Genomic DNA, 144,179 nt, shown 5'->3' with positions numbered 1-144,179 from the left:
GACTCATCCCAGTGACTTGGGAGGCTGAGGCAGGAGGAACACAAGTTCAAAGTCCAACTTCAGCAACTTACTAAGACCTCTTCTCAAAATAAAAATAAAAAGGGCTGGGGATGTAGCTCAGTGGTAAAGCACCTCTGGGTTCAATCCTTAGTACCAAAAAAAAAAAAAAAAAAAATGACATTAAAAGGCAAGTTAGAAAATGAAAAAAAACATTTGTGTCACAAATGATAATGTTACAAGTTTAATATCCTTATGAATACATAAAAACAAACTAAAAGCAAACAAAAGCACAATAACACCTTAAAAGAAAAATGTGCAAGAAACATAAACAATTTCTTTACAAAATAAAAATATAAAATGGTAAACTAACACATGGAAAATATATGATTTTACTTATAACTGAAATACTAAGTTAAGATAAAAGTTAGGTGTCAATTTTCATCTATTGAATGGCCTAAATTATTTTAAAATAACAGTCAATGTTAGTAAAGCTGTGTTGAGATGAATGTTTTGATATTCTGCTGGTGCAGTATAAATTAGTCAATACATATCAGACTTCTTTACAAACCCCATATCCTTGGATATTGTAATCCCGCTTCTGAGTATATCTTAAAAGAATAATCAGAGATGCAAATATTTATGTACTTTTTATGCACTGAGTTTTCTATTTGAGATGATTCTTTTTCAAAAAATATCTAAATGGTATTTTCAGAAAATTCCTTTCCATTGTTGATGGAATGGTATCCACAACACACAAGGGGTAGTTTTGAAAGAGATTTTTTTTAGGGCTGCGGTTGTAGCTCAGTGGTAGAGCACTTGCCTAACACGTGTGAGGCACTGGATTGGATCCTCAGCACCACATTAAATAAATAAACAAACAAATAAATAAATAAAATGAAGGTGTTGTGTCCATCTACAACTAAAAAATTTAAAGAGAGAGAGAGAGATTTCTTTTAGTGGACAAACTCTATTAAGCCAAATGTTTTGAACACTGGAGGTAGGTAGCAATTTCAAAAATAAATTTCATCGTTTTGGAAGAATTAGGCACAACAATTAAGAATCTGCCAACTTAATGGAACTTGATAGGGTAACTAGAAAGAAAGCCCGAGGGAAGTCTTGCCTCTTCTCCCACCATCTCTAAGGAGCCTCTCAACACCAGCTCCTCTGCGCTTGTGAGGATAAAACAGTAGGCAGAAATGAATGGCTTTTTCAGGGAGAAAATAAATGTTAAATAATCATGATTTTATAAATGCAAAAAGTGCTAACAGTTTAAGAATAAACAAATCGTTACCTTTCTTGAGTGGGTGCTTTATAGCACATGACCCTCTCTGCCGCCCAAGAGGAAGCGGCTGGATCCACAAGAGATTTGGAAACGGGCCTCTATAGGGCCAAAAAAAAGGGGTTTTATATTTAGTGGTTGATGTTTCAACACTTTAGCTTTGTAAATTAATCAGATGTCTGTAAAAACCACGATCTTAGACAAGTGTAGTAAACAGAACTAGCCATCTCTTTCTTGTTGAAGAAAAATCTTTTTACAGGATACCATGATGGTCCCATTGTGATATATTCAACAACTCCTCTTTAAAAAGCCATGGGCTACATTTTTGTATTGTATCAACATATGCCCTAACTGTTCTTGGTCTTACTGGGGTGCCTCCTTCCTCTAACAATTTCTCTTCCTCGGGGGCGAACAACTTCAAACCTTGAGCCAACCATTTTCCCCAGTTTGAGAAAGTTCTAGGGACAGGCAACTTGAAATAAAAACAAAATAAATCAAAACAAGAACACATTGTTTTTTAAAATGGTCACCCATTCTTTCGCTCTCCTTCAGGGGCGAGCAATTTCACTTACCTCCAAGCTTCAGGCGTTCCACGCACGGGCCACCAAATGCCGCAGTCTGGCTGGGCACAAAATAACCGAGCCGCCACACAGCCTTGTAGGTTCAAACAGCAACCTTTATTCCCGAACTCTCACGGGCCCTCTACACACACTTCCCGGGAACACACTGCCTCCACCGGGCTCCACGTGCCAATTCTCTCAGAACCCCACGAGAACTCAAAGGGAACTCCAAAGTAGCGGGCGCCTGAGGCAGCAGGATCTGCCCTAATCCCGGAGCCGCCCTAATCCCAGAGCCAGGTCACCTTTCAACCATTCCCTCTGGCAAAATGCCGACTAAACCTTGGCTCTCAACAATGGGCAGTCACAAGACAGGGCCAGGGTGATGCTGGGCCTTGCCACCCAGAACCCTCAGCTCTGCTCTGCCTCTCCCTCCGAGTTCTTGGGTGTTCATGTGTTATGAATTAATTCAGTTTTATTTGCTTTCCCTTCTAACTTGACCTATGCTAACTTGTACTTCTGAAAGGAATGTAGAGTATAGATTTGTAAGCATGAACCTTGCAAGTCTCAGCAGGAATGAGGCTAGAAGTAGCAAAGGGAACACTTAACTCAGAGTAGATCCCTTGCCTGATGTGACCATAGTGCAGAGACCTGTGGTCAAGGCACCAAAGCTGGAAGGTTTTCTTGAAGATATAATGGCCACCCAACAGAGCATTCTTGTGGGCTTGATGTCATTGCTTGCTTCTTTTTTTTTTTTAATTTTAGTTCTCGGCGGACACAACATCTTGGTTTGTATGTGGTGCTGAGGATCGAACCCGGGCCGCACGCATGCCAGGCGAGCGTGCTACCGCTTGAGCCACATCCCCAGCCCCATTGCTTGCTTCTTGCATAGACACTTGTACTATCACAGACATTTGTACTATCTTCCAGCCTCAAGAAAAATCAGAATTAACCAATATATATTTTTTTATTCTCTTCCAGTGACAGGGGATGAAGAACCCCATTAGTATGAAAAATGGTTCATTAAATGGTATATTAAAATACACTTAATTTTTAGTTTAAGTTCTGCTGACACTTCATTTTTAGTCAGGTCACCTACCCCTTTTATATGAACAGCGAAAATTAATATTCTGCAGGCTGACTCTAAAACATGGTGTGGCCCAAAGTACCAAAGAAAGACCTGTTTGCGTACTTCCACACTCAGTCATGCAAATAATAAAAAAAAAAAATACTTAATGACACAGGAAAGTGTTCATGAAATATATAAAATGATAAAAGCAAGATGTAGCCTGATACCAAACAACTGTGTGTATTGGGTGGGTGGGGGAGTATGAAAAAGATTGGAAAGTAATTAGCTTAGTAAAACAGTGATCATTTATGTTTATTAAGGAATACTGGTGATATTTATCTTTTTCTTTAAAAATCCTATGTATGTTTTTCCATTTTTAATATTTTCATAATCACACCCAATATCTGATTTTTAGAAAGATTTATTTGCATCCAGTAAGGCATGAAGTTGAAGCAATAAATTTCAGCAACATTTGCAGCAAAAATCCCAGAGGGTGGAAACAAAAAAGAATCAATTTGCTAGACCGCTGTGCTCCCCTACTCACCTGTGAATTAAGGGTCCCTGTGCTTTGAATATTTGGGTGATGAACAGAATTCCACTGTGGATTTGACCAGCCCCTCGGGTCAGCAGCTTGCTGGAACACAACCTGCCATGTGGAAGGGCAGGGGTGGTGCCAAGGTTCTCACCAGGAAAGGGGGTCCAGTGGCATTTGTGCAACCTGATCCCTCTTGATTGATTCAGAACCATTGACCGTTAAAAGAATAAAGTTGATGAATAATAAATAGCATATTTACACAACTCCTGCTGTCCCCAAGGACCTTAAAGTGCTTTATAAACTAACAGGTAAATTACGTACTGGGGACACATCCTCCACCACTGCAGTGCAGCCTCTTGGGGACAGGGGATAAGTGACAGTTGTTATATAGTGCATAGTCCAAATGCACAGGGAGATCAGGGCTTCCTCTTAAGTTAATCGTAGCTGAGGGATCCAGATGAAAAATAACTCATTGCAGGACAAGTAAGGGGAAGGCACAGGCATCCAGCCCTGAGCAAACAGGAGTGGAAAACACAGTGCTGTGCTCTTCCAGAAAGACCCAGAATCCAACCCACCTGCTCTGCCATCTCTGCAGAGACTGTGGTCAAGGAAGGTGTCTTCAGGGATGGTGGTGTGACTCAGTGGCAGAGCACTTGCCTAGTATATTCTAGGCCCTGGGATCATCAGAAGGTGATTTATTTATTTATTTGTTGGTTGGTTGGTTGGTTGGTTGGTTGGTTGGTTGGTTGGTTTATTGGAGGGGCAGGTAGGTAGGTACTGGAGATTGAGCTTTACTACTGAGCTTCCTCATTCCTTTTTATTTTGAAACAGGTTCTCACTAAGTTGCTAAGGGTCTTGTTAAGTTACTGAGGCTGCCTTGAACTTCAGATCCTCCTGCCTCAACCTTCCAAGTTGCTGGGATTACACGTGTGTGCCACTGCACCTGGCCAAAGGTGTCTTTCTGATCAGCTGACAGGGACTAACCCTTGTTGGGAAAACCACCCAATTTCCCTCAGTTTTCTCATCTTTAAAATGAGGATGATAATAAAACAGGCTGTGAGGATTAATTAGAATAAAATTGGAACAGTGCCTGTCTGGGGAGGCTGGCCAAGGGACATGAGCTCCTTTTCATTGTGCCTGTGAATGTATCATAGTTTTGGTATAAATATGTAACTTCCTTTTTTAAAAAAAATCATTAAAAGTGAATAAGGAAAGCTGGGTACCGTGATGTACACCTGTAATCCCAGCAACTCGGGGGGGCTGAGGCAGGAGGATGACGAGTTCAAAGCCAGCCTCAGCAACTTATCAGAGGCACTTGAAAACTCAGTGAGACCCTGTCTCTAAATAAAACATAAAAAAGGAGGACTGGGCATGTGGCTTAGTGGTCAAGCACCCCTGGGTTCAATCCCTGATACCTACCCCAGTCCCTGCCAAAAAAAAAGGGAATACTTAGAGACTGCTTTCAGTCCCTTGAGGATACTGGACTCTGCACATATTCACTATTCTATGTCAGACAGCAAAAAGACACACCTTACAGAGCAATGTGGGCTGGATTATGGAAATTGGGAGAGAATGCTATAGAAAATTATAAATTATAAAATTATATTTTTAAATCTGCATAACAGGTTTCTAAATATTATACATATACATATATACATATATCTATGTATAAATATATAAAATTACTGGTAAAATGCATTGAACTCTTCAGTCTCCTCTGGATGTGGTCCAGGCTTTGTTTCAAGCTCTCAGATCTTATAGAAAACTAGATACCATACATCTTGACCTATTCAAGGAGCAGAAGTAATGGAAAGGGATAAAGGAAAAATCTTCTAGGAATATAACTTTGAAAGTCCTCATTCTCCAGAAAGAGTTCTCCAGGAAAAAGAACTCAAGCCATAAATTTCCCTCAGGGCTACAAAATATACTATCAACCAGTGGTGGAGGTGGGAGGGTAATTGGAAACCAATTCCCTCATCTAAAGTAGGAGTGAAGATATTCTGAATATTGCTGCCAATAACAGCTACACCTCCTGAGCTCTTGCTGTATGCCTGCCTTACACCTTTGGTGTAACCTTGGCTTCTCACGTGTGACCACAGACCAGCAACATTGTCATCACCCCAGAGCTTGTTAGAAAAGCAGACTCGGGCCTGCCCAGAACCACAAATGCAAATCTGAATTTAATTTCTCTCCAGGTGACCCATGTGCACACTACAGTGTGAGAAGCGCCTACGTGTGGATCTTATAAAGTAGTCCCCTGGCACTTTTATAGCTTCATCTTGGGTGAGCCTTTTAAAGAATCTGGAATGTGGAGTCTCCAGTAGCCCAGAAGGTACTGTTTTAGTCCCACAGAAAGATACAGAGCTGGAAGCAGACTCAGATCACTGACTCTCTTTCTTCTACCAATTTTAGATTCAAGTCGTCCTAACTTGCTTTCCCCTTTGTCCCAGCCATAGGCAGATACAGCATGGAGGGCAGAATGGGGCGGGGTGGAGACTTCAGCATCCCCAGCACGGGGTTTCACTATCTGCCAAGCTGGTCTTGAAAGAGGGAACCACTGACTCCCTTTCTTCTCCCCTCCAGAAGTGGAAGCTCCTTACTCAGCTCAGAGTCCCTCTGCCTCCCCAGATCAGGGCATCAGAGCCTAGGAAACATCTGCCAATCCATTCTGCAGAACTTTCCAGGGTCTCCTCTACTAACTGATCCATGATGTTATCAACAAGTGAGCTCCAGATTGTACAAAGGACAACAAACAGAGAGCTCCAAGGAACTTCTGAAAGCCACAGACTTTACTGGATGCTGGGCTTTGGGCATTTTTTTGGAGGGAAGAGCATGGGAGGGTTCCCTAAGAAGCAACAGAGGCTGGGGAAGGGGAGGGTGGGGAAGGAATAGGACAACTCTAAAAAAGCTTTGACTTTTTTCCAGACCTTGGCATCTGCTTAATTTTTCACAAAACTCTACAACTTAGAAAGATCTTTGGTCCTCAAAAAATTAAACTAAAACCCCAGCCTGGATGCATGAGTCTTTTTTCACTTCTTACCCACCTGGCCGCAACTTCTACAAGGGACCTAAATTTGACCCAAAGTCATGACCAGTGATGAAAATCCTAGCCTGAGGGGAGGCCACTTAGGGAGATATTTGGGGAGCTGGGGGACCTTCCAATGGCCCGGTGGTCACACCACATAGGAAACAGCCTCTCTTCATGAGCCAGCGCCCATCTGCTAGGGGACACACTAGCCAAAAAGCTGTCATTTTTGAACTTGGGAAGCCGGAGGTGAGGATTGTTGAAGAACACCTTCAGGAGCATTGAAGTAACTCCAGAGAGAGAAGAGGACATTTGACAAGAAAAAGCCAGCATTCTGAGCCTCACCAAGAACAGCGAGCAGCACTTCTCAACTGGGCCGTATTAGCCAGAGCCCTGCCTTTCCTCTTCACAAATCTATCTTGAAGTTCATTTTTTTTTTACAGACAAAAAAGGAAAGGAAAACCCTTGGAGCGCTCCGGTCCCTTTTAAGGAAAGGCTTCTCTCCACCTTGCCAAAAATCCCTGCAAAGATGACTTCCCCAGATTTCTTCCCTGAATGCCTTTTTAATACTCCGTGATTAGTGCTCAAGGGACGTCCAGGAGCCAAGTCTCTTTGCATAAATCACTAGGATCTTTAAAGGAGACCCATTCCTGCTCTGAGGATTTAGAAAATAACCTCCTGAGTAAAAAATCTATTACGTCACAATGTGTGTATTTTCCAACCATTATTACCAGGATTATGTTTGGGGGCTGCTAGATTAAAAAGTGTCTCCCTCAATAACTTCGGTTTCTTCTAAAGCATAAAGCAAAGGAACCAGTCACTGAGAAACCAGCATCCTAACTGCTGAGTCAACTGCCTCGATGTTATTGTGCTTGTTCTAAGTCCTTCTGTGACCCCAGGCAAAACAGGCACACAGAAACATGAACTCTAACTATTCTACAAGCCAGTGAACTTTCTGATAATTGCATGTCTACTTCAGAGGCAATGAGGATAAACTGGAAAATTCTAAGCACATGTAAAATAGGGCATGAACCTCTGCGAAGGTTCATGTTCTCATAACTATCTCAGTCACGTGACTAACCAGGTTCACATTTATCTAGGCGTTACTAGAAATGTGGTAACTTCACTTATGGTGTTTCTTGGAAATATCAACATGAACTTTAATTAAATTTGACATTTTGTATGTATTTCGCAGCAGTGTTTTCTGAGTATTGGGCCATGGGTATAAAGCCTAAAGTTCCAACAACTTTTCAATACCAAAGTAGCAATGCACTTGCAAGAGTCATCTGGCCAAGGTTGCAGACCTGCATGAAATTAATTCCTATAACTATCAGAACATCCTTACAATAACCTAAAGCAAATAAATGAAACAAATTCCTTTTGACAATATGTTATACTAATGCCCAGCCCTGGTAGAGGACAATGACAGAGGGCAAGGAATACACTCATACCTGCAGCAGGTGCCAAGGGATAAGAGTTGAAGTTGTATTTTGCAATAGCAAGGGCGGTAGAAACAGTCCTCTGGTTCACCCAAGATCTTGACAAGTTGGGTAGTGCTTGTTCCAGTACCTGGCTGACTACCTGTCAGTGGCTGCCTTCCAGTAGTTTGTGGAACTGGTGCACGTATGAGTCAGCCTAGCAGCCTCAAGGGACATTGTACTCCACTGCTCTGACCCCACATTTCCACTCCAATCTGAAAGCAAAACCTAGAGAAACCGAGACCTATAAGTTTCCCTAGGTTCCCCAAGGGACAGCAGAGCCACTGAAAGCCATAATGTCTTTACCTTTCCCCAACAGAGTACTCCCTAACCTAATGACTTCCTTAGTCAAGATGCCAGTTGTGCCCCTTTCTGTCCCCACACTGTGCACCACGCTGTATCCAAGACCAGCTGGAGACACTTGCTCCAGCCCATGGCCCTCTCCTTCCTGAAGTGAGTGACAGGTAATAGGTGACAGAATTCAGAGAAGAGCTTCCCAGCCCACCAGGGCCCTATTGTGGGGGTTTCTGGTCTAGCTGTGGGCAGTGGTCTAACCACACAGGTACAGGGCTGGGCAGACTCTGTTCTGTTACAGAACTGTTTGCCTCTTTGCCCAGTTTGATGACCACTCATGTCAGTTAGGTTGAACGCTTTCAGCAACCTACCCCAGCCCAGCCCCAATGTTTGTTAGAGCTCGTTTGGTTATTATTAATGGAAACTTAATTGCTTCATGTAACTGGAAAGTCCAGAAGAGCAAATCCTGTCTTCAGATATAACTGGATCCAGGAACACAACTGACATCCTCCGGTCTCTGTTTTTTTTTCCCTCTCTTCTTGGTCAGGCCCAGGTTGCATGACCATTCTTGTGGCCAGGGATGGAACACTGTATGGGCCATTCTAGCAGGACTGTGTGATTTAGAACAAGGAAGAAGCAATTCACCAACATATCAGGGATGCTGGACAGATAGAGAAAGAGAAGGAAGGAAGGAAAGATGAAAAGGAAGGAAAGAAGGAAGGAAGGCGGGCTTACTATAAACACTGTTTTTTTAAAAAAAGGTTTAAAAAAATGTCTGAGGTCATGCACAGTGGTCCACACCTGTGATCCCAGTGGCTTAGGATGCTGAAGCAGGAGGATTGTGAGTTCAAAGCCAGCCTCTGAAACTTAGTGAGGCCCTAAGCAACTTAGTGAGACCCAGTCTCAAAATAAAAAAATTAAAAGGGCTGGGGATGTGGCTCAGTGGTTAAGCACCCCTGGGTTCAATTCCTGATACAAAAAAAAAAAGTCTGAGACTGAGGATTCTACTCTCAGCCACCCAACAACCTATTATCCACCTGTAAGAGAACATGCAATGCACAGAATTGTACTCATTGTGGAGAAACTCTCACACCCTCCTTGGGCACTCCAAAGATGTGGCAGGCTGCTAGCCACGTTTGAAGAGCCCACTCTCTTAAGAATCAATTGTTGGGGCTGGGGATATAGCTCAGTTGGTAGAGTACTTTCCTCACATGCAAAAGGCCCTGGGTTTAATCCCTAGCACCGCAAAAAAAAAAAAAAAGAATGGATTGTTTTATACAATGTTTTTTTGTTGCTTCTCCGGAAGGAACTTCAGTGATTTGTCATGCTACTTCTTGGAGATACATCTGTACCAATCACACAAAAATGTGAGCAAGTCAGGCTGGACCTCCATCCAGCTGTGTGACTTTGGGGACACTAAAATAAAGAGGCAGAGCACATGGCGTCTCTGTGGTTCTGATTCATCAGTCCTACAGGTCATACGATCTTTGCCAACTAGCAAGTGCTGTCATGGAACTGCACTTAGTAACTGTTCAGATGGCATTTGGGCTTTACGGAGGGGAAGTTAACTCCACTAACTCCACGGGTACTTCCATGGTGTGGAATGTTAACTTAGCTTTTTGGACCGCCTCTGCCACAGCTGGGGTTAAAAGAGGCCTCCCACTGCCTCAACCTAAACTGGATCTACTCAAATGAAAATTGCAGCCCAAATTGGCACCTGAATCACAAAGCTATGATTGGTTGTCCCAACCCAGAACTGTCCCCAACTTTGTCCTTGCCTATGAGAACTGAGAAGCACCATTCAAAGAAGAAAGACCAAGCCCAGCACTGAGAACTAGCAGTCTAGCTCTACTGTCCTCGCCTCCAGTTCAAAAGTGGGGAAAGTGCAAAGCTGCTTTAAAAAAACAGTAAGAGTCAGCAGAAAAATCAGACTGGGCAAAAAAAAACAAAGCTTCATAAATTGAAACACCAAAAGTGACTCAGTGTGAAACTGCACCATTGGCATAAAGCCTCCCAGAGGCAGAACCACTTGACTCTAATTACGGCAATGAAGGGAAAGCAAGTCAAGTTTATGGTAGATTTTATGGTTTATTCTGAAAGATCAGAAAGGGGAGGTGGCCTGATTTCTTGTGTAATTATACAACTGAGAGGAAACTTACAGGTTATAAAACCTGCTCAAAGCTTCCTGTATGACTTTATGTTAAGGGGCTGGATATGTAGCTCAGTGGTAGAGGATTGGCTTAGCATAAGTGAGGTCCTGGGTTCCATTCCCAGTACTGCAAGAAAAAAAAAGAGAGAGAGAAAGAAAGAAAAAAAAAAGAAAGGAATGTTAAGCACAAATATATTTCTAATTTTATTTGCATTAGATCACTTTCTAAGGTTACTAAAGTTCTGATTAGTAGATAGGATTCATTTTGAGTAGAGAGTAGTTACCACTTTAACCAGTGATAAAAGCAGGCAGAAACTAAGAAATGACTAATAAGAATTGAAAGTAATTGGGAAGCACTTGTGTTTTACGGAAATGTAGTATTTCTTGCAAAACTTGCTGAGTGGCTATCTCTAATACCTAAGCAGTTAGCACAGTGGTTGAGGGTGGTCCCTCAGCAGAGAGCTCTGAGTTCAAATTTCTTTTCTTTTCTTTTTTAAAGAGAGAGGGAGAGAGAGAATTTTAATATTTATTTTTTAGTTTTCGGCAGACACAACATCTTTGTTTGTATGTGGTGCTGAGGATCGAACCCAGGCCGCACGCATGCCAGACGAGCGCGCTACCGCTTGAGCCACATGCCCAGCCCTGAGTTCAAATTTCAACCATGGCTTGTTAGTTGTGTGACCTCGAGCAAGTCACTTAACTTCTTGGTTTATATAAAATGGTGATATTAATGGGGCTCTTATAATGATTAATGAAGTAACAGGCAGTATGTAATTTTTTTTTTTTTATGTAACCCAGGCTTCCCATAGGCTAGGTAACAGCTCTCTCTACCACTGAGCTGAGTCCCCAGCCCAGATTGATCATCTCTAAACATGCTTATTCTGTAGGACATGCTTAAGCATATACAGGATTATTTCTTGGTCTGCCTTGGCTGGCTCTGTGCTCTATGTCACCTTTCTCTCCTTCCTAGACCCCAGGGACCTTTGGGGTTTGCAACAGGAATTTCAGGTTTTTTTGCTGATAGGATGGGGGCAGAAAATCGAGGGCTGAAGGGACATCTGGTAAATCCAACTCCATTAGATGACTGCAAAACTTTCAAAAGCAAATTAACACGTCAGTGCTGGTCTTCATATGAAGTGAGATGTGTTCACTAGCCTGTCAGCAAGCCATGTTTTATTTGGATAAAGACTTGAAACTGTGCAACTCTGCAGGCTGTGGCAGCCACCCCTACTCAGCCGCTGAGCAGCGGGCCCTCTCCCCACACTGGAGTCCTTCCTCTGGGCCCTCAGTTCACTGTTTTCGGTTGGCTCACAGCATCTGGGCCACAGCTCCACCACATCCTCTGTGCTGCTCAGAGGTGAGGTAGAACCTAACCCACGCAAAGCCACAGGCTCAAAAGGAGCCAAATGTGCGCTTTGCAAGGCCTGCTGGGGCGGCTTCCTTACTGCTTTACGTGCCCTGCCCAGGAAATGCCCAGAGAGAGAACCAAAGTCCCACCTGCCTCACCCACATCAAGTCCCTGGAGTACGAGGAGTCTGTGCCCACAGGGCAGAAAAGTAGGACCTGCAAATACCGTAGCACAGAAGCCCAGGGGACTGAGTGTGGGACACCAGGGCCCCCATTCTACCCCTGCCTGGGGCCTGAACTGCACCATCATGGGTTTTGGGTGCCAGAGTATGGGAGCAGAAAGAAGACTCAGTGGGAGTGCACCCTACCTGTATCCCTTCCCTAAGATGGACAGAAGGAAGTCAAGGGGAAGAGGGTTTCTCAGGGCCTTGTTCCCCTCCCCCCAGATAAGGTAAGACAGAAGCTCACCCAAATAACCCTGGAACCTTGTTCCACCAGGACCCCTGACCCAAGGTCTCTCACAACTGCCTTTAATCAGAGGCCTGAAGATGGGATTCACAAATCGACAGGTAAAAACCTTTCACAGGTCTTGTGACTACTTTGTTAGTTCCACTCCTCCATGTGCCGAGGAGTGACAAGGAATAATTCCAGAATTACACCTCTTGCAAAGATAAGGAAGAGAAGTTTGGAAGCTGGAATCCACCACCCCAACCCTACTTGACCCCCACAAACTTTTTTTTAGATATACATGATAGTAGGGTGTATTTTGACATATTATACATATGTGGGGTGCAACCAATTACAATTTTGATCCCCAAACCAAAGGTTGAATATTCTCTCTGATATGTGGATGCCAACCTCATAAGCTTTAGTAAGACATGGTATCATGTCTAGCTAGGGTGCACCTGGAAGACTGCAGGGCCTTCCCAAAAAAGATTCATCTAGGACATGTGGTGAGAGAAGGGTCCTGCAGCTAAAGTCAGGAAATTTGAAGTAGGATTTGCTGGTGTGGACGTGTGTGCATGTGCATGTGTGCGTGTGAGCATGGTGTGTGTAGGACGGTAGACAGCAAGCCTAAGCTACAAAATCAACCCTTATTTGGTGCTAGCTTTGTGACTGGGCACAGCGCTAAGTCACATCCATATCTCCTACAACCAGATTAAGGGTCCCATCTCCTTCCTTCTCTGAAGACTTTCCTTCCTCCAGAAATTAATAGAGGGCTTTCGGTATCTCACAGCCTCCCTCACTCTGCCTGGGAGGAAGTGGAGCAGCTTCCAGTCTCAAGAAGAAGGAGAAAGATGGGAGGGAAGAATGCTGGGAGGATCTCTCTTTTTGTTGCATTAGTTTTCTTTGATTATCCCTCAGGAACTGCAAAAGTTAATCCTGTTAATGATTCCCTTCAAGTCTAGATTCAAGATCATGTCCGTCTAGTAACATGGCTTCGACTTTATCAAAGCCCCTTCTCCACCTTGGGTTCCTTACAAAGCTTCATTCCATTAATTTGACCTGGGAGGGCACCATGTCTAATCCCTCTCTCCTAATTCTTGAGCTCCCCTTCTGCTGGGGAATGGAGACCCAAGAGAGAAGAGGAGGGAAACCCCATGATGATATTTGCCTTGCTGGGTCTCCCACCCTGCTCAAGGTTGGAACTGCCCAACCACATACAATATCGAGGGGCTTCCTTGCCGCTGGTTACTTGTCAAGCTTAGCCAATGGGGAGCCCCAGAAAGATTTGGAGAGAGACAGGAGAGTGAGGGCACGGCACTTATTTCTCCAACTCCCTCACTTTGGGATCCCCTCAGGTCAACTAGGTCCCTAACTACAGGGTCTCCTACCAGGTAGTTTTCTACGCATGGTTTTATTGTCTTAAAAACAAAACCAAAAAAACATGTAAAAAGTATAATCAATTCTTCCTATATGGAGTTGTTGGACTTAAGGCTTTTTTTTCATAATAAGAAATTTATAATAATCTAGTCTTCAGAATCTGTCCAGTTCCTCCTGCTGTGAATATTATGGTCATGTTGACACAAATGTAGATCACTTTTCCCTGTTTTATGGGACAAGGCCAATTGTCCCACTTTCTGTGGATCCTAATATTCCAAGGTTGTTTGACAAACTGGGACTGAACAGAGCTTCAAGGGACAATTTCCTGACCCCTCAGAGATGCATGTGAACCACTTCAAGTGCTGAAATTGCATCTGCACCACAGTTTTCAATTTTATGAAGTCCATGGTTTGATCCAATCTTATACTGTCCATTCAATATTGCAAAAGGACAACACTTAATGACCACCATCATCTCTCCCTGAATAATTCCATTGGCCTTATAACTAGTCTTTTTATTTTTTTAACCTTTAATACTGTGTGTGGGTGTGTGTGTGGGGGTGTGTGTTTGTGTGTGTGTGTACTACAAATTAAACCCAGCAATGCTATGCCACTGAGCTACATCCCTAGCTCTTTTTTTTCTTGGGTACCAGGGATTGAACTTAGGAGCACTTGGCCTTTGAGCCATATCCCCAGTCCTATTTTGTATTTTATTTAAAGTCAGGGTCTCACTGAATTGCTTAGTGCCTCGCTTTTGCTGAGGCTGGCTTTGAATTTGTGATCCTCCTGCTTCAGCCTCCACTGGGATTACAGGCGTGCACCACCACGCCTGGTCTAGAGTGTTAAGAACAATTTCACATTTTTGCAAAATTACAACACTTATACTCAATAAATTTAATATCTGGCTGGAGTTGTAGCTCAGTGATAGAGTACTTGTCTATTGTGTGTGAGGCACTGGGTTCAATCCTTAGCAGCACATTAAAAATATATATATAAAAAACAACTAATATCAATGCAAAACTATTATCTAATATATAATCCATATTCGTATTTCCTTGATTGTCCTAATAATGGCCTTAATTTTTAGTTTTTTTGGGGTGAAGGATCCTATCAAAGATCATGTATTATGCTTGTTTATCATTTCTTTTTATGTATATTTATTTAAAATTTTGATTTTCAATATACATAATAACTGTACATATTTAGGGGCAAATATGATAGCTCAATACATGTATATAATGTGCAATGATCGAATCAGGGTATCTAGCATTTCTATCTCCTCACACATTTATCGTTTCTTTGTTTTGGGAAACCTCATACTCCTCCCTTAGTTATTTTGAAATGTGTTACAAGTTGTTGTAAACTGTAGTCACCAGTTAGCCCATAGAACACTAGAACTTCTTCCTCTGAGCAACTGTATTATGGCGCCCTTATCTCTCTATCCACATTACCCCTCCCTGCTTTCCAGCCTCTAGTGACCACTGCTCTATTCTCTATTTCTATAAAATCAGCTGTGTGCCACAAATGACAGAATTTCCTTCTTTTCTGAGGCTGAGTGGTGTCCATTGTGTAGTATCCATTGTGCACACCCAGTTTTCTTTATCCATTCACCCACTGATGAACAGCTGCGTTGATTCCATGATGCAGCAATGAACATGGGGGTGCAGATGTCTCTTTGACATATTGATTTCATTTCCTTTGGATGTAGACCCATTGGTGGATCCTAAGTGGTCTTCTCACTTTTAACCTTGTGTCCCAATAGTCCTTGCTCCATAGGAAGAGTAGACTTTTGCAAACTTAAACAGATCATATAAAACCCTCCAGAGTTCAATCCAAAGTCTTTACAAATGACCATGAGCTCTACACACCCTGTCCTTTCCTCTTACTAATTGAACTTTGATCTACTACCAATCCACTCTCAGCAAACTCAAGTACCACAGACTCCTTACTGCTTTGGGGTCTTGTTTTTGCTGTCTTCTCTTTCTCAAATGCTCTCCCTTGAGGTCTTCATGACCAACTTCACCATTTCGTGTAGGTCTCTGCTCATAGTTTACCATATCAATGAGGTCTTCCTTGTCCTACTTCTTAATATGATGGTATGAGGAGATGGGGTCTTTGGAGGTAATTAGGAATAATGAGGTCATGAGGATAGAGCCCTCATGAATGGGATGAGTATCCTTATAAGAATCCTAAGAGAAGGAATTTTTTTTTAAAGGGAGATCTCATGAAAATAGAAGGGAAAATAATGGAGTAGAGGAAGAAGATCGAGGGGGAGGGTGGAGGATGTGTACTATGAGCATATATGAATATGTTGCAGTGAACTCTAATTATGTATAACTATAATGCATCAATTTTAAAGACAATAAATAGAAGTAAAAGTCCCAAAAGAACTGCTTCCTCTGCCACTTGAGGGTATGGTGAAAATCCTGCCATCTGTGAGCCAGCAAGTAGGCTTCACCAGGCACTGAATCTGCTGAAAGATTTCAGACTTCCTAGCTTCCAGAACTGTGAGAAATAAATGGGTGCTCAAGCAACCCAGTTACTGTATTTTATTATAGCAGCCTGAGCCAATTAAGACACCTACCATACAATATAGCAACTTCCACTTACTACCTTACCACTTCCTATCCCCTTTAATCTACTTGATTTTCCCCATAACACTATCATTATTAATATAACATACACCTGCTACTTACAATATGTAACAAAGAGATGTTATGAAATTAAAATTTCCATACACACACACACACTGGAAAAAAAAGATTTCATGGACACTTCAGATTTATTCAATTATATTTTTAAAAGTTTATCAGTTTCACTTTTCAAAATTATACATATGTATCTTATAGTCCTGTTCAACGGTTAGATGTTAATAGAGTCAAAAGCTTTGGGCTAAAATCAAGTGGTGCTCAGAAAAACCTATCCTCCATATTATCATTGAAATATATGGTTGGTTTTAGGCTATTTCATATGCTCATACTACATTAGAAACATTAAAACTGTATGTTGTTCAAAAAAATTACGATATTAGGATGTTAATTTTTATCTGTGTTCTTGGAAGAACGACTGAGTTTCTTGACTTTTTTTTCGTAAATGCCAAAGAGATGTGTGAATGAGTTGGTTCTGTGCCATTTTCCATTTGGTCTGGTATAGATTTGAGCTCTCTGCCAGCAAACACTAGAACAAAGGCAGCATTAAGATTCCTGCTCAGCAACGGGTGGGTGCACCAGAGGGAGGGAAGCCTTCACACAAATGGCACACAGTTCCATTCAGCTGCCCAGAAGGACAGAGCACAAGCTCTGTTTGTCATGACTGGAATGACCTATAAAAGGCATCTCAGTTGAAATAAAATACTTGTTGCCTTTGAGATAAGGAGAAATTTTCTTAAATCTTTCTAAAACTGACTGTTAGGTTTAAAAGTTAACACTTTCTACGTACAAAGGGCTCATGGGTTATCTTGGGCCCGTGTGGCAGCTGGCACACAGAGGCCTTAATGTGGGCAATGCATAGTAATGCCAAGCACTTCCACAAGAGCTTTTGCAGTTGTCTTGTTCACCTGAAGGTGTCGCCATTGAGCCAATGAGTGACCCACTGCTTAGGTGGCAACACCAGGACCCCAAATGTCCTGTTACTCTATTTCTAACTTAAAAGTGACTTCTGCCCTTTTTTGGTGCATTTGCACTAAAATGTTAAGTAAAAATAAGTACCATAATCAACATCTGTTAAGGCTTGCACAAAATATATCTGTGAAAGCTTTAAAGATACATTTATGGATTATCCCCAACCCAGACAGATCTCTGAGAGTCAGGGTTCAGGTAATGATATTTTAAAAGCCACACAAGTGATACTGATGTGCAGCCAGTTTGGGAACTCTACTCTTAACTAAGAATAGAATGTCTGGATCCAGATCACCTGGGTTCATCATTTACCAGCTGTGTGACATTGGGCACATCAACCTTTCTGTGCTTCACTTTTCTTTTAAGACAATAATAGTACCCACCTCAAGACTGCTGTGACGATTAAGTGAATTAATGGATATGTATTTAATAAATGATAGCTATCATGACTTTTATACTGTAGTCCATTTTATCCACATAGGATACATTCTAAGAACCCTAGTTGATGCCCAAAACTGTGAATAGTTTTGAATCCTATACAGACTATATTTTTTTCCTATATATGCCTGCCTATGCTAAAATCCAACTTATAAATTAAGCATAGTAAGAGACTAACAACACAACTAATAGAATAATGGTCACAATATACTGTAATAGAAGTTATTTGCATGTGGTATTTCTTAAAAGAGTCAAAACAAATATTAATATATCAGAACACAGTTGGCTGCAGGTAACTGAAGCTATGGAAGGGAGGACTATAGTACTTAATGAAATTATGCACCGCTCTTGAGGTTCACTGGAAAATGAGTTCCATGCCTAGTCAGAAGCTGTTGGGCATGTCTGCAGTTCCAAACAGGGACTCTTCTCTCCTGGGCAAAGGTAATTCCTGTGTACCCTGACTTTGGCCCCTGTTGAACCAACTACTGGGGTCTGGTCATCACACTCTATATTCCTTTTTCCATTGCCCAAATACTATAGTTCTTCACTCTCCAAAGTCTTGCAGAAACCATGAACAATTTATGCACTGCAGCTGCTGCTTTGTTACATAAACATTAGGTCAAGAGCAAGACCCTGAGAATGTAGCTCCAACCAACTGAAACAGATGGCAATAGAGCCTTCTAGAGGCCATGTTCCCTTCATATTTATTTACCTGGCAGGCAGCAGAATGAGCCTGTTTTGCTTTATGTGCAAAACTTTCCTCCCAGGCCAATTTTCTGGTGCCCCCAATGACATATCACAAAATGAAATAAAAGTATCAAGAACAGTAATTTATTCCTGAAATACATCTTTCAAGTGCTACAGATATCTGCCACGTCGACCTCTCAGTCTGAACCTGAGCTGTCATCCACATTAAATTACTTTCTAAATCACAGGTAAACTTTACATCATAAAATACCATTCATAGCCACATCAATCCAACCTGAAATCTGCATTACTCTCTTGACCCGAATTCCTAGATACCAACAATTCACAGATCGACCAGCTTGGCTCTATCAATATGCCTTACTCCAGTGGTGTATTACTCTAATAGATTACTGGAGTCGCAGCTCACTTTGTTGATGTATAAGAGCAATACGTTAGGAAAGCCCTGGCTCACTTGGATGATGTATGGTTGAAATGGTCGTCCAGGAGAAGCATGCTGGTGATGTATGGCCCTAACAAGGGCACCAACTGGGAAAGGACAAGTTCAAAGTGGGTTCTGCTTAGCTTGTAGAGGCAAAGAGAAATACAATGTAGGTCCCACCAGGCCACATTGCCCCTCACCTCTCAAGTCCCATGTTTGCAGGAGAGAAAGCAGCTGTACATGCCAGGAGTCAGCAAACACATTTGTCTTAGGAATGTTCATTTGCACTTACAGAGATCTCTCCTGAGGCTTGAATGGGATCAAAGGCACACAGATGCTGCTTTTACATTGTGAATATATGATGCATTTGCATAAGGACATCATCCATTCTGGTAATTATAGTAATTTTTCTCTCGTCCCGCCTTTTCGTGTGTCCTCTCTGTTGAGACATTCAGCTTCTCACCTTCTCATAGACCTATTTTTCCAGTTCTGACCTTACATATCAAACTGGGGGTTTAGGTTCTTCCTCTGTCAAAGCATTGATTAAGTCATATTGTCACAGTCTCTGACTTGCCTGTCTTTCCCCTAGAATACCAGCTCTGGGGAGGAAGTCCAGCTACACCCACAGGTATTCAATTGATATTGACTGAAAGGTTTCCATAAAGGAGGTAGAATTGCAAGAATGGGTGGGACTAAATGAGGTAGAGAAGAGATGATATTTCTTACGTCAATCAGAACTTGAAAGCCAGCATTTACAAGGTCCATGAGAGAAAAGTTATGGTTTGGAACGGGATACTCGTAGGAGTCAAATGTCAAGCTCTGTACTGGAGTGTGATTCTACAGTATGATTCTATAAACTGAAGCAAAAACTAAAGGTTCTTAAGCAGGAAATGAGGAAATATATTCAAAGATCTCAGAAGATTCTCATGAAATGCCAGGCAGAGATCAGGAAAATCTAGGAATGAGGTCATTCACCAGCAGCCTCTGGCCACAAAGCAACAAAGACCTAGAGTTCCTACAATAAGAAAGAAAGGGTCCCCGCGCCATGAAATACAAGTTTTAGAAAATCCTTTAAGAGGGGTGGGTGCGTGTCTTAATGCTGGGAAGCAGCAACTTTGGGGTTGGATTTAATTGAATGGATTAAAAATTGCATTGTTACAGAGCTAGAAAAATTTATGTATGAAAAATGATACTAGCCTTACACTGAGTACAAATAATACAAGCATGTGAAGATGTGATCATTTGTGATGTTACTTGTAAAAAAAAAAAGTATATATACATATCTTTTGAAGTGTTGAAAGGAAAATAGTACTTTATATTCTTTATCATATCACTTTTTGTAAGAGTTGAATATATTTCTGTTTATTTTTCTATGTTCTGTTTTGTAGACTTAAGAAGTGTTTCAAACATATCTGAATGTACAAAATAAGAGTAAATGCCCTATGTGGTGTGATGCTGCATTATATATAAAACTGTGTGCATATATTACATTTTGTCTCTTGGAAAAAAATAAAGAAAGGAAGGGGTATGTGCTAGTCGGCTTTCTGTTACTTGTAAAGACAAAGGTTACTTGTAAAGTAAAGAGAGGTTTATTTAATTTATTTAATTCAAAGTGTTGGAGTTCAAAATCCAAAAGCAGGTGGCCCTATTGGTAAGTGGTGCCGCAGTCTGGCTGGGCACAAATGCTGCAGTCTGGCTGGGCACACAATCACGAGCCACCACACAGCTTGTAGATTCAAACAGCAATTCTTTATTCCCGAACTCACACCAGCTGTCTACAATCACGTTCTGGGGAAATCCACGTTCTCTGCCCAAATCCACATCCACTGGGCTTGTGTGTCCCAAAAATACTGTCTGAATCCCATGAGAACTCAGGGGGAACTCAGGCAGCAGGATACGCCCTATTCCCAGCAGGAATAATCTTAAACCTTAAACCTGGAACCTAAACTGGGAACGCCCTAAACCCGATTATCTTAAACCGGGAACACCCTAATCCGCCCTGGTCCTTGAGCAAGGTCACCTACATTCAATGTCACTGCAAAATGTCAGCAACATGGGGTACGCTGGCAAGGAAATTGTCATACCTACTTGGCTAATGGCTCCCAGCATATCATGTGGGAGCAAGGAGTCATATCTTGAACTGGAATGGAAAGAAAAAGACCAGGTTCCACAAGTCCTGTCAAGAGCATACCCTCAATGACCTAAAGACCTTCTACTGGGCCCCACTTCCCACTAAGACCACCCTGGGGACCAAGCCTTTCAGACATGGACCTTTAGGGAACACTCAACACCTCAGCTATAATAGAGGAGAAGTAAGAAACCTCACGGAGGGAGGGTCAACAGAGCCACCCAGCTGGATAGTGGGAACCATAAAGGAGAAGGAGCAGTGACGAGGACTGTGCAAGAGAGAGTGATACACGCAGCAGTCGGGAGGGAAAGAAAAATGTGACTGACGAGGCAGATGAAGGGGAGAACTGGAGAAGGAGCCAGTGGGGCTGAGGCTTGCGTACTTCCCAGACAGGAAAGTGCTGGGGATCCCAAGATAATGTGTGGGTAAAGAACAGCGAGAGTCCAAGCCACACACCTTGGGGACTGCAAGAGCCACAGAAACAGGACCAGTTGGGTAGGAAGGGAGTAGAACAGCATTTAAGAAACAGGAGAGAGGGACAAACTGTGGAGAGGAAGAGGCAGGACAATTAAGCATTTAGCGCTGCAGAAAGACCAACAGGAATCAGAAGACCCAGAGATTATTCACTCCAGCTGAGAAGACCCTCTTGAAGCATCACTCTGCCAATGACTCCCACCTTGGGCTGCTCTTCTATAAATTTTCCTTAATGTCTAACACACTTTATTTTACTTCAGCTGGTTCTAAACTGTATACATGTTACCCGAGTGATTAAGCTTTTGATGTGTTTCTGGTCACATAATCTGGGCTGATGTGGACTCGCAATGGGGACATAGCCTTCCCATTTCTTTACCCCTTAACCTCAGGATAAATCAGGGATGTGTTGTCCAAAGAGGTTAGGAAGGATATGAAAACTATAGGGAAGTGAGAAAGGGAAAGTCTCTACATGGGCAAAATTTTTCATACTAGAATCTTATGTTGTTCTGACAATTTTGCAAAATGATACTCTTCCTTCTAAAAGTAATTCAGCCAGGCACAGTGGCACATGTCTGCAGTTGCTGCTAGTCCAGAGGCTGAGGCAGGAAGATCACTTGGGCCCAGGAGTTTGAGGCCAGCCTAGACTACATAACAAGACTCTGTCAATCAATCAACCTATCAATCAAATGAAAGTAATTGAGATGCCATTGAGGACCAGGAGCCAGAACTGAACATAAACACAAATGGTGACAGCAGGAAGGTTACAGGTTTTGGTATTCAACAAACCAGAATCCCTGTGCCTCCTCTAGCTGTGTGATCTTGTGCTAGTTACTTAATGTCTCTCACCCTTAATTTTGTTAATCTGTCAAAGGGTGGAAATAATGGTACCTTATATGAACAAGGGTACCAAATGTGAACATATTGTGAAAATCAAATGAGATCATGTTTACAAAACACTAAATCCAGTGTCCTCAACAAAGTTACAGAATAAGCCCATAGGAAATATTAGTTATGATTATTTTTGTTAGGGAGGATACATGGCCAGAATGTAAATGCTGTTTGTATGACTGATATGTCCCAGGGCTCCTAAGGCTCCTAAGAGGAGGAAACAATGCCTCATGGACATTTCAGGATGATCCAGGAGAATGTCACTTGCAGAAGTCATGAGTTGCCTAAAAGGTTTTTCCATCTTAGAAAGTCTGAAACATGGTAGATTCAGAATTAGAATCTGTGATCCTCTGGGCTCAGGGCCATTCTGCAAAAGGAAATGTGCATAGTCTCCAGGAGCCATCTGCTTAATCAAAACAGTGTGCCCCTGAATTGACTTGAGTAAATCAGCCCAGCTCTGGTGTTTCCCCTGTGCTCAGTGAGTGTTTCTAGAGGTCTTCTGAATTAGAAAGTATAATATTGTAAACAACTGGGGATCCAACGAATTGGGTATCTCAGATGTCCAAGACATACGGCAATCTAATCTTTTTCAAGTTTCTGTGACTTAATACCAAAAATGTACCAAGCCTTAAATAAATAATTGTTGAAATGAGTGAATAAACCCAGCTACCAAACAATATTAAAATTAACCAAAGAGGTACATTCTACATCTAAGAATTCCATACATATTGGTCAAAGGAAGATGAAAAAACTCAGCATTGATTATATCGTGCAATGACCATAATTTGCAAGACCCAGAGCACAGACTTACCTGATGAATCATGCACAGAAAGATGGGCAAATCCGCTTTCTTTGAACTGAATTATTGATACCCACACCTTTTCCCCGTCTCTGTGAAAAGTGAACTCTTATTTTCCATATGCAGGCAACAACTTGAAATGCTAACTGGAATATAGTCAGGTTTGGCAATTTCAAGTATTCCGGTCAGCTAACAGGACAAAACAATTTTTTTGCTGGGGCTGGGATTGTGGCTCAGCTGTAGAGCACTCGCCTAGCATGTGCGAGGCTCTGGGTTCGATGCTCAGCACCACATAAAAATAAATAAAGATATTATGGCCAACTACAACTAAGAAAAATGAATATTTAAAAAAAACAGTTTTTTTGCTAAAAAATTCAGACACATATCACACTATATCTTAAGAGCAGCAAAATATCATTCATTTATCTTTACATCAGTTTATTATCATGGTACAAAATGTTGGTACATATATTTTCAAATACACCATGTTTAAAAGATTGCAATAAAACTTTGTACATTGGTACAAGTGTGGTCTCCTACACTTAATAAGGATTCTGAAGTTAGTAATGGAAGAAAGGATGGATAGCCATACTTACCAGCAGTCAATTACCCTCCAGGAGTTATTCCTACGTTTTTCTCATTTAATGCTCACAAATAGTCCATGAGGTGGGACTTTTCTTCTTGCAGATGAGAAAAGGAGCATGAAGACAATAATTGTCTAAGGTTATGTAAATTACTTAGCAGCCTGAGATTCACACTCCAAATGTGTGAAAAATATGTCCAACTCCAACACTTTATGCTCTTTCTACTACAGCACATGGAAATAAATCTACAACCAACCAAAGAAAGGCACAACAGTGTTAAAGAAAAACTAATTAGGGGGCTGGGTTGTAGCTCAGTTGTACAGCACATGCTTAGGATGTGGAAGGACCTGGGGTCAATCTCCAAGACTACAAGAAAGTAAGGGAGGGAAGGAGGGAAGGAAAAACTAAGTAGCTGTCATATTTATTTAGTGCTTCCTTCCTATTCATTTGATAATAGCTATCTTTAGTATTGCAAATCAATGTAAAGCTATTATAGCACTTTTGAATCAGGAGTTAATGTAAATTTTTTTAAAAATAAACAAAATAAAAAATCTTAGACCAAGAGACAATTATGAAGCTGACAAGATTTATTAAAGGCATTCTCTTTATAACATGTCTTTTCAGAGCATATGATTTTAATAGCCCATGTTTTCAACATTCCCTCAAATATAGTATAACAAGTTATTTAGCATAAATATATATATATATATACAATATTTTACAAAGACACTAAAATGTTTTTGGCCATGAAATCATGAGTTTTGAAAGCAGAAACTAAAGATTGATATCGAACTACAAGATGAAAACTACCATTCTGATACTTTGGGAAGTGTTGAAAGGAAGTACAAGCTTCAGGAAAAATCCTTATATGTACATCTGTACTCCATCAAACTTGATAGTAAAAGTGCTACTTGCCAGAGCACTGACAAAAATATAGAACTTCACAAAGAATATAAGCTCAAAAATAAAAGAAAATGAAACAAATTTACTACACTGAACCATTTTAAAACACCTGAAAAGACCACACTTGCTTCATTAATACTGTTCTACCATGACCAGAATCCATCTGCAATCTCTTCAACATTGGAAATCATCAGATCTGTTCAAGAAACTAAGAGTTTCAACTAGTTACACCCTTTGTGCAGTTGGTATCTTTGTCTGAAAAAATTATTCTCAGGAAAATGATAATGTCATTCAAGCAGAGTTACCAAGCATCTTTTCAAATCACACATATTTTGAGGTAAAAAATGTCAGACTATTTCCATCATGTAAGATCCTACAAGTAGAATATTATCTTTATTACTTGATCATATATAAATGACTTTTAAAGCTCTGAAATATAATAAGGAGTGTGTGTGTGTGTGTGTGTGTGTGTGTGTGTATACAGTGCTGGGGATTGAGCCCAGGGGTGCTCACTAACCCACACCCCCAGACCTTTTTATTTTATTTTTCTAATTTTGAGACATGGTCTTGCTAAGTTGCTGAGGCTGGCCTGGATCTTGAGAGGCTGAGGCAGGAAGATCACAAGTGGCTGGGATTACAGGCCTGTGCCACCACACCCAGCTTATAATTAGGATCTTTAATCTCCATCAAATCATATACAAACCTTTTCATTACATCTTTAGTAAAGCAAGCACTGTCAAGAAAAGAACCAGCCTCTGATCTCCCAAGTGTGATTCTGAAAAATTTCATTAATTTTTAATTACACTAATACAGCCCCATTTTGAAACATAGGTAACATAGTAAATTATTATGCCAGTAAGTCATATTATTAATATATAATTATACTATTCTTAGGTAGTTATTTATAATTTGTAAAGAAACAAGAAATTATATCTTGAACATGTATACTATTCAAAATGGGAAACCAGTCAACCCTTCAGAAAAGTTTTAGATTTAAAAATGTAAATAAGCTGCCTAGTCCAAGTTGTATTGGCAATTTCACCATAAACCTCATCCTAACTATTTGCAGAGAAGAGAATGTACAGGCCCAAAGGTATACCGATTATTCACATTTCCACCATTTATGAAAAAATAACCATCTACAAGCGGACTAACGAACCAACAAGAGATGGCATATCAGTATTAAACATTTAAAATTCAAGACAATTGAAAAACTAGAGACACAACCATTCACTTGGTCCTAAATTCTTAATTTCATTCTCCTGGCTAAATGTTCCAATATAGTAAACACTTGTTTAAAACTGTCAGCTGAGAAAATTCTGAGTTTACATTCTAGCATTTTGAAACCATTCCATAATACTTATCTTGTTTACACCCAGTGTAAGGCCATTGACGGGCTGGACTTCTTTGAAATAAATACACTGATTTCTTTTTACATTCTCCTTCATAAGGAAAATTGCTTACCAAGTTTCTTTTTTCATGGATGATCACCAAGTGCCTATGCACTAGCATTCACACCCACTGAATCCTACTGGGCATGCACCCTTCTGAGCTGACTGCTGGGGGCATATTGTCCTGCAGTTCATAAACACGCTTTGGTACACTTTTATTCCTACTGCAGCTTGATTTGGATCCTTCTTCTCTAGTATCTTGATTACAAGATTCTTGGGGTCTCAACAAATCAGGTCTTTTTTCAGATTCGAAATATAACAGAAGTGACTTAGCTAGAGATTCTAGTTTGCTGTGATTAGCTTGTATTTTCTTCTCACAGCTATCAACTGAAGTGGAGAGGTCCCTGAAGTCATTGTGAACATCACTGGCCAAGGTGCAAATAGTTTCAATACAATTCTTGAGAAGATGTACATCACTATGGCATCCTATGCAAAGGGAGAAGAAAAAGTTACTACCCTTTTCAGCTTTTGTCAAGTGTTTATTAGTATTAGATGACTCCAGATACACCTTAAGGCAAAGTGACTCTTATCAAGACAATTACAAAGTATTCACTATGATTCCCACTAAAGTACTCATCTGCTTCATAAGCAATTATGTAGGCAGAAGTGCCCACATGTATATTAGGTCCCCACTTGATTACAGACGTTCCTATGCTGGTCACTAATATCAATGCAACAGCACTAGGTGGGCTTTAGTTAGTGACCTAGGCTGAGAAAGAAAAGGCAAGACATTTGAGAGTCCTTAAATATATTAGTACTCTAGTCGTGCGGTGGTGCACCCCTGTAATCCCAGCAGCTCAGGAAGCTAAGTCAGGAGGATCACGAGTTCAAAGTCAGCCTCAGCAATGGCGAGGGGCTAAGCAACTCACTGAGACCCTGTCTTTAAATAAAATACAAAATAGGGCTGGGGATATGGCTCAGCGGGCAAGTGCCCCTGAGTTCAATTCCTGGTACCAAAATTAATTAATTAATTAAAAAATATATACATATATATTATATATAAATATATATATTATTCTGATGACAAATTCTACTTAGAGTATTTACCTCTCAAGGCAGAAATGATAACTTGAGTGGTTTTATCTAAGCAATGTTTTAACTTCAAGAATTCTGGGACAAAATTAGACATCTTCTTATAATCCTGGTATCCAGAATCTTCTTGTACTTGAGTTTTGAAAATTTTCTGTATAAATAAATAGTTTTAAAAATGTGTAACAGGCTAGATGGAGGTATTTTCAGAATATTATTTTTAAGAAAGACAATGTAATTTTCTTATCAATGCCTAACTCCATTTCTATAAGCAAAACCAAACCACAGTATTACTATTTTTCAAAAGAAATAAGACTTTTCAATTAATTTTAAAGCAAAATCCCATCATCCAGTTATGCATGTATGGAACAAAATGCTAGTTCCATTCATGTGAAACTGGATGTTACTGAATTCATAACATGTTGTTATTGAATTCATAAAAGACAAACTTAAATAAGTTTTAAGAATTCAACTTTACCCCACAGTCAGAAGGCTGAGGCAAGAGGATCATGAGTTTAAAGCCAGCCTCATCAAAAGCAAGGTGCTAAGCAACTCAGTGACACCCTGTGTCTAAATAAAATACAAAATAGGGCTGGGGATGTGGCTTAGTGGTTGAAAACTCTGGGTTCAATCCCTGGTAGATCAAAAAAAAAGGCTCAACTTTTCGACTTTATATCCCATTTGTTTTATTGAAATAAAAAATTTAATGGCATAAAAATTGTTCTCCTTTTTAATATACTGATTACATAGTTAGTTTCTATTTTTCTGTTTTAACTATGACATGAGCATAAAGTAATCTGTCCACTTCACATGCATTTTTAAATCTTTGAGCACATTGATTATTAAGCAATTTTTAGCCTGTAATGAATGACTATCCAAGCAAAAGCTGATAGTAGCTGTTAAGAAACAGATAAACTAATATTAATAAATATCTATGAAATCTATTTCTAAAACTAGCAAATTATTATATCCAAGAGAACTACATGTTTCAATTAAACATGTACAAAGAAGCTATCTTTGGCTAAGGAAATAAAAATATCTACAGTGGAGCAAAAAAAAATGATTAAGTATACTAAAATGAAATGAAGATAATTTAAAGCTTTTCTTACTATTTTCCATTCAGAAAAGATATTTTCAAGAGAGCTGATCAATTCCATGGCACAAGCTTTCATCTGTTTAGTAACCTGTGGAGAATATTAAAATATTTTATTATATAAATAATTATAGAGAAATATAAAAACTGGAATTGTATGGTACCAGATGGTGGGGGAAGTTCTAGTCTAGAAGCCAGAAGATTAAAATTCTATCTCTGAGATTGTAAATAAATAGCTTGAGAGTACTTAAATCATATAAAAGTGAAATTTTTTGAAAAATAAATTGCAAATTGATTTCCGTATTAAATATGGACACTCTCTGATGTCTGTTTTAGAAGAATTTGCCTTTTATTTAAATATTTATAAGAATAAAATTTCTAAAACTTCCCTTGGAAGGAAGTGAGGTAACTAACAAATCAAGCAAATATTCTCTAAGAACTTTCCAAATATTTTCTTCTTTGATTCTCAATTATGACCTTATGCTTCATATGGTACTGCCCTTATTTTACAAATGAGAAAAACAATCCTGGGTCTTAACTCCAAAGACTCAGATCCAGGATGGGGGCTCCAACCCAAATTCTAAACCTTTGCTTTTACATTTCTCAATGCTGCCCCCTAAGGTGTAGCTTAATTTCTGCAAGGGATTCTGTTTAAGTATTTAATTGGCTTTACCAATAGAACTGTTCCCTAGGTCAAACACAGATTTTGTTCCATGTGGTTTAAAAAAGTAATAATAATAATCAATCCAAATTCTTTTTTCCTCCTGACTGCAGCTTTAAAATGTGACTCTAGTGCCTTATATGTTTGTGCCCATTTCTTTGAATATTCTACTTTTTCTGTTGGAGGTTCTTTATAAATTTTAAGAATATAAAACAAATTTTCACCACAAACAACAAAGTATAACTTTGGCAGAAGGTAGGAAAAAAATGAGAAGTTGGATAGAATTCTGCATGAAAATGCAGATAATACAAATTATATATATGATGGGCCTGATCCCTTTTCTATTTATTTCCTCAAAATAACAACTATACCTACCAATAAGCACATTCACATACATTATTTCCTCTTTACTTTCATTAACTTATTCTATATCCTTTTGTACTTATTGATGGAAAAATTCTACAAACAGAATTCCAGTGATGCAAAATACACAAAGTGCAAGAGGAAGATAGAGAAAAAGAATGCATGCAAGCAGGATGAGTGACTTAAGATTTGCAAGGCATTATATTTAGCATTCTTGAATACAGTGCTTCTTATTCTCATATAATCCTCAGAATAATTTTATGGAATAAATATGATCATCCCCACCTTTAAAAAGAACAACTGAGGCACAGATAAGTTATTCAAGGCTAAACAGGAAGTAGAAGAACAGTTTAATGTTCTGATATAAAATCATTGATGTGAATGCCCCTAAAAAAAACATTTAGTTCAAGATAATTGGATCAAAAAATGTTTGTTTCCCTTCACAGAAAAGGAAACAATTAAAAATATGAAGTGGAAACCTACAAAATGGGAAGAAAATCTCTGCTAGCTACTCTTCTAACAGAGGATTAGTATTTACACTGTATAAAGATCTCAAAAACTTCACAAAAAAACCCAAATAACCTAATTAATGAATGGAAAAATGAATTAAAAGAAATGACTCAAAAAAAGGAATACAAATGGTCAAGAAATATATGCAAAAAAATATTCAACATCATTAGCAATTGAGGAAATGCAAATCAAAACTACACTGAGATTTTCTTACACTAGTCAGAATGTCAGACATCAAGAATACAAACAATAATAAATGCTGGAGAGGATGTGGAGAAAAAAAGAATACTTTTACACTGTTGGTGGGATTATAAATTAGTAGAATCACTATGGAAATCAGGATGGAGGTTCCTCAAAAAACTAGGCACGGAACCACCATATGACCCAGCTACACCCCTCCTCAGTATTTACCCTTAAGAATTAAAGTAATCATACTACAGTAGTAATGTATACTCATGTTTATAACAGCAAAATACACAATAGCCAAACTACCAGCCTAGGTGTCCATCAACAGATGCATGGATAAAGAAAATGTGTGGTATAAATACATAATTCATCCATAAAGAAAAATGAAATGATGTCACTCGCAAGAAAATGGATGGAACTAGAACCATTATGTTAAGTAAAATAAGCCAAACTCAGAAGGTCAAGTATCATGGAAAGTTGAGAGGAAAAAGGAAAAGGAAGGTGGGGGAGCAGGGATCTAATGAAAATCAAAGGGAGATCAGTACATAAAAGGGATCGGGGGAGGATGCTGTGGAAGGAAGGGGAAAGAACAAGGGAGGGATACTGGCCAAATTATATTGTTATATTGTATGCATGTATGAATATGTAACAACAAATCCCATCAGTATGTACAACTATAATACTGCACCAATAAAACAATGTGGAAAGGAAAAAAAGAAAAAGAAAAAGAAATGCTAGCTTCCATTCTTAGGTAGAAGAGTATAGAACTAAATAAGGAAGAAAAAGACAACCAGAGAATAAACACTAGGTGTCACTACCATACTCCACTCTGCTTGGGAGTTTGTCTTCAGACTGAACTCTCATTGCTAATAGCTGTGACAGAGCTAGCAAAAGATTAAGAGGCTGCAGCAACTCAAGAATAACTTGGGAAAAGATCATCAAGACATAATGATATTATCAGCCTCTTCAATAAAAAAATAATCCACACAAACTAAAATATAAGAATTTATAAAAATCAAATTCACTGCATTAAACTATTTTTAATCAACTTTATAATTATCTGGTATAGAACATTCTTTTACTCATCTTACCTCATTTTGTACACACTGCCTTAAGAGGTCATGCTTAAGTTCTTTTGCTTTTTCCAGTCCAGAATCTAACAGAATCTTCATTCCTGAGCCTACACCATCACAAATAGCACCCATGAGTTCCTCCTAGGAAAAGTGTTTAAGCATTAACTGATAAATTCAATTTTTAAAATAATTTTTTAAAAATAATTTTTTAAAAATATAAGATAATTAAGTTATTATTAAGTTCAACTAAAGCTATAATAAGAACAAGAGTCCACTAGGAAATCAAATTGGCAGAACTATTATTTAGTATTCCACATATAATATGTAAAGAATGTTTATCATTCTAGGCAGGACACTATTTTTCTGGAACACAGTAACATTCTAATATAACATTGTTTTCTTTTGCACAAGTAATTAAAGCAAGCAAATATAAATCTTCTAGAATTACAGAGTTTTTCATGTGTTGACTGGATGAGAAAACCTTCCATGATATATAGCAATCACCCAACAGAACTCAAAAGGCAAAGTAAGGTTTGTAAAATCATCCAGTATATTTAATCAATTCGGACTGAAACAATTTTAAATCTTATTGCCAAACAATTAAAAGTACAAGTTATTTTGAAAAATAAAATGCATCTGTTATGTTTGTGAAACTAAAATAAAAAATCTCTAATGTTCCCTCTGATCAAGTCTTTCAAAACTCACATTGATAAATTACCTGGATATTGGCAGACTTATTGTTACCATTTTGCAGAAAATACAGCTTGTTTCCTTTGAGAACTGCTAACTGTCCCACATACTTAACAGCTTGTTGTACAATTTGGATCACTTTATTTTGAGCCTCTTTTACCATTGATGAAATATCTGAACAGCATCCCTATGAGATAAAAACAGATAAGTGTATCAGACTCATAAGATTATAAAGAAAAGGTAAAGACTAGATAGGAGGTAGGGGTGTGACTCAGTGGTAGAGTATATGCTTAGCATGTGCTGGCTTAAATCGTCAACATAATAAAATGGTGACAAAAATTAAAAATAAATAATCTTAAGAAAATAAATTGTTGAGAGCCACAGCCCAGTCAGAATGATGCCTGGCATTTGCCAGAGGGAATGGTTGTAAGGTGACGCCAGCGAACCATTGAGATGATCTGAGTTAAGCTATATATAATTGCTGTGATGCTGGATTGATTGTATTGTATATTTGACCTTTACTGTCGGACAATAAGGCAGCTCTTGCTGCCTCAGGCGCCCGCTACTTTAGAGTTCCCGTGAGTTCTTGCAGGGGTTCGGGGAGATTGGACGGAGCCTGGTGGAGGGAGTGTGTTCCCCTGTGGTGTGTGCAGTGCCGGTGAGAGTTGGGGAATAGAGTTGCTGTTTGAATCTACAAGGCTTTGTGGCGGCTGGGTTATTTGTGCCCAGCCAGACTGCTGCAATAAATTCTGCATTTCTTGACATAGTGACCACTCTTCAAAAACATGTGATAGAACCAGAAACATGCAGCCTATGTTTACTGCAGGTGACAGTATGAATAAGAGACTCTCCTCTCCAAAACCTTACACACTAATAGGGGACATAGGGCAAGTGTGAAAAAAGTAGATAAAAGATAGAACTGGTAAGTGAATGACAAAAGAAAGGAACAAAGTGGTGGCTTTTTTACCTTTCAATTTTTCCTGTCCTTATAAGCATCTAATAGATAGTGTTTTCGTTTCTCAGGGGAGAAGGAAAAGGAGAGGGAGAAGACGATAAAAACCCAAAACTTCAAACAAAAGGATTCCCATAGCTAGAGAAAAATAAAGGAAAGAAGGCAGTGGTGGGGGGGTCAGATATCATAAATACATAAGGAAGCTAAGTACAGCAGAAGGTAGAGAATGAAAGGAAAGGAGGGAGGGCGGGAATGGGAGGAAACTTGCATGGAATTCAATAAAATCATGCTATATGCACATACAAAGGTACCAAAGGGAATTTAACCTTTATATACACGTAGAAAGTACCAATCAAAAATAAATAAAGAAGTGAAAAGATGATCAGTAAACCAGAGGAAGGAGAATAGGGGGAGAGACGAGGGGAGAAAAAGGGTGGGGACGGGTATTAAAATAAAATTCGTTGTATGTATGATTTTGTCAAAATGAACACAACTACTGTGTATAACTATAATGTTTTAAGAATTTTAAAAAGCTAAGTAAATAAACAAACAAATATGTCCTTTATATCTCAAAAAAAGGCGGGGGGGGGGGGGCCTCCCCATGTGCACTTAGCACATATCCAAAGGCGTAGGGAAGCATCTTTCAAACCATTCTTTCTCTTTCCTGCCCACTGCCGTGGCTCTTAGAGTACTTCTCTTGGACTGCTTTCTGGAAGATGCTAACTGTATTGCTACAAGGTAAGAAGTCTCAAACTATACTTCACCAGAAAGTGCAGTCACTAACACCAGTTTTGCCAGCTTCACACAAGATTCTCAAGGGCTCAACCTAACTTCCTCTCTAAGCCACCTGGCTATCCATCCTTGGCTCCTTATAAAATAGGTTGAAATCCATGTTAGGTTCAAAGTAATCTTTCCAGCTTCTTCAACAGGCACTTTCTTATAATTTTATTTCATTTGATAATCACAGCAACCCTGTCAGGAAGGCATTGCTATTTTTATTTTCTAGGTGAGAAAATGGGAGACTCAAAAAATTAAGCAGTTTGCTCAAGGATATAAACAAATCTAGCATGGGTTCAAACACTGGATTCAAATATCAATAGTGGGATTTTGGTCTGTGTGTGTATTTTGCCCCTACTATTCTTATATTGCATCTGAGAGCCAACTAAGCATTCCTCGATCTCCTATGTCTGTCACACACCATCCTGCAGCCAGATTCCTTCTTTAGGCCCAAGTCTAAGCCAGACCTTCAGCTTTTGTTTGGCTCATTAGTTTTGCTCTCTGGCCATTCACATCTTGCATTTTCATGGTTCTGCACTCAGAGTTTTTTCTTCATCTACTACTTCACCACATCTGTTTGCAATCCTACAATCGTTCTATTTTCTCATTACCTATGTCCAAAGTGACTCTTCATCCAATGTAAATTTAAAATTAATTCAATAACAAGTATACAATTGAGCATCTATCATAACAATTAGGCTTTGAGAAGATGCCCACAATCCCTCTAACTTATCAGAGCTTAACACAGCTTGTAAATAGCATATTAAAGATATACGTGCTGGGTGCAGTGTCACACGTCTGTAATCCCAGCAGCTCGGGAGGCTGAGACAAGAGAATTGCGAGTTCAAAGCCAGCCTCAGCAATGGCAAGGCACTGAGAAACTCAATGAGACCCTATCTGTTGGGAAAACATATAACGGCAGCAGCACCCCAGAGAAAAACCCCAGCATGGTGTCTAATGACCCTCTTTCTCCTCTTTGTTTCTTTCACCTGCGTGAAACGTTCCCGCTGGCGCCAATGTTCAAACCTTGCTGGTGGGAAGCCTTAGCCCCAATTAGAATTAACTTCTTGGGCTCCGGAACTGACATATGGAAGAGCTTGCCAATAAACGGGCGACCTGTTATCTACCTCAGCCCTGCCACCTCTCCTTAGACCTATATAAACACACAGCCTTTTGTAATAAAGCGGAAACCTCTTTGGTGATCTGTGTCGTTGTGGTGCGGCATCTTCCAGTCTTACACTATCTCTAAATAAAATACAAAATAGGGCTGGGGATGTGACTCAGTGGTTGAGTGCCCCTGAGTTCAATCCCCAGTATTTAAAAAAAAAAAAAGGATATACGTGAGTAAAGTACAGGGTTAACAGAGAAGCAAATAAGACAGGAGCCTAAGTCTTGGGAAGACTCAGACTTCCTTGGAGAGAACAATGGCTGTTAAAAATAAACATCTGTTAAACAATAAGAAAACGAATAACCCAATCAACAAATGGGCCAAGGACCTGAACAGACACTTCTCAGAGGAGGACATACAATCAATCAATAAGTACATGAAAAAATGCTCACCATCTCTAGCAGTCAGAGAAATGCAAATCAAAACCACCCTAAGATACCATCTCACTCCAGTAAGATTGGCAGCCATTATGAAGTCAAACAACAACAAGTGCTGGCGAGGATGTGGGGAAAAGGGTACACTTGTACATTGCTAGTGGGACTGCAAATTGGTGCAGCCAATTTGGAAAGCAGTATGGAGATTTCTTGGAAAGCTGGGAATGGAACCACCATTTGACCCAGCTATTCCCCTTCTCGGTCTATTCCCTAAAGACCTAAAAAGAGCATGCTACAGGGACACTGCTACATCGATGTTCATAGCAGCACAATTCACAATAGCAAGACTGTGGAACCAACCTAGATGCCCTTCAATAGATGAATGGATAAAAAAAAATGTGGCAGTTATACACAATGGAGTATTACTCTGCATTAAAAAAATGACAAAATCATAGAATTTGCAGGGAAATGGATGGCATTAGAGCAGATTATGCTAAGTGAAGCTAGCCAATCCCTAAAAAACAAATGCCAAATGTTTTCTTTGATATAAGGAGAGTAACTAAGAACAGAGTTGGGAGGAAGAGCATGGGAAGAAGATTAACATTAAACAGGGGTGAGAGGTGGGAGGGAAAAGGAAAGAGAAGGGAAATTACATGGAAATGGAAGGAGACCCTCATGGTTATACAAAATTACATACAAGAGGAAGTGAGGGGAAAGGGGAAAAAAAAACAAGGGGGAGAAATGAATTACAGTAGATGGGGTAGAGAGAGAAGATGGGAGGGGAGGGGATGGGGGATAGTAGAGGATAGGAAAGGCAGCAGAATACAACAGACACTAGTATAGCAATATGTAAAACAGTGGATGTGTAACCAATGTGATGCTGCAATCTGTATACGGGGTAAAAATGGGAGTTCATAACCCACTTGAATCAAAGTGTGAAATATGATATGTCAACAACTATGTAATGTTTTGAACAACCAACAATAAAAATTAAAGAAAAAAAATTAAATAAACATCTGATATTAATTTTACTTAGTTACATCAGTCAATTAAATACAATTTCCAAATCCCAGTCAGTAAATAACCCACTTAGGAAATACATGACCCACCAAAAAAACTGAGGTAGAAAGTCTCTTGGTGGGGCACTATAACATAAGATTTAACCAAATAGTCTAGAGATTTTTGTCATAAAGTCTAATTATCCATTTTCTAAAATAAAACCTAACTTCTTGGTATTTTCTCAACATCTTCCTTTGTCTCTTCAAGAAATTCTTATAGAGGAGATCACTGATTAAGGCAATGACTAGGTAATATTAAATATCAAGTGCTCACTTCTTCCATAGTGATCGAGCTCTTGATCTTTAGCTTGTTAAGAGGTATAGAATAAAAAATGAATTTCCTAATGATACTTGCAGCTAGATGTAGACAGGTGATGAAGGAAGTATAAGTATACTATGGTGATTTCCAGAAACTTCCATCAAAAGAAGGCAGAAATGGTATAATCCCACTGATTTGGGAGCAGGAGGCTCACAGGTTCAAGGCCAGCCTTAGCAACTCAGCGAGGCCCTAAGCAACTTAATGAGACCCTGTCTCAACATAAAAAATAAAAAGGGCTGAGTGGCTCAGTGGTAAAGTGCCCCTGTGTTCAATCTCCAGTACAAAAAAAAAAAAAGAAGACGGAGGAATACTTGGCCTTTTCTTCTTTGTTACTTCTTTCATCCTGCTGCACTGAACTAAGGTAGAGTTCCATCACAGTAGACCATGAAATCAAGGGCCATGTTTTAGGCACAGCAGAAGGGCTGGAAAGAGCCTGGTTCCTGCAAACTTAGTGGAGCAAAGCACCCAAGCCTACCTCCAGATTTTATGTGAGAAAAAATAAGCTTTTGTCTTGCTTCTTCCTCATAGCCAAACCTAATCTCACCTGATACAAGGTAAGCAGGAAACAAAATCACTTTCCTTGCTTCTATGTCAGCAGGCTTGTGACTAATTCAGCATCAGCTAAAACTCAATCCACAGCCATAGCAAGACTGCTTCTCTCCCCCGTACCCTTTATTGAAGGTCAGCAGAGAATAATGGCAGAGTATGAACTGTGGACCCAAGACAGCCTGGGTTCAAATACAACTTTGTGTTCACATCTGGCCAGTTAAGTAACACCAGATGGGCTACATATCTTCCCAAAGCCTCCATTTCTTTGCCTATAAAACAGTGATAGCAGTAGTCACTTTAGAGGTTCTTACGAGCATTAAATGAGTTAATATCTGTAAATCACTTAAGATCACTAAGTACACAGAGAACCATGTAAGTCCTGGTTCAACAAATCAATTACAAACAGATCTAATTTGTGGAAGATGCAGGTAGTGGAGAATCAATAAATACTGAATAAATGAATGCATCAAATAATACTAAGGAATCAATTTACCTGTAAAAATAACTGTAAGTAGCCTCCCAGTTTTTTAACTTCTTGTCTTAATTCATCTTCAAGTGTTGCTAAATCAGTACAAGGTAGAAAATCATTCAGCCAGTGTTTGATTAAAACCACAAGCTGCTCAAAAGCACAAGCAATCTGGATAATAAGTAACTGGAGTGTTCGATCAGATGAGAACACTTTGAAAGAAAAAGAAAAATTATTGTTAGAAATAATCTCCAAATAAAAGAACCAGCATATGCTCACCATTAAAACACTTTAAAAGATGCCTGCCAGATGTGTCAAATAGTCATTCAAAACAAAGTGTAATGTGCAGAAAATAATCATCATGTAAGTAAAAGTGGATTGCTTACAATTATCTTGACTTTCTTCATCTTGTTCTTCATGAGCTTTGGAAATGGCAAACAGTCCATTATAAATTTTAAGAAAGTTATTTATCAGGCTATCTGCTATTGTTTTTTCTTCTTCATAACTCTGTCCAAGAAAATCTACTGATGAACCAATCAATTCTTTGCAAATTCCGGGGAGATATGATTCTGCTGAATTTGAACAAATGGAGTTTGATTTCTCCAGTAAACCTATATCAACAGAAAATAGTCATCATTAGTTAAATTATATAGGTAGTTCCACATAGAAATTTATATAGTGTATCCTCTCTTCTGTTTATAAATTAATGTTATAAGGAATATTGGCACAAAATAATTATTCAGAGAAATAATTTCTATAACTTTTATTTTGAGTTTGTTGTTGTTCGGTAGTGCTGGGGACTGAAAACCCAGGGCTTCATACATGCTGGACAAGTGCTTTACCACTGAGCTACGCCCCTAAACACTTTTGTCAATTAGTGTGGGGGTGGGCTGGGGATGTGGCTCACCAGTAGAGCATTTGCCTAGCAGGCATGAGGCCTGGGTTTGATTCCCCACATCACAGAAAAAGGAAATAACTTTTTATTCATTTATAAAGATATATATGACTTTCACATTTGAATTGCCACTCTATTAAAAAGCTTTAAAATAAATCAGAGTATAGAATTTTAGAAGTGAAAGAGGTTGTCCAACTCACCCTCCTCATTTTTACAGAGGAAACACAAGTTCTAGGAAATAAAATAATTTGCACAAGGAGACAAAACAAGTGGTAGAACCTGGAATTGGTGCTTTTCTCACTGTACAGAAAACTTGAAAAAAATACCTGATGAATGTGAAGAATGTAAATTCTGAATTGGGTGGACTTGCATGTCATGTAAACAATCAGAAATTCTTCTATTCTTCATCATACTCCTGCTCCTAAAAAAAAAAAAAAAAAAAGACAAACCATAAGATCAGTAGTTATACATCACAAGGAATAATATTTCTAAGAATGTTTATTTTTGAATTATCAAAAGAAAATGAATATGTATGTGTATGTTTTCCATGAAGGGCCTAATTCACTTGGATCACTGAGCAAAGATTTTACTATTTATAGTCATTGTTTTAGGCATATAGTTAATTAAAGAAAATAAATTTATAGGCTCTGGATTATGGTGAAACATGGCAAACATGGCTCTGGCCTCACTGAACTTAAAGTTCAAAGCAAAAGAGAAATTGGGCAAATAAGTACAATGAAGAGATGATGTTATGAGGGCCTAGAGTGCTGTGGCAGGCCCTGGAGAAGGACTTCGCCTGGCCCAAGGGGTAGGAGGGTCCTCCCTGGAGCAGTGACCCTGAAGGATGAGCAGAACTAGAGAACTGGGGGCAGGCTGGGGAAGCAGGGAACATTGTCTCAGACACAGGCACCAGGATATGGGAAGAGGTGCAATAAATTACATGTAAAAAACCCAATGAGATCCAAAAGGACTGCAGTTTGTGATGTGAGAGAGAGGCAAGGGATGAGGCTGGGACCATCCTGAGGTTGACCTTGTGTACTAATTAAGGAAGGTTGGATTTTATCCTAAGCATTTATTCAAGGAAGGACTGTAAATAGGGAAATGGTCTAGGTAAATAAACATCTAGGCAAATATCTACAATATGGTGTGCTACCTGTGAGGTGTGGCAGGAACACAATGGACGTAGTGATTCTATCCCCACAGCTCCGTCTTTTCCCTCAGCCTTTAAAAACACAGAAATCTCTCCAGAGATTTTCTGGCTGTCTAGCTGCTACTCTTAACTGTTTCTCTAAAATAGAGCCTACTCTTTCTGCTCCTAAAAAAAGCAGTCTCCTTTCCATGTTGTCATTCATGTATCAATTCTCTAACTCCAAGCCCAGTTCATTAGGACAATTTGAAAAGTGACCTACATCTAAATATGAATCCTTTGATCTAAATGTGGCTCCTTTGTGTTATTTTCCTAACAAAATTTTCTCCTACTATTGATCACTCAAAGAAAAATACTATTTGTTGAAAAGATTGTTAAACAACAGCATTCTATCATAGTAACCTAAATATAAATTCTGCCTCCCTGTGAATTCCTACAAGAAAAACACAAAAATATGACTGAAAGGAGAAAGAAGAAATATCAATTCTCAAATATTACAGCATTTCTACTTAAGAGAAATGAAATGGTACATTATTATAGCAAGTCTTAACTGGGGAAACTGTTATTCTTGCAACACTATCATAGTTGAACAAGGTTTAACCCCAAATAAAGAAAATGCTTGTCATGATCCTTTCAGAGAGTTTTTACTTAACCTCAAGGGAAAATTTACTTTTAAATGTCACCAGTACATATCAAAATTTATAGGCAGCCAAATCAGTCTATTTTATTGCAGAACAACTGTGGCATATCATTGCCGAGCAACAGTTCTATAATTAAGAATCTGTCACTGTTTCCATTACCTGCAGGCATTCTCAGAGTTTGCAATTCTGTCATAAACATTCTTACAAGGCTGAAACTTCATACACAAGGTCTCAGACTAAGAGCAATTCATTTTTTAAAAAAATATGATACTTTCAAAATTACAGAAGTTCTCAAAAATATCTCTGCCAAAAGAAAACACCTAATTTCAAAGTCTTAGAAAATATTAAGAAGTGTTGATTTTTCAGTAACATTTTAAACTTTTGTTGGTTTCCTATTATTAACTCTAAAGTCAGCAGGAAATAAGATATAAACAGCCAACAGTTGATAGGCTCAAAGTTTAGTGCTCATCAATTATTAATGCTCCTATTGTGATCCACAATTCTAAATACATACCTGTATACACTTGTTTATGATGAAAATAGTAAGATACCTGTAATCCTAAAGTCCAAAGGAATTTATAAATCACTCTCTAAAGAATTTGTTGGTCTGGTTTACATTTTGGGGAGGTTTATATTATTCTAGGCCCAAGTCTTATCTACCCAATTCTACCTATGGTCTTGTTTTGCTCACTTTAGTGCCAGAACCTATTCTATTTTGAGTCTTTAAGACCTGTAGAGGGCTAGGGATGTGGCTCAAGTGGTAGCACGCCCGCCTGGCATGCACCAGGCACGAGGTTCGATCCTCAACACCACATAAAAAATAAAATAAAGATATTGTGTCCACCTAAAACTAAAAAAAAATAAATACTAAAAAAAAGACCTGTAGAAATCACTGTTTACTTATATTGGACCAGAGATCATATCTTCTGTTTTCTAAGATATAATTTTATACATATTAAGCACTCAATAATAGTTCAAGCTAACGTTTATTGAACACCTACCTACTGCAGTAGGATCTTTACACACATTTTCTCTAATCCCCATAACAACTCTGCAATGTGGACACTGTCAATCTGTGTTACAGATCATAGTTGTCACAGAAGCAGCATGTGACCTGAATCTTCATGATAAACCCCTGTAGAGTCGGTATATATTGCTGTCTCCATCTTATAGATGAGAAAACTGATGCCTAAAGATGTGTGACTATACCAAGCATAGATTAGAACACAGGATTCTAATTGGAGCCTGTGACCTTTTTTATTTTCCTACTTTGTAGGGGGTACAGATATGTTTTCTACACTGAAGGGATGTCCTCTGTGTAAAGGATATGCTTTGTATTTTATTTAGGATAATGCCTGTGATGTCTTAGCAATTTCTTACTGTAAATTTAGCAGTCAGCAGATAGCAAATAAAGCAGAAAAGGGAAAGTTTGCTATAAAGTAGCTGTATGTCTTTGAGAAAAATAATAAATGAGTTTAAAATAAGCATGGTCAAAAAAAAAAAAAATGCTAGGCAATATCTCATCCCAAAGACAAAGAGGGTTTTTTTTAATATTTATTTTTTGTTGTGGTTAGACATGATACCTTTATTTTATTTATTTTTATGTGGTGCCAAGGATCGAACCCAGGGTCTTGCACATGTTAAGCAAGCACTCTACCGCTGAGCCACAACCCCAGCCCCAGTAAAGAGTTTTTTAAAAATGAGAAAATTATGTATAATTACAAAATGTAGCATATATCGTTATAGATATGGTAAGTATAAATATATATACACATGATGTGTGTATGTGTGTGTGTGTCCAGAGAAAACCAACAACAAGAAGCCTTTACCTCCTTCTAGAAAATGAAGAGACTGGTGCATCTGTAATGTCAGGTTCCCATTCGTCTTCAGGATCACAAAAGACATCTTCACCCCTGTTACTACAATTACTCTAAGAAAAATAAAATATATAGTTTCCATTAATTGTAAGAAAAAAATCGCTTCTCGGCCTTTTGGCTAAGATCAGGTGTAATTGTAAGAAAAAATTGTTTAGCAACTAAGGAAAAAAAGCTTACATACTTTGTTACATTTAAAATATAAAATTAGCAAAATTACAGGTTATTTGATAAAAGTAAAAAGAAAATAATCCTTACAAAATTAAAAACAAATCATCTGATGCCAAGGTTATCTTGAAAGCGATGTAGTACTAAAAGCAACCAATTAAATATCTCAGAATTAAATATCTCAGAAATAATAAACTTGGCATTAAGAAGACATATTAAAAACAAAAACAATAAAATCCTTGAAAGAAAAATAAATAAATAATTGGACAAAGTAAAAGGTGCAATGACTTCTTGGTTGAATATACTGATCATGATGATAATCTTCATTTTAATTTAAGTAAGGGAATACCAATTAAATTCTACCAAAATACTATGCAGCTCTTAATTGAGACAGATTACAAGTATGTGGAAAAATAAGTAAAGAACTACAATGAGTGGTTGAAATAGGAAGTAAGATAATACTGAGGGTAACTCATCACTAGGGTTTAATGTATATAGTAAAGCAAGAACATTCAAAGGCTTTCAATGGTTTTTTAGTTGTATTAAGTACACAAGCAAATCACATTAACTGTAGAAAAATTGGAAATTATTAACACATATAAATACAAAGAAAAACTCAAAAACACAAACCTATCATTTTAAGAGAAGCACATTTCAGTATGATATATTTCAGTCTATTTTGATATTCTATTATGAGTATACCTTGCATTCCTAGAATAAACTCTACTTGGAGTAAGTATTAAATATCATTTTGAGTTTGATTTCCTAATATTACTAATATTTCACTCATGGTTTTTATAGCTGATTTCATATTAAGGTTGGTTTATCATTCTCTTCTGAGTCATCTTTTCAGGTTTTCTGGGGGGTATTTATTTATTTAATAGGGTATCAGGGATTGAATTCAGGGGCACTCAATCACTGAGACAGGGTCTCACTGAGTTGCTTAGTGCCTGGCTTCTGCTGAGGCTGGCTTTGAACTCGTGATCCTCCTTCCTCAGCCTCCCGAGCTGCTGGAGCCACTGGGATTACAGGTGTATGCCAACATGCACAGCTAGATTCACTAGTTATTAAAATACAAATTGAAGCAAACTGGTAATTGGTAAGTGGCAACATTTCTGGAAAGCACTTTTGTCAATGAACATCAAAGTGTAATAAAAAATTAATATCTTGGTACCATTTTGAAAAACAGAAGGCAAGGAATTGATGTAGAAATATTCTTAGTTGTGACTATTAAAAGCACAAGGGCTGTAGGTGTGGCTCAGTGGTAGAGCCCTTGCCTGGCACATGTGAGGCACTAAGTTGGATCCTCAGCACCATATACAAATGAATAGATGAAATAAAGGTATTGTGTCCATCTACAACTAAAAAAATATTTTTTAAAAACAGAAAATAAGTGGAAACACCCAAATGCGGCAACAGAAAAATGTAAATATGTAAAAATGCACATTATCAGGCATAGGAAAATAATTTCAAACAATGTAAGTTGTCTATCAAATCTCTTCCTCCAGTTTACATGCAAAATTTTAAAAATATACAATTATAACTCAATAAATCGGCACTAAAATTCTCTACCACTTATAACCATGCTAAAATAAACCAACAAAATGCCACTTACATGCAAAAATAAAGTACAAAATTGTTAGTGTTGGTTGGTTTGGGTAATTGATGGATTACCTTTTGTTTTATTTTTCAAATTCTTTGCCAAGAATATGTTACTTTTATACTTTTGTTTTGAAATGTTTATAGAGAGTTTAACAATATTCCATACCTCATAAAGTTCTTTCATTGCTGCAAGTTTAGATTCAAACTTTTCCAGACTCCAGAAAGTTGAGATCCCAAGTTGTAGGTTACGAACCCGAATAGAAGTTTCACAACTACCGTTATCTGATGCATCATGTCTGAAAGAAAAATTTTTGAAATGTATCCTAAAGCATACACACCCATTCATATGAAGTTTCTGGAGTAGAAAAACCCATAAAAATTCAGTCTATCAGTTAGACATGGGGGTATTATCCCAATGACTCAGGAGGCTGAAGCAGGGGGATGGCAAGTTCCTGGAGAGCCTGGGAAACTTACCAAGACCCTGTCTCAAAATAAAAAATAAAAAGGGTTGGGGATATAGATCAGTGGTAGAGGGTTCCTGGGTTCAATCCCTAGTAGCAAAATTAAAAATAAATATTCAGCCAGGCACGGTGGTGCACCCCTATAATCCCAGCAGCTTGGGAGGCCACAGCCACTTAGCAAGGCACTAAGCAACTCAATGAGACACTGTCTCTAAATAAAATACAAAATAGGGCTGGGGATGTGGCTCAGTGGTTAAGTGCCTCTGAGTTCAATCACCAGTACCAGTAAAATACATAAATAATAAATAAAAATTCAATCTATTGACTAAATCATTCCTTAGCATTTTTATTGTAATATTAATCACTTTTTAAAAAATTTTTTTAGTTGTTGATAGACCTTTATTTTATTTATTTATATTGGTGCTGAGAATTGAACTCAGTGCCTCATACATGTCAGGCAAGTACGCTACCACTGAGCCACAGCCACAGCTCATAATAATAATCACTTCTGATATGTATTATAAGACCCTGTATTTGATCCCCAGCATGGGGGAGGGGTGGGGAATGCTGGTAAACAAATTTTCAATTCAAAAGAAAATCAGTAAATTCCTAAAATATTTAAATTATTCTGCTTATAAATATACTACTATACTAATTGCTAAAAACACTTTTACTCCCAAGTGAGTCTCAAAGTGTCATGAAGGATTATAATACCAGCTCTTCCCTAGACATACACTGTACAATAAACTTTAGAGAAACTAAATTTAAAAAACAAGATTGTATGTAGATCAATTAGTTTAAGAAAGAACTGCTTTAGCTAGGTCACAGTGGTGCATACCTGTAATCCCAGTGGCTTGTAGGCTGAGGCAGGAGGATCGTGAGTTCAAAGCCAACCTCAGTAAAAGCAAGGTGCTAAGTAACTCAGTGAGACCCCGTCTCTAAATAAAATACAAACTAGGGATGGGGATGTGGCTAAGTGGTTGAGTGCCCTGAGTTCAATCCCCAGTACCAAAAAAAAGAAAAAAACAAATTAAAAAAATTGCTTTGTAATCAGAATAATTAACTACTTACCTGCCAAAAACATAATATTTTTTAATTTTGTTGCTGATGGCATTGGCTTCCTGAATCATCATTGAAAGCTTCATGGAGCTCCAATTTGGCTGAACTAATACAAAGCATACAAAGAAGATTCAAAATACACATATGATGACTAACACACATCACTAGGCAGAACAATTCCAGAAAACAAAAGATTGATTTTAAATAAATGATTTTAAATCTGTATTGCAGAAGGATAAGAATTTGAGTAATTTTCCTTTAACTCTCATTGTCAAAATCAAATATTCTTCTAGGACATGGTGGTGCAAGCTTTTAATTCCAGCTACTAGAGGCTGAGGCAGGAGGATGGCAAACTTTAAGTCAGCCTCAGCAACTCAATGAGATCCTATCTTAAAATAAAATAAAATAAAAAGTGGTGGGACATAGCTTGAGAGTAGAGCATTTGTTTAATCTGTGTGAGGCCCTGGGTTCAAACCCCAGTACTGAAAAATAATTCTTCATATAAAATAAGGTCTCTCATCTGTGGAAGGACTGAAAACTGAAGTTGATATAGAGTGGAAAAGACCTAAATGTAAATTAGGAAAATGGAATTGTAGGTAAATTATTTTCCTTTTTTATTTTTTTAAAATGTTATTCCTACAAATATAAATGTGTATGTGTGTATGTATTTTTGCAAAATAAAGGGATGTGGCTCTATAAAAGTAAGGCTGTGTTATACTGTACCTGATACTTTAAAGAAATTAGGAAAAAAATGAACAAAAAATTAAGGGCACTTTACCACTGAGTTACATACATCCCAGCCCTCATTTTTTATTTTCAGACAGGGTCTCACTAAGTTGCTCAGGCTAGCTTCCAATTCACAATCCTCCTGCCTCAGCCTCCCAAGTTGCTGAGATTACAGACATGTCCTACCATGCTAGGAAAAATAAAACCTTGAAAGATATTAGAAAAACTTTGTCTTTGGTGTTTCCTCTCTATACAAAATTCAGCTGCATTTCTATACACTAACAATAAACTATCTGAAAATATTATGAAAAAGTTCCATTTATAATATCATCAAAAACAATAAAATACTGTGGAAGAGAAGATCTGTGCATAAAAAAACTAAAATGCTGATGGAAGAAACTGAGTACACAAATGTTCTGATATGTGGATGCTAACACACAATGAGGTGGAGAGGGAAGAATAGAAGTTCACTGGATTAGACAAAGGGGAATGAAGGGAAGGGTGGGGGTTGGGAATAGGAAAGACAGTGGAATGAATCAGACATAACTTTCCTATGTTCATATATGAATATACAACCAATGTAACTTCATATCACATTTAACCACAAGAATGGGATCCTAATTAGAATAAGTTTATACTCCATGTATGTATAATATGTCAAAATATACTCTACTGTCATGTATATCTAAAAAGAACAAACTAAAAAAAAAGAAAGAAACGAAACTGAGTACAGGTGTCAAATGCAGTGGCACATGCCTATACCCCAGCAGCTCAGGAGGCTGAGGCAGGAGGATCAAGAGTTCAAGAACAGCCTCAGCAATTTAGTGAGGCCCTAAGCAACTCGGCAAGACATTGTCTCTAAATAATATATAAAAAAGGGCTGTGGATGTGGCTTAGTGGTTAAGCATCCCTGGGTTTAATTCCAGGTACCAAAAAAAAGCAAGGAGTTAGGAAAGCACAAAATGGAGGAATTACATGTGGTACTCTTCAGGACAGTATTGCATAATGGGGTAATTACAGGTGAAAACAATCTATGACATATTTCAAAATGACTAGAAGAGTACAAAGTTCCATTTAAAGAGATGGAAATGTTTCTTATCCTGATGTGATTAGTACACATTGTACATATGTATATTTAATTACTATAATATACCCTATATATTATATCTCAATAAAAAAAGAAAAAGTGGTGTAATTGTAGAATATTATTCAGCCAATAAAAAAAGGAAAGAAATTCTGGATAACATTACGCTAAGGGAAATAAGCCAGACACAGACAATTAGTGCATGATCTCACTTGTATATGGACTCTAAGTTGAACTCAAAGAAGCAGAGAGAAGAGTGGTTTCCAGGAGCTATAAGGTGGGGGCAATGGGAAGATGTTGATCATAAAGTGCAAAGCTTTGGGTAAGTATATTGAACAAGTTCTAGAGATCTAATGTACCCCCTGTGATACTGTATTCTTGAAATCTGCCCAGAGGGTAAATCTTAATAATTCTCACCATACAAGAAGAACAATGGAGATCCAACATGGCGATGGTCGCGGAGAGATCAAGTCTCTGACCTCTTCAGCTGCGCGGGCATAGGGAGTCGTAAACTGTCTAAATGCTGTTTGCTCAGGATCACTAGGCAATGCTGAGCTGACGTGGATCTGGGGCGAACAGTCTGGGCCTCTCAGAACACACACCGAGCCCAGATCGGCTGCATTCAAGCTCCCGTTCGCCTGCTTCTCGCAGCCAAACTGCTGTGACTCAGCACTAACGATCCCGCTAAAACAACTGGTCGGCCCTTCTGAACTTACGGAGGTAAAAGCCAACAGAGCCCTCATAGGCAGTGGCCACAGGATTGAAACTGGGCTTGGGAGAGACAGTCAGGACCCACCCGTTGCACTGGTCACCCGGCAAAGGGAACGAACTGTCACCATTTGCATGGGATACCACTATGGCAGAGAACTGATGTCACCAGAACGCGGCGGAGGAGATAACTTCATTGAAACCAGCAGCGACAGGTGTGTAATCCCCTAGCCATCCCTCTCCACACAGCGGGGAAACCTTAAGGGCCCCTCCCAGCTCTCCCATGAGCACAATAGCCAGACCGAGGGAATCAGGAGTGGCGCGGGACTCGCAGCGTGGAACTCCCGGCTACCACTCCCACCAGTGCTGACAACTGAGGTCTCTTGCACCAGCTACCGGGGGCGTGGCTACCGGAGGGCAAGCAAATTTGCTGGGGGTTCTCAGCCCCAAGCTCTACAAACTTAGGGTCTGAGGGAATGGCAAACAGGGAGAGTGTGCCCAGGCGTTCATGAAAACAGGGCTTCCAGGAGCAGCAGACCTGGCGTGTAGCCAGTATTGTGGTGAGCGTCACAGGTGAGCGGGGCCTGGCTTGAGGAAAAGTGGGGAAGTGACTAGAAACAAGAGAAGGCCCTAGGCACTCAGGATTGGAGACCCTCCCAGTCTGGGAGGAAGAGCTGCTGCACAGTGATTGGTTCCCGCCTATTGAGAGGAGAAGCTTGGCCCAGTGGGCACAGCTCCACCAACTGGAAGAGAAGTTAATCAAACTCTAAGACTGCATTTATTAATTTTCTTTTAATTTGGGTTTTTTTTTTCATTTTCATTTTTTGTTGTTGTTTTTTAAATTTTTTATTTTATTATTATTTTTTTAATTTTAATTTTCATTTTTTTATTATTATTATTATTTTAAAAAAAATTTTTTTTTCTATTTTTTTCTTGTCTTTTCATTTTTCTTATTCCCCCTTCCTTGAATTCTACCTGCTTACTCTCATTCTCTTTAGTGACTTCTTCCCTTCCCTTCTAATATCTTTCCTCCCAAGCATCAAATAAATTTATAAGAGTAAACAGTAACTCAGCAGTCAAACAGAACAAGAAGTAACATGAGCAGCATGAAAAAGCAAGGAAGAAAAGGAGTACAAACAATGCAGGACAGCCTAAATATTCAGGAGGACCTAGAGTCATCAGAAAAATGGTCATATAAAGAACTCAAGGAATACCTTAGACAGATGGAATGGAACCTTAAAGAGGATATGAGACAGCAAATCCAAACAGTGAAAGAACACATTGAAAATGAATTACATAAACAGATAAAAGAAGAAGTTAAGCATCTTTATCAGGAGACAGAGATTATAAAAAAAAATCAAACAATAATTCTAGAAATGAAGGAAACTATAAACCAAATTAAAAACTCAAATGAGAGTATCACTAACAGAGTGGAGCAATTAGAAGCTAGAACGTCAGATAATGAAGACAAAATATATCATCTTGAAAAGAGTCTAGCCAACTCAGAAAGGCTGGTAAAAAAATCACGAGAAAAACATCCAAGAGATATGGGATAACATAAAAAAACCAAACTGACGAGTCATCAGGATAGAGGAAGGTTTAGAGATTCAAACCAAGGGAATGAGTAACCTACTGAATGAAATAATTACAGAAAACTTTCAAGAAATAAAAAAGGAAACGGATATACAAATTGTAGATGCATACAGGACACCGAGCACACAAAATCACAGTAGACCAACGCCAAGACACATTGTTATGAAGATATCCAATATACAGAACAAAGAGAAAATATTAAAAGCTACAAGAGAAAGGAGGCAGATTACATTCAGGGGTAAACCAATAAGGTTAACAACGGATTTTTCATCACAGATGCTGAAAGCGAGAAGATCCTGGAACAACGTATTTCAAACATTGAAAGACAATGGATGCCAACCAAGAATTCTGTATCCAGCAAAATTAAGCTTCAGGTATGACAACGAAATAAAAATCTTTCATGATAAACAAAAGCTAAAAGAATTTGCAGCCAGAAAACCAGCATTGCAAAGCATCTTGAGCAAAACACTACACGAGGAAGAAATGAAAAACAATAACCAAAACCATCAGTGGGAAGTGCCTCTGTAAAGACAGAGGGCAGGGGGAAAGCTAATCATGGAGAAACAAACTAAATTAAAAAAAAAAAGAAGATAAATAATCAAACATGGCTGGAAGTACAAACCATATATCAATAGTAACTCTAAACGTTAATGGCTTAAACTCTCCAATAAAGCGACATAGGCTGGTAACATGGATTAAAAATACAAATCCAACAATATGATGCCTCCAGGAGACACATCTGATTGGAAAAGACATACACAGGCTGAAGGTGAAAGGTTGGGGAAAAATATACCACGCACACGGTCCTCGTAAGCAAGCAGGGGTGGCCATCCTCATATCGAATAAAATCGACTTCAAGACTAATTTAATCAAAAGGGATAAGGAAGGACATTATATACTGTTAAAAGGAACCATTCACCAACAAGACATAACAATTATAAATATTTATGCACCAAATAATGGTGCTGCGACGATCATAAAACAAATTCTCCTCAAGTTCAAGAATCAAATAGACCACAACACAATAATTATGGGTGACTTCAACACACCTCTCTCACCATTGGACAGATCCTCCAAACAAAAGTTGAATAAAGAAACTATAGAAATCAATATCACAATCAATAACCTAGACTTAACTGACATATATAGAATATATCAACCATCATCAAGTGGATATACTTTTTTCTCAGCAGCACATGGATCCTTCTCAAAAATAGACCATATATTATGCCATAGGGCAACCCTCAGTAAATATAAAGGGGTGAAGATAATCCCATGCATTTTATCTGATCATAATGGAATGAAACTGGAAATCAATGATAAAAGAAGGAAGGAAAAATCCTACATCACATGGAAAATGAACAATATGTTACTGAATGATCAATGGGTTACAGAAGACATAAAGGAGGAAATCAAAAAATTCTTAGAGATAAATGAAAATACAGACACAACATATCGGAATCTATGGGACACAATGAAAGGAGTTTTAAGAGGGAAATTCATCTCCTGGAGGTCATTCCTCAAAAAAAGGAAAAACCAACAAATAAATGAGCTCACATTTCATCTCAAAGCCCTAGAAAAGGAAGAGCAGAACAACAGCAAATGTAGCAGAAGGCAAGAAATAATTAAAATCAGAGCGGAAATCAACGAAATTGAAACAAAAGAAACTATTGAAAAAATTAACAAAACTAAAAGTTGGTTCTTTGAAAAGATAAATAAGATCGACAGACCCTTAGCCAGGCTAACGAAGAGAAGAAGAGAGAGAACTCAAATTACTAACATACGGGATGAAAAAGGCAATATCACAACAGATGCTACAGAAATACAGAAGACAATTAGAAATTATTTTGAAAACCTATATTCCAATAAAATAGAAGATAGTGAAGACATCGATAAATTCCTTAAGTCATATGATTTGCCCAGACTGAGTCAGGAGGATACTCACAACTTAAACAGACCAATATCAATGGATGAAATAGAAGAAGCCATCAAAAGACTACCAACCAAGAAAAGCCCAGGACCGGATGGGTATACAGCGGAGTTTTACAAAACCTTTAAGGAAGAATTCATACCAATACTTTTCAAGCTATTTCAGGAAATAGAAAAAGAGGGAGCTCTGCCAAATTCATTCTATGAGGCCAACATCACCCTGATTCTGAAACCAGACAAAGACACCTCAAAGAAAGAAAACTACAGACCAATATCTCTGATGAACCTAGATGCAAAAATCCTCAATAAAATTCTGGCAAATCGGATACAAAGGCACATCAAAAAAATTGTGCACCATGATCAAGTAGGATTCATCCCTGAGATGCAAGGCTGGTTCAATATACAGAAATCAATAAATGTTATTCACCACATCAATAGACTTAAAGATAAGAACCATATGATCATCTCGATAGATGCAGAAAAAGCATTCAACAAAGTACAGCATCCCTTTATGTTCAAAACATTAGAAAAACTAGGGATAACAGGAACTTACCTCAACATTGTAAAAGCTATCTATGCTAAGCCTCAGGCTAGCATCATTCTGAATGGAGAAAAATTGAAGGCATTCCCTCTAAAATCTGGAACAAGACAGGGATGCCCTCTATCACCACTTCTATTCAATATAGTTCTCGAAACACTGGCCAGAGCAATTAGACAGACGAAAGAAATTAAAGGCATAAAAATAGCAAAAGAAGAACTTAAATTATCACTATTTGCGAGCGACATGATTCTATACCTAGAAGACCCAAAAGGGTCTACAAAAAAACTACTAGAACTAATAAATGAATTCAGCAAAGTGGCAGGATATAAAATCAACACACATAAATCAAAGGTATTTCTGTATATCAGTGACAAAACTTCTGAAACGGAAATGAGGAAAAACACTCCATTCACAATATCCTCAAAAAAAAATAAAATACTTGGGAATCAACCTAACAAAAGAGGTGAAAGATTTATACAATGAAAACTACAGAACCCTAAAAAGAGAAGTAGAAGAAGATCTTAGAAGATGGAAAAATATACCCTGCTCGTGGATAGGCAGAACTAACATCATCAAAATGGCGATATTATCAAAAGTTCTCTATAGGTTTAATGCAATGCCAATCAAAATCCCAACGGCATTTCTTGTAGAAATAGATAAAGCAATCATGAAATTCATATGGAAAAATAAAACACCCAGAATAGCAAAAGCAATTCTAAGCAGGAAGTGTGAATCAGGTGGTATAGCAATACCAGATTTCAAACTATATTACAGAGCAATAGTAACAAAAACAGCATGGTACTGGTACCAAAACAGGAGGGTGGACCAATGGTACAGAATAGAGGACACAGAGACCAATCCACAAAGTTACAACTATCTTATATTTGATAAAGGGGCTAAAAGCATGCAATGGAGGAAGGATAGCATCTTCAACAAATGGTGCTGGGAAAACTGGAAATCCATATGCAACAAAATGAAACTGAATCCCCTCCTCTCGCCATGCACAAAAGTTAACTCAAAATGGATCAAGGACCTTGATATCAAATCAGAGACTCTGCGTCTGATAGAAGGAAAAGTTGGCTCCGATCTACATATTGTGGGGTCAGGCTCCAAATTCCTTAATAGGACACCCATAGCACAAGAGCTAATAACAAGAATCAACAAATGGGACTTACTTAAACTAAAAAGTTTTTTCTCAGCAAGAGAAACAATAAGAGAGGTAAATAGGGAGCCTACATCATGGGAACAAATCTTTACTCCTCACACTTCAGATAGAGCCCTAATATCCAGAGTATACAAAGAACTCAAAAAATTAAACAATAAGATAACAAATAACCCAATCAACAAATGGGCCAAGGACCTGAACAGACACTTCTCAGAGGAGGACATACAATCAATCAACAAGTACATGAAAAAATGCTCACCATCTCTAGCAGTCAGAGAAATGCAAATCAAAACCACCCTAAGATACCATCTCACTCCAGTAAGATTGGCAGCCATTATGAAGTCAAACAACAACAAGTGCTGGCAAGGATGTGGGGAAAAGGGTACTCTTGTACATTGCTGGTGGGACTGCAAACTGGTGCGGCCAATTTGGAAAGCAGTATGGAGATTCCTGGGAAAGCTGGGAATGGAACCACCATTTGACCCAGCTATTGCCCTTCTCGGACTATTCCCTGAAGACCTTAAAAGAGCGTACTACAGGGATACTGCCACATCGATGTTCATAGCAGCACAATTCACAATAGCTAGACTGTGGAACCAACCCAGATGCCCTTCAATAGATGAATGGATAAAAAAAATGTGGCATTTATACACCATGGAGTATTACGCAGCACTAAAAAATGACAAAATCATGGAATTTGCAGGGAAATGGATGGCACTAGAGCAGATTATGCTTAGTGAAGCTAGCCAATCCTTAAAAAAACAAATATCAAATGTCTCCTTTGATATAACGAGAGCAACTAAGAACAGAGCAGGGAGGAAGAACAGGAAGAAAAGATTAACATTAAACAGAGACATGAGGTGGGAGGGAAAGGGAGTGAAAAGGGAAATTGCATGGAAATGGAGGGAGACCCTCATTGTTATACAAAATTACATATAAGAGGTTGTGAGGGGAATGGGAAAATAAACAAAGAGAGAAATGAATAACAGTAGATGGGGTATAGAGAGAAGATGGGAGGAGAGGGGAGGGGGATAGTAGAGGATAGGAAAGGTAGCAGAATACAACAGTTACTAATAGGGCGTTATGTAAAAATGTGGATGTGTAACCGATGTGATTGTGCAATCTGTATTTGGGGTAAAAATGGGAGTTCATAACCCACTTGAATCTAATGTATGAAATATGATATGTCAAGAGCTTTGTAACGTTTTGAACAACCAATAAAAAAAAATATGAAAAAAAAAATTTAATATAATTTCATTTTCAGAATCCATGTGATGTAAAGATTCATACTATAAACTCAAGAATAGAACTGTCCAATAGAAATTTCTATAATAATGACAACTTTTTATTATGATTTTATTAGTGCATTATAATCATATATATAATGAAGTTCATTGTGACATATTCAGACAAAAAAAAAAAAAGAACAATGGCAATTATTTGAATACTATTAACTATGCTAATTAGTTTAATTATGCTAATCATTTCATAATGTATATAAACATATTGTATACCTTAAATATATGTATTTTTTTTAATTATACCTCAGTAAAGCTAGAAAAAAAAAATCTCTAAGTAAACAAAATGCCCAGGATTAGTACAACTAGATATAAAATAAAGATTTAGGGTTATAATAATATATATTTTAAAAATTATGTTGTACATTAAACAATACTTGGAATTTTGTTTACCATTTGCTTATTATTTTATTTGATCTTCTTTAACAAATTATCATAGCCTGAGTGGCATATAAACCACAGAAATTTATTTCTCACAGTTTTGGAAGCTGGAAGTCCAAGATCAGAGTGCTAGCTAGCATGGCTGGGTTCTGGTAAGAGCCTTCCTTTGAGTTGAAGACTGCCATCATGTTCTTGTCACATCTTTGGTTGGTAGAAGGGATGAGGAGTTTTTCTAGGATTTCTTTTATAAGGGCATCAATTTCATTCATAAGGACAGGCATCAATTTCATTCATAAGGACAGGGCTCTCATGACACCTACCAAGGCTGTACCTCCCAATACCACCATATTGGGAATTAGAATTTCAAAATATAATTTTTTTGTTGGGGGGGAACATATTCCATATATTGAACTCATATAATTAAGTAATCTAAAAATTGAATATTCTAAAAAAAATTCATACAAATTTATTGAAGCTTGGAAGAGTGGCAACATCTAGAATAAAACACTTTTACTATATAAAGGCAACCAACAGCTGGGTGTGGTTGTGCACATCAGTAATACCAGTGACTCAAGAGGCCAAGGCAGGAAGATCACAAATCTAAGGGCAGCCCAGCAACTTAACAAGATCCTGTCTCAAAATAAAAAAATAAAATAAAAAATGAGCTAAGGATTTAGCTTAAGTGGTAGAGCACCCCTGGGTTCAATCCATAGTACCATAAAAAAAGAAAGAAAAAAAAAGAGGCAACCAACATTTAGTCATTATATGTAATAACATATATAACTTTAGAAAATGTCTGCTAAAATCAACACATACTCACTTGTAAAAGTTTTATCCTTATTACTCCGATTCTGCTGTAGAATTTGTACTTCTTTAGCAATTTTTTCCTTTTCCTTTTCCAAAGCTTCCAGAATTCTTGCATGGCGGATGCTGTGGTCTTCTAAAGCCTAATTGATATTCATTCATACAGACCCACACATGAAGATAGGCAGAGAAATTATAAAATCAGATTGAAATGATAAATATGTTAATTAGCTTCTCTACAGTAACCATTTTATCATTTAGATGTATCCTATAACATCATGTTAAATACCTTATGTATACAATAAAATCTATTTTTAAAAAATAGATGAATAATGGTAGCACAATAAAATTAAACCTCATGATAGTATTCATTTCATGGTTAGTATGTCTTATTAAAACAGAAAAGGGAAAGGGAGAGAGAAGGGAAATTGCATGGTAATGGAAGGAGACCCTCAGGGTTATACAGTGGAGGGGGTAGAGAGAGAGGAGGGGAGGGGAGGGGAGAGGTGGGGAGGGGGGAGGGTGGAGGATGGGAAAGGCAGCGGAGCACAACAGACACTAGTATGGCAATTTGTAAATCAATGGATGTGTAACTGATGTGATTCTGCAATCTGTGTATGGGGTGAAGGTGGGAGTTCACAACCCACTTGAATCAAAGTGTGGAATATGATATGTCAAGAAATTTGTAATGTTTTGAACAACCCACAATAAAAAATTAAAAAATAAATAAATAAATATTGTCTTTTTGGATCTCCTCTTCATATTCTAAAAAAAAAAAAAAAACAGAAAAGGGTTTTTTTTAATGACTTATAAAATTTCTTAATAATATGATTTTTTTCATCACAAAATCATTAGGAATTTTTAGTGGCACAAATTAATCTTTTTCTTTCCACTTATAGGAAGTAAATAACCTTTAGAGAAAAAAAAGAGTGCTGAAAAAAAGGCACATTCAAGAAAATTTGTTGAATGAATAAAAAATTTTTTTTTAAAATTCACAAATAGCCTCCAAATAATTGTTTTTCAAGATTTAAGCAGTGGTACCCCTTACACATCAGATAGAGCACTAATCTCCAGGGTATATTAAGAACTCAAAAAGCTAAGCACCAAAAAAACAAATAACCCAATTAATAAATGGGCCAAGGACCTGAACAGACACTTCTAAGAAGATGATATACAATCAATCAACAAATTTATGAAAAAATGTTCATCATCACTAGCAATTAGAGAAATGCAAATCAAAACTACTCTACTTCATCTCACTCCAGTCAGAATGGCAGCTATTAAGAATACAAACAACAATAAGTGTTAGCAAGGATGTGGGGGGGAAAGTACACTCATACACTGCTGGTGGGGCTGCAAATTGGTGCAGCCAATATGGAAAGCAGTATGGAGATTTCTTGGAAAATTGGGAATAAAACCACCATTTGATCTAGCTATCCCTTCTCCTTGGGTCTATACCCAAAGGACTTAAAAAGAGCATACTACTACAGCCACATTAATGTTTACAGCAGCACAATTCACAACAGCTAAAATGTGGAACCAACCTAGATGCCCTTCAGTAGATGAATAAATAAAGAAAATGTGCCATATATACACAATGGAATATTACTCAGCACTAAAAGAGAATAAAATCACAGCATTTGCAGGTAAATGGATGGAGTTAGAGAAGATAATGCTAAGTAAAGTTAGCCAATCCCAAAAAAAGCAAATGCCGAATGTTTTCTCTGATGTAAGGAGGCTGATTCATAGTGGGGTAGGGTGAGGGAGCATGGGAGGAATAGACAAACTTTAGATAGGGCAGAAGGGTGGGAGGGGAAAGGAGAGGATATGGGATTAGAAATGATGGTGAAATGTGATGGTCATTGTAATCCAAAGTACATGTATAAAGACATGAACTGATGTGAATATACTTTGTATACAACCAGAGATATGAAAAATTGTGCTCTATTTGTATAATAAGAATTGTAATGCATTCCACTGTCATATATAAATAAAAGAAATTAATTAAATTAAAAAAAAAGACTTAAGCATTGGTATGTTTTTCTCCAAACTCTCCAGTGTGGCTCACTAGCTACTAGTGTCCTGAGCTGTCGAGTAGTGTTATTTCTGTACCGACATTTCTTTGGAATTACTAGGAGTATTTTCTTCCAACCCTACTCCAATCTCCATTCCACAAACATGGAAGAAAGAGAAATAAAATTGCCATTTCAGAATAAAACCTTAAGATATAAGGAACCAAAGTAAAGATTAAAACAGCTGGTCTCAAATTTCAGTATTCATCAGAATCTCCTGCAGACCTTGCTAAAACAAATTCCGGTCTCTGACCCCTGTGTTTCTGACTCGTGGTTCTGGAGTGGGACCTAAAACCTTACATTTCTCACGGATCTGCAGATGATGCTGATAATGGAACTGCACTTTAAGAACCACTAATATAAAAACTGGCAAAAAATATTGTCAGTAAATTGACAAAAGACATTAACAGTAATATTTTTATTTTATCCTTCAGTCCTAGAAAAGTTTCTTCTGTCCTTGATGATATGATAGAAGTAAATGCCTAAGCTGGCAAGTCTGGTGTATGGAATGCCTTATGGTGAGTTCTTATTAGGAAATTCCAGCTTGCTGCTCTTTCCAGGGCAGACAATGTTTCATTCTGACATTCCTACTATACACTGAGCCCAACTATGATTGTACTTTACATTATCTGGCATGATTGATGACAGGACAGATGTAGATGTATACAGAGAAAACTGGGATGGAACTAGCTGGAAATAAGAATGCTCTCCGCCAAACACCTGTGTGATAATGTGTGAGCGTGAGGCAAGAGGAGCCGTTTCTCACTTAGGGACGTGGACTTGTCTCTGGCCTATTAAGATATCAAACACTTTTTTTTTTTTTAATTTGTCCTGTTTAGAAATACATAACAGTGGAGTGTATTTTGACATATTATGCATACATGGAGTATAAACTTAGGACCCCATTCTTGTGGTTTCATATTCAAATCAAACACTCTTTAAAAAAAAAAAAGAGAGAGAGAAAGAGAAAGAGAAAGAGGAAGGAAGGAAGGAAGGAAGAAAATTCAACTTCCCTTCAGAATACAGCAAACTTAAAATGAAATTACCTGCTTCGTAGCCAAAGTCTCCATTTCTAATCGCTTTTTGTTGACATATACTTCCTGTTCAAGATGTTGCTTTGCCTTTTCTAATTCTTCAATTTTGTGATTAGCCTTTTGGTTATTTATTTCCTGCATTTTCTTCCTTTGAGATTCTTCTCTCTTTAAAGAACATTAATAAAAAATAACTGAGGAAAAAGTGCAGAGCATTTTTCAAAAACATTTTACCTCCCAAAAGTACAAAAGTCCTTCCCTTTATCAATGCAAAAGAAATTACTATTAGGAAAGTCCTGTACTTTGTTTCATTCAGATTAATTCATCTAACTAAAAAGAAATGTCATTAGTCAAACTTTTTAGAGTACTCTCCTCTAAAATGTGTTTCTGGGAATGCGAAATTATCAGTAAGCCATGGAGAGAAGACACATCTCAAGTGGAGAGGACAAAAGCCTCTCCATTTTCTTCTTCCCCCAGTAGTCATTATTTTCTACCAACTTACTTCCTAAAAAGGGCCTGGCCTCACTGTGGCTCTCTCTCTAATCTCTGATACTCCCCCAATTCCTTTAGAGGGACAATCAATTATACAATCAACACATCACTTTGGGTGCACTCCCAATTCTGCATATTACCAGTTCTGTTTCCAGGGCTTGTATTTTGCTTTCATATGCAGCTTTTTGAGAAGAAAGCTCTTGCTGAGCCATTTCTTTTGCAATTTGAATTCCCTGCATCATTTCTTCCTTTGCCTTCAACTGTGCCTCTTTTATTTCAGCTTCAAGTCTACAAAGGAGTAAAATATTTACAGAATACGCTGTCAAGAATTCTGTATATATCGGAGCAGTCCTTGATCATATTAAAATGTTTTCCATTGAACAAACATTAAACTGTAAAAGTTTCTGACATTCAACAGTGTTCTTAAATTTTTCATTGTCTCTAGAATTATTTACACACAAGAAATATGTAGAATGAAAATTTGCTTATTTTTAACTTAGTTTCTACAGCAAATGCCTGATATGTGAATGAATACATTTTTCTAAAGCTGAGGGAAAATAAATCATATAAAATGTTATAGTAAACATTACAGTAAATACTATAAGTTAGCATTATAATAAACAGAAAATAAGGGTATTTTATGTTAGACTAAACAATGGATATAGCAAAGTAAGACTTCATATTTCTATAACTTCTTTTTGTGTTTGGGTCATAGATTAAGAAAATACTGAAATGACTGCAAGTACATGATACCAGAGCTGATAAAGCAGAAACTGTATCATATATTTTCAATCATTTGTAATAATCTGACGTTTTGATAAGTCAAAACATTAAATCAGCTATATCACTTCTCAATATACAAGAGAAAAAAAAATCAATGATTACAGAATAAGATAGCTTCTTTCTTCCCATAAAATCAATATTTTAACACTGTAGCACATAGAAAAAGAGTAAGAATGTCACTAGGAAATAAGGCTAGTGGTTACCACGAGTAGGGAGAAAGGAGAGTGAGGCGCCACTGCTTAATGAATATAGCTCCAGTTTGGGCTGATGAAAAGGACGGTGGTAATGGCTGCACAATGTGAAGGCACTAAATGCCACTGGACTGCATACTTGAAATGGCTACAATGCTAAGTTTTAAGCTACATATATGACACCACCAAGGGGGAAAAAAAAAAAAAACTAAAGAGGGTAAAAAGTAGGCTTGGGCTTTTTAAAAGACTACCACGCAGCATTCGCCCACTCCTACTAGTCACCTTGATTCCTCCTCCTGCTGGCCTTTAGTCAACAAGACTTGTTGATTTTGCCTCCTTTGTATGTTTCTCCTACCCAACCACACTTCTCTTACCTTTCTTCACGAATCTCTCAACTGCTCTGGAGGCCTGGAATCTTGCTCTACCTTTAATCCACCCTTCAGATGTGGATCAGAGTGATCTCTAAAACTGACTCTAATCATGAGTGTCTCATATCAGCTTAACATTCTTTTTTTTTTTTTTAAGGTGATATTATTTATTTTATTTTTTATTTTATTTTATTTGTTTTAATTAGTTACACATGACAGTACAATGATCTTGATATAGCATACATTTGAATCAGATGGGATATAATTTCTCATTTTTCTGAGTATACAGTCACATATATACCCCAGTAATAATAATGTCTATTTTATTCTGCTGTCCTTCTATTCCCCCCTTCCCCTCCCCTCCCATCTCTTCTCTCTACCCAATCTATTATGATCCACTTCTTTTTTTTTCCCCCTCACATCTTCATACTTGTATTCTGTATAACAAAGGATTATGCTAAGTGAAGTTAGCCAATCCCAAAAAAACAAATGCTGAATGTCTTCTCTGATATAAGGGAGGTGACTCAAAATGGGGTAGGGAGGAAGAGCATGAGAAGAAAATTACCTCTAGATAGGGAAGAGAGGTGGAAAGGAAAGGGAGGGAGAAGGGGAATTGCATGGAAGCTTAACATTCTTTAACAATTCTCCTCCTTTTAAGATAAAGTCCACTCTTCCACAGTTCATTATGTATACCTTACCGTTCAGCTAACAAGAACACAGCTTAAGCCAGAAATAGTACAATAATGCATGAATTAAAACTGAGGCAAAAGATAAGAAAAATAAATGTCCACTCCCCTAGTCTTCTTAGGGGCTAACTTCTATTAGTCTCTTGGGACTCTGCTCCAGGGACATCTTCTCATCCCCTACAAACCTTCACTGACTCTTGGTAGAAACTAGGTGTCACCCCCTAAACTTCCACATCACACAGTGCAAGACTGTGGCACCACTATCCGTAAGTCCTATGAGATGATGAACTCCTGCAGGACAGGAGATAAGTTTCAACTATTCTTCTTTGTATCTCTAGCACTTGGTACAGTGACAAACACATAATTCTTAATAAATGCTCGTTGAATAAATGAATGTACCAAGAGAAAAAAAAATGTACATCACTAAAAATTAGCAATCGAAGACTTAACTCCTGGAAACTACCATGATGTGATTAACTCCACTATAGACCTTTCTCACATACTTAATATTTCACAACAACAATAATAATACTTACCGTGATCTCTGTCCCAAAAGTAACTCATTTTTGGCAAATTCAAAGTCTTTTAGACCCTCGCTTATAAAAGTATCTCTACTGAATGGTCTTTTCCCTTTCTGGACTTCAACAGGATGATTAAATCTAAAATAATGATCTCCACCAAGAATCACCCGATCACCCTAAAACACACCAAAAAATTTGTTACTTGAAGTACGTCTGAACCAAAAAATTACATGAGAAAAATCATTAGTCAACAATTCAAAATAATCTAGTACTACTAATGATAATATAATCATTAGTATTACTAATGATAACATAATCATAGCAACTCATTTGTTAAATACTTTCTTTTTTTTTTTTTTGAGTTTTTAATAAATTTATTTCAGGCAAAAGAAAACCAAAAAATCAATATAAAAATGTCAAAAGTATGAAATTGAACAGATGAGAGAATACAGATTTTATATTCTAAGTAAATTGTGATTCCTAACATTTGTTGGACTCTCATTATATGTAAGGCAATGTCTTAAATACTTGACATGAATAATCTTTTCCATCTTTACAACAGGGCAATAAAGTAAATAATATAATTATTCTCATTTTATAGATTAGAAAATTAATCATGAATAACATGCTTAGGGTCACATGGATAATAAGAAGTGGTGCTTTGAATAAGAGTAGAATCTCCAAAAACTTAATACTTTCTATACGCCAAAAACTGTGTCAAGCACTTCATACACACACACCCATTGAAACAGACAGAGAGTATAAAATTTCATTTATGTATCACAGAAACTCAATAAGATACATGCTATCCCAATTTTGGGAAAGAGGAAACTAAAAAGTTTCCTTAATAACAGACCTTAAATAATAACAACACATACTCACTGAGAGCTTACTCTTTTCAGGCAGTGTTTTTAAAACTATAACAAATTGTTTTATTTAATCTTCCACTATCCCTGAAAAATAGGATATATAGAGAGTGAACATACATCTGGGTTTGCCTACAATAACTTGTTTATGCAAGTTCTCCCGATATAATTATTAATAATGCTCTAAAAATTATCTTTGTGTGAGATCATTCAATCATCTGGCTAAGTAGCCAAAGGTCACACAGCAAATGGCAGAGCCAAGATTTTAACCCTGTCTGGCCTGCTTCCAAAGGCTAGGTCTTCAGAAGACACATAATAATGTTGTCCATGTTCAGTTCTCCAGTTACTGCTTTGAAGTAGTATAAGTTTTGTCTTGGTACCAAAGAAGGCAACTAATGAATTAATAGGAAAAAGAGTTTTTGAAATGAAAAAAATCTTAATCCAGTTCAATTCCCTTGTACTAGAGAAAACTACAACTCAAAGAAATTAAACAGCATGCCCAAAGTCAAACAGTTTCTTATGCTGTAGCACCCATCAACTTACATGATGTAATACTGTAGGTTCCAAAATATCTTTTCCATTTACATATGTTTTGGCTTCCCCAACTGGGATAAGACTCACTGTCCCTCCAAAGTTTTTGATAGTACTGTTAAAATAAGAAGCACACACATTACAATTACAGGATACTCTGAAAAGTTAAGAAAAGGCCAGATGGGATAATCCTGCTTGGGTTATTCTCTCACGTTAAAAGTTCACATCAGTTTGTAGTAAAAATAACTTAAAATTATTTTATTTTCCTTTAAATTTCAAGCCTTCAGCCAGATTTTGAAGCTTAGTGAAAAAAGTCTACCCTCTCCAGCAATTCTATCCACCAGTTATAGGAAGAATTTTCATTGTATGCATTTTAACTTATTTTTAAAAAGAAAAAAAATGTAAAAGCCTTCCCCCAAAATGAAAAAAAAAAATACATTAAAAAATTAAAGAAAAAGAAATTAAAATATTAACAATGTTTACCTATGAATGGAATGGTTTTAAGTGTTCTTATTTTTTCTAAGTTTCTGGCTTTATAAATAAACTTTAATAATGGAACAAACAACATTTTTCCCTCATGAAGTAAGATATTATAGAGAAAGGAAAGACAGGGAGATAAAAGCATATTCTTTAGTCATCTAATTTAATGGATCCTGACTATAAGATGAAAATGGAAAATTAGCTAGAAAGGCCACATATTCCTTGGAGTATTTTTATTTGAACAATAGGAAAGAAATTCCAAAGAGCTAACTGGACAGAAAGAGAAAATGGTGGCCAAAGCTAAGTCCTAACCAAAGGACTAGCTACAGATTAGGCTCCAAGATCTGTAATAAGTATTAAAGAATAATAGTTCATTCAAGCAACACATCTAGAAAAAAAATTATCTGGGAAAAACAGTTCACGTCTATGCAGCATAGAGTACTAACTATAAGTTTAGTGCCTTAGCCAGACAAAGTTTTAAACAATGTTCACCTATTCGAACTCTTCCCTTTCCTAGTTCTATCTACTCTATCATCCAAATTCCATGGCCTAGCATTCTGGACCCCACACAGTCTAGCTGTAGTCACCAGTCTCTCATCTGCCACCATTTCCCATAAAAATTCATCTCACAATCAACCATACCAAGACCCTGACTTTGCCATAATAAAGGCTTTCCTCCGTTTTTTAGTCATTCTTTCAACGTAGAATGTTCTCTCCCTTGTCTCCATCATCCTTCAAGGCTCAATTTACATACTAGAGTCCTCTAAGAAGCTTTTCTTTGGGGCTAGAAGTGAATTTTTCCCTCTCACTAAGTATGTAATACTCATCTACACTTGAATACTGATACTGATGTCTTTTATTCATGGGGACCCCATGAGCCAGATGTGTGTCATCAGTGAAGATAAATATGAAACCAGCTATCACAGAGTTCAGTCTAGTGAGTAAAAAAAACAATGACAAATGCACTAAAAGAGGAAGTAGGGAGTTCCAAGGCAAGTCAGCCCCAGCCCCTAGGCAAGAGTCTCCTAGCCCCTCAGTGGACTTCTTCCCCAACAACTCTGGTACTAGGGATAGAACTCAGGGGCACTCTACCACTCATCCCCAGTCCTTTTTGTTTTTTATTTTGATACAGGGTCTACCTAAATTGCTTACGCTGGTCTTGAACTGTGATCCTCTACCATAGCCTCCCAAGTTGCTGGGGTTACAGGTATGTGCCGCCACACCCAGCTGTCTACCACATTATTAGTTCTTCGGGGGTATGCTCTGTATCTTTGCCACTGATGTAAATAATACTATATTTGTTAATAGAAGAACAGAGGAACTTGAAGCATATGGCAACTGTCCTATCAGATATAAAGACAAATTATAAAGCAAAAGCAATTAAGAATATGGGGTGTCAGTGAGAAGAAACACATCTCATAATTATAGAGTTTTTTTTTACTTTCTTATTTTTATTTTTTAGAGTTTTTTCGTAAAAGCACTGCAGAACACAAAAGAAGCCATATACTATTTAATATAAGGTACAAGAATTGGTTATTCCTATGAAAAATAAATTTAGATCTCTACTTCACAACAAATAGTTTCAGACTACTTAAGGCTGTAAATAAGAAACAAAACTTCAAAACATCAAGAAGAAAAATTAAGGAAATATTTTTATGACTTCAATGTAGAAATATCCTTTTTTAAAGAAAACACAAAACTAACAACCGTAGGGCTGGGCGTGGTGGTGCAGGCCTATAATCCCAGCGACTGGAGGCCTCAGCAAAAGTGAGGCACTAAGCAACTCAGTGAGAACCTGTCTCTAAATAAAATACAAAATAGGGCTAGGGATGTGGCTCAGCGATCGAGTGCCTGTGAGTTCAATCCCCGGTACCAAAAAAAAAAAAAAAAAAAACACTAACAACCAATAAAGGAAAATATTCATACTGGGTACTGAAATAAAATTAAGAACTTGATCAAGGGCCGTGGTTGTGGCTCAGTGGTAGAGCACTTGCCTAGCACATGTGAGGTACTGGGATTAATCCTCAGCACCACATAAAAATGAATAAATAAAATAAAGGTATAAAAAATACAAATTTTTAAAAAAGAACTTGAATCAATCAAAAGGCATAAGAGTATGGAAGATGAGCCTCAAGATTAAAAAAAAATGATACTTCCAACATATAAAACTTACCAAGATTGGCAACCAGATTATACAAAGAACTTTTACAAATCATTAAGAACAAAATCAATCGAATTTAAAAGCACAAAGGACAACACAAGTCAAAAACAGGCTCAGCCTCATTACTAGTAGAGGAAATGCAAAGTGAATCCGTAGTGAGATAACTGTTTGACATCCACCAGATTGGCATTAAAAAGTCTGACAGTTCTAAGTGTTGGTGATGAGGAGAAGTAAGAGGAACATTCAGTGAAATGGGAATAGAAACTGATAATCATTTTGGAATACAATTTGCAAATCTCTAGTAAACTTGAATAGGCACATATCCTACAACCTAATATCTCTAATACACACTTTCTAAACTTTAAAAATCATTATAGCACACTTTAAAAATCATCAAGCAGCTTGGGGAAAATAGACTGCTCTCTGGTCTGATGGGTCAGGCCTCCCAAGTTCTTACAAGCTTCCCTGAGAACTCTTAGGGTCAATATATCACCTTACCATCTGGGAAACTGCTCTAAAGAAACTCTTTACATTTTTATCAGGAGATATGTACAAGAATACTCAGCAATATTGTGGTAGCAAAAACTTAAAAACAACCCAAATATCTATGAACAAAATAGACTAGATTATAATAACAGATAATTCATATAAATGTAATACTTTAAGGGAAGCATGAACATGGAAGAATCTCAAAAACACAACGTAAACCAAAGAAGTTTATAAACACTATCATCCCAATATATACAAGAATCATTCCACTTATGTAAACAAAATTAACATAAAACGAAATTTTTAAATAGGTCAATCTAACTATTCTACCACATTAGATAGATGCAAATTTACTTTTATGCCCGTCATAATTCTAAGAAAATAAATTATCCTTCAGGCAACAGATCAAGTACACCAAAACAAAAATACAGGGAACATTACATTATATCTTATATTGAGAGTAACTCACCTGCTATCCTTACACAACACTGTGTTTTTCCTGGCTAAAAAAGATAGATTTGAAGAAGTACTGCAAAGAATCAGTGTAAATGAATGCTTCATACAAGGAAACTCCACATCAATAAGAAATGGAAGTCTACTGAAAAACAAGTAGGGGACCTTTGGTTTAGAAAATTAACATACCAATGATCATCAGCAATCAGCACCCCAGATAACTGAATATCATGGCTTGAGTTTGATTTATACTTTCCAACTGTAGTTACTCCTTCTTTTATCATATACAGCAGCATCTCTGATAGTTGTGGATCTTCATTCAGATTAACAAGGTTTGGCAAGTGGTTGGCCATTTGAAATGTAATTCCAGCTTTCTGGTAGAAGTCAGAAAAAAAATAATCTTAACCACAGCATGAAATTATTAAATTCACCTAAAATGAATATCAAGTTAACCATTAGAACCATTCTCTGTGAAGTCTCAATAAAGTAAAGGTTTCTTGGGGCTGGAGGCATAACTCAGTGGTAGAGTATGCTTAGCATGAGCAAGGTCTTGGGTTCAACTCCCAGCACCAAAAAAAAAAAGAGTAAATATTTCTTAGAATTTCTCCTTTGTGATTTGTCTGTGACTGTACCATCATACTCAAAGTTTTTGAGTTCTTTTGACATTTCTTTGTCCTTCACAAACCTCAGTCCACTTATATATCAGTCCACTTATATATCAACCCAGCATCACCTGTGTCTATGCTTACTGCCCGATTGTTTTTAGAATGAACCAGTTCTTTTTGTTGCATTATCAAGGGCCATTGGCATAATTTAAGCCCTTATAAACTCTCACCAGAACCACTGCAGCAGTAGTTCTGAACTACTGGATCACCCTAACAATTTCTTCTGTTTTCAGCAATCTTCCATCCTATACCATATTAATTATCCTAAAAGAAAATGTCAGTTCCCTGGACACAAACTTTTTTTTTTTTTTTTTTTGGGGGGGGGGGGAGGAGTTACCAGGGATTGAACTCAGGGCCACATGCTCACTGAGCCACATCCCCAGCCCTATTTTGTATTTTATTTAAGAGACAGGGTCTCACTGAGTTGCTTAGCGCCTTGCTATTGCCGAGTCTGGCTTTGAACTCATGATTCTCCTGCCTTAGCCTCCCGAGCCACCAGGATTACAGGAATGCGTCACTGCACTTGGCTGGACACACACTTTTTGATGCCCTTTTAATTCCTTTGGATAAAACTTAAAGTCCTTAATATAAAACTACCCATAACATCTCTTTCTAATTTTATGGCCTCATATGAGCTGCTTGTTCCAATAAACTGATCCACACAGTCTCTTCTGAGGGCATATTAAACTTTCCCTCCTTTACTCTCACATATTTCCCTTCCTACAATGTTTTCTTCTTTTTTTCTGCTTATCAAATTCTGACTCAAGCTTCAAAGCCAACCTCATATTGCACCACTTCTATAAGAATGGACTGGTCATTCCCAAGGAATTTTCCCTCATTCTCCTGAATTCTTAAAATACTCCCCTACTACTTATTTGAAATAGCTTTGCTGCCACTACCTTTGCTCTTGACTCATCTTCTCCAATCTCTTTTAGAATTTCACTCCACTAAAGAGTTCTGATTTCAATGAAAATGTTCAAGTACTTTCCCACCCTTTAAAGAAATAAAAACAAAAAAATCAAACTTTACTCAACCTTACAGCCCTTCTCCCTGTAATTTTCTCATTTTCAAAGAGTTCCTATGTGTGGTTCTATTTCCTTTCTGTCATTTTTCAACTCACGGTCATCTGGCTTCTTCCTTTATCACTAGAATAACCTCATAATTTCACAATGCAATGCACATATTTCTGAAAGCTGGGAGTCTTTTGGGGGACAGGGGGAATACCAGGATTAAACTCAGGGGCATTCAACCACTGAGCTACGTGCCCAGCCCTATTTTGTAATTTATTTAGAGACAGTTCCACTGAGCTGCTAAATGCCTTGCTTTTGCTGAGGCTGGCTTTGAACTTGCCCTACGGTCTTAGCCTCTCAAGTTGCTGGGATTATAGGCATGCACCAGTACACCCAGCTCGGGAGTCATTCTTTTTTTTTTTTTTTTTTAATTATTAGTTGTTCTTGATTTTCCTTTTTTTTTTTTTTTGTAGCGGGGAGGCATCGGCACGGGAATACTAGGGGATTGAACCCAAGGGCACTTTACCACTGAGCTACATCCCCCGCCCTTTTAATTTTGGGACGGGGTCTTGCTAAGTTGCTTAGAGCCTCACTAAGTTGCTCCGATTGACCTCAAACTTGCAATCATCCTGCCTCAACCTCCCAAGTCACTGGGATTACACATGTGCACCACCAGGTCTGGCTTGACTTTTCCATTTCTATCAATACACGCATCTAAAATAACTCCTGATCCTATCAATTTTACCTCCTTTAATTTCCTGAATCCAACTCCTCCACTATTTCTATTGACAATGTCTTATGCCAAGCTGTCTTCTTCTCTTAACCACAGCAACAGCTTCCTAAACAAGTAACAGTGCTTGTCACCATCAGTCAACTTCCTCCTCAAATCTACCTTTTACTCTAACAGAAGAATCTATTGAAAACATCCTCTGCCCATGTTGCTACCCTTCCACTTAAAACCCATCAGTGTCTTCCAACCCCCTAAATACAAGTTCCTCAGCACATCATGATCTGAATCTTACATCTTTCTAAAGTCTAAACTTTGTACCAACTTCAATTTCCAACTACATGAAACTTCTTAATTCTCTGACATCCAAGCTATTTGTATCATGGTATTACTTAGAAATTTTACTTTGTTAGTCTAGCAAATTCTTATTCACTGTTCAAAACTCTGCTTACTTGCTCTTTCTCTTTGAAGTCATCCTTGATAACTACCTCCTCAAAGTTAATTATTCCCTTTTCTCTCCTGCTTCTCTGTTTTTGACATTCTTTTCATTGCATTAGAATGAACCACATGAAGCTGCCAGTGATGAACCTTTTTTTTTAACCTATAAAAGTGGCATTTTCATGTGGTTCCATGTAACCAAATCACACCGCAGTCTTTTAATTATAAGCTGAGAGCTAATTGTACTTATTCACCTTGGCCTTCCCTGTCCCTGTATTTTTTGTGAAACCAAAATAAATTTAATAAGATAATTTGTTTACGTTTTAATTTTCCAACCAACATACAATTTTGTGGGGGAGTGGGAACTGGGGGTCCAACCCAGGGCTTTGAAACTGTGCAAATGTGGGGCAGACACTTTGCCACTGAGCTACATCCCAGCATGGAAATCACAATCTTGATCTTAACATTTTTTCTGGGTGGGGGAGGGTGTTACTGAATGAACACAACCAGGGTGCTCTAGTGCTGAGTTATAGTCCAGTCCTTTTTATTTTTTGAGACAGGGTCTCATTAAGTTGCTCAGGCTGGCCTGAGACTTGCAATCCTCCTGCCTCAATCTTCTCAGTCACTGGGATTACATGTATGCACCACCATACCCAGCAACAATTCTTTATATTTATTCTCTATATGATATTGCTCTGTACACAATCAGTATACAATAAATATTTGAAAAATTAAATTTATGTGTGTGTGTGTGTGTGTGTGTGTGTGTGGCCTTTATTATTATTTATTTGTTTTTATGTGGTGCTGGGATTGAACCCAGTACCTCACCCATGCTAGGCAAGTGCTCTACCACCGAGCCACAATCCCAGCCCTTTATATCTTTATTGGCATTTTTCTTTCATTTTTAAATTAGTTTAGAAAGTTGAAATGTTACCTGTAACTCCTTTGTTTCTTCAAGTTTTCTTTTTTCAGCTTGTTTAAATTTTTCTTTCCATACTCTTTTCAAAACAAACAAAATAATAATTAAAAGAACAAGATATGTAAGACTGAGAATGAAAAGACAATCAATAAAGATTAGGGAACTATTTAATAATATTTGAAACGATAGTCTCAAAGTGGGCTGCTCTATTCGTTTGGAAAGTGGGGAGAAAGGGCTGGGGCTGGTGCTTAGAGGTAGAGCAGCTGGTGTGAGGCACTGGATTCAATCCTCAGCACCACGTAAAAATAAATACATAAAATAAAGATACATTAAAAAAAGAAAAAGAAAGTGGGGAGAAAGATACACTGAATATCCTCTTAAGGTTCCTCTGAATCCTACAATCTTGCAGCAATACATTTACTATTTCACCTTTGCATTTCTGCCATGTCTCTCTCCTGTTGATGCAGTTTCATTCTTAAGGATGTTATTTCTTGCCGACAGAGCCTGTATCGTTCAGGATCAATGTTCCGACTGTTTCTCTGAGCAGCTTTTAGCTTTTCAATTTCTGCTTTCAATTCTAAAGATTTGTAAAATGTATGATTAACAGCATTTTATATATAAAATATAAAAATTTCCACATTAGGCATACTCTTCTATTTTATTTGAAATTTTAAATATTACTAAATGAAATAGAATATTTGGACAAATCAGCTTAACTTTACTTATATGATCTATAAATTTCTACTTATCCTTGCCGGGCATGGTGGCATACACTTGTAATCCCAACAACCTGGGAGGCTTAGGCAGGAAGATCATAAGTTCAAAGTTCAGGAGATTACCAAGGTACTTAGCAACTCAGGGAGATCCTGTCTCTAAGTAAAATATAAAAAGAGCTGGGGATGTGGTTCAGTGGTTAAGCACCCCTGGGTTCAATCCTTGGTACCAAAAAAAAAGTTCTACCTATCCTTAACCTAAAACAGTGCACCCTTGGAGAGGGATAAACGGCACTATCAATTACAACAGCATATAAACTGAGACTGTCCTAAGCAAACCCTACTCATAAGAGAATTTTGACATCAAAAACATTATTTTTCAAGCTGGAATTCAGAATACTTTTTTTTCGTGGTGCTAGGAATTGAACCCAGGGCCCTGTGCATACGAGGCAAGCACTCTACCAACTGAGCTATATTCCCAACTCCAGAATACTTATTTTTAATGAAAACAGTTCCATTTATAAAACAGAAGGGATATAAAAAAAGAAGGATGAACTAAGAGAAAACTGATTCTGCTCTGGTTAACACCTCTGAAACATATATTACCTTCTTGCTGATAAAAAGTGCCAGAGGACAAAGGCATACAAAATGATGGTAGCTCTACTTAAGTTAAAATTAAGTATGAATCAAATGAAAATTAGGTACAATGCAAAGTACAAATCAAGATTCCTTGCAGGTGTTCAAGTCTATCATAAGTGGATGATTACCAATAGATAAGTAGAGAGCAATCTTTAGTGTACATGAGATTAGGCCTATGCTAGAAATTCAAGCTCAAGTAGAGTTTGGAGGAACGAACTAAGCAGAACTAATAAATGGAATGATAATGAAGAAAAGGTTATAAGAGAAAAATAATAAATAGCTGCATTGTTATTTTGTGCACACAGCTATGACTCAGTCTATAAAATTACTTTTTTATTATTGCTATTACTCTTTACCCACACTCTATTTCCTATGGCATTTTCTGACTGTGTTCCCCCTTATCATTCATCCTCTTTCTCAGTGTCCTTCTACCTATCTTTCTTCATCATAGATTCTGATGACTAGAATCTATTATAAATATATAAGGAAAAATATTTGATTTTCTTTAAATTGCATATTTTGAGACAAATTAATGTTATTCTATGGCAAACTAATTTTTAAATTTTGAAAAATTTATTCACCTCTAATTAACTTAGCATTCATATCTTCATTTACTTTGGCAATGTTGACTATCATCCGGGCTTGGTTAGCATATCTAAGTGTGCTTAACGTTTCTTCTATGTTACTGGCAGCAGGACTGATCGTAGCAATCATTGCAGTTTTTGAATTTCCACCTAGACTTTCTTTTAACAGCCTTCAAGGAAAAAAAAACTGCAATTAGACTTTGCTTCTACAACAGCATACTATCAGTTATAATCTAGAAAGCACAAAATAAACTAGCATGGCATATAGTACAGATTTATACTCTTCACTCAAATACCACTTAAAACTTTTTGGTATTTGTAGATAATTTTAGATCTCAAATACTTTTTTTCTCTGACATTTTGTATGTTGTTTCATAAATCAATAATCTGTGCAGAGATTTTAAACTATGTTTAACCATCAAATATTTAGTAAGGCACCTTTCCCCATACTAGACTGTGAGCTACTTTAGGAAAGGGATCATATGTCTTGGTCATCTTTGTATTTCTGATGGTATCACAACCATTTGAGGCAGATGCTCAATAAATGTTAAGAATAATGAATGGATAAAGAAAACCTCAGTACTGTATTGTATGCAGAATTTATAGAAAAAAAGAGACCATAAGACTTCAAATATATCTTTTATTAAGGCAGAATAAATTTCACTATTTCTGATTTTCCAAAGGCATGAAAAACATCAGAATTTCTCTTATAGGTATCAAAGTGGCAACCACGTTAAAATTAACCAATTATAAAGATACAGTGCTGTTAAATAGTGATACAGTCCTGATCATAGTTGTATACAAATGCTCCTTGACTTAAGCTGGGGTTACATCCTGATAAACCCATTGTTAATGCCACACAGCCCAGCATCATGAGTACATTATTGATTATCCCTTTAAATTTCCAAGTCCAGCTTCTACTAAACACATGTCACTTTCACATGATAAACATCATGAGTCTAATAACCATTGTAAGTTGGGGACCATCTATCTATATTAATGTTTATCAAAAGTTAATATTAAATGAATACAGATGCCACCTCAATGGATATTCACTAATGAACACTTATTAAGTATCTATGTGCTAGCCATTGTATAGTACGCAAACAAAATTATTCAGTTTCACTTTAAATAAATAGCAATGTGTGATAATATCATAATTGTTAGACACTAATAACAATTAAATATAAGAGTAGTTGTTACTGACCACTTCTTTTCTATCCCAAAGTTGTATGAATCAAGTCTATCATTCTCTTCCCCACAGTACCCACTGTATTTCATGTAATTCTTTGTACTTCAAAAGATACTTGCCAGCTGGGTGCAGTGGCGCATGTCTGTAATCCCAGTGGCTTGGAAGGCTGAGGCAGGAGGATCACAAGTTCAAAGCCAGCCTCAGCAAATTAGCAAGGCCCTAAGCAATTATTAGTGAGACCCTGTCTCGAAATTTAAAAAAAAAAATTTTTTTTTTTAAAGGGCTGGGATGTGGCTCATGGTTAAATGCTCTTGGATTCAATCCCTGATACAAAAAATATGTGTATAAAGAAATACATTAAAAATTTTATAAAGATACTTGCCATGTAAGTACAGACTCACGATAAGGAATAAAAACCCTCTTTCCATTTGCTTGTTCAGAGAGTGCAGATATAACCTTTCCCAAAGTTAGCAAGGATTTGTTAATGCTGACACCTTCCTGTATATAAGGTAAAAAAAATATTTTTTTTTAAACTTCTCAGCAACAAATTTATTTCACAAAATATATTTTCCCCCTGGAGCTCAATACTAAGTAAATAGTTTCTGATATTTAAACTTCAACTTTCGAATGACTTAAAATTTATTAATTTTCTTTATAAAGTAATCACAATCAAAAAGCATGTATCTCTAAACCATCACAAGGTAGTCCATAAAGTACAGGTAAAGAGACCTTTTGGTTATGCACATTCAATTTGTACTCTCCTAAAAATAATGCCCTCAGGAATAAATTTCATCAAAATGAGAAGAGCAAGGTGGGCAGTTGTGTGTGTGGGTAGTCCTAGCTACTCAGTAGGCTGAGGCAGGAGGACCACAAGTTCAAGAGTTTAAGGCCAGAGTGGACAACACAGCAAGACATCATCACAAAACAAAACAAAACAAACAAAAAACCACAAAACATGAGATCATCATTCACCTTCAGTCGATCTCCACTAGTGTGGGCTACAGAGCAGCGCTCACTGCCGGCCAGATCTATCAAGTTTATGCGGCTCGTTATTCTGTGGTCATGTTCTTCCCCTTCCACAAATTCGGTCTATGGTGAAATTATATTAAAATAATTTAAGTTCTTCTATGACTTGCTATCAGTAGAAGTTTTTAAAGGGAAAGTTATTCAAGATTATAAATCACTAATTTATGTTAAAAGCTATCCCTTTTTTTTTAACCATCCATTTTTTAATCTGCAATAATTTAAAAGTCTGCAGAAAAGAATATATTGAGCAGTAGATGGATTATGCCAAACTAAGAAAAATGACTTTGAAGGGATTAAAATCCATCACTATTCAGTTATATTAAGCAAACAACTACAAAGAAAAAGACTTAATACAAAAAGATGTATTATAATAAACAATTTAAAATCAAAACAAATGCCTAACAGTAAAGAAAAACCTAAGGAATTGCAGTAACCAATGGGATATTATCATATAGCTTTTAAAAATTGTCAAGGTTGGATTTATGGCTCAGTGGTAGAGCACTTGCCTAGCACGCATGAAGCACTGGGTTCGATCTTTAGCACCACATAAAAATAAATAAATAAAATAAAGGCATCGTGTCCATCTATAACTGAAAAAATATTTTTAAAAATTTCTTTAAAAATTGCCTCTGCAAAAATTTTAATGCCATAAAGTTATTAGAGATTTTGTGGATTTGGTTTGTGTTATTGTAAAATAACTGAAAGATTATAAATAAAAATGTTACAAGGGTTTGAGTAGTGAAATCAATGGCTGCATTTAAAAAAATCTTTTATTCTGACATTTTTACAAATACTCTATAATTACCATATATTACTGATAACATAGTATTATATTATATAATGATCATATCATTGACATAATAAACAATTATTAGTTTTAAAAACAATGAGAAATAATATCCTACTATATATACCAAAAGTCAAAGTTATTATATTTATTCTTAAAAGTTACTTATCTTTATGTAGCTATATGACTTTACTTTCACCTTTTGATTTACAGGAGAAAGTAAAAATAACAAAAGAAATATATTTACTCTCTCACCTATGAAAATAATCAACAATGACACACACAAAAAAATACCTTGGTCTGGGTCATCACCAGGGTAAAAACTGAATGAGAACGGGAGCTTTTATCATTCATGCCAGTGGCAGCGGTTGCTCTTTGTTTATTTCCTAATTCTAGCCAACTCTAATAAGAAAGAAGGAAGTTCAGATGATCAGATTATAATTTATTGGGGAAAAAAATTAAGGAACAACAAAGTTAAGAAAGCACATTTGTTTCTTATATACTTTTGTAGCACCCATTTAAAATTTATAAAATGAAATTACATATATGCGTTAATAATTTGTTAATAAAATACAATTAATGTATTTCTTTTTTAATCATTTTATTCCCATTGCCTATTTTTTTCTGTCACAGAAACTCAAATCAGGAAATAATAAACTTTTTAAATTAATACTTAGCAAACAAAATCAGGGTAACCTTGTATTTATGTAAATAGCAATAAAGAAGCAATATTTTCATAAATATTTATAATTATTCTATCTAAAAAAAGAACATAAAATATAATCAATCTTACCTGGATATCAGAGTAAGAACTGACAACATTCCTATTTTTTAAGAAGTAGAAAACAAAAGAAATTTTACTGATTGTTCACATAAAAATAGTCTTTCAATTACAGAATTACTCTCTGAAGATCACAATAGTCTAATTCACAACATTATACTGCTCCCAGAATCTTTCATTTTCCCTATTATTAAAGGGCAAAAAATAAAATAATCTTTTAATTTTACTAAAAAGTATGATTTTTCTAAACAAAGTACCTTAGTATCTTATAATATTCAAGTCTAAGTCATGACACAAAACTATATATTTTAACACATATGTATATGCATAGGGACATGTCTGTATGGAAATGTATAGATCCAAAAAGAATCTCAAACTTATTATATAGAGCTGAACTTACACTGAATCACTTTTCCTTTATTTTAAGAAAAGCATTTGGAATGTTGAAAGATAAGTAAATGACCCTTGGCATATATAAAACACAAATCAGCACCTTCTTCCCTTTTCAGTTTAAAGTAATGGTATAAAAAGCAGGTTGAGCTAGGCATAATGACACATACCAGAAATCCCAGCCACCTAGGAAGCAGAAATAGGAGGATTGCAAGTTCAAATTCAGCCTCAGCAACTTATCAAGGCCCTAAGCAACTTAGTGAGACCCTGTCTCTAAATAAAATACAAAAAAAGGACTGGGGATGTAGCTCAGTTTTTAAGCACCCAGGGTTCAAACCTTAGTACCCAAAAAAAAAAAAAAAAGGAGACTGAGAGGAAGATTTTATCTTAACTTTATCTTAATAAGGAAAGAAGAGGGTAAAGGGAGAGAAATCTATTTATTTCACACTCAATTTAATCAATACTCTATTCCAGGCACTTTATAGGTGCTGTGAAACATACAAACAAATATAAAAATTAAAAAACTAACACTCTATATGGAAAGAGGGAAAATTTAGTTGGACCACATTAAGGGTAGAAGGCTAAACCATTATCCAAGGTTCAGAGATGGGAAGGCTAATGAGAACAACAGTAAGGATCCAGGAGAGCAACAGTCACTCTATCTGTTCCTCCTCCCAGCTCTTTTGGAGCCCAACACTTACATCGACAGTGCTTCAACATATGGTCCGGAAACAGGATGCTCCCTTACTCTCAGCTAGTAGAAGCAAATATTGGCATCTTTAAGAGTATGACAAATATTTCACATAAAATATGATTATAAAACTTTTTTTTTAATACTTTGAGTTCAAGGCAGAGATTTTCTTTATCCAGAACTAACTACAAAGATTCTCAAAAAACAAATCTGTCAGGCACTAAAACTGCTTTAATACCAAAACTAATTATAGTTATACAATATGCAACAATATCCTCTACATCAAACGTCTTATTAGTTTTTTATTCTTAAATCCTATAATAACAATTATTTATGCTTTCCTTTAAAACAAACACTAAATTTCAGACATTTAAATTTTTCTTCATTTTCATATTTACATTTTAAACTTTGTGACCAAAAAATTTAAAATGCAAGGAAGTTATAGAAGAAAACAGCATTTTTGTTTAAGTTTCTTAATGTTGCCAATAGTAAACTACATAACCTGAGCAAGGAAACTAACAAGATTTTTATTTCTAGTCAGGAACAGTGGCACATGCATATAATTCCAGCTAATCTGGAGGCTGAGGCAGAAGGATGTGGAAGGCGGACTTCACGTTTGAGGCCAGCATAGGCAATTGAGGAGACCCTGCCTAAAAAAAAAAAAAAAAAATTTAAAAGGACTAGGGATACAGCTCAGTGATAGAGCACCCCTTGGTTCAATCCTAGTACTCAAAAAAAAAAAAAAAAAAAAAAAAAAAAAAATTCATTTATTGTGCTGCAAGCTTCTCTGCAAAATTAAAAATTTTTGAAATTCTAATAACAGGGCAGGGCTATAGGTCAGTGGTAAAGCACTTGCCTGGCATGTGTGAGGCACTGGGTTCAATCCTTAGCATCACATAAAAATAAAATAAAAGTATGCTGTCTATCTACAACTACAAAAAGATTTTTAAATTTCTAATAGCAATGATTCAAAAAGTTTAAATAATTATTTCACAGATTATCTATAAAATATAAATTTGCTAAATAACCCAATGAAATACATATTCCACTATAAAAATATAATTTTTAAAAACTTGGGAGTTGGGACTATACGTAGCTCAGTGGCAGAGTGCTTGCCTAGCACGTGTAAGGCACTGGTTGGATCCTTAACACCACATAAAAATAAATAAAATAAAGGCATGCCATCCATCTATGACTACAAAAAAAATTTTTTTTCTAATTATACTGCTTTTGGATTTACAGACTATTAGAAATTTTGTGTTTTACTCACACCAACTAAATGTTAGAATACCTTTTAACTTTTACAAACTTGATTAACATAAAAAGTGGCTAAATCTTAACTAATTTAATTTCTACCAGTGATAATATTCAGCTTATTTTCTAAATAGAATACCTTTTAACTTTTACACAACTTGATTAACATAAAAAGTGGCTAAATCTTAACTAATTTAATTTCTACCAGTGATAATATTCAGCTTATTTTCTAAATAACAACATAGTTACACTGTAGTCCCAGGCATTTACTATCATAGAAAATCATTTTAGTAAAACTTTAAGCCATATTATCCAAATAATTCACATAATTGTATGCATTTGTAAAAAACAGAAATTTTAAAATAACAATAATTGTTTTAATCTTACTGGTTGCTTCCTCTGTCCATTTTCACCTTTACAAACCAGAAGGTCATGAATTTTTTCATTGTATACTTCAAAGAAGCTCATTTCAAGGTGATAGCTGATCTAATAGAAACAGAAACACAGCAATCAATTATTTTTAAATTCTTTGCATGTTTTGCTGCCGCAGTCCGGCTGGCTGGGCAAAATAACCGGGGGGTGACGAACAACTTGTGTACATTGATACAGCAGGAGTGGGAGCCGTTTATTGTAGGACAACAGAGGTATTTATACATTCCACACAGCTTATCTTAATTAACATAAACTAGATACAGCAGTCAACCAATAAGGAATCTATGCCAGGCGCCATCCTGACTTGTTTACGGACTCTAACATTTTGCAAATCAGTGATACAGTCATTCCATGTAAAATTTAAACCTCCCAGTTCTGCAAAATCATTCCAAAGACAGCTGCCTTCACTTCATTTATCTCTCCCTGATTTACACTACCTTCAAATTGTTCTCCCTCCAAAATCTGAACAGTCAACAGAAGACCCTCTGCTCCACAAGCCCATGGCTTCCTCACTCTTCTATTCCATCTAAATTTGGCCTCGAATCACATTTCATCTTAAAGCCTCCAGACAATTGTGTTTCAATTTATCCCAAGTCCTCTTTTATTCTCCATTTAATTTCTGGGGGTAGAGGAAAAAGAAGGTAACGAAGGTGCAATGTACCCAACAGGAAGAAAGAACTCATCAAATATTTAATTGTTTTTCCTCTCGTGTTCTCAGTAAATGCCCTTATAATCACTCTGGTTCCTCTCATCCTCACCCCCCTCACCCAACAGGCACCAAGTCGTATGTATCAGTCCTATTTACTAAGATCTCAGTGTTTGCTCCCTTGTCATCCCCTACTGTCACTACCTAGTTCAGCTCCTTGTTTTGTCTTATCCAGATCAAGTCCCACAGTTGGTCTTTCTCCATCCAATCCTACTTCCCTTCAATCCATTCTCCCATTTCGGCCAGAGCTATCTTTTTTTAAAAAGAGTAAATATGCTTATATTATTTCCCTGCTTAAAAAACTTCCATAGCCTTCTAGATTTCCAGAAGCTTGGTTTGTTAAATACTTCTTGAGCCAAGTTCTGCCTGCCTCCCTAGTTTCCTCTCATCACCCTCCACCTCAAATTCCATGCTTAAAACAAAGTAAACAATTTATAGATTTCTTGCAAATCTCTGCACAGCTACTCCCTCTGATTGAAATGTCCTTCCCCTCTTTTTTCTCAACCTTATAATTGCTAAACTGCCATGTCCTTCAAAAACAAACTAAGTTGCCCTATCTTCTAAAAAACAACAACAACAAAAAAAAAAAACCTTGTCTCCCCCAACCTTACATGTTCTCAAATTCCTATTCCTGCTTGCTCTGGTTTGAATGTGTTTCCCCAAAACCCATACATTGTAATGTTTATGTTATTTAGAGGTGGTAGTGAGGCCTTTGGAAGATAATTAGGGTTAGATGAGGTCTTGAGGACTTAGGGTAGGTCTTTGCAAAATAGAATTAATGGCTCTATAAGAGACCTGAATTAGCACACTCCTGTCTCTCATCCGGTGATACCCTGTGCCATGTTATGAGGCAACAGGTAGGTCCACATCTGATGCTTAATATTGAACTCCCCAGTTTCCAGTACTGTAAGAAATTTTTTTTTCTTTATAAATTACCATCTTTTGTATTTTGTTATAGCAACAGAGAAAGGAGTAAGACAATGTCATCATAGTGTTTACTCAAATTCACTAGCATTCAATTGATTGTACCTGGATGTTTACTGACCCAGTTTTCCTATTATAGTCCCTTGACTACAGGGGCTAGGTCTTCTAACTCAATATCCCCAAATATAGCACAATACTTTCTCAATTTCCCTTATAAAAGTATAAATTACAAATTACAAATTCCCAGGCTATACTCTAGACTAACTAGAATCTTCAGAAAAGATTTTTAGGATCATGTGTGCATCACATGCATGCACAGACATGCACACATACCACTGACCCTGCCACATTCCTTATGATTCCCATGATCAAGCACATTTGAGAAAAACTGGTCTAAGAGATCGCCTAGCAACAGGAGCTTCTCAGTAAACACTTGCTGAACATAAGAATGAGTAAGTGAAAGGAGAAGCCAGCATGGAACTGCTCAGCTACAGTAGAGCTGAAAAAGCACGGCTTATAAAGTTGGATGTGGGTTCCAACTCCAGCTTCACTACTCTCAGCTTCACATCATTGTCCAAGAGTCTGCCTGCTGTCCTTATTTAAGTGTGTGCACCTGCTTGACTACAGAGACAAATGTAAGAGATATAAGTATCACACTGTGAGCCACCATGCATACACAAAAGGAATTAAGCAAAGAAAGAGAAGACAAAAGAGAAAACACCTCCATTAATGTCTACCTATAAGAATTGCTTCTGAATTTAGAATCCCATCCCACCCTTTCTACACCTCTGTTCCAGGGAAGAGTGTATTAAGCATTTCCTCAGTGGCTGTGACACTGATTTGAATTTGAACATACCTCTTGGGTTTGTTTTTTGGCTACTTGAGCAAAAAGGTCTTCACAAAATCTTGGAATTATTCCTGGTTCGTCACTAAATCCCATCATCCTGAAAAATACATTATAAGGGAAAAATAACACTAATTAGTTTGGGGATTTTTAAAAATTCTTTTTGGGGAATCCTGGGCCTCATGACGGTGCTACCTAAGAAAGTCTTCCCCCCACCCCCACTAGCCTGGTCAGTGGTCAGCAAATTGGAGGAGGATCCAGCAGGAGTCTTTAAATGTGAGATAAAATGTCTTGGTTGTACCTGTTTGTGGTTTAGCTTTGTATTTAAGCAAACAAACAAAAAAAGGAAATAAACTTGAAAATTATTTGTCATCATAAAAAAAAAAAAAAAAATTCTTTTTGGGGAAAGGAAGCTGCAAACAAACTAATTAAAGTTCATAGTATTTAAGAATCAGAGGTCCAAAGCCAAATTTACCTTAATCTAAATCTTTATTTTACTAATTATTAGATGTGACCTTGGACAAAATACTTAACCTCACAAAACCTCATATTCCTCTTCTGTAAAATAGGAATAACAGGGTATCTAATTCAAAGGTTTGTGAGAATACAAAAGGTATAAGTACAGTGCCTGGAATTCAGTAAGAACTCAATGCTAATTGCTCTTAAAATTCTGAATATTTCTTTCTAGGACATGTATTATTTTATTTGTTTATATGCAGTACTGAGAATCAAACCCAGTGCCTCACACATGCTAGGCAAGCGCTGTACCACTGAGTCACAATCCTAACCCTACCTTTGTTTTAATATTTCTTTTAACTGACAGTAATTACTTATATTTATGTGGTACAGTGGTATATTTCAACACATGTATATAATGTGTAATGGTCAGATCAGGATAACTGGGACATTCGTCCCTTCAGACATTTATTATTTCTCCATCCAAAATCTTCTATTAGTTATTTTGAAATATACAATTAATTGTTGTCAACCTTGGTTATTCTATCATGCTATGTCTTATCTTTAATTGACTTAAAAATATTTCATTGGAATTTTTTAAAAATAAAACCAGGTACTTGTATAAGACAGAAATAAAAGGGAAAGCTATCTATTACTTGATATATAAAAGTGTCCAAAAATTTCTAGCCATGTTTTTGCCCAATGACAATGGCTCATACAGGTTAATACAGGATGGATATAAGTTCCTAAGATCTGCCCAACACTAGACAGAGACTAAGATTCCCTACTATTAATTCTCATAATATAAAATAACCTCTCTGGGCTTCAGCTTATACAAGAAATATAAATTGTAGTAAAAAAGCCAGTAATATTTAAAAGGTAAATCATCTCCTGCATATACTAAAGCCCAGAAGTAAGTAACTCACCAAAGTTTGAAAAACTGGTACATAATAATGGATGAGACCAGAGACCAGATCTGTGTGGTTTCAAAACTATATTCTGGTATTTTTCTCTAGAAATGGGGATTGAACCCGAGGGCTTTTTACTCCTGAGCTACATCCCCAGTCCTTTGGGGTTTGTTTTGGCTTTTTTTTTTTTTTTTTTTTTGAGACAAGGTCTCAAAAGTTGCCCAGGCTGGCCTTAAACTTGTGATCCTCCTGCCTCAGCTTCCTAAGTTGTTGGGATTACAGGCATGCACCACAGTGCCCAGCAAAAACTATATTCTATTGTTACTTTTCACAAAAGAAAATTTAAACATTTCTAAATAAATACATGTGTAATACAACTTACGTGTATGATTTTCCAGAGCCAGTCTGACCGTAAGCAAAGAGACAGGTATTGTATCCTTCAAAGGCTCTTTCTAGGAGTGGTGCCGCCAGTGTCTCATAGACTGTCTTCTGGTTGGCATAACGAGGATGACATTCATCAAAAGACCAGAATGAAACATCATAAATAAAAGTATAAACTTGTTTCATGTCCAGATGTTCCACAGATATTTCTTCCCCATTCATGAAGACCACTTGGGATGCTTTTTCAATCTTCTCCCTTTTAAAAAAGAAAAGACAAGTTACTGTAATTATTGTGAATACTGTTCCCACAAAATATAACAAAACACTAAAAACTAGTTAAATTTAACATTGCTCCAAGGTAAGGTAATTCTTTAGTTTTATGTAAAAAACTAGGAAACCCAGTTCAAATGGGTTTCAGATTTCTTTTCTAGAAAACTTAACTGGCTTTTACAACATCTTTCCTCTTTTTCTCTTGAACTCTATAATCTATCTACATATTTTAGTTGAAATCTGGAAACATCTTTATTATAAAGAGGTTTTGAGGTACAAACATATATAAAGCTGGCAAAAAATACATTTCAAGAAGTTTAAATCATAAGTCTCTTGGCAACTAGTTGTTGTCACTGTTGATCCAAAGGTCTCTCCTTCCGCTAGATTTTTTCTGTTAAATCACAAATCTTCATGTCTATCCTTCTTCCATCTCAGACCTAAATGCAATTCTTTCACTTCTCTAGATCTACAAAACAGTATCATTCCTTGTCTGGCCCTAGATGTTAGCCCCTTCAATAGTCTCCTACCCATTTCCCTTAGAATCTGCTTTAATTTAAATCAAATTTATTCTGAAACCATCTGCCTCATCAATTTGACAAGTGCCCCACCTCTGCTTTTAGGGCTTGTCTGAGTATAGAATCAGGCACTTGGACTCTTATTCAGTTCTCTTTAGTGTGGTCATCTACTAGTTCTATTCTTCCTGTTGCCTCTCTTCCTTTCATGGCTCTTAAGGCTTTTTCTGTTAGGTTTCCTCACTTTCTCAAAACAACTCACCCTATTCTCTCCCTTTATCACTAACCCATTTTTACTAAAAAGGCCGTTAGCACAATAAAGTCCTTTATAAAATAAGCTGCCTTTACCTATGACATTTTAGGTCCAAACTGGAGGCTGCTTCCTCAAAGCAGCAGTCACCACATCCACTTCCAACTTGCTTAGATACACAGCATCAAGTTATGAGAAATTTTAAAAAACTATAAATAAATAGAAGAAAGACCAGAGAGGAAAGGGAAGAGGAAAAAGAAGGAGACTAGAGAAAATGAAAATACCAGGGACTGAAATAGAGCAAATTATATCCCCTACATGTGCAATTATGTCAAAATGAACCACAATATTATGTATAACTATAATGCATTAATTAAAAAGGAATACATATCAAACTAAAAAAAAAAAAAAAAACTATTGAACCTGAAGTTTTTACTATACTTCCTTGAACGATCTTAAAATAATTAGATTCCACATTCACATTTTATCATATTCATTGTTTTTTGTTTAATTTTTTTTTTTTTTTTTTTTTAGGTGTAGATGGACACAACACAATGCCTTTATGCTGAGGATCGAACCCGGGTCCCACTCATTCTAGGCGAGCACTCTACCGCTGAGCCACAATCCCAGCCCAATATTCATTGTTTTTAACACTATCTTTAATCTATGACTATCCACCCACAGTCACCTTTGAAGAATAAATTTTTTGCCATCAAAATAAATTACTGTATTTATCACCACATATATCAATCACAGATGATGATGCTGTTGATCACCACTCTAAAAAGCATTCTGGAAAGACCTCTTTGGGAAATGAATGACCTGTTATCGCTCTTTTTAGGGGAAAGGTGGAAGTTTCAGTCATGGAATTGAAAGCATACTGCATTACAGAATTAAGTCATTCATTCAGACTTCTTAAGAGCAATATATCTAGAGAAACTTCCATATACAAAATACAATTACAATTTTTACAGTCAATCATAAAAAATAACATACTACAACTAAACCTAAAAGTTTTCTCTAAAAGTTAAATAATAACTCTGTCAAGGACTGGGGTTGTCACTCAGTGGTAAAGTGCTTGCACAGCACATGTGAGGCACTGGGTTTGATTCTCAGCACCACATAAAAATAAATAAATAAATAAAATAAAGGTACTGTGTCCATTTACAACTAAAAAAAAAAAAAAGAGGGGCTGGGTATATAGCTCAGTTGATAGAATACTTGCCTCGAATGCACAAAGCCCTGGGTTCAATCCACAACACCACAAAAAAAAAAAAAAAAAAAGAAAAGAAAAGAAAAGAAAAACTCTACCAAGCCAGGCACAGTGGCATACTGCTGTAATCCCAGTGGCTGGGGATGCAGAGACTGGAAGATTCCAAGTTCAAAGCCAGCCTCAGCAATAGCGAGGTGCTAAGCAATTCAGTGAGACCCTGTCACTAAATAAAATACAAAATAGGGCCAGAGATGTGGCTCAGTGTTTGAGTACCCCTAAATTCAATTCCTGATTCCCTCCCCCCCAAAAAAAATTCTTCCAACAATTTTGAAAATGCAAGACTTTCTAAAAGCAGAGAGGAATTAAAGACACTTTACATGGTGCTGGCTTGGTCTTAGATTTAGAATGCATAACATACCTTTTGCTAAAAGGCCTCACACGTACTGCGACTGTCACTTGACTATTCTCCACTTTCAAAGCATCTATTTCTATAGTGGTGTTCGGAACTATAGTTTCTTCTTCAGGAGGGAGTGTATTTTCTTGTGACCTTTCCCTTTTATTTCCAAAAAGAGATATTTTGGGACTTGGCTTAACTTGCAGGCTCTGCACCCTATTTTTCAGTATTGATGTAGCTGGGCTTTTAAACTGAGGTGTGCTGTGCTTTGGTGTCAATTTGTGTTCTGTTATACATTTCACAGGGGTTCTTTTTTCGAGGCTTCCAAATTTATTTGAATCTTTTGCCGCATCCTTCCCCATATTTCTATGATATAAGTTCCCTGTTCCCGACACTTTGATATCAGACTTATTCTGAACAGTTTTCACTGCCAAGTATCCTGATCTAACAACTTCAGTTGAACCCTGGGAGCCACTGGGTGCTCTATTCCTTGAGTGATTAAGTGTAACATTTTCATTTGCCACACCAGGGACAGAAAATGTTTCTTTATGTTTCCCATCAACCATAGCTTCAGTGTCTTTTGGGTCTTCAGCTAAATGAGCAGAGGATGCAACAAAACAGTTTTTGTCACTATTTATAATCTTCACATTTGTCCTAATTTCCAGAGAAGCATATCTTTTTTCTGTTTCATCTCCCACACTCTGTGTTGTTTTCCCTTTTTCCACAGAATCTGCTTTAGCACGTCGCTGTAATGTAAGATTTTCTGTTTTTTCAGTTGTGTCTCCCAACTCACAGCCAAGTAAAGATGACTCTTTGTTCCTTGTGGCTCTTCTCTGAAGTGTCAATCTACCCACAGGATTAGGGGTAAGAGGCATATCTCCTGTTTTTTTACAGGCAGAAATAACATAAGTTCTATTTATGTCTCTGATTTGACCTGCAGATCTCAACAATGGATCATCATTTTCACATTCTGACATATCTAATTTCAAATGCAGCTTAAGTTGGCTACTATCGATGAGTGCATTCGGTGATGATCTCTTGGAGGAAGAAGGAACTCCAAGGACTTCACTATTATTTCTATTATGAGCAGTGTGTACTGACATTTTGGAAGCAAATTATTTTAAAAAGAAAATTATTAAGAACCTAAGCTCTTCTTTATATGCTCATTTGACTTCCAGCCATTTTCTATGTATCGTTTTCAAAAAAATATCTGCTAAAAAAAAAAAAGATTTAGGTTGCATAAACTACAAACAAGCTTTAAAATAGAGGGATTCTGCAATTTTCAAAGTAAATTCCCAGAGGTAAACATTAGAATAAATCACAGCTTCCAGCTGACCTATTGCTTTCAAGTCACTTCTGATAAATTGTCCTCAAAGAGCTTTCAGTCATTACTGACAAATTTTTACTGAGTGTTCCATTATATGCCAGGGTCTCTGGCAGATACTGTAAACTTCAAAGACAAGACCCCCATTCTCGCCTTCTCAAAATAGAAGGAATACACAGATAGCCCTTACATCAAGTCAAATGGGTCAAATGTCTTGAGACACACATCAGAATAGATTTTTTTTTAAGTACCCACAGCATTTTTTTTTTTAAGTGGGACAAAGTACTAAAGGAAATCCTAGCACATAAATCAGTTTGGAGCAAAGCATCTTTATATATACCTATTGGATATATGCTAAATACGTAATGCCTAAGAGGAAATTGCACTGATATCACAAGGCAGATAATTGCCAAATAAGTACCACAGACATAAGTACTAAAACATAATTGCTTATGTTGAAAAACAACTATGCAAGATGAGATGCAGGTCACCGGCCCTTTATCAGACAACAAACTACACAGGTGTGCACGTAAATATTTGCCAACACTATCTATCGTGCATTAAAATAAAGAAAAAAAGTAGTTACAGCTAAGCAACCTGGCTTCTAGTCAACTCTGCATCAAACTCCTTAGATGGATATAAAAACAAGTCTTTAAATTTGCATGTCTGATTCTAACTTGTAAAATGATCGTGGCTGAAACCATTCGCAAATGATTCCTATTAAGGAATAAATTAATAGAAGTTCGCTTTTAAGTGAGTATTTTTATGTTTTACATAAAAAACAACAGGTCATCGCTACCAAAAAAAAAAATCATTATCATCATCATCATCGCCAGGTTATAAGCATCTTCCGTCAAGTTTTCAAACTTTTCAAAATATAGACTCTTACTATTATGAAATAAATTAGAAGGCAAGAATAGATTCTGGAAACCCCACCGCAACTAAAAACCATTTGCTATTTACACAATCAATACTATTTTTGTTTGAGGAGTTTCGCCACATTTTAAAGAGGACTAGAAAGAACATTTTAAGAAAATAAGTCACAATCCGAACCAAAACCTCCCGGTGATTCTTGGGTTGTTTCTCGCCTAGTAGCTGAGGCAATGTACTTCTCAGAGCCGACCGACTCGGGGACCCTCCACCGGTGAGGGCCAGGCGGAGCAGCCCTAAGTCCAGTTCCCGGTCGCTGCAGAGGCACTGCGACGAGCCCTTCCTTCCGGGACCCCTCTTTCCGCCAATCCAGAGTTCTGATGACAGAACAGCCCACCTGGCCTAAGCACACCGGCCCGCGTCGCAGAGGCCGTCAGGAGGGGAAGCACCTGTTCGTCTTCCCCAACACGTACGTCGCCCCTCTGCAATGCCCGCAACCTCGGGGACCCGGTCCAAGTGGTCCCCAAACAACTCACTTCCAACAGCGCCGGCTCCCGCGGTGGCCGCAATTTGAATGGGCGCCGCGCAGTCTGATTGGCTGATGGACGTCGCGTCGTGCGCCGCGCCTTCACTTCCTCCCGCCCCCCGGAAGCGCCGGCGCCTGGGTTCGGGCCTCTGAGTCTAAAAGGACCCACCCGGCCCTCATCTCCCAGGCAACGGTGTCACGCCTACCCGGACCCCAGCTGGAGCCGCTGTAAATCCCAGCAGAAGCTGGGCAGGGATCTAGGCTGCTACGGGCACCCAGCTAAAATGGGTTTTAAAGGAAAAACGTGACAGTGACACTCGTGTCGGTCTTTAATATAAATCGAAGCGTAGTCTGTCCTGTTTACGTCAAAGAGACTTCACATTGTAAATGACTGTATACCCCTAGTTTTATCTTAATAATTAATGTTTTTCTAGTATTTCATATGCAGGGCTTTGAGGTAGAAAATGTACTCGATGTCTTACATGATTTATTTAATCCTGAATATCTTCTGAAATAAGGATTAATATTATCCTCACTTTACAGATGAGTAACTAAGAGAGTTTAAAAACTTGGTAAAGATCAGACAACTTGCAAGTGGCCTGACTACAGTCCAAAGTTGATGTCATAAGATTTAATTCAGTTTCAAAATGTTACAATAATAATATATTCCGAAAAAATAACCAACTTAATGGGAAAGACTCTAGCCAAACATATATTCTAAAGCAACAGTATTTTTTTTAATGGGCACACGATGGAAATGTACTCAACAGGATAGAAGGGAAAACAGAAGCAGCTTCAACTATCTAGAAAAGTCGGATGATAAAGATGTCATTCTAAAACTCACTCTAAAAAATCTCTCCAAAATTTAGTTATAGGGAAACTGTCAGAAAATAGAATATATTTGTCAAATCTATTGGGAAAATGTTCATTCAGTTGATAATCAAGAGGATATGACAACTGAACATGAGAATTTTAAATTCTCATGAGAATTTTAAATTTATATAGTTTAAAATAATAGAAGTAAAATGTAAAATAACCAAAAATATAGTAAATGTTACAGAGGTGGGCTGGGGATATAACTCAATTGGTAGAGTGCTTGCCTCGCATGCACAAGGCCCTGGGTTCAGTCCCCAGCATTACCAAAAGAAAAAAAAAAAGTGACAGAGGTGTAAAGATGTTTTTAGTTTTATAGAAAATAAATAGATGATAAAATTTTACACAAAATATTACACATGCATACAAAAATAATACATTTAAAAATATAATGCAGGGGCTGGGGTTGTGGCTCAGTGGTAGAGTGCTCTCCTAGCATGCACGAGGCACTGGGTTCGATCCTCAGCACCACATAAGTGTAAAATAAAGATACTGTGTCCACCTAAAACTTAAGAATAAATATTAAAAAAAAAATATATATATATATATATAATGCAAACACTCAAATATTAAAAGCAAGTTTTTAAAAAGGAATAAAATAATTCTTTTTCATTTTGGTGCTAATGATTTTGCACCAAAATAAAAAAAAAATCAACATATCTACTAATATAAATTGGAATGCTTCTTGAGGACAGAATCAGAGTGCATTCCTAGTGTTTAGTATAGGCCTGATATATATTTTAGATGCTCAATAAATATTTGCTGAGTGAATAACAAACCATTCTAAAAAGTAGTATAATGTATTGGAAGAATCACAAAGGTATTCATACCTTTTGACCTAGTAACTGCATAACAGAAGTTTATTCTAAGAAAATATTTTAGTAAACCAGAAAAGTCACAGGAATATTCTCTATCCATACTAGGTCCAATCCACTTTGAATGTTTAAAAATAAGGGAAAATTAATAGTGTTGCAATTATTGTGTCCATTTAAGTTATACAGTTATTATAAATTAAATAAAATCAGACAATGCTTGGCTATAGACTAAGTCATAATCTGTCCATGAGACTATGAGCTCAAGGTAAAGTGGGGCCTTGTCTGTCTCACCCTTGTCTCCCTGTGACTGGAAGGGAATCTTCACAAGACTTCACAGAACATAGCCAAACTCCCCTCTTCTTATTTTTTCTCTGTTAGAAACCCCTGATTTAATTTCAACTACAGGATTAAGAGCCCACAAAACCAAGAGCCACCTGTTACTTATCTCCAGGTTACACAAGAGGGATTTTCATCTGGTTATTAAACTAAGATGGCACTTTTCTCTGCAAATCCTGTCCAAAGCTGACTAGCAGAGAAAAGTCACTTAAACCTCTAAGTGACTCGGGTTCCTCAACTGGAAACTGCAGATGATAATGTTACCTATCCTGAAGAGTCATAATAAGAATTAAATTATGTATGCAGTGCTCAGCATCAAATTTGATTCAGGATTAATGCTCAATAAACTTTAGTTTCTAAATTACATAGCCTAATGTAATTCTTCAAAGCGTTGAAAGGCCCTATTCAAGGCTAGTGCTGAGGAACTAGGATTCTACATTTTGGGGCTGTCTGTTATAATGATAGTGACACATTTTATGAAGGATGAGGATTATTATTTAATCCCTAGAAATAACCAACATGATGAAATAGTGAGTCCTTTTGTAAAGGGCTCACTGTGCTCTATTAAAAACTAGGAGAGGACAATGAAATATTGTTTCTAAGAGGGAGCAGTACTAATCTCTGTTTTGCTCCAATTTGATTAAATTTTAAAGAAATAAAGACTGTGTGCTTTTTTTTTTTTTTGAAGGAAAAGAAAAACGAGTCTAGGAGAGGAAGATTTGGCTAATACAAAGTTTGTAGAAAGTAAACAATCTGGCATTTCTCAATTCTTTTCAAGCCTTAGTTCCTCTGAATCGGTGACCAGATCCCCCCTGAATTGGAGGGGGCGAGGTGGGGGATGCCAAGGCCTTCTCCAACACATGAAGCCAGCACGCAATGTCAGAGCCTTTCTCTACCATTTAGGCAGCTGGAGTGCTGTGTTACTGCCAACACAGCAGCTGTTCAAAAGGTCCTATATTTTCAAGTCTGTCTTCAAGTTTGACTCATTAAAATAATAGTTCCTTTAGGAGATTAGACTCAAAGACCTGTTATTTCATAATCACAAGCCTAACTCTACATTCTAGCTAGACTTAGAGGGGAATAAGGAGAATTTGGAACATAAAGAACTGGAGCAAGAGCACAAAGTGATAGGATGGGGTGGCGGGGTGCACTCAATACTAGAGTTGTTCACCTTCGGCAATGGAGATCTTCTTGCTGGTCTTACCGTTCCTTGACCCAAAGGGCTCTGTGAATTCCACGGTGTTCTTTCCCTCTTTCTCCCTCCCCAAGGCCACATGCTTGCCATCCAATCACTCAGTCTTGGCAGTGCAGATGAAACACTAGGAATACTTTGTGTTGAGTACAGTATTTGCCGTGGACAAGAAGCTAGCACTTGTATGCCGCAGGATGAAGTTCTCATTGTCAAATTTATTCCCATAGATGGATTTGCTGTCAGTGCCATTGTGGCATGTGAATTCTCCCTGGCACATGAATTCAAGAATAATTCTGCGAAAGCAGGAACCCTCTTAACTCCCTGCTTTCTCTCCAGTGTGAAAAGTTTCCTGCTGTTTTCAGAATTTTGTCTGCAAAGAGCTGGAAAGAGACACAGCCCAAGGGCTCGCCATCAGCACAGGATGTTGCACATCTGGGTGGAATTGATGTTGAATGTGAGGTTGACAGTGGCTGGCAGCAGGCAGTTTGGGGCAACAGGGATTTCTGCAAAGGCATTTACCTGGCTTCTTTACCTGTAATAGGAGATAATAAATCAATGATTGATAGAAAAATTAATTAGATAAGATATATTAAAAATTAGGTAAGATATATGAAACAACTTTTAAAACATTACATACTACTGTATATAAATTAAAGTAGTTACATGTGTGACGATATACAGTTAATACTCAAATAATTTAGATTAAAATAGTAAAGTATATGAAAATAGGTAATACATATTATTTATTCCATGCACATTGCATGGAATATAAGGACACCATAAATATGAATGAAATCAGAACTAATTGCATCTTGAGTCACCTGAGATTATTCGACTGATACATTTTTTTTCTTATTTCTTTCAGCTGCAGACTTACTTTCATGTAATCCCTTCTTTCATTCTGACTTTAGAAAAACACTCCTTAGGGCTACTCCTGCTCCTTGTCCTGGATTCATCTTCTCCATCTCCCCATTGACCTCTCTTCATCAAATTTTTCCTGTCTTCCCTCCATCTTCAACATGTCTCTCATCTAAAAAAAAAAAAAAAAATTAGATGCCCCACCCACCCAGATCTTCTTGCTGTCTAGCTCCTGCTCTATCTCATTTTCGCCTTTCATGTCCTGGCTCCCCTTAGAGAGGTGTGCACCAGGTCTAGAGGGGTGTGAAGCCCTTTAGATTCGTGGGGGAGAGGCTTCAGGAGGGCTGTTAGCCTGGACAAGCAGAAAGCCACCCAGAGAACACAAGACTGTGAACCTAAAGAAACTACTAAGAAGTAACAACTGTCATTAAAACCAAAAAGGGTGGGCTGGAGTAGAGCACTTGCCTGGCATGTGTGAGGCACTGGGTTCGATTCTCAGCACCACATATAAATAAATAAATAAATAAAGGTCCATCTACAACTTAAATATATGTATTCATATAAAATTTAAAAAAAAACAAGAAGGAATAAAGGGCTAATAAGGCTCAAATTAGTGGGATATCAGTAAATTTAAGAATGGAGATAAAGGAGAAAAAGGTACAAATGAGCAAGAGAGTCTGGGACATTCTTCATAAACCCTGCTGGGACGTCTGTCCACAGCTTGCTCTTGCAGAATGCTGACCTCTAGGTACATGATTGGACCAAGGATATGATAGGGACAAGGACAGGTTACTTATGCCTTCATTCAAGTTTCCTGAAGACCAAGGCTTACTTTCTCTCGATCTTCAGCTCCTTCTGTCTCAGCCTCCCAAGTTGCTGGGATTACAGGAGTGCACTACATCCAGTTCCCTGACTTCTTTTACATAAGACTGAAATAAATGTCTGTTTTAAAAGTTACCTATTATTTATGTTTTCTGCAGTCCAACATGGTTGTTTTTCTTTTTTATGTTTTTATTTTTTTGCAGCCCAATTCTTTTTTTAAAAAAACATTTATTTTTTAGGTGTAGATGGATCACAACACAATACCTTTATTTTTATGTGGTGCTGAGGATCAAACCCGGGTCCTGCCCAAGCTAGGCGAGCGCTCTATTGCTGAGCCACAATCCCAGCCCCTGCAGCCCAATTCTAATAAATACAATTACCTTTACCCACAAAATAAACAAATAGAATTTGATAGGCCCGTGACCTGGACCTCCTTTGTGCCTTCTGCCACAGCCCCCACCCTGATATCTTGCACTTTATTCTCAGCCATTTCAAAGCACTTAAGTTTCTCTGAATATACCATGTGTGTCTTTGCATGTGCTGCCTGGTGCTCAGGTAGGTATCAGGGAACAGGTGCTCTCAGCCTGCTTCTATCCTTCTAAACTGGGGTCCCTGCATAGACTCCCATTCAGGCAAGACAGTTTTCTAGAAGCTCTGCTATATGAACCAGGCTGACAACAAGTAAACTCTTGAGCAAATAAACCATACAGTAATTCTGATAGTGAAAGCGAGTATTTTTTCAAAAAGTCCACCAGAGGGAGACAAACGGAAATGAAACACACAGGATTTCAGAAGTGAAGCAAGCACATTTTGAAGCCTTCTGGATTTTTTAAGATTTAAAGAAAAATCATTGACTAATGATCACTAATGGTCTCTCGGGATACATATTTATTATGACTCAGCTTATTTCATAATTTTTTGATTATTAAAATGTGGGATGTGTTTTCCTGCTTTGTAGGTGTTCATACTTAATGTTTGGGTCAATAACTAAAAGGCTCAATAGAATTGTAGAAATTAATACTTTTAAAATCCAAAGGATAAGGCAGAAGGTGTGGAGAAGTGATAGGCGTGCCACACTGGAATTCCACCTGTGGCTCTGTCACAACTTCAGAGTGGGATGGTGAAAATCTCCTAATTGCAATTTTCTCAGGTGTGAAACAAATTTACTGGATTGAATCATCATGGGTAACAAGTCCTGAGTCCTTTCTTAGCGCAAAACACATTCATTATCTCATTTAACTCCATTACCCATTACCATTATGATTATTGCTGTTTTACAGTTGGGAGAAACTAAGTTTACAAACAAATAACTTGCCTGATATCATATACCTATAAGTCACAGAGCCAGGTCAGAACTCAGGAAATGCACCATCACTGTCTACACTCTGTGTCCCTACCCTGTACAGCTGTTTTCATAAAGATTTCTATGACATAAGAGTTAAACAGACTGCATGAACATAGCAATAGTTTGAATTCTGTTATATTCCATATTTTTCTTCTAAATTCTGTGTTTGGCCAAGGGTCTTGGAATTATGAAATATAGTATGCTTATCTCATATATATATGATTAGAATAAATACATATGTTTTGTTCTAATTAGTTATACATGATAACAGAATGCATATTGACACATTATAAATAAATGAGTATAATTTCTCATTCATCTGGTAGTACATGACGTAGAGTTACATGGGTCATGCAATCATATATGCACATAGGAGTCATAATGTCTGATTCATTCTACTCTCATTCCTACCCCCTGCTTATCCTTTTTGACCTGATCTAGTATGGTTGATGAAGCCTTTATGGATTTTGTTGTGATCACTCATTGAAAAAATATTTAGCAATATTGCCAGTAATTTTAACAGAAGCAATTATGTTAAGTAGTAATCCTTCTTAATATATAAATGAAAAAAAACTCAGGGATTAGCAAATATTACCGAATGCTCTTTTTCTCTTTGAATGTTGCTAGTCTTGTTCCAGGGAAGATTAGTAAGATTTAAAAAATAATGTCAACCCCAGAACCTACTGGGTAACCTTTTTTTACTTAAAGGAAGCTGTGGGTCTTACGTGAAGTTCATGTAGGAAGAACAATTGTTTTTAAAGGCCAAGTTTAAATTTTATCAGGGGTCGTCTTCTTCCACTGTGCTTTGCCAACATGGCCCAAGGTCACTTTTGTCATCCTGTTGACAATATTGCTGATTCCTCTAAGCCGAACTGCAGCTCTTAAGTGGAGAATGAAAGAGCTTCTAGCCACTACCTTCGAGCAGATTTTTTAAAAGGCATTGGATGATCTCAAAAAGGAGGTGGAGTGGCCACAAACCAGGTATCTCCAAAATAGTTTGTAATCTAATTCCGTTTTATTATAAAGGTCAGTACTAGTAGTGTCCTGAATGTCCAGAACTGTCTAGAATGATACACATTTAGTTGTTTTTATTGAAAGGAAAGTGACCAAAACACTCAGAGCGACCAAGAGATCTTTATTGCAGCAGTGCAAAAGAGGAGAAAAAGAGAGAAAAGAAAGAGAGAGCAAGGGAGAGCGAAAGCAAGAGAGGGAGACAGAGAGAGCAAGAGCAAGAGAGCAAGACAAAGAAAGAAGGGCCTGGCAGGAGGGAGTTTTCATAGCCCAAATCTAATGGGGTCTCTGGGTCTGCAAGCTGCCTTGTTGGTGTACAATGATTGGATCACCCAGTAGTTGCTAAGGGTGTCATCTTCTGCCTTCAGGCAGATGGGGCAGGGGTCAGATGTGGGTTTCTGTTGCACCAGACCAGTGGGGGTAGAGTGTTCAGCCTTGAGTGGGGTTGAGTGTTCAGACTTGACGCAAAACAGGTGATAAAGGACCAAACAGAGCCAGGTTTGGGTGCTTGGGTTATCCTGCAGCTAACATTTGTTCAGCCTGCCCTGCAGACAACATAGTTCAGCCTGTCCTGCACCTAACATTTATAATCATGTTTTAATGGCATATTCACAAGAATCTTTTTTTTTTTAAATTTAAAAGTAGCATAAAACCAATTTTGACAAGTGATTGCTTCTCATATCTTGGCTATAAAAGGGCAGTTGCCAAGTAAGAAGCCATCTGGATTGCAAGAATTGGACATCATATCAGTCTTTCCAGAGGGGGAGAAGGGAGTGTTTCTTCAGTCTTGCAGCTTCATGAATAATTCCACACCCATCCAATGCCTTTACCCCTTTACATAAGGCTTCATTTTTTTTTTTTTTTTTTAGTTTAGACCACAGTCAGTTCTCTGACTCAGAAAAGAAAAAAAAAAAAAAAAAAAACCCCATCAGAAGGAGTTCTGTTTTTATCCCCCCACAGATACAACAGTCTGAGGCACAACAGAGAGCTCCATGTTCTATTTACATCCCCTTTCCTCAGTTTCCTCTAGCGTACAAAGATGAATGTGTGGTAGCCTTGTCCATCTTCTCTGATAAACAGTGTTTCACAAGCCATGGTGCAGGTTCAGATGGACTTCATGGGTTTCATTCAGCTCATGTGAAATTGTACCCAAAGAATGAATCTGTCCAGTGTCCTTTAGTTCTCCCAGTTGTACTCTTAAAATATTAAATACCACAAGCATTCATTGATCCCAAAAGACCATTCTAGTAGACAATAATTGGGCCTGAGCAGTTTCAGATTATAGTCCTGAAAAAAGAAAATGAAAACAGTTCATCAGCTGCTCCCCTTCCCCTGAAATGCCACAAGGGAATGCAAACTGCTACCCTGAAAAAATCTGTTTCACTCTGAAAGTGTAAAGCAATGCCGTCCGAGACAATGTGAGCTACAATCTTGTAGGAGCTGTTTTAACAGTGGTCCACTTTCTGCTTTGAGTATAGCCTTTGCTGCTCTGCCACTGCAACTTGTTTTTAAAATGAACTTGTTTCTTTCCCTGTCCCTCTCCCAGCTCTTCCCTAATCTCTCCCCATGCCTCCTCTGAGAGAAACAGGATTACCTTTCTTCCCCATCCTAGGCAGAGTTATCTGTCCTTCAGTACACATCTACCATAGGAACAAAGTAATCCAGACTTTGGTGATGGCAACAGAAGATCTCAGAAATGGCTCTCTCCCAAATTAACAAGTGAATTACAACTATAGACAGAGAAACAGGGAACGTAGCCTTTGAGTCATCTCTTTTAAAGCCCCCTGTTCCTGCTGATGGGCAGAATCACAGTCTTTGGGACAGAAGTATCCTGTGTTTCTCCTTTGCTAGCAAAACAATTAACCTTCCTTTTCCTTTTTCTCAAAACCATGTCCTTATTATCGAATTGGCTTTGGGGACAAGGACTGAGCTTTCGGCAACATGAGCTTTTGTTGGTCTCTGCTGGTGGAAGTTCGTGGTTTATGCAGCGTCTGATTTCATGAAGTTGGTGACCATCCTTAACTGCTGGTTCAGTAGTAACCTGATCTCATAGGCACCTGATGAGGCTCAAGTTAATGTTAAGTTTAAAATTATTCCATTTCCTTATAAGGAAGAAGACCTGGTCCTCCAATACCAGATGAACAGGGAGGGAAAAGACATCTTAGCAAAGAAAACATAATGAACTAAGGTGTAGATTTGTAAAAGAGCATGCAGATTAGTAAATATATGTAATGAAAAAAGTTGATTTCCTTTTTCTCAGCATTAACTCCCCCTCCTCATAATTAATCTGGAAGCTTTATTTCAGACATACACACCAGTGAAAAGTGAAAAGTCAGCAAAAGAGGACAAACCTATGAAAAGAATTGCGGGGGTCTCTATCCAATGTTTGCAACCCCTGAACTAAAGGGTTCTTTTTGCACTGAACTTAGGAAAAGAGTGAAAAATGCCTGCAAATATATTAGATCATATTTCTGAGCCCCAGACCAATGCTTCCTTTTTCTTTCTTGCTCCTTTTTTAGCACAGTGCTGGGTTAGCTTCTGAGTAACTATAAGCCCAGAATTATACCAGGATCCTAAATGAGCTGTGAGTAACCATTTACAGAGAAACCATTACTTCTTTGCTCCATAAGGAAATCCCCTGCTTGCAGCTAGACTCTTGATGATGTTATTATCTAGCCCTGGGGCACTTTCCTCATTATTTCCTGCAGTTTCACCTATTAAGGCTCCATTTAAATGTATTATGGATTCTTCTTTAATGCAAGACCTTACTCTTTGTGAGACTGAATTTCATTAGCCTCGTTTCTGCCCATTTCCCTAAACTGTCCAAATCTTTAGTAATCTGGTCCATTCCTGGAATGTAGTAATTGATACTCCTCCATCACAGGCTCATCTGTAAACCTAGCTTCTTACCTAACGACACAATGAGCTCAATCCTCCCTTTGTATGAAAGGTAGCTAGTGTGGGGTGATTAAAATGGCCCATGGGGTGGAGGGGCAAGGGTCCTGCTTTTCTGGGGTATTGGGTGTGCATATGCATGGGCGGGGTGGTCAGTTCTGTCTACTCTGATCTGTGCCTCCTTATATTCTACTCTTGTGCCTTGGAGTTATGAGGAGGGGAGATGAGTTTTCTCCTAAATCCCATCTCCCTGCTCTGCTATAAATAAGTCCCAGTTCTGGCTAAAGTTTCATTTCTGCTTCCATTTCCAGGGACAAGAAAGGTTTTCACTGAGAAATGAAATAGGCAGTGGGATTCAGTCTCCTCACCATCCTCCCACCTGCTCCGTGTACCTAAGCTCCCCTCCCCCAACCCCACTGTGCCCTGAACAAAGACAACCCTGTTGGGTTCCAGGAAAACTTGTGTCTCTTGGCTTTGACTCAGTGAGGTTTCTGGGATTGACTGCCCATTGCAGGTTGATGCCTTGGTGCATTCAGTGCTCCAGGACCAGCGAGGGTCCAAACCCCTGTCCAGACTCAGGCCACCTCTGTGTTTAACCACAATGGCTGAGTCTGTTCACTGGTAGAATGGTAAACTGGAATTTAAACCCAGGCCTTTGTACTCAAGTTTATGCTCAAGATAAAGCCATGTTTTGAAGAAGATGTGCAGACAATGCTGCATGACCATGAGAAATAAAGAGGGGTGTTGAAGGAGAGACTGAGGCAGGGAGGCCAGAATAGGTATTGGTTCAAGTGCAAAGTAATAAGCAGCTTGATTGACATTAGGAGCAAAAATGAGGCAATTAATGTGGAGATGTAGCAGAATAGTAAAGTGCCCCTGGGTTCCATATCCAGCACTGCAAACAAATCCCTGATCAGTCATCAGCTGTCAGGAGGTGCAATTAAATAAGTTAAACCTCTTTGATTCTGTTTCTTCATTTGTGAACTGATGGGGTTGACCAAAATAATCTGTCAGTTACCTTCTAAAGTCAGGGCTTCCCAGCTTTAACAGTTGTTTGTGCTCAGTCTCACCAAGTGGATGGCATTCAAGTGGCTCAACATGTAAACTTTGTTCTCAGGACTTGGGCCAGGCTTTGGAGTGGCATAAGTATTGTCCAAGAGAGGTGATCTGTGGGCTACCAAAATCTACGCACACTGATACTTCCAGTATCTCTCACTTCTTTCCCAGTAGTTGTTAGGAGTGAACTTCAGGGAGGTGCAGTGGCACAGGCCAAGATGTTCAAGAGGTTGAGGCAGGAGGATTCCAAGTTCAAGGCCAGCCCAGGAAATTTAGTGATAAAATAAAATAAAAAGGGCTGGAATGTAGCTCAGTGGTAGAGCACTTGCCTATCATATGTGAAGCCCTGGGTTCAATGCCCTCACACTGCAAAAAAAAAAAGAAGAAAAGAAGAAGAAAAGAAAAGAAAAAGATTGAAGCTCTAGAGCACATTGTTATCCAGCTCTACTGCATGGCCTCAGTTCTGTGTCTCATTTTCTTCATTTGTAAAATGGAGATAACAATAGTATTTACCCCTCTTGGTCGTTATGAGAATTATCTGAGATAATACATTTGCCTTACACAGAGAATTCCATAATGCAGATATTATCACTTCATATTTCTTGATTCCTGAAATCCTACCATTTACAATCCAAATAGGACATTTAATTGTTCCCTCAAGAAAAAAAAGAGAAAATAAGCCATTTTTCCAAAGTCACAATATGAAATTAACTCATCAGAATCATTCTAACTTGAGTTACAGCCAATTTTAATTATGAGGAAGCTAGAGGGATGGGTGTGGGCACTGGTGCTGATGAGGAACAGCAGGCTTGGAGGAAAGGGCTTGTGCTTGGACGTTCAGGCAACAACAGGAGAGCACCAGTCTCCCCAGGCAGGAGGAGGAGAGGGGAAGATGGGCACAGGACAGGGCACAGCAAGGCTACCCAGCTCTGCGCCCACCGGCCAGGGCGTCAGAATGTCTGAGGAGAAATGGCTGTCACTTCTGGAAACTGAGGGTTCTTCTTTTCACCCTCCCAGTAGGACTGGGCAGTGGGAGTGGAGACACTCTCTCACTTCCTATAAAGAGCGTGAGAACGATCAGCAATGGCAGCTGAAGGGGAAACAGAGTGAAGGGCACCTGTGGCCAGTGCTCTGGTAACTTAGGCTCCCCAACTTCCACCATCCCCCTCCACCAAAACTAAACAGGAGCAGTTTGAAAAGCAACTGAGAAGCCACTTCTGGGCCTCCCACAAAAATTGTCTGTTAAGGATAGAAATGTATGTCACAGATTTTGTCCACCACAGCGTCAGGAAGGGGCTTTGCAGGAGACCTCTGAAATGAATGAAAGAACAGAACACTCTCAAAACAAGTGTGTTCGGGTTTGTCACGATAATTACAGAATCTAATGAACCCTCACTTCTTGTTTCTAGAAACTTGAAAACAGTCCTTCCAAGTTTGTATGTTTTTGACTAATGCCCATGAAGAAATACCTTACCTCCTCAGAGGAAGGTACCAATGTTTGACTTCTATCAGCTCATTCCAAGTGCCTTGAGTCTCTATTCTTTTTTCTTTTCTTTTCTTTTGTAGTTATTTATCTTTATGTAGTGCTAAGGATCAAACCCAGGGCCTTGCACGTGCTAGGCGAGTGCTCTACCACTGAGCCACAACTCCAGCCCCTTGAGTCTCTATTCTTATAGTTCATGTTTAACATTAATATTGATCTTATAGAATTAAATGTTCTATCATCTATTTGAGTATTCTAAAATTATTATTTGAATAATACTGTTTTGTGTATTATTTAAAATAACTTTTATTTAAAATTTTTTTCATTGTATAGCTGAGATTTTTTAAAAATTATTCGAAAGCTGGGTTTAGTGGCACATGCCTATAATCCCAGCAACTCTGGAGGCTGAGGTAGGAGGATCCCAAGTTCAAGTTCAGCCTCAGCAACTTAGCTAGGCCTTGTCTCAAAAAATAAGGGGTTAGAAGATGTAGCTCAGAGGTAGAGCATTCCTGGGTTCAATCCCCAGTACTGCCCACCAAAAAGGCGATAATATAGGATGTTTTTGTAAAAGACAGAGTACAAGTTTTATAATCACATGGACCTGGGTTTAAATCCATGTCTTACTGTACTACCTATATGTTTTGGGGGCAGTTACTCAAGTCCTCTCTGCGTCAGTTTCCTCATCTGTATAATACGATCATAATAGTTATAACAGGGTTTTTGAAAGGATCATATGGGTTAATGGAATATAAACTAATAGGCACATAGTAAGTTGTTAGTGTGACTTTCTTTTTTGGCCATCGTAAGATTCCCATGGAAATCAGTTTCTGCTAAACAGTGCTATGTAACAAACAACTCCAAATTTCAGTGGCTTACAATAGCTCCTACTTCCTTGGTCACCAGTCTGTGAGTTGGCTAGGATGACTCTATTTCAGGCTCTGGTGAGGTTAAGGTCTGTCTCATGTGTCCTTCTTTCTAGGATCAGGCTGAAAGGCAGTGGCTTCCTGTAGCATGCCAGCTTAGCTTTCCTTCCCGCCCCCCCCCCACCAATATTTTTTAGTTGTAGACAGACTTTATTTTATTTATTTATTTTATGTGGTGCTGAGGATTGAACCCAGTGCCTCACACATGCTAGGCAAGTGCTCTACCACTGAGCCACAACCCCAGCTCCTTAGCTTTCCTTTTAATGACCAGAAATTCATGGTTTTTTTAAAAAAATATATTTATTTTTTTAGTTGTAGTTGGACACAATACCTTTATTTATTTATACGTGGTGATGAGGATTGAACCCAGGGTCACATGTGCTAGGCAAGCACTCTTACCACCAAGCCACAACCCCAGCCCCATAAATTCATGATCTTAAAGAAGAAATTATAATGTCTGTCTCTATATAAGGGTGTGTATGTGAATATGTGTGTCTCTGTGCGGAGGGCACTGGGGAATGAACCCAGGGGAGATTTACCACTGAACTATATGCCCAGTCCTTTATTTTTTATTTTGAAATAGGGTCTTACTAAATTGCTGAGCTTATCCTTAAATTTACAATCTTCCTGCCTCATCCTCCTGAGTCACTGGGATTACAGGCATGCATCATTGTACCCAGCTCTAAGGTTTCATAACATATAAACACAAATTTTGCCAGGTGCAGTGGTGCATGTCTATAATCTTAACTATTTGGGAGGCTGAGGTAGGAGGATCACAAGTTCAAGGCTAGCCTGTGTAGGTTAGCGAGATCCTGTTTCAAAATAAAAAGGGTTGCAGATGTAGCTCAGCAGTAAAGCGCACTTGGGTTCAATCTCCAATAAACCCCACCCCCCATTTTTTTAACATATAAGTCTTATTTTATTATAAGTTATGCAGTTTTTAAATACTTGTTAAGCATTCACTGAGAACAGAGCACAGCAATGTACTAGGAGCTCTGGGAACTAACAAAATAGGCAGAATTAGACATAGAAAAAGCCAAAGGACTTGGGCTCTGGTCCTAGCCCTCCAACAGGCCGTGGACATAGTTCTACTTTTCCTCTTTGGGAGAGTTGAGAGGGGGGAAAAAAAAGTGTCCAGGTGGGTTCTCCAGCTCTAGATGCTTTGTTCCTAAACAGAGGAAATAGCCTTTGTTTTGAGAAGAGAAGGCCTAACACACAGAACTTGTAAGTTGTCCTTGTGTCAAAACTGAGCACAGAGAAGTGTTTATATACATGGACGCTAGAATCCAACCACCTGAGTCTGGATCTTGGGCACCTTAGGAAACCCCCCTGAAACCTGTATACCATTTAAAAAGTACCTAGCTCATAGCAAGGTAGAAGAAATAAAAATAGGCAGAAAGGAGACCAAACGGAAGGAAAAAAGAGACTGTAGCTGAAAACCTAGATGCCCATGATCAGACTTACTCCCCAGACCCATTTTTCCTTCCCACTGGTCACTTCCAAATTTCTGAGAAATCTTAGAGTTACTGCAAACTCACTCATTTGCAAAACTACCTTATTTTGTTAAAGCCTATGTGCAGTGTTCTCCTACACAGTGTATTTTCAGATTAGAAAAAAACAAGGGCACATTCCTAACATTGTCCAAAGGAGACAATGTTGACCTGAAGATCTTAGAAAGGACCAGACCACCAGAAGCACCTTCTGATCCACAATCAAAGCACTGGTTCACCAGGCTGATGTCGTTCCACATACCTTCCCATGCCCACTCCTCACCAGGTTTCCTTTAGAAGAGTCAAACCCCCAAAGGACTGTTGGCTCTGGAGATGGCCCACATTCTACCCTGAGAATGTGTATCTATACCTTTCACTTTCTAATAAAGCTCTGGAAGTTCCCATTGGTCTCCTCTGCCTCTTGACTGTCAGAACCTCCTTGCGATGACAATAAGGCCCTTGTGAGAATTAAATCAGTTAATTATTAAAAGTAGTTGGAACACTCTTGGACCTCCAGGAAAAGCAACAGCATCCTTCGTTGTCTTTGTCAAACAGCTTGAAAGTTTAGGCTATTATTTTGTTCCTTAAAGAATCACTAAATTGCCCTGCATGGTGGTATTTGCCTACAATCCCAGCAGTTTGGGAGGCTGAGACAGGAGAATTGTGAGTTCAAAGCCAGCCTCAGCAAAAAAGTGAAGCACTAAGCAACTCAATGAGACTTTGTCTCTACATAAAAAATATACAAAATAGGGCTGGGGATGTGGCTCAGTGGTCGAGTACCCCTGAGTTCAATCCCCAGTATCAAAAAAAAAAAAAAAAAAAAGAAGAATCACTAAATTATACACACACACCTTTGTATATGTGCATTTGTTTTCCTTCTGGTCCTGGGTATTGAACCCAGGGGTACTTTACCACTAAGCTATATCCCTAGTCCTTTTTATTTTTTATTTTGAAACAGGAACTTGCTAAATTGGCCAGGCTGGCCTCGAACTTACAATCTTTCTGCCTCAGCCCCCCAAGTTGATGAGATTACAGGTGTGTGCCACCATGCCTGGCTCACTAAATAATTTTTGATCTATAATAGTTCCTTTGCATTAGTCAGAGAAACAGTACCTATAACCTACTTAGAAAGGAATTCTATTATCTTAGAAGCAATTTAATCATTAGCAGATTAATAACCAGAGTCTATTTAAAAGAGTGCAATTAACTCAATCTTCAAGGCTTGCATTTTTTAAAATTTGTTCTTTTTAGTTGTACCTGACAGTAGAATGTATTTTGACATATTATACATAAATGGAGTACAAATTCCTGTTCTTCAGTTGTACATCATGTGGAATTACATGGGTTGCTTATTCATATGTGAACATAAGAAAGTTATATCTAATTCTTTCTACTATCTTTCCTATTCCCATTTCCCCTCTCTTCCCTTCATTCCTCTTTGTCTAATCCAATGTACTTCTATTCCCTTCCCAAACATTGTGAGTTAGCATTTGCTTATCAGAGAGAATATTTGACCTTCACTTAATATTTGACCTTCACTTAGCATAATAGTCTCCAGTTCCGTCCATTTACTAGCAAATGCCATAATTTCATTTCTATTTAAGGTTGAGTAATATTCCATTGTGTACATATACCACATTTTATTTATCCATTCATCTGTTGAAGGGCATGTAGGCTGGTTCCATAGTTTAGTTATTGTGAATTGAGCTGTTACAAACACTGATGTGACAGCGCCAATACAGTATGCTGATTTTATTTCTTTGGGTATACACCAAGGAATGGGATAACTGGGTTAAATGGTGTTTCCATTTCAAGTTTTCTTAGGAATCTGCATACTGCTTTTCATAGTGTTTGCACCAATTTGCAATCCTACCAGCCATGTATGAGTGTACCCCCCCATCCTCACTAACATTGTTAATTTTATTCTTTTTATTTTATTTTATTGATTCTGATTTACTATATGTGATGACAGAATGCAATTCATTTCATATTATATAGAGAGAGCACAATTTTTCAAGACACTGATTGTACACAGAATATTTTCACACCATTCGTATCTTCATACATGTACTTAGGGTAATGATGTCTAACTCATTCCACCATCATTCCTACCCCCTTGCTCTCTCCCTACCCCTCCCTCCCTTTTGCCCTATCTAAAGTTCCTCCATTCCTCCCAGGCTCCCCCCACAATCACAATTATGCTTCTGTGTTCTCATATCAAAGAAAACATTAGGCCTTTGGTGTTTTGGGATTGGCTTGCTTCACTTAGCATTATATTCTCCAGCTCCATCCATTTACCTGCAAATGCCATGATTTTTATTCTCTTTTAATGCTGAGTAATGTTCCATGTGTATATATACCACAGTTTCCCTATCCATTCACCTACTGAAGGACATCTAGGTTGGTTCCATAAGTTAGCTATTGTGAATTGTGCTGCTATAAACATTGATGTGGCTGCATCCCTGTAGTATGCTGTTTTTAAGTCCCTTGGGTATAAACCAAGGAGTGGGATAGCTGGGTTGTTAATTTTATTCTTGATAATTTAGGCTTGCATTTTTGTTTTAAATGTTAATCAGTAAAATCAATCCAAAAGAATATCAGTCATCCTTATTCAGTTTGTTTCATTACTTTATGTTCCTACCTTCCTTGAGCTCTGATCATTTCTTCATTCCATCTTCTATTTTCATTGATTATAGTTCAAAAAAAAATAAATGTCATTGCTTTCATTTTGTAGTACCACAAGTTTAGAAACCAATCACCTAAATACTCATGACTATTTGCTTATTATTAGCAGTATATTAATCCACAGTTCCATTTTCATAATTACCATCTTACTTTTTAGCATGCTTATTTTAAATAAAATGGTAATAGAATAGTAGTCCTCCATCACAGCACAAAATTTTACACTGTGGCTATTTTGTTGCTCTTTCAGCCAAATAAAACTCTGTCTTCTATTTATTTAAAAGGATTCTTCTTTCTCTCATAAAATCAAAACATGATAAGCACAAAATCCAGGCTCAATGTTCATGAAATCAAGATAAAATTCCTAATTTCCCCTTAGTTATTGTTAAATGCTTGTCCTTCCCAGGCACATCTACATCTACCACGAGCTACAGGGAACCACCAGTGTTCTGTGTTCTGCTAAGCTTGCTGGGATGCTCCATGAATACAAGTGGTGAGGATATACAGAACTGTAACCAAGGAGCTCAGAGAGGTCATGAGGCAGCTAAGAGCCAAGTCAGAGCTGCCTTAGCTTCAAACCATGACATGACATTGCCATCAAAGATGCCAAATGCTATGGGAGGTTAAATGGTCCCACAACATCCACCTCCCAGTTCTCACAAATACCCTAAAACATACAGAGACTTTGATGCACAACTCAAGAGGGCACTATTCATATAGTCACGCTGCATATCAGCTCTATGAGCTTGCTATCTCTAATTGTAGTCCTACTTTTTCTGTGTTCTCCCAGTTAACTTTGGTAGAGACTTAAAAAAAAAAAAAGGAATGCAATTAACCAGAACTCTACAGTTCCCAGCATTATCCCAAGATTACAAAAGCTGATAATGGAAGCTCAAGCAAGCCTCAGAGACACAGTCTCTGCTTTCAAAGGCTGTCAGTCTGAAGCTTTCAGACCTCTTAAGAAGCTTGACTTTTATTTTCAGATCTATTAAGAAGCTTAACATTTGCTTATGTTACCCATGGCTACTAAAGACCACAAGGTCTAGAATATCACAAGATGTCACCATCACACAGCCTATAGACATAAGTCCTGTGAATATCTGGAAATTCAGTGAGTATATAATTATAATGATTGATTTCAAACCTGTGCAAGACTGACACATAAATGTCAGAAAAAAAATTATAAGATTGTGTCCTTATTTTGGTATTGGAAAATGTGTCATAGCCATATATAACTGATGCAGATGTCTACACTAAAAAAACCCACAATTCTCTTTGAGTTCATTAGTCTCACAAAGGCTAAGTAGGTAGCCCTTTGGTTAACTGAATAAAACAGTATTTTTGCAGCAGCTCCATCTAGTTTTGCATTTTGTATTAAGTGTTAATTAGAGTAATCAATCAAAAAGAAAATCTATAAATTGTGTCCTAAAAATCTGTAAGATTGTGTCCTTATTTTGGTAAAAACAGTATTTTTGCAAATCAGAATAGAGAATTAGTTCTTTGAGAATATATGTATCCAAGATTGAAACCACTCAAAAATTAATCAAGAAGAGCTATGGAAGCTTAATTTACACATAAAGGAAATTCAAATCCTGAGAATCCCTTTTTATTGATTTTTTTTAAACAAGGAAGCATATTGCTCAATTGGATCCTACTATCATCCTGCATACCCACTGAATGCCAGAAAAAGATGAGAGAAAGTTAGAAGCTGTTGGGCCTTCTTCACAATGGAGCCATTAATGACTCCTCAGCTCCTGGACTAATGTGCCAGGACACGTTCTGTCTTGGTCTGTCTTTGTCTATCTTTTTCTTTCTTTATTTTTGCAATTCTGGGGATTGAATAGAGTCTATGCCAGGTAAGCATTCTACCACTGAGCTACATCCCCAGCACTATCTATTTCTATAAAACCCTTTGAATTTCCCTGAGAACATTTATAACTATCAATGATTTTTTTTTTTGTTTTTTTTTTGGGGGGGGGGGGAGGTGCTGGGGATTGAACCAGGGCTTTGTTCAGGGTAGCCATGTACTCTACCAACTGAGCTACATCCCCAGCCTGATCAATGATGGTGTTTTAAAAGGTAAAGAATGCACCCCCATCCAATACCTCTCTATCATCACTAAGCTAATTATTTTAATTTCCTAGAGGTTTAAGTGAATTATAATTTTATGTGTACTATTTAATTTTATGTGTAAAATTAATGAAATCTCAAACATATAAGCTAGTTTTCCCCATAAAATTTAAGTATAAAGCTCACATAGAAAAACTCCATACTTTCCTCCATCCTCAAATCCAAAAGGATTTAAAGAAAACTAGTAACCATTTATCAGCTAACAAATAAGAAATCTGTACATTGTTTTTTTAAAATATTTTTTTAGTTATCAATGGACCTTTATTTTATTTATTAGTTTTTATGTGGTGCTGAGGACTGGACACAGTGCCTCACACATGCTAGGCAAGTGCTCTACAACTGAGCCACAACCCCAGCCTCTGGACGCTGTTTTAAAAAGATATATCATAAAAGTCTCTCAGCTTTCTCCCCTCCCTTCAGCTACCACATTTTCCTTTTTACTGTCTTTCCAAGGATACCATATGTAAAATGCCATTTTCAATTAGGAGTTTTCTGAATTTTTTTTTATATTCATAAAAGTCATAAACTGTTCTAATTATTTAAAATGTGTTAAAAGTCATAACATTATAAATGCCTTAACTTCCTTTTCCTAAAGCACTTTATTTAATTAAAGGCTCTCAGTTGCCTCACTCATACATCAGAGCAGCATTGTCAGTCTAAAATGCAACCCTCATTTCCGAATTCACTTTACTACTATTTCCTGATTCCCAACACTTAAAATCCTTTGTAAAATTAATTCCAAGCAAATATCACCAGGATCCAAAATAGGAAAAGAAAGTATGAAAAATATTCCCTAATTAAACTGGCCTTCTCTTAGCAGAGTCTTTGTTTTCCTTCCATTGTGTTGAGAGCTCATCAGTGACACATCAGCTCTTGGTTGCCAGCAGTTAATTACTTGTATTATGAATGTGTTCAGGGAAGTTGGGATGAACTGTCTGATCCTACAGAGGTGGTTTCTGACCTGTTCTAGCCTGCAATAAGCCGCAACAGATGGTTTGAGCTGGGGAGCGGTTGTAGAGTAGACTTGGGAAAGGAGGGATTTGGGGAAGGAGGGATTTGGACACTAGCCAGAACTCAGGGAGCTGCTTAAAATTTCTAAACAAGAGGGGCTGGGGTTGTGGCTCAGTGGTAGAGCACTTGCCTAGCATATGTGAGACACTGGCTTCGATTCTCAGCACCACATATAAATAAATAAATAAAGATCCATCATCAACTAATAAGAATTAAAAAAAAAATTAAAGTCTAAACAAGAAATCATCAGAATAATGGAATTATACACTAAAAAACATTTTCCTGCTATAAATTGGGAGGACATTGAGTGGTGGGAATTCAGATTTAGAAAGGCCAATTCAGAGACAGCTAGTACAATTTGGACACAGGGTGATAATGTGGCAGCATGAAAATGTGGCCATTTTCAAAAAACAACAGAACTTCGTGACTAAGTAGAGATGGAGATTAGGAGAAAAGTGAGTCAACGATGACTGTGGTTTTGAGCATGACCAAGGGTGTGGGTAGCTCCACAGGCAACAGGGAAGTAAGAAAGGAAGAGTTAGATTTTTTTGTGAGGAAGATGATAAATGTGGCTTTAGACATACTGTATTTGAGCCAAAATGTCCAGTGGTAAATTGAAGATACTCAGAGCACAAATGAAAGAATGGGAATGGAGAGTATATATACAAATTGAACATCTCTGTTCTGAAAAATCCAAATTTTGAAATACCCCAGAATCTAAAACTTTTTAAGCATTAATGTGACAGAAGTAGAAAATTCCACACCTGACCTCAAGTGAACAGTCACGGTCAAAATGCTAGCACACTCAAAATGTTGTATAACATTACCTTCAGGTTACAAGTAAGTTGTGTATAAAACATAAATGAATTTTAGACTTAGACTTGGGTCCCATCTGCAAGATTGCTTATTATGTATAAGAAAATATTACAAAAGCCAAAAAAAATCTGATGTCCAAAACATTTCTAGTCCCAGGTATCAATAATAACCAATTCTTGGCCAATCTTGTTTCATGCATATTTTCCCCCTTCCCCATATTATTTTGAAGCAAATCCATACATGGAGATAGAGATTTAAAAGCATGAAGCATAGAAAATATATATTTGGGATGACCTCAGAGAACTTTAAAGCAAACCTTCTCATTTTTCAAGTGAGCAAAGCTGAAGATTGGAATTTTCCCTAATTTATTTTTTTTTAAAGAGAGAGAGAGAGAATTTTTTTTTAATATTTATTTTTTAGTTTTCAGCGGACACAACATCTTTGTTTGTATGTGGTGCTGAGGATCGAACCTGGGCCGCACGCATGCCAGACAAGCGTGCTACCGCTTGAGCCACATCCCCAGTCCCTCCCTAATTTAAAAAAAAAAAAAAAAACTAGTGGAACTATATAACTGGAACCCGCTTATTTGCAAATATCTTTGCCAAGTTTTCATCTGAGATTAAATGAGAAAAATAATGTGCAAATTTTTCATAAAGTTAACACTAAAGAATTGCTATTTGTAAACATACTATAAAATTAAACATCTGTCTTATGTTATTGAGTCCAGTAATACCATATATGCCAAATATTGTAATACGTAAGTATAAAATAAGTCCTAACTCTGACAGCCAAACAAGAGAACTGTGTTTACTTATCATTATTTGACTTTTTCACAACAAGGACCCAGCGCCTCTGGGGTCATTCTAAGTATGCCTTGACTATAGACAAGAGTCCTGTCTGTCCAGAGTCAGATTAATGCATGCTGCCAGGAAAGTCACCTTGGATGACTTGTCACCTCTGTACCATACCTACGTCTGTGGAGTCATTTTTGTTTTGATTGTGGTAAGGGCAATAGGAGGTATATTATATGCCTTCATGAAGGAATAAACACTTACATAAGATAAAGTATGAAGCCAAATTGGGAGCTTAAAAACCAAGTTGTATGTAAATCATTCTTCCTGGCAATGGAGATGGTGAAGAGAGCTGATGGCACTACCCATCCCTCCCCCACCAAGGCACCTCTTAAAAGGAATTTTACATAAGCAATTTCACTTAATTCTCACAGTAAAGCTGAGTTAGGGGCTCTTTCACCCACCACTATCTCATTTGTGAGCTGCCTTAAGGAAGTGAGAGTTGCAGAAGGAAGGTCAGCCAGGCCCAGTCAATGAAGAAATTTACAGTGAGGGTGGCAGAAAATGGGATTAGAGGAGGGTATACTGGGACAGCTCTGAGGACAGTGAGTGTATCTGTGGGAACAGAAGCCAGACTGCCAGAAAATTAAGCTGACCAGTTTAATAGGTTACATTATAGTCTAATATTACTTATTTTTATTTAAATATGGTCTCCTGTAAATGGTGACTCACAAAGTCATCTTATTTTTCTGGTTATCCCTCTTTTATTTATAAACACGTCTGAGCCTAGTAAAAAATTGCCTTGCTCTCTAGTAATCATTATCAACATTTTCAAGACACTTAGTATGTGTTAGGTACCATGTGAATGCTGTTGAGTTCAGCCTTCCAAGGTACCTTTGCTACAGCACCCTGGAACCTTAAAGTTGCTCATCTTTGTTCCCTTAAAATCAAACGTACTCATCACCTGACAGCAGATATACAGAAAGAGAGCCAGAGACTGAGGGAACATACTTTGGAGAACCTCTGTCCCCCAACCCTTACTCCTTTGGGCGAAGACAACACTAACAAACTATCAATGCAGGACTTTTACTGAAAAATCTCTCCCATGGCCACTCAGGGAGGATGCTGACCTTATACAGCTTGTTTAAATGTCAAATTTTGTATAACATACTGATCACCTAAATTTCTCAACTAATTTAATGCTATCAGACTTTAAAGAAATATGTTTAGATATATCAAAATCAAACACCTATTCCAGTATTTAAAATTATTGAGTTTGCAAAGTGACATAAACATAAAACTACAAAGCAACATTAATACAACTTGACATGACTTTGATAAGTAGCCCAAATTATTAAGTATATTAAAAAATTGTTAGCTAGGTTGAAAGAAAAACAACCAAGAATAAAAACACATATTTCACACTCTTTTAAGAGTAGTTCTAACCATTTTTTCCCAATGTGCTTGTGGCATGTTTCCAGTTCTGATAGTAGCTCTGAGAACTATTTATTTTTAAAAAAATACTTTGTCCAGATAAGAAAATTATTTAACAACTCATTGTTTTTACTTTGTTTTTAATGTGAGAATTAAAAAGGGAAATAAATACAGTATTGCTTTACATGTTTTATTAAGTTAAAAAATCCTATCTTAAAGATTCTGTTTCATGAACATTATCGTTTACTCAAATTACACAGTAATAATTTATAGAAATTCTGCTGAAAATATGCAACAAAATTTATTCAAAGTGGCATAACAAATCATTTTTGAGAATTACTTTTATCATGTTTTCTAATAATGTCCATGAGATTAGCTCCTGTAACCACATCATTTTGTGTCTGTTTATCTTTCTGCTGTTCCTTTCTCTTCTGGTCGTGAAGGTAGGGGGAATTTAATAACTGTGGAGGAAGGATAGATCCTGTGGGCTTTACTCTTTTTGCAATATCCCAGAAGAGTCTTTTTGAATTGTTATTGATGAAAGTAATTGCTGTTCCATTTTGACCTAATCTCCCCACTCTTCCAACCTGAAATAAAATGCAAAAAAGACATTTTCAAAATGCTCACATAAAACCTTAATGTCTCTTGAAAGAAAAATGAAGATTATTATTTAAAGAGGATTTGCTAAGATTGACATTCATTCAGATAGCAGTTTTTGAACTGTGTGTCTCTGCCTTTAAATATCAGTTCTTTAAATATTTTTAAAGAAACAACCCAAGTAAAAAACTGGAGTGATCACATATAATACAAGTAAGTATTGTTTGTGAAAATCATGTTTCAGTTATACCCGTGTGTGTGGTAGTAGTGGTGGGAAGAAGGTAATGATAAAAATATTTCTCACAGTGGGTGGGATAAGGTAAAAAAATTTTGGAAGCCTTACATCAACAACAAGAGGACCAGGCTGGGGCTGGGGCTCAGCGGCAAGAGCACTCGCCTAGCACACGTGAGGCACTGGGTTCAATCTTCAGCACCACATAAAAATAAAATAAAGATATTGTGCCCACCTAAAACTAAAAAATAAATATTTAAAAAAACTATTTGCTTTTGCATACTAAGTACCTAATACGTTAGATTTAAGTGGATTCATTCTTTCATAGTTATTCTTCACTTTCACAGAATTAAATGGACACATATTTGTAATGAAAATCCACAGTAAGACCCCAAATCTACTTGTCTTCAAACATAAAATAAAAATGTACCGAGAAACTCTTCAGAAGAAGGAGAAATACAATCATTTCTGCTCTTAAATTGAAATGTAAGCCTTAAAGGTCTATATTTAATGCCCAAATCAATAGATGGTTTCTACCTACCAATATAAAAAGGCCTTTTTAATACTGTAAAAGAAGCCTCTAAAGAGCTTAAATGGGGGGGGGGGGCTGGGGTTATGGCTCAGCGGTAGAGTGCTTGCCTAGCACATGCGATGCCCTGGGTTTAATCCTCAGCACCACATAAAAATAAACAAACAAAATAAAGGTATTGTGTACAACTATATCTCCATACTTTTAAAATTTTATCTTGAGACAGGGTCTCACAGAGTTGTTGAGGCTGGTCTCAACTTGCCATCCTCCTGTCTCAGCCTCCCAAATTGCTGGATTACAGGCATGCGCCACCACACCTAATGAATGAAGCCACTTTGGACAATAGTCTGGCAGGTTCTCAAAATGTTAAACATAGAGTTACCAAATGAGCCTGTGATCCCATTCCTAAGGTACTAGTCCAGTAGAAATGAAAACATGTGGACACAAAAACTTGTACATCAACATTCACAGAAGCATTATTCATAGTAGCCAAAAAGTGGAAACTTTTGGCTAAACATCCAGCAACTAATGAATGAATAAACAAATGTGTGATACCGACACAGTGGACCATTACCTGGCAATAAAAAATGATGTACTAATATATACTACAACATGGGTGAACACTGAAAACATTATGCTTAGTGAAAGAAGCAAGTCACGGAAGACCACAAACATGGATGTTTGCAACAACATTATTTAATAAACTAGAAATATTCATTCATCAATAAAAGATTTTTAAAATAAATAACAGTATGTACACACAACATATTACATTGCAGCTATCAAAACAGAACAAGCCAGATTAAATAAGAACATTTAAAGAGAAAACAGTGTCTGCTCATACAGAAAGCACTCAATACACATTAACATTTATACCTATTATGTGTGCTGATAAGGAAAGATACCTAAGATATATTTAGTAAAGAAAGCAAGGCATAGAACAGTTGGTATGATGTGGTCCCATTTATGTATGTGTGGTATAAACATGTTCCTATATACATATGTATGTGTATATACACATGTGAGTAGATATGTGTGTATAAATATGCATGCATAAGTTTGTATATGTATATACATGTGTGTGTATGAAATTCTTTTTTTTTTTTTTTTTGTTACTGAGGATTTAACCCAGGTGTGCTTTACCACTAACCTACATCCCCAGCACTTTTTATTTTTTATTTTGAGACAGGGTCTCACTAAGTTGCTTAGGGCCTTGCTAAATTGCTAAGGCTGGCCTCCAACTTGTGATCCTACTGTCTCAGCCTCCCAAACAGCTGGGGTTACAGGTGTGCACCACCATGCCTGGTGGAAGTCTTTTTTTGAAAGAAAATACACTTCAATTACTTGAATAATCAACTCCTGTAGGATATTAATTCAATTCCCTGATGTGCAGGTAAATGAGGTGGTGCCAAAAAATAAATTTAAAAAAGAGAAGTACTTCTATATTATAAGTAAAAATAAAAGAAACAATGTATTATAGGAACTAAAAGCATTTCAGTGGATGATTCAAGCAAATGTGGTATTCAAAGGTGATTCTAAGAACATCAGAGAAAGGCTTCATTTGGCAGGTTTGTAAGTGATGCCCGAGAAGGAAGACAGGTAGCAGTCAGTAAGATAACGTGGCGCTAAGAAAAGGCTCTATTTCTGCTAGAAAGAGAAGCTATTGTTACCTTTGGCAGCAAAGGAAAGGAATGAAATTTTAAAAGGTGAAAGTCTAGAACCAGTAAGGATACAAAGAGGAGATGAAGACAAGATTCCTAAAAAAACAAATACTTTAAAGGATCAATTTTATTTTAGTCAAATATATCAATTTAAAACAATCTTTCAAAACAGTTTTCTTTTTCTGATTATAAAAGCCATTAATATGCTCTATGAAGAATAAAAAGAAATTTAATGTCTAAATTTTTTAAACTAACATTTTATGTAACTTACCTCCAGTTTTTTTAAAATGTATTTTAAGCATATACATAGCTAATGAAACCAAAATTTGACTTATATTCATATATGTTTTAGGAACAAACATACATAGTTTTCTGTTCTGCCTTTTTTTTTTTTTTTTAACATAACACCATACTGACAATGCCCTCTCCAAAAAGATCATTAACAAAACGGTGGTAACAGAACTTTCGTACCTGATGCACGTACTCATCCATACTTGAAGGCATGTCAAAATTCACCACCAGCTTAACACTGATCAAGTCAAGGCCTCGTCCCAGGACCCCCGTGCTCACCACAACTTCATAGTCTCCTTCAAGTAATCTCTTTCCAAAACAGCAACAAAATTTATTATTCAGAATTCATTTTATGTGGTTTTATGCAATTCTCATACCTTTTTTTTTTTAGAGAGAGAATTTTTTTTTTTAATATTTATTTTTTAGTTTTTGGCAGACACAATATCTTTGTTTGTATGTGGTGCTGAGGATTGAACCCGGGCCACACGCACGCCAGGCGGGCAAACTTACTTACTTCAATATATTTTTGCAATGTCTTTCCAATAAACAAGTCTTCTCATATCTGAAACCTACATGGAACTGACTCTATTAATTTATTCAGGCAAATCTTTTTCAGAAGTAAACCTGCTCTGCTCTAGGTCAAAGCGTCCTGACTTCAGAAATGTTGAATTCTAATTTAGTAATCCATTTAGTACAATTCCTAGAGAACAGGGTTACTGTTCCCAAAACACAGAAGCCTGAGCAAGAGGAATAATTAACTTCATGATCACTGCTTGCCTGATGTTCTCACAGTCATTAAAAAAAGTCTGCTTTAAAAACCAGCTGGTAACATGTTATCTCTTGAAAGTGTGGCACAACAGATTTACTGCAAAGAGAAGATCCAGTATTTAGTGTCAAACCTTCAATATGTTTTTCCTTTCCATTTGTGACTTCTCTGAATGTATAGATGTGCTTTTCAGACCTGTGACTTTCTGAACTGCCTCACTCAACAGATCTGCTCCTAGTCTGCAGTCTACAAATACCAGCACTGGAGGCTTAAAGAGTTTCTTATCCTGAAAAAATCAAAAACATTTAAAATTATTCACATAACATAATTTACAATGGTAGGTTTTTCTGAAAGCATTAGTACAAGCTAATTATTGAAAGGTTTATAAATATATAAATACATACTATTAAGGAGATAAAAGGTATGTTCTGTTAAAATGAATATTTTCTTTAAAATATGCATAAACCGAAGCCAGTCTTCCACCCCTCACAGTTTTCAATCATTAATATTGCAAATGTATATTAAAAAATTAAAGTGTAATCAGTGTAGTTCTAAAGGCTGCTCACAAGCCATATTTAACTCAATGCTGTGTGTGTAATTATGCTTGTGCATATCATCCACTTCACAAATTTCTGTTTAAATCAGCAACAGTTAAAAATTTCTCAAGGACAGAGGAGCCAAGAAATACTAAAATTTTTCAGAAAAAAAAATTCTTGATGATAATTTGATACATAAAAACTTTTCTATAACAAGGGTAAGACAAACCCACCCTGCATCAATATAGCATGTATTCACAAATAAAAATTTATTTGATCCTCACAGAATTCTGACAGATAAAGCAATTCATTATTAAACATCTACCAAATTCCTCAAAAAGCTGAATCTAAATATCATTCCCTTTAAGAGCTGTGAAAAATGCAAACACAATCTACAAAACATGGTTGACTGCTTCATTACTCACATTTAAGATTTCAAATAGTTTTTTCTTCTTGGCTGGGTCTTCTACCCACAGGATAATCTGGCGCACATTGGCACAGGGTAGATTCTTTTCTCCTGCGATCACTCTCACAGGATTATGCAGAAGCTGGCTAGCCAGTTGTTCTATGCTAGCTGGAATTGTGGCTGAAACCAAAATGGTCTGACAATCATTTGGAATGTTTTCCAAAATGTCAAGCACTTGTTGTTGAAAGCCCATCTTTAGCATGGTATCAGCCTAAAATAAAAGCATTTTGAAGTTAGTCTTGCTTAACATTAAACAAGACTAATATGATTAAAAACATAAAAATTAAAAACACACAAGAAAATATACCAAAATGTCCAAAAACAAAGGATCAACAGGGAATCTTTTTTTTTTTTTTTTTGGTGGTGCTGGGGATTGAACCCAGGGTCTTACACATACTAGGCAAGTGCTCTACTGCTAAGCTAATTGCTGGCCCTCAAAAGAGAAAGTTTTACATACAATTATAAACGGTACAACTAAATATTTACAACGATATACAAAGATTGCTGTTACAGCATTATGAATAATTGCAAAAAGTATACACATTCTAAGTATCCATCAATAGGGGACTTGGTAAATTATGATAAATCGATGTAACAACATTATGATGTCATGAAAAATGATCAGAAAGCCCTTTATTAGATAAGGAATGATTCTAGGGGAGGAAAAGCCAAGTACAGAACACTGTGGATAATACAATGCTATCATGTTACAAAATATTTTATGTGTATACACTCAAGAAACTTAATTGTTAACTGTTAACAAGGGAGAAACCTAGAGGGTTTATGGGGAAGCAATTTCACTTTTAAATTTTATTGCAAGGTTTTTATTTATTTATTTTTTACCATTAGCATACAGTTTATTTATAACAAAATATTATTTTAAATAAAAAATTTTAATGTTGAGGCTGTATGGTCTGAATGTTGGTATCCTCCCAAATTATTATGTTCAAGTTTTACCCCCAGTGTGGTAGTGTTATGAGGTGGGACCTTGAGGAGATAATTAAGTCATGAGGGTTCCAAGGCTGAAGGGAGCTGCTCTCCCCCCTGCTGTGTGAGGACCTAGCAAGAAGGCACCATCTTTGAGGCAGAGACCCTTACTGGACATGGAATATGCTGGGGCCTTGATCTTGGATTTCTCAGTTTTCTGAACTGTGAGAAATAAATTTCTGTTGTTTACGATGGAACACTGAGAACATGTACATGTGTACACACACAGAGTACATTCTGTAAACAACCCTCAATGATCCCCCCAAGTGCCACTCACCTCTCCTACCTGGGAGAAGCAGCCTCTAGGCCTTTAGAACTAAACTCCTTCTGCCTGTCTCCTACCAGCTCTGAAAGTTGTCTGCACCCGCTGTCTCCATTCCTCTGCTTTCTCACTTCCACTCACTGTTCCACCCACTACCCTCACCCCCTCACCTCACTGAAGCTACTCTCTTCCAGGTGGAAGTCATTACCCATGAGCCCAAATCAAAGAGAGTCTCTATTTTTACTTTTTTAAATAATAGAATATGCTCACTGTAGAAAACTTGGTAGACACAACAAAGCAAAAAGAACTAAATTCACAATGCAGACATGACCTCCTCCCTTACTTTCAGTCAGTCTCTGAGGTGTGTCTAGAAATGCCTCTCCCCACTCCCACCCCACTGCTCTGTGAACCAGTCTTCTGGCTTCCTGGCTATTCTTCTCATCCAGAATACCAGTCTGATTATAGTACATTCCTGCTTAAAATCCTTTGAGGGTTCCCAATGTGTACACATTAAAGTCTGAACTCTCAAGGCCTCTTACAAACCACACACAGGAGGAAATATCTGAAAAGAAATAACACTAATTATGGTTATTCTAAGGTGGTAGGGATATGCACCCGTCCCCATCCATTTGCCGATTCATCTTCAATGTGCATGGATTACTCATAAAACATAGTTGCCATTCAAAATGCATGATGGGCATAAACAAAAATTTTTAAAAACCATCAAAAACAGAAGAAAAAATACCAGAATAGAAAAACCACAAGTAGCAAGGATAATTATACAAATACAATATTCATGTGTTGAATCTCCATTTAAATTGCATTATTTTGAAAGTATGAATCAGACATTGGGGAAACCTTGCTCGTTTTTATTATTTATTTTTTAGTTGTAGGTGGAGACAGTATCTTTATTTCATTTTTATGTGGTGCTGAGGTTTGAACCCAGTGCCTCACATGTGCTAGGCAAGCGCTCTACCACTGAACCACAACCCCAGCCCCAAACCTTGCTCTTTTTATACCTTAGTTTTCTACTTATAAATTCACTTCCTACTTTACGGGGATGTTATCAGGTTAAAATGTAAAAAACATACTTGTAAAAAATTCTTCAAAATAAAAGTACTAAATAAATATAAGGTGTTATAAACATTAGAACCACTTAAAACAAAGCTACTCAGAAATGCAATAGTAAGTGGTAAACGGTGTAAGACATGAGAAAAAGAGGTTGACACAAGTGTTCCCTAATTGTAAAACAAACTTTGCCCAACTTTTCTGAAAAATGTTTTTGATATTGCTTACATTTCTTCATTACTCGTGACTTCCTTAATGTGTGAGAATGTGACTTCTACCTCTATTCACGGTCCTAGGGATAAACATTTAATGGTCAAATCATTACTGAGTAGCTAACTGTGGTTCAGAATTCATATGAACTGAGCATTTACTATGTGCCAAGGACCTTTCCAAGTGCCATACATATCCTCATAATAATCCTGTGAGGTAAGCATTGTTATGACCCCCATTTTACAGATGAGGAAACAGGTATATCATACAGAATAATAACAAGTTATTAAGGGACAGTGGCAATCTGGCTTTAGAACCTGCATTATAAATATGAAGCTGAAATGCTGGTTGTCAGGTGGTCAAGGAACACAGAGACCCCACTTCCAAAGAACTTATGTCTAACAGGGAAACAGATATGTCAACCCAAACTGACAAAATTCATACACTTGAAATACGTATTTAAATTACCCATAACATAATTACCACCATCTCCTTCAAATACTTATATTCTTCCCTCATGGATTTTCTCCTCCCTAGTGGCTACTCTTTTTTTCAGACTCCTTCTTTTCTGCCTGGTCTCTGTACGTTGGACCACCTCTGTACCTGGAAAGCCTCATGGGCTGCGTCGCGGGACTCCTTTGCTTCCTCATCTGTATTCTCCCTAGATAACACTAACATGTTCCATGGCTCTGAATACCATATACACATCAGAGTCCCCAAATCTTATCTCTGGTCACAACTGCTTCTCAGCAAACAACTGCCAACTTAACATCTCCACTTGGATCAAACAGGCCCCTCAAATTTAACATATTCATAACAGAATGTTTTATTTCCTCCCTATTCCAGTACATATCTGGTGAAATGACATCATCAGAAGTCCCTACCTCATCTCCTCTTCATTAATCACCTCCTCAGTAACAATGCTGTTGACACACTAACACATCCCAGTGCGGTCACTTTTCTCCAGCTCACACTGGAGGTGCTGCTCCTATTCCTGTCATCTTCCCTCCATGACGCATTCTCCTCAAGCAACCAGAAGGCTTCTTCAAGAATACAAATCAGATCTTATCACTGCTCTACTCAAACCTGCTAGTAGTTTCCCATCACACTTAGAGTAAAATCCAGCCTCTCACCAGGGCCTTGAAGTCCTACAAGCCCTCATGCTGTATACTTCTCTAACTTTATCTCCCACCACTATCCCTTATTGTCCTTGATCCCGCTACACCAGCCTTCTTTCTGCCCCCAAATAACCCACACCAGCCTCACGTCAGTGCATGTGCAATGGCTGTCCTGTCTAAAACAGTCTTCCCTCCACATGGACCTCCACATGGCTGGTTCCTTCTCGTTCAGATTTCAGCATAAGTCACCTTCCCAGAGAGCTCTGAACTACCAATCTAAGGTAGCCCACCAGTTGTCTCTGTCACATTACTTTGGGTGGGTACAACTGCCACAGCCCCATGAGGTAGAACACTCATCTGTAGTACTTTCCACTGTAGACTCAAAGCCAAAAGTAGTATACAGCACATCAAAAGCCCTAAAAATGCATTTCATTAATAAATGAGCATTCCTTAATTCTAAGACCAAACAAGCACCTAACTACATGTCAGGTAACTTACTAGTCAGTGTGTCCTAAACCTCTCTGAAGGTAAAAATCACCTGGAGTGAGTTTTTAAAGATTCCTAGGCTCCAACTTAGAACTACTGAATCAGAATATCAAGTGAGAGTCTGATCTTGTATTATATTCACCAAGCATGCCAGGTGATTCCTATCATTAGGGAAACTTGGGTAAATACCATGCTTAATTACTGGGATACGGCTGAGAACACAGTGTAAGAAAAATAACAAGTTCTGTGTACAGTTCAACAGAGCAGAGAGGAAAGAAAGTCTAAAGCCTGCCTGGGAGAGTGAGGGGTGGTTTCAGAGCCACAGACACTCACAGAAGATAAATGTGTCAGGAGAAAATTCTAGTCCAAAGGAAAGGTCTCACTGGAGACACAGAAAGGCAACAGAGCAGAGTTTTTAAATTTCAAAGGGATTATCTTGGTTTTCACCCCTGGTCATTCCTGTGTCCTAACCCTTCTCTTGAAACAGTGGCTTCTCTCCTTCAAGGACAGCATTCATTCTCAGCTCCTCTCTGGTCTCAGATTACTCTGTTTACTGCTTTGTCTTCCAAACAACCAAGCCACGTCTCTCCAAGCTCCCTCTCTTAGAGAAACCATCATGTCAAGTCAATTCTAGTGCACGCTTCTTACACATACAGTTTCACTTAGTCCATCATCCACACAAAATTCAACATTCTCAAGCCAAACTTAAATAGTATCACCCAAACCCAACAGTTACCCACTTAACCTTTTCTAAAGTTAAAGGCACAACTTATAATTTATGGAGTCACCTCTGTCACTGCCTTCTTCTGCTGCTCTCATATTAAGTCATCAGGAGACTCATAAACAATTATAGTACTCTCATTTAACCCTTCAGTCCTACTGCCTCCACCCTGTCCCTGACCCCTTCACCCCTTGCCTGGATTGCTGGCTGCTCTGTCTCAGATTCTTTCTTCTTTAATTTCTCTTGTACCGAGAAGCAGAGTAACCTTCCTAAACCACCACTTTCAACATATTATGCCCCAACTCAATAATTTAGAAAGCCTCATTGTCTCCCACATGAAATCCAAATTCCTCTGACTCCCTTTTAGGGTCCTCTATAATTTGACTCCACCCTAACCACCCAACTTTACTTCCTATTGTTTCTTGGGAAGAATTCCTCAAGCTGATTGGTCTCTTTCCTTTTTCCTCCATACAGGTAGTTGGACTTTCTAGCACTGTCTCTTCACTTGGAATATTTGATACATCCTTTATTTTCTGAATCATGTTCCCCCTTTTGAGGCCCAGGCTAAATGCCATTACCTCTGAGAAGCCATGTTTTACAGTGCCAATGGGTTTACTCTCATTTCTCCTTCTGATCTTATTTGTCCTGGACAATGGGCAAACCATATACAGTCCTATTATTTTACCAACAGCTTTTATCTGTGGCAAATGAAGGCCCTCAGGATAAAGTCCAACTGTTACCAGTTTTGTAAATAAAGTTTTGCAGGGGCTAAGGACACGGCTCAGTGGTAAAGCACTTGCCTGGAATGGGTTCAATCCCCAGTACACACACACACACACACACACACACACACAGTCACTGTCATGCTGTATATGTGTATGGACTAGCCGCGACAGAGACCAGGATGGCCCCCAAAGCCTACAATATTTACTATCTGGTATTTTACAGAAAGCATTTGCAAACCCTGCCCTATCTCATCCATTTGAGTACTATTGTTATCTCGGCAGATAGGATAATGTTCTTGCCTTTCGTTCTTCAATAAGATTTCAGCAGGTATTCAAAACTCTATAACTCCTATCAAACTTATCCAGGAGCTGGGACAGGGGTTGCATGTGACAGGCACTCAGTGCAGGTACTTGCTGAACAGGTACTTCTTTTACATTAATGGATGAAATCTTATTAACCAAAGGAAATGAAAATGCTATGAAGAGAACTGAGAATGAATGGAACATAACTAAATTCCATACAAGAATCTTTTCTCAGCCAGGTGCGGTGGCGCACGCTTGTAATCCCAGCAACTCAGGGGGCTGAGGCAGCAGGATTGCAAGTTCAAAGCCAGCCTCAGCAAAAGTGAGGCACTAAGCAACTCAATGAGACACTGTCTCTAAATAAAATATAAAATAGGGTGGGGATGTGGCTCACTGGTTGAGTGCCCCTGAGTTCAACCCTTAGTACCAAAAAAAAAAAAAAAAAAAAAGAATCTTTTCTCAGGCTCCAATGATATGGAGAACTTAGGAACATGAGTTTAACAACAAATGGAAATGTAGTCTTATGGGCAGTATCTGATGATCACATGCAATAAATGAGTTCCACAAACAGACAATGGCAGGAAAATGCTGACTTAGCAGATATTTTAAACTATTGAATAATATAATCTTACATTCTTTAGGACTTTTCAGTCTATGATGCTGAGAGCCATTGCCAAGTAGGAATGACACATGGCAATTTGTCAGCCTACCCAATGTTGCTTAGAGGAAGGACTCTCCATATTGACCCAGGTCATTTGCAGTGACATTGCATGTAAGGTGACCTTGCTCAAGGACCAGGGCGGATCCAGGTTTAGGGTGCATCCTGCTGGGATTAGGGAGTATCCCGCTCCCTGGGTTTAGGGCGGTTCCAGGTTTAAGGTGTACCCTGCTGGGAATAGGGCGTATCCTGCTGCCTCAGGCGCACCCGCTCCTTGAGTTCCCGTTGAGTTCTCACGGGATTCAGAGTATTTGGGATTTTGCCCACAACGTGGATTTGGCCCAGAACGTGAATTTCCCCAGAATGTGTGTGTAAAGTGCCAGTGATAGTTCAAGAATAAAGAGTTGCTGTTTGAATCTACAAGGTGTGTGGTGGCTCGTGATTTTGTGCCCAGCCAGACTGCGGCATTTGGTGGCCCGTACGGGGAACGTCTGAAACTTGGAGGTAAGTGAAATTGCTCGCTTCTGAGGGAAGGCAAGAGAATGGGTGACCATTTCAAAAAACAATGTGTTCTTGTTTTGATTTATTTTGTTTTTATTTCAAGTTGCCTGTCCCTAGAACATTCTCAGGCAAACTGGGGAAAATGGTTGGCTCAAAGTTTCAAGTTGTTCACCCCCAAGGAAGAGAAATTGTTAGAGGAAAGAGGCACCCCAATAAGACCAAGAACAGTTAGGACATATGTTGATACAATACAAAAATGTAGCCCATGGCTTTTTAAAGACGAGTTATTAAGTATGTTAATGGGACCATCATGGTATCCTGTAGAAGGATTTTTCTTCAACAAGAAAGAGATGGCTAATTCTGTTTACTACACTTGTCTAAGATCTTGGTTTTCACAGACATCTGAGTAATTTACAAAGCTAAAGTGCTGAAACATCAACCACTAAATATAAAATCAAGTACTCTTTACTTATTAAGTTACATAAGGTAATATATTTAAACATTATGTGTGTTTTCATAAATTGCTAAATGGAAAAAAGTTTAATATTGCTTTGTGTCTGTGTCTTTGCTAAAACAAGATTACTAAGAGTTAAGATTCTATCATGTGTAATTTATATACAAAGAGTATAAGAAGTTTCAGTTGGGGTTCAATTATAGTATTATACTACCATAAAAAAACACAAAAGTATTTCATCTTATTAAAGTGGAGTAATTTGTCTAAATCAGAAATTTTATAAGAGTTGTTTCAGAATGTGAATTTATAAAAAGGGTTAATGGCTAAAAAAGAGATATTAAAAGATTCAAGATGTGGAAATATATTTTAATATGGAAGGTTAAAAGAAAAAGAAATGTTTCTAGATGAGATAATCTCTGTGTGGTAAAGTAAAAAGTTGTAAAATGCCATTTAAAAAGATTTTGAGGAAACGAGACTTACTTTAAAAGCTTGAGAAAGGAAGAAAGAAGAAAAAGATTTGTACATGGCAGATTGAGACAAAGCTTCTTAACGGAGTTAAAAAAAAAAAGCCTTTGGTTGAAGGGCAGCCATGTAAACTAACATTGAAGCGATTTAAACAAAATCTAAGCCTCTTTTAAAAGAGTGAAGCTGTAGGTGGTGAAAAAGCACATTTAAAAGTACAGTATAGATGATAATTGGAAGGCTTTAAAAGGTTAAATTAAAGGTGGTTAAGATGCCTTCATGGTGGAGGAAAGAGTGCATCATTCGAAGCCTAGTTAATCTTAAAAGCATTACTTAAAAAAAACCCCATGAAAATGGGAAGATAATAGGATAAAAGATATTTAGATAAAGAAGATTAAAAATTTGAAGTGAAAAACTTTAAAGACAGAAGTATAGAAACTTAAAAAGAAAAAAATGATAAAGAAGATGTAAAAAGATAAAAAAAAAAAGATGTAGGAAGATAGAGAAGATGCAGGAAGACAAGAATTTTAAACCCACAAAATAGGAAACAAAAGAAAACTAGGAGGAAAAAAAGCAACTAAGGGTGAATGTACAAACCTTAGGGGAAAAAAAAAAAACTAGAAGATAGAAACAAGATAAAAAATGGTTAAAAATGTCAAATAAAGATATTTCAGATAAAAAATACAGAAAGCTAAGACAACTATTAGATACAGACATTCAAGATAGAAAAAGGTACAAGAGAGAAGTTTAAAGTCAAATATTGGATAAAATAGAAGAACAAGGAGATTATTAATAATTTTTTTCAAAAAGCCCATCAACTTTTATTTCTGGTGGTGCAGATATTAGAAGACTCAGATGAGGGTGTTAAAATTAATAGACAAGAGCCAATTTAGAAAACATTAAACTAGAAGGAAATTGGTTTAAAACCACATCAAAAAATTAAAAGGACTAAAGTAATTCTAAAAACTAAGGCAGAATGCTTTTGAAAGACTTAAATTTTTTTTCAGGTTTTTTTTAAATTTTTTATTGTTGGTTGTTCAAAACATTACATAGTTCTTGATATATCATATTTCACACTTTGATTCAAGTGGGTTATGAACTCCCATTTTTACCCCGTATACAGATTGCAGAATCACATCAGTTACACATCCATTGATTTACATATTGCCATACTAGTGTCTGTTGTATTCTGCTGCCTTTCCTATCCTCTACTATCCCCCCTCCCCTCCCCTCCCCTCCCCTCTTCTCTCTCTACCCCCTCTACTGTCATTCATTTCTCCCCCTTGTATTATTTTCCCCTTTCCCCTCACTTCCTCTTGTATGTAATTTTGTATAACCCTGAGGGTCTTCTTCCATTTCCATGCAATTTCCCTTCTCTCTCCCTTTCCCTCCCATCTCTCATCCCTGTTTAATGTTAATCTTCTTCTCATGCTCTTCGTCCCTACTCTGTTCTTAGTTACTCTCCTTATATCAAAGAAGACATTTGGCATTTGTTTTTTAGGGATTGGCTAGCTTCACTTAGCATAATCTGCTCTAATGCCATCCATTTCCCTGCAAATTCTATGATTTTGTCATTTTTTAATGCAGAGTAATACTCCATTGTGTATAAATGCCACATTTTTTTTTATCCATTCGTCTATTGAAGGGCATCTAGGTTGGTTCCACAGTCTTGCTATTGTGAATTGTGCTGCTATGAACATCGATGTAGCAGTGTCCCTGTAGCATGCTCTTTTTAGGTCTTTAGGGAATAGACCGAGAAGGGGAATAGCTGGGTCAAATGGTGGTTCCATTCCCAGCTTTCCAAGAAATCTCCATACTGCTTTCCAAATTGGCTGCACCAATTTGCAGTCCCACCAGCAATGTACAAGTGTACCCTTTTCCCCACATCCTCGCCAGCACTTGTTGTTGTTTGACTTCATAATGGCTGCCAATCTTACTGGAGTGAGATGGTATCTTAGGGTGGTTTTGATTTGCATTTCTCTGACTGCTAGAGATGGTGAGCATTTTTTCATGTATTTGTTGATTGATTGTATGTCCTCCTCTGAGAAGTGTCTGTTCAGGTCCTTGGCCCATTTGTTTATTGGGTTATTTGTTATCTTATTGTCTAATTTTTTGAGTTCTTTGTATACTCTGGATATTAGGGCTCTATCTGAAGTGTGAGGAGTAAAGATTTGTTCCCGGGATGTAGGCTCCCTATTTACCTCTCTTATTGTTTCTTTTGCTGAGAAAAAAACTTTTTAGTTTGAGTAAGTCCCATTTGTTGATTCTAGTTATTAACTTTTGTGCTATGGGTGTCCTATTGAGGAATTTGGAGCCCAACCCCACAGTATGTAGATCGTAGCCAACTTTTTCTTCTATCAGACGGCGTGTCTCTGATTTGATATCAAGCTCCTTGATCCATTTTGAATTCACTTTTGTGCATGGCAAGAGAAAGGGATTCAGTTTCATTTTGTTGCATATGGATTTCCAGTTTTCCCAGCACCATTTGTTGAAGATGCTATCCTTCCTCCATTGCATGCTTTTAGCCCCTTTATCAAATATAAGATAGTTGTAGTTTTGTGAATTGGTTTCTGTGTCCTCTATTCTGTACCATTGGTCCACCCGCCTGTTTTGGTACCAGTACCATGCTGTTTTTGTTACTATTGCTCTGTAGTATAGTTTGAAGTCTGGTATCGCTATACCGCCTGATTCACACTTCCTGCTTACCATTGTTTTTGCTATTCTGGGTGTTTTATTTTTCCATATGAATTTCATGATTGCTTTCTCTATATCTACAAGAAATGCCGTTGGGATTTTGATTGGCATTGCATTAAACCTATAGAGAACTTTTGGTAATATCGCCATTTTGATGATGTTAGTTCTGCCTATCCATGAACAGGGTATATTTTTCCATCTTCTAAGATCTTCTTCTATTTCTCTCTTTAGGGTTCTGTAGTTTTCATTGTATAAGTCTTTCACCTCTTTTGTTAGGTTGATTCCCAAGTATTTTAATTTTTTTGAGGATATTATGAATGGAGTGGTTGTCCTCATTTCCATTTCAGAGGATTTGTCGCTGATATACAGGAATGCCTTTGATTTATGCGCGTTGATTTTATATCCTGCCACTTTGCTGAATTCATTTATTAGCTCTAATAGTTTCTTTGTAGACCCTTTTGGGTCTGCTAGGTATAGAATCATGTCGTCAGCAAATAGTGATAATTTAAGTTCTTCTTTTCCTATTTTGATGCCTTTAATTTCTTTCGTCTGTCTAATTGCTCTGGCCAGTGTTTCGAGAACTATGTTGAACAGAAGTGGTGAGAGAGGGCATCCCTGTCTTGTTCCAGATTTAGAGGGAATGCCTTCAATTTTTCTCCATTCAGAATGATGCTAGCCTGAGGCTTAGCATAGATTGCTTTTACAATATTGAGGTATGTTCCTGTTATCCCTAGTTTTTCTAGAGTTTTGAACATAAAGGGATGCTGTACTTTGTCGAATGCTTTTTCCGCATCTATCGAGATGATCATATGGTTCTTATTTTTAAGTCTATTGATGTGGTGAATAACATTTATTGATTTCCGTATATTGAACCAGCCTTGCATCCCAGGGATGAATCCTACTTGATCATGGTGCACAATTTTTTTGATATGTTTTTGTATCCGATTCGCCAGAATTTTATTGAGGATTTTTGCATCTAGGTTCATTAGAGATATTGGTCTGTAGTTTTCTTTCTTTGAAGTGTCTTTGTCTGGTTTAGGAATCAGGGTGATGTTGGCCTCGTAGAATGAATTTGGAAGTTCTCCCTCTTTTTCTATTTCCTGAAGTAGCTTGAAAAGTATTGGTATTAGTTCCTCTTTAAAGGTTTTGTAAAACCCTGCTGTATACCCATCCGGTCCTGGGCTTTTCTTAGTTGGTAGTCTTTTGATGGTTTCTTCTATTTCCTCAATTGATATTGGTCTGTTTAGGTTGTCTATATCCTCCTGACTCGATCTGGGCAGATCATATGACTTAAGAAATTTATCGATGCCTTCACTATCTTCTAATTTATTGGAGTATAAGGATTCAAAATAATTTCTGATTATCTTCTGTATTTCTGAAGTGTCTGTTGTGATATTGCCTTTTTCATCCCATATGCTAATAATTTGAGTTCTCTCTCTTCTTCTCTTCGTTAGCATGGCTAAGGGTCTGTCGATTTTATTTATTTTTTCAAAGAACCAACTTTTAGTTTTGTCAATTTTTTCAATGTTTCTTTTGTTTCGATTTCAATAATTTCAGCTCTGATTTTAATTATTTCTTGCCTTCTACTTCTTTTGCTGTTGTTTTGCTCTTCTTTTTCTAGGATTTTGAGATGAAGTATGAGATCATTTATTTGTTGGTTTTTTCTTTTTTTAAGGAATGAAATCCAAGCAATGAATTTTCCTCTTAGAACTGCTTTCAATGTGTCCCATAAATTCCGATATGTTGTGTCTGTGTTTTCATTTATCTCTAAGAATTTTTTAATTTCCTCCTTGATGTCTTCTATAACCCATTGATCATTCAGTAACCTATTGTTCATTCTCCAAGTGATGCATGATTTTTCCTTCCTTCTTTTATCGTTGATTTTCAGTTTCATTCCATTATGATCAGATAAGATGCATGGTATTATCGCTACTCCTTTATATTGTCTAAGAGTTGCCCTGTGACATAATATATGATCTATTTTTGAGAAGGATCCATGTGCTGCTGAGAAAAAAGTGTAACTGCGTGATGTTGGGTGGTATATTCTATATGTGTCAATTAAGTCTAGGTTATTAATTGTGTTATTGAGTTCTATAGTTTCCTTATTCAACTTTTGTTTGGAAGATCTGTCCAGTGGTGAGAGAGGTGTGTTGAAGTCTCCCATGATTATTGTATGGTGGTCTATTAGACTCTTGAACTTGAGAAGAGTTTGTTTGATGAACATAGCTGCACCATTGTTTGGGGCATATATATTTATGCTTGTTATGTCTTGTTGGTGTATGGTTCCCTTGAGCAGTATGTAGTGTCCCTCTTTATCCCTTTTGATTAACTTTGGCTTGAAATCTATTTTATTTGATATGAGTATGGACACTCCTGCTTGTTTCCAAAGTCCATATGAGTGATATGATTTTTCCCAACCTTTCACCTTCAGCCTATGTATGTCTTTTCCTATCAAATGCGTCTCCTGTAGGCAGCATATTGTTGGGTCTTGTTTTGTGATCCATTCTACTAGCCTGTGTCTCTTAATTGGTGAGTTTAAGCCATTAACATTTAGGGTTATTATTGAGATATGGGTTGTTCTTCCAGCCATATTTGTTTATTTATGTTACTAAACATGGTTTGTTTTCCTCTTTGATTATTTTTCCCCCCTTTACTGTCCTACCTCCCACTGTTGGTTTTCATTGTTATTTTCCATTTCCTCTTCCTGTAATGTTTTGCCGAGGATGTTTAGAAGAAATGGTTTTCTAGCTGCAAATTCTTTTAACTTTTGTTTATCGTGGAAGGTTTTAATTTCATCTTCCATCCTGAAGCTTAATTTCGCTGGATACACAATTCTTGGTTGGAACCCATTTTCTTTCAGTGTTTGAAATATGTTATTCCAGGATCTTCTAGCTTGAAAGACTTAAATTTAAAAGGATCTTTAAGGGGTATATATCTCCCAAAGATAAACTTAAAATAACCCTTTTTACTCTAAACTTTTTAAATTTGGATTCATCAGGACTTAGTGTTGCGGAAAGGCATATGTATCCAAAAAATGTACATAAGCCTAAGGTACTTTGGAAAGATATTCTAACAGGACAATGGAAAGGTCCTGACCCAGTGATTGTCTGGAGTCAGGGTTCTGTTTGTGTTTCCACAGGGAGAACAGCAACCGATTTGGATTCCAGAGAGACTAACCAAAGCAATTTCTACAGACCAAAAAGAAGATGATTTTACTCTCAAATCCGTAACAGTTGATATCCAGAGCTCCAGCTTGGCTATTCTTACATCTGTGACAGTGATTAATCAGGATGTTTTTTTTTTCAATATCTATTTTATTATTGCCTTTTCCCACATCATAAAGTTCTATTTTATTTTTTGAGCTCATACAAACCTAGGTTAATGTTTTTCTGATCAGTTTTATTTTTTGACTGTGGAGTTTTTAAACATTGCAATGGAGATTTCACCTAGGTAAAGCTACAAGGCCTTTACTATTGTCTTATGTGTTGTACGTTTGTGTGCACATTTGTGTTTTGTGTTGTATGTCTGTGTGTGCGTATGTCCATAGATCATATATGAGGAGCGTTCATGAAAAAATGGATCCGAATTATTTTTTTTTATTCACGTGATTTAAATGGTTTAATTTAAATTAGGTAAACAGCTGTTAAGGATTGTTTTTAAAGGAGGTTAACAGATCTGTTTGTTTACTTTCACCTTTCCTTTTCATTATATTTAATAATTCTGTTCAGGATAATGTCTCTTTAGCATCATTGCCAGAATTCCCATCTCCATCCTAGTGCTGGTGAAGACTAAGATAAAACCAAACTACAGCTTCTATGATAGCTATCACAGTAAACTGTATAAACTGATGCATCAATGAATATAACTCAACAAGTAATGCTCAATCAAGGACTCGATTTATTTTGGGAGGAAATGGACATATTGATAGACTCCTCCACTTTGAACTGCTTGCAGAACTTGCCTGGACTATGTAACTATCGCTTGGTGCAGCGAATTTTGGTAGTGCTGGCATATTTTTGCTGATGGTTTCACCAGTGATGCAATTTTTCCAAAGGAGCCGTCAATTGGCTTGGTGTCATGGCATTTCTGTATCCTCCTCCCTTCTGCTATTGATGGTCTACAATTTGGGGGCCAACAGAGGTGAGGCAAAGAACCTTACCCCCCCACTGGCACCAAGGCCAAATTTGGGGGCCAACAGAGGTGAGGCAAGAACCTCACCCCCCCACACTGGTGCATAGGCCTATCCACAAGTATGGCTGTATGCTGGACCGGTAGTCAGTGACAGGTATGATCCAATTGCAATGGTATTAACCTAAGACAGGAGACTGACGCCTAGAGGTCAGTTTTTCCCATGACGGGTAAGAACCATATGTTGAATTGGACAACCTACCAGGCACGGTCCTTAAGCCACATTGCTTGTTGTTTAATTAATCAGAAGGGGGGAGATGCTGAGAGCCATTGCCAAGTAGGAATGACACATGGCAATTTCTTTGTCAGCCTACCCAATGTTGCTTAGAGGAAGGACTCTCCATATTGACCCAGGTCATTTGCAGTGACATTGCATGTAAGGTGACCTTGCTCAAGGACCAGGGCGGATCCAGGTTTAGGGTGTATCCTGCTGGGATTAGGGAGTATCCCACTCCCTGGGTTTAGGGCGGTTCCAGGTTTAAGGTGTACCCTGCTGGGAATAGGGCGTATCCTGCTGCCTCAGGCGCACCCGCTCCTTGAGTTCCCGTTGAGTTCTCACGGGATTCAGAGAGTATTTGGGATTTTGCCCAGAACGTGGATTTGGCCCAGAACGTGAATTTCCCCAGAACGTGTGTGTAAAGTGCCAGTGACAGTTCAAGAATAAAGAGTTGCTGTTTGAATCTACAAGGTGTGTGGTGGCTCGTGATTTTGTGCCCAGCCAGACTGCGGCACTATGAGACATCTCTGCAACCATTCTACATTCTGGCCACTGCTCTAGAAGATTAAGTAACTTACAAAGTTTCATAGGATGTGGCGCAAATGTCTAAACCTTGGTCTTCAGAGTCTTTGCTACATTTCTTTTCACATCCTCCAGTACCCCACTGTTACTTACTTGGATTTAGAAGGCATACCAGGATGCTATCACTGATCAACATCTGGCATTCCACATTTCTATCATTCCTGGGTAACATCAAAACTCTACTCTATCACTTCTGGTGGGACCTATGTGAAGTTACACATGCCCTGCAAGGAGGAATGGAATATACCCAGTGTGGGCTGGTACATGGTTCTGTATTCTCATGCTTGTGTGTATGATGAAATATGACATAATATTTATAATAATAATGCACTTACTTTACCTTCTTATAGAAGCCCAAAATATAAAATGCCTATGATGGTATACTAACAATGAAAATCATAACCACGAGTGCCTATGACCACACAGAAAAAAAGAAAGAAAAAAGGTCACCCAACTAAGAATTATTTAGCTACCTCCTCCACAATTCCTGGTAATAATTTACATGTCACTGATTCCCCTACTTTTGCAGACAAATGATATGAAGCATCAAATGTTTAAAAAATTTATCACTAAGAAGATAGTACCAGTTGAACTTATGTTTCCTGTCAATTAGGAAAAGACAGTTCTGGTTTAATTTTAGCGATAGCTCTACATAGGAAATAGCTTAAGTACCACTACTGTAATTTTTTAAAAGTCATGGAATTTTTTTTCTCTGTGGAGAAAATGCCCTACATATACAATGAAATTTTATAACTATAACATACTTTATGAATTTATAACATAATTTATGAGTTATACAAAATTATGTGACTAATATTTTTAAACACCACTACTTACCTCATCTACTACTACAATTTTTATTCCACCAAGTGCTACAGAGTTCTGTTTTATTATATCCAGAAGTCGCCCAGGGGTTGCTATGATAACCTGAATAAAAGAGAAAAAACAAATTTAAGAATTAGACAACATTTACTCATTTATTCTATTTTTATTGAGTGACTAATATGTGCCAGACACTTGCTAAGTACTCAGAATTCATTGGTAGAGAAGTCAGACATAGTTTCTATTCTCAGAAAACATGGAATATAAAGGAAGAAACAAAAAATGCTAATGAGATAAGTATGGTGTTGGGAGTTGCCCAGGCTCCAAAGACTAACTTCCCCATCCCCCAAGGAGAGCCGTCCAATAGTGAGCCCTGCTGGCTCACATGATCCTGCCGTCCAATGGCTGAGCTGGCTCACATGATCCTGCCGTCCAATGGTGAGCCCTGCTGGCTCACCTGATCCTTACCCACCAATCAGACTAGCCCTGCTGGCTCACCTGATCCTTACCCACCAATCAAAAAGCACCCCATGCCAACTGTCAAACCACCCCCGGCTCTATAAATATGCAGAGCTGTTCCTCAAAAAACAGGCATTTTCTCCCACAGCAAGCCTTGATTGTTCTTTCGTAAGGTATACAATAAATGGAGGTATCTGTTGTCAGTCCTACCTTAAACTTGAGCTCAAACTACAGAATCAGTGGTAGTCTGCAAGGTGAGTGGTCCAGGCAGAAAGAAAGCATCTATACAATTTCTGAGACTGGGAGACCACTGAGGCCTACAGCTGGTAAGGGAGGTGTGTAATGGAAAGTGAGGCTTGAGGATTGGTAAGGACAAGAAAGGGGCTTGTAGGCTGGCTGACAGCTAGTTGGCTCTGTGAATAAATGCAAATTCCTTAACCTCTTTGGGCCTATTATTTCTTTCCTCTTTTTTTTTTCCTCCTTTTTTTCTGGGTACCAGGGATTGAACTTAACTACTGAACCACATCACCAGCCCTTTTCATTTTTTGTTTTGAGACAGGGTCTTGCTAAGTTACCTAGGGCTTTGCTCAGTTGCTGAGGCTGGCTTGAACTTTCAACCCTCCTGCCTCAGTCTTCTGAGCTGCTGGGATTACAGAGGTGTGCCACCATTATTTCTTTTATAATTAAAATGCTGGGTACAATGATTTCTATGTTTATTCAAGGCTCTTAAGAGTTTTATAATATATTACTTAAAGTAGTAGCTAAAAGTAGGAGCTCTTTAGTAAAACTTCAGCAACAACCCTACTCTTTAGTATTTAATAATGGTGTATCTGTTCTGTCACCCAGAAAATGAAAATGATAATAATTATTGTGACAATTAAATGAGAGTGCCTGGTACAAAAGTAGAATTACACATGATCTAATAAATTTAATTGTATTCCACTTTTCAAATATATAACAACAGAATGGTAAAAAGCACTGAGGATGATAAAATTTCAGGGTTTTAAGGATCTGTGTCCTAGAACTATAAAGTTCTGCTTAGGTACCTCAGAAACATCACAAATATTCAAATCAATTTTAGTTATTTCGAGTTGAGTTTACTTCTTCTATTCTCTTCTTCCTATCTGCTGGTTTGAGGTTATAAATTCTTTTTTCATTTTTGCAGTGTCTTCCCTTGCATTTTAACAAATATATAATTTAATAAATATTAAGATAATTAAAACTTTTATATTATTTTCCTGAATAGTCAAGGATAAATGCTTTAACACCATCCAATTTTGGCCAGTATTTACCTATGCCACACCTTTCTTTTTAGAATTATTTATCTGTAGAATATCTCAGTTTGAAAGTTCCTTCAGATGGTAATAACTCTTGCAGTTTTGTTTATCTAAAAGGGTCTTTATTTTGCCCTAGGTCTTGAAAAAATGTTTCAGTGTTTTTTTCTCAGAGAGCACTGGGGAATGCACACAGGCTGGTGGGAGAGGTAGGAGTGGCAGCAGGAGCAGAAGAGGGCTAGAGCCTGAGGGGTGGAAGTGGAGTGGAACCTAGTGAGGAAGCATCACCGTGTGGGAGGGAACAGTGTGTGTGGTAGGACAGGTCAAATCAATAACTAAAAAAAGAAAAGTGGGCTGGGGCTGTAGCTCAGTGGTAAAGCACTTGCCTCGCATGCGTGAGGCACTGGGTTCGATCTTCAGTATCACATAAAAATAAATAACTATACCATGTGTTCATCTACAACTAAAAAATTAAAAAACAAAAAAAGTGAGTGGCTGGTTTCCCCTGTAAGAATTACAAATATGGAAACAAAAAAAAAAGAAACTTAAATGAATTCCTGTTGTGTTGAATTAGAATTGTAACTATTAACATGAACTCATTATCTCATAGTCTCCAATAACTACACACAGAAAAACACACACTTATATTTATCCCCCAGATCTATTTACTACAAGGTCCTAAAAGCAGTAATAGCCCAAACATAATGAGCACGGGGAGAACTCAATCTTGATTTCTAAATACAATTCTCCACCAAAGGAGCCAGGATCTTTGGAAAGACATGCCATGCTGTGTGAGGGAAGAATAAGGCAAGCACAGAATCATGGGGATATCATTAAAGGGCACAGAAAACAACTTGAAGGTACTTCTACTGGTCAAATCAGGGACAAGTGGAATAACAAACAAATAATGACCATAATAGATTATAAACTTCTGAATAAAATAGGAAATGATGAGTCCATACTGGTATGAATAAAATAAAAGTTTGGTGAAACACAAATTTACATATATCTAAGTACTCCTCCCAAAATATTTACTAATAACAAATAAAAAAAGGGAAACTTTAAGTTGCTTTTTTTTAATCTTTATTTTATTTATTTATTTTTATGTGGTGCTGAGGATGGAACCCAGGGCCTCCTACGTGTAGACGAGTGCAATCCCAGCCCTTACATTTACTTAACAGATACTATCACCCAGAAAAGACAGACTGAAATCTGCCACCTAAAAGGATGCAATTAAAAAAAAGCAAAGCATCTCTTCTGTAAAATTTCTATCAAAGATATGCTGAATCTAATCAATTAAGGGATATTCTTTAAAGTCAGCAGACTGTAAATCTTAGAAATGGTAAGATCATGTCAAAACCAAAAAGACTGAGGAACTGTTCTAAACTGAAGGAGATGACAGAGACATGACAACTAAATGCAATTTGATTTTGAATGGGATTTTTGTGCTATTAAAAAATGGGACAATTATAAAAATAAGAGTCTAAGGTATAGATGATTATCAATGCCAATTCCTGATGTATTCTAATATCAATGTTAATTTCCTGATTCTATAATTGCATTGTGGTTATACAGGATAATGTCTTTGTAGGAATGATACTGTAAGATACATGGGGCATCAAATTAACAATGTACTTCCAAGAAGCTTGGGGGAACTGAGGTTTGTATAGTGTACTGGCCACCTTTTTTTAAGTTTGAGACTTAAAAATAAGTGAAATACAGTGAAAACACTGTACCCAACCAAATGAGCTACTACATGCTGCAAGCTGGAGATTACTACCAATGCATTAAATTATTTATTTTAAGAATGAGAACGCAAGATTAGTTACTTAAAAGCTGTTTAGAATTTGCACCTACATACCTATTATATTCTATGCAACAAAAATAAATTTAATTCAGAGGCTGATGTGAATTATAATAACCCAATTTCAAATTTATGTCCATCAAAATATTTTTTAAATAATTTATTTTTTAGTTTTAGGTGAACACAATGTATTTATTTTACATTTATGTGGTGCTGAGGATCGAACCCAGTGCCTCATGCATTGCAAGGCCAGCACTCTACCACTGAGCCACAAACCCAGCCCCAATCAAAATATTTTTAATGTTTACTTTATAAAATACATTGTTAAACTTATAATTTTATATTAATAAAAAAATATTTATCTGTTTTATATATTGAAGGTCCATGCTGAAAAATCATTGATCCAATGTCCCATTATTAATCTGTAATGTCTTACAATTATATTTTACATTTTTTTTTTTTTGTACCAGGGATTGAACACAGGGGCACTCGACCACTGAACCACATTCCCAGCCCTATTTTGTATTTTATTTAGATCAGGGGCTCACTGAGTTGCTTAGCGCCTTGCTCTTTGCTGAGGCTGGCTTTGAACCCACAATCCATCTCAGCCTCCCGAGCCACTGGGATTACAGGTGTGTGCCACCACGCCTGGCGCATGTTTTAAATCTATCAAATACACTTCATTTTATCTTCACAACATTCATATAAGAAAGGCTATAGAAGTCCCTGAATACTGCAGAGCTTCATGCCAGTGGATAAGTAACTGTTGATGCTTCCTCTAACAGTGCTCCCACTGTCTCCCCGGCATCTCAGTTCCTCCCCTGGAATTCGAGGAGCTCTATAATTACCTTCAAAATTGAACAATTGATGCTCAGAAGAGCAGGGAGCCTCCAGGACCCAGTCCCTGCACTAAGGCTACCGTCCACTGTGGTCAGCATATGTGCCAATCCTTTCATTAAAATTTTTACTTTAAAGGCAGGTATCTTCACCTCTATTCAAACTCAAGAAAAGTGAGGCTTGGGGAAGTTAAGTAATTTATCTACAGCCATATTACTACCTAATTTCCAAAGCTATAACTAGACCACACTGCTTTTACATACTTTTGTATCTCAGAATATATAGATTATAACATAACAGCATAACTAAGGAAGGAATAGAGTCAGATAAATTAAGCCTTCAATTCTAGCGACTATAATTTATTGACTATGGATCTTTCACCTTCTCAACCATAAAAGATGGGATATACCAACCTATATCCAGAGCAAATGTGATGGTTAAATGGAATAACCTATGTGAGAATATCCAGCAGCATTTGGCATACAACAGGCACTCAATAAACTGTGCTTCTCTCCTATATAAAATGAACTTTAAAAAAATATTTAGTCTTAAACAAGAATTTTAAAGCTACATAAAACCACACTTACTCCTCAAGGGGGAAAAAACCCCAACTATTAGCTCCTATATCTCTTATAAAACTTTTTCAAAGACATTATATCAAATGGATGCTTACCTTCACATGTTGTCGCAAGCGATAAAGCTGTGGAGGTAAAGGCAAGCCCCCTACAAGAAGCACAGTCTTCATTCGTGGCAGACCACTCATCAGTTCTTTAGCTTGTCTCTCTATCTGAATGGCTAACTCTCTCGTTGGTGTAAGAACAAGTGCAGATGGAGTTTTTCTCTGCAAAGACAAGAAAGGCAAGTCAGAAACACTAGCAATTAATTCCTGCTGATATGGAAAAAAATCACCACAGTGATTTCAGGAACATTTCCCTTCTGTTTCCATCAGCCCAAGAGATACAAGCTCTCCTGCCTTCTGATCATTGCATGCAGGTTTTGCCTCCAATGACCATCATAAATTGAATCCATTTCTTATATAATACAGATACACAATGAAAGATCAAAACTGGGGGAAGGGAGAGGTGTTCATTGTCACCAAAGTGGGAAAACTGAGGGATTGTTCCTTGTTAACTGGATCCTGCAATCTTTAGCCAGCCTTCTCTATAGAGAAAACCCAATAGTCACCAGGAAGATACTGTTGAAATTTGGCATTCTACCTATTATCTTTCCCTCTCAGCTCTCTTGTAGATTCTTCCATTGTCCAAAAAAAAAAAAAAAACTTTTATTTTTTATATATGTGTGTATCCACATCTCATTTTCTGCCTTCTAGTTCTATTTTGGTCCTCTAGTATTTTGACCTATATTTTCTCCTATTGTTCCCTACCACTCTTTAGATTTCCAAATATTTCTCCTTTATCCTTTCTTTGGCCCATATTTTTCACTCTTTTCCTTCCCTGCCATACGTCAGAGCTCACAAGCTCATCAGTATAGGTCAAGCATCCCCAATCTGAAAACCTGAAATCCAAAATGTTCTGAAATCCAAAACATTTTAAGCACCAACATGATGTTCAAAAGTTTCAGATTTTGGAGCATTTTGTATTTTGGATTTTTTAATTAGGGATGGTCAACCTGTAATATCTATGAAAATGCTTCAAAATCAGCAAAACTTTTAATCACTTCTGGTCCCTAGCATTTCAGATAAAGGATATTCACTATATTTGGAATCATTACTCAAAATGTTTGTCAAGCAAATTATCTGTGAAAGTTCTTTATACACTGTAAGCTAACAAGCAAGATAAGGTGGTACTATTTCAGGATGGACCATGGATCATATTTAAGGGTATATTTTGAAACTCGTATTATACAACAGGGTTGCAACTTTGATAGACAGCAGTTCCTTCAAAATACAAAATCCAAGGAGGCTTAACTGACACATAAACTGCAGCTCATGTAATCAGCAGAATTTTTTCCACGAGATCAAAAGCTTATTCTTTTAAGAGATAATCTGTTGAAAATATAGGTTTTGTAAATAATTTTTTTAGACCTTCAATACAGAGATCTTTGATTCAATTTAAAATGGAAAAATTCTCTAAAATTATGTTTTGCATATGAACTATAAGAAGCAAAATCAGGAGGCGCTCCAGTGGCTAAAATTATAAATACCTAGTTTCAACTTGCATTTTTAAAATGGTTAAGAATGAAACATAAAAAAAAAAATTAAAAAGGATGAAACGGCAAATATGTCATTATTTTTAATAATAATACATGCAAACTCTATAAATACCTCAAATAAAGCTCGGATGATAACAGGAAGAAGAAAAGCAGCTGTTTTTCCTGAGCCAGTATCTGCACTGGCCAGAATGTCTCTCCCCAGAAGACCCACTGGAATCATCTGCATTTGGATGGGGGTTGGCACTTCATAGCCCGATTTCTTCAAGTTGTTATTTAAGGCCTCAGGGAAACCACAATGTTCAAAGTCAATAATGGGCCTTGTGACTTCTTGCCCTTGAACTAAAATTCCTAGCTGCTGTTTAAGATTTTCAATCTGGTCCTCCTGAAGGTTCAAAATAAAGGGGTGTTCTTTGTAGACATAAACATCATCAAGTGGAGAAGGCTCTGGCTCAGAACCAGCTTTCTGCCGACTGCTCAGTTTTAATTTCTCATCCTTTTCCTTAACCTGGAGAAGATGTTTCGCTTTACACTCTAAGCTACACACATCTTCATCTGTCTTATCACAGATATACTCTCCATAACGGCCACAGACAACACAGACAGGCTCCCCAGGTTCTGCCCAGCGCTGTGTTTTAGAAAATGACTTCACAGGCTCTTCAGCACCCTGTTCAGGTCCTACCAAGCCTGCCTCAGCCAACTGGCCAGCAGGACTGGGAAAGGAGCCTGATTCGCTTCTGGGCCTGTCTGGTGCAGTGGTTTCTTTTGAAACTAAAGCATCAACATCTCTGCCTTTGTCCAAATGAAGGTCTTCGGCTTCTGGCTTAATTTTCTTAGCAACACAACTTTTGATGTCATCATTAGCATTCCTCTTGATTTTGAGAGATCTTGGAACAAACATCCTTCAATATTCTGTTGAGAAAAGGGTAAGAAATATTTTACCCTCAATTCAGTTTACATATAAAGTACCACATGATTATGTGTCCCAAGGTTTTACCTCAAGGGAATAGTGAAGATGACATGGCATTACTTCACACCTAGCTTTTCTTCCATTTATCAGTTTCTTCTGGTTAAAAACAAAAACAAAAAACAGTCTTTTCTTTACACACATGAGCAGTAGAAATACTGCACACATTGCTCAACCTAGCCCTGGTGTGCCGAGTTTACTTCTATTCATTGATTACTTGCATTTTGATTCAGATATTATAGAAATTCTAAAGTAAATACTTCTTCAATATTTTCACAAAGAAAACTGAAGGGATACTTCACAATTAGAATCTTTAAAATCAAAACCACAAACCATAGAGAAAAATGTTATTTTTAAGTAACATTTATGCACTGCTTATTTTGTACCAGTGTTTAGTGCCTCACCTAATCTTCACAATCATGTAAAGTAGGTTAGTGTGTAAAGCAGGTTAGTGCGTAAAGTAGGTTAGTGTACATATTATATATATTATATTTTATATACCATATTGCAAAAATTACATAACACGATATAGTATAATAAAATATATCAACGTGCATATAAATATTCATATATAAACACATTTTACACATAAACTCAGCCACCTAGAGATGAAGTTTATTTGTCCAAGCTCACACGTAAAATGCCTGAGGCCCAGCATTCTGGCTCCAGAACACAAGCTATTTTTTACAAAAAGAGCTTAAAAATTATGTTTGTAAAATTACAGTAATTGGGAAAGATCACTTTTAATTAATTTAAGGACTATCAAATATACTAATATTTTTCTAAAAAAAATTATTGGCATAAATTGCCAGATGCCATTTTCCGGGCCGGGGTAGGGGGAGAATAAAACGCAATGAGGGTCCAGAATGAACATCCTAACTCTCTGAAAGAGTAAAGGGGTGGGTGGGGACAGCTCTAAGCGAACAAGGAATAGCTCAGAATACGAAGTCTTCAAATGACGAAATCGAACCGGCTCGGGCAGGGCGGGCAGCCTCGCGGCCTCCAGTTCTCGCCAACGCCCCCCGCACCCTGGCGCGTTCCCAGACCCTCCCCACAGGCGTCGCCTCCCACCTACACCCGGCGGCCGCGCACCCGGAGGCGCGCGTACGTCACGGCGCTGCTAGGAAACGCGACGGGCGGGGCGTCGGGTTCCGGACGGAGGCCCGGACTCCGCTCTGCAAGGGTGGAAAGGGAAACTGATTTGGGGGGCCCACTCTGCTGCCGCGGCCTCTTGCCCCTGTTCCTCACCCGCGCGGACCGGATGCCGCATCTGCTTCCTCTCCGGGCCGGCTCACCCTTTCAGGCGCTGGGCCGGGCCGGCTACGGACAAGGCCGAAATGCGGCCCGCACGATCCACCTCTCCGGGTTTTGGAAGGGGCCGGGCTCCTGCACGGCGGAGGGAAGGGGCGGGGCTTGGCGAAGAGGGGCGGGACCGGGAAGCTCCGCGCTCTTTCTATGCCCCTCCCCGGCTCCCGCGGACTGTCAATCTCTGAGCCGAGCTGGAGCTGAGCAGGTTCTGTATGGAGTGCCCAGTTTGGGAATCCTTTGGGGAGAATCTACGTAATCGAGTAGGCCGGGACTGGCGAAAAAGTCAGACCCGCGCGGAAAGACGCAAGAGGGTGGCGCTGGGGCCTGGCATACTTGGAAAGTGGGAAGTTTGAGCGTGACAGGGAGGGGCAGAGGCCCCGTTCGGCCGGAAAGCGCCGTTCCGCCTTCAGCTGGCACGAATGAGTTGAAAAAGTAAACAGTGCACTTAATGGGTAGCATTTAATATACGGAGTACTGTTTCAACCACCACCATACTCCACGTTAGCACCAAGAAAGAGCCCAAAATGAGACAAAAAGGTACAGGCTACACACACATCAGGGTTCTTGGTCTCTGTGGGTTGCCTTTCTCTGCCTTCCCAGCCTCTGGAGCTCTCTCCCAGGAAGCTAGTGGTTGAGAAGGGGAAAGTGGGGAAGGAGGAAAGTAAAGGTTAATAACTTGGGGTGTATTCTTAAATATTTTCCCATCTAATGTTTGATGCATACAAAATAATATATTTAACGAACACGTGAAATTTAAAACATACTAATAAAAAGAAATCTGACCCAACCACAATATCAATATTTAGCGCTTATTTCTGTATCTCCAGGATTCTACTCCTTGCCTCTTCTTCCACCCCCATTATCAAGTTTTATTTGTAGGTTCTGTTTTCCATTTTTAGTAGATGCATTTTGGATGCATCTCTAAACTATTGTTTCATTTTCTTTTTGTAAAAAAATTTAGTTAATATATAGATAGCCTTCCCAGGTTTGCTTTTATTATTCAACATTTGTTCCTTTGACTCCTCAAAGTAGTTAAGGGTAATAGTAGAAATTTAATTTTCACTGCCTAGTTAAATGGGAGTTCTTTCCTGTCAGAAATGTATTCAGACATGATTATTTAAAAATGCACTCTTTAAAAGTTTCCCTGCTCTGGCACTGGGAATTGAACAGAAGGCATTCCTAACCCTTTTATTTTTTTTTATTTTGAGGCTGGGTCGTGATAAATTGCTGAGGCCCTTAAACTTGCATCTAGCTACATTATTATTTCTATGTTGATAGCAATCACACTAAATGTATCTGCTTCCCTGAGTTCCTCATTACATTGCTGAGGGCCTTACTAGATTGCCAAGGCTGGCCTCCAACTTGCAATCCTCTTGTCCTAGCCTCCTGAGTGGCTGGGATTACAGGTGTGTGCCACTGCGCCCAGCTAACTGTTCACTTTTGAGCATAATAATTATTCAAAATTCTGTATGTTTTCTTTAAAAACCTTACTCTTCTCTGATCATGTAAACTCATGCCCCCACAAAACCTGGCTTTGCTCCTGGTAATAACAAGGCTAGCAGGACATTTTTGATCACCTTCAGCAAGTGTATCTGAGAATCATT

General features: G+C 37.5%; 2 protein-coding genes and 1 pseudogene across 4 annotated transcripts; all 3 read right to left on the bottom strand.

Moving 5' to 3' along the window:
- Nucleotides 1-25,466: 25,466 nt before the first annotated feature.
- On the bottom strand, nt 25,467-86,641 carry Kif14 (kinesin family member 14). The gene is made up of 29 exons (XM_027945681.2): nt 85,563-86,641; nt 82,901-83,155; nt 81,167-81,254; nt 78,636-78,734; nt 77,005-77,057; nt 75,926-75,956; nt 75,427-75,534; nt 74,292-74,408; nt 73,702-73,817; nt 72,125-72,297; nt 70,621-70,768; nt 70,207-70,270; nt 66,622-66,806; nt 62,862-62,964; nt 61,468-61,628; nt 59,044-59,191; nt 58,427-58,579; nt 55,325-55,451; nt 45,092-45,185; nt 43,726-43,855; nt 41,745-41,845; nt 38,454-38,548; nt 37,619-37,843; nt 37,260-37,444; nt 31,598-31,756; nt 30,898-31,020; nt 28,103-28,177; nt 27,012-27,147; nt 25,467-26,390 (listed from the first exon to the last, which is right to left on the bottom strand). Exons 1-29 carry the CDS (start codon nt 86,639-86,641, stop codon nt 26,026-26,028), a joined length of 4,896 nt encoding a protein of 1,631 aa, XP_027801482.2. The 3' UTR covers nt 25,467-26,025.
- Nucleotides 86,642-91,439: 4,798 nt separating this feature from the next.
- Nucleotides 91,440-91,751, bottom strand: LOC114100788 (peptidyl-prolyl cis-trans isomerase A pseudogene; annotated as a pseudogene).
- Nucleotides 91,752-112,397: 20,646 nt separating this feature from the next.
- On the bottom strand, nt 112,398-142,673 carry Ddx59 (DEAD-box helicase 59). 3 transcript variants are annotated; one of them, XM_071600197.1, is made up of 9 exons: nt 142,238-142,318; nt 141,298-141,366; nt 140,416-141,212; nt 138,805-138,972; nt 133,773-133,862; nt 117,259-117,510; nt 116,431-116,583; nt 115,712-115,840; nt 112,398-112,808 (listed from the first exon to the last, which is right to left on the bottom strand). In XM_071600197.1, exons 3-9 carry the CDS (start codon nt 141,199-141,201, stop codon nt 112,545-112,547), a joined length of 1,842 nt encoding a protein of 613 aa, XP_071456298.1. In that variant the 5' UTR covers nt 141,202-141,212; nt 141,298-141,366; nt 142,238-142,318; the 3' UTR covers nt 112,398-112,544. The 3 variants fall into 3 exon arrangements, with proteins under 3 accessions (XP_071456298.1, XP_027801508.2, XP_071456297.1); XM_027945707.2 differs by lacking the exons at nt 141,298-141,366; nt 142,238-142,318 and adding an exon at nt 142,516-142,673; XM_071600196.1 differs by lacking the exon at nt 142,238-142,318 and having other exon boundaries at nt 141,298-141,579.
- Between the last annotated feature and the right edge of the window lie 1,506 nt (nt 142,674-144,179).

Source organism: Marmota flaviventris, chromosome 12 (assembly GCF_047511675.1).
Source record: "Marmota flaviventris isolate mMarFla1 chromosome 12, mMarFla1.hap1, whole genome shotgun sequence".
Lineage (NCBI taxonomy): Eukaryota > Metazoa > Chordata > Mammalia > Rodentia > Sciuridae > Marmota > Marmota flaviventris.
This window is presented reverse-complemented; position numbering and strand designations above follow the sequence as displayed.

Excerpts from the sequence above, each read along its gene's own strand:
- Kif14 (XM_027945681.2), bottom strand. The coding sequence starts at position 86,641 with ATGTCAGTACACACTGCTCATAATAGAAATAATAGTGAAGTCCTTGGA. Across the intron at positions 66,807-70,206 it reads AAGAAACAAAGGAGTTACAG|AAAGCTGGAATTACATTTCA; the intron begins GTAACATTTCAA and ends GACTTCTACCAG. Across the intron at positions 41,846-43,725 it reads CAATGAAAGAACTTTATGAG|AGTAATTGTAGTAACAGGGG; the intron begins GTATGGAATATT and ends TATTTTTCTTAG.
- Ddx59 (XM_027945707.2), bottom strand. The coding sequence starts at position 141,201 with ATGTTTGTTCCAAGATCTCTCAAAATCAAGAGGAATGCTAATGATGAC. Across the intron at positions 138,973-140,415 it reads TCATCCGAGCTTTATTTGAG|AGAAAAACTCCATCTGCACT; the intron begins GTATTTATAGAG and ends TTGTCTTTGCAG. Across the intron at positions 117,511-133,772 it reads AAATTGTAGTAGTAGATGAG|GCTGATACCATGCTAAAGAT; the intron begins GTAAGTAGTGGT and ends CTTTTATTTTAG.